General features: G+C 41.7%; 2 protein-coding genes and 1 pseudogene across 9 annotated transcripts; 1 reads left to right on the forward strand and 2 right to left on the reverse strand.

Annotated features, from left to right (window-relative positions):
* Nucleotides 1-304: 304 nt before the first annotated feature.
* On the forward strand, nucleotides 305-66,748 carry INO80D (INO80 complex subunit D). 8 transcript variants are annotated; one of them, XM_060107031.1, is made up of 12 exons: nucleotides 305-642; nucleotides 5,643-5,772; nucleotides 19,704-19,796; nucleotides 19,905-20,151; nucleotides 25,688-26,430; nucleotides 33,540-33,648; nucleotides 45,132-45,356; nucleotides 52,119-52,228; nucleotides 53,647-53,780; nucleotides 60,945-61,162; nucleotides 62,256-62,413; nucleotides 63,654-66,748. In XM_060107031.1, the coding sequence occupies exons 4-12, from the start codon at nucleotides 19,934-19,936 to the stop codon at nucleotides 64,817-64,819; spliced, it is 3,081 nt and encodes a 1,026-aa protein (XP_059963014.1). In that variant the 5' UTR covers nucleotides 305-642; nucleotides 5,643-5,772; nucleotides 19,704-19,796; nucleotides 19,905-19,933; the 3' UTR covers nucleotides 64,820-66,748. The 8 variants fall into 8 exon arrangements, with proteins under 8 accessions (XP_059963014.1, XP_059963015.1, XP_059963013.1 ...); XM_060107030.1 differs by lacking the exon at nucleotides 305-642 and adding an exon at nucleotides 692-792; XM_060107035.1 differs by lacking the exon at nucleotides 305-642 and adding an exon at nucleotides 1,068-1,218.
* LOC132494716 (nucleolar protein 56-like) lies at nucleotides 15,044-15,670 on the reverse strand (annotated as a pseudogene).
* LOC132495137 (large ribosomal subunit protein uL15-like) lies at nucleotides 46,443-46,957 on the reverse strand. Its single transcript, XM_060106791.1, has one exon. It carries the CDS (start codon nucleotides 46,940-46,942, stop codon nucleotides 46,496-46,498), a length of 447 nt encoding a protein of 148 aa, XP_059962774.1. The 5' UTR covers nucleotides 46,943-46,957; the 3' UTR covers nucleotides 46,443-46,495.
* Nucleotides 66,749-144,179: the final 77,431 nt, after the last annotated feature.

Consider the following 144,179-nt stretch of genomic DNA (forward strand, 5'->3'; position numbering starts at 1 on the left):
TAAACAGAAAATAGAAAACAATAATCACCGGAAAACCTGTGTCTTGTAAAGATTTCTTGCCATCAGAAGATGCAGAAACATTTTTCCCCCCGGTGCAAATGCAAACGTGTCTCAAGCACCCCCAGTTTCTTCCCCGCTTTTTCCCCCAGGCGCCGGTGTAGACGGCCGGTGTGGACTTTTTTCCAGAGATGAGAAGTCGAAACTTGTACTTTACCGGGAGCGGGTGCACTTTTCCCCCCGGCCCCCCTTTCCTCTGCCTCCAAGATGGTAGGAAAGTTGTCGTTTCGGAGGGCAGAGGAGCTGCTCTCTGGTGTTATGTCCTCGCAGTGCCTGTAGTGGTGCTGTAGGAGGCTGCTGCCTCTTCTTGTGCAGCTCCGGCAGCCCTGCCTTCTTGGCTGGAGAGTATATTCAGGGATTTCCCCTTAATAATCACCGACCCTGGGAGCACTTTTTAGTTTCCAAAATAAAAATATGATCCTCACCCCTCTTGCTTGACAGGGAAAGGCTCTCGCCGGAGCCCAGGGGGGAGCAGTAGCAGCGGCGGCCGAGCTTCCTAGTCCATTGCCAGCGCCTCTCACTCTGATCTGTCAGACCAGCGGAGGGAAAAGGGGGGAAGGAGAAAAAAAAAAAAGCAGCTGAAAGGTAAGCATAGGCGGCCCCAGGCCCGGCCCACATCCCCGGGCTCCCGTAGGGCGGCGGGCTGGGCCGCGCAGGCAGGGCGGGCGGCGAGCGCGCTTACGTGAGGCCGGGGATTCGCCGCCCCGCGCCAGGCCCCGGGCAGAGAATGAAAGGGTGAGAGGGGCCGGCGCCGGGGTGGCGGGGGCTGGGGACTCGGGGGCGTGGGGGGCGCCCACGGTTGACGACGGCGGGCCGCCGGGCGGGGGTGCAGCCGGGGCCGGAGCGGGGCGAGCTGCGCGGCCTGCGCTGGCCGGGGTGGGGGGGTGGCGCCGGTTAGGCCTCGGGCCGGCGGGCGCCGCAGCGGCCGCGCCCTGCCCCCGCACCCCGGGCCTCCCCGCGCCCCTTCGGGTCCCCCGGGGCCTCCGGGCGGGACGGCGGCGCTGCTGGGCCGAATCTTGCGCGGGGCCCAGGAAGGCTCCCCCGCGGGGCGGCAGGCCCGGGCGGCCGGGACCGGGGCGTCAGGGCCTAGGAGCGGGGAATGGGCGCCCAGCCGCCCCCCCTCCCCCGCTGTCTCGCCGACGCCCCCCACCCCCGATTCCGGTAATAGTTGAATTTATTTCTCCCCCTCCTCTGCGCTCCGGGCGGCCAGGCCGGGGCGGGGCGGGCGGCCTGGCGGGCGTGGGGTGGGGTGAAGGGGTGGTGAAGAGTCAGGTGCAGCCGCGGCCCGGAAAGTTTCCTTTTAGGCCCGAATTGGGGGCTGGTCTCCTTTCGGGGAGCCCCGGTCCTAGCGCTCGCGACCCCCGAGGGCGTGGGGGAGAGCACTCGGCTATTTTGAAACTCTTTGCCAGTTCCTGTCCGTGGAAGGTACTCCGACCCTGCACCCCTCGCCCGCTCCCCGGCGAGCCCTTCCAGGGCTGCAGACTCCAGCCCATTCCCCGGGAGCCCCCCGGCTGGGGAGAGGGCCCTCTCGGCCCGTTTGCAAAAGTTTTCCAGGGATTTGTCTTAGCTTATTAGTTAGTGACTGGGCTTGTTGCAGTGGGAAGGGAGGAGGTAAATTCAGGTGGTATTTCTACGGGGCAGGCTTTCCTAATCGCTTTTTTAGCCCTCACCCCGGAAACCGGGGGTGTTATGTTCAGATTGAGCACCCACCCTCCTCCCATCCCGGGCTCCTTTGGGTCTCGAGCCCCCTTTTCTGGACAGCCTTGCTGAGGGAAAGAGGTAGGGAGCGGTGAGGAGCCTGTCAGTGAGAGGGGGCTGGATGTCTCGAGCAGCCCCCAGATGGAGGAGTTTCCTGTCCCATTTGGTCAATGTCCGGGAAAACAAGCGCGGGGACGGGACCCAGGAGGGAGACCCAGGTTCTCAGGACGGACCCTGCTGGGAAGCATTAAGAATGAGGAGGGAGTGGAGGTGGGCAGGGCAGTTCCTGAAACAAAGTCTGCAGTTTAAGGATCAGTCGTTTATTTATTCTGATAACAGCTATTTGGATTTCTGTGATACTCTTAGGTTCGACCCTAGAAATAGAAAAATGGGCATTTTAAGGAAACTGTTATTGCCACAACTCAGAAGGGTCTGTGGAAGGGTCCTCGGGGAACTGAACATAGCTGACACGGTGTGGTTTGGGTATGGGTTTTTTTTTTTTTCCTCTCTATGTTTAAACGGATCCAATTTTAGCTATATTTTGGTGCCGTGAGTTTTGAAAGTTAAAAAAAAAAAAAAAGAAAAAAAATCGAAAACTTAAATTTCCAAATCTAGATTTCCTGGTTTTCGGGGATGGGATGTTTCCTGTGACTACACTTAACCTCCTGGTGTTCTTTAGTGTGGAAATCGAAATGTTAATGTGCCCTGCCCCCCACTCCCAGCCCCCAGCGTGGGCATGTTTGGAGAGGTGATTTTTCCTCTTTCATTCTCTCTTTTCTTCCCAGCTTTTTTTTTTTTTTTAGCAGGAGGTTGTGTGTAGGTATGTGTGTCCTGCCTGGTAGCAGGCTGGAGTTGGCTGGCAGAGGTGTTCCACATTCTGACCGCTCATCCCTCCCCCCCAACCCAGAGCACTGTTAATGCAGGGACAAGGTGGTACTTGCAGAGGGCAAGGGGTAACCCAGGACTTGGTCAGTGCTGACTTCTGTTAGGCGTGGAAGTGAGATTCCTTCTGTGATTCTTAGTGTGTCTTCTTTTCCTTTTGTCTGCCTAAAATAAAACTCCTTCTGTTTCTCCACAATGACAGCCATCCAGCCATTTAGTATTTTACTTAAGAAAGGCTTGATAATTTGAGATTGTATGGATTTCCTTCAAAAATGCAAATTACATTTAATGGTTGTTTAACTTTACTGATTAATTGAAATTGCTTATTGATTTCGATGTTTTCATATACTGTGTACCCAAAATTATTACTTCTGTTATAGCTTGTCCTTATTTTTGGAGCATATTGGATGGATGGAAGAAATCAGTCTGTGAGTCTCTTAGGACATCTTAAGGTGTAAAAAAATCTCTTTGCCTCATAATTTGATATTTTAAGGTACATTGTTGGCGTCATATTCCCAGACTTTCAAAATCTGTATATGAACAAATCCCAAAAGTTTTGAACTCCCCCGGCCTACACATTTTTCCTAATCTAATCACCCCGTGGGCTACTTTATTTTTGAAGGAATGGTGGGTTTCAAATACATTGTATGTGAAACTAAGAAAAGACTTTCAAGGCAAATATTGAATGAATTTTAAGTTGCTAAGGTAATATACTTTTTCGCTATTAAATATTTAGTTTCAAAAGCAAATGTTCAATTTTCATTTATAAGTCTGAAGTAATCGTTTTCTTTCCTCCAAAAGATTGTGTAAGGAAATTTGTATACCCTACCCCAACCATTTTTCTCAGTGAGTAATGTTAGTACTATTTTTAGAGAAATGAAATTATAGTTTAGATGGATTTAAAAAATTCCAAGTCAGAGCACCCAAAATTAAACATGTCATTTCAAAAAAAAAATGCTGATCCATTCATTCTTACCTGAAATGTTTCCCCAGGATTAGTAGCTCTCACTATCCAGCTTTGGAACAGTAGTTATTGATAATGAGAGGTATTTGTATGTGAATACAGTTAACAGCAATATTCTGAGACAGGTAGCACTCCGTGTCTCCCCACACACACCTGGTAACTTGTAAACAATGGATGAATTGGTGAGACTGGGGTGGAGGCAACAAATTGTCCCCAAAGGAGATACTCCACTGCATATACAATGGTGTCCCATCCAAGTCCATTTAACTTATGCTAATGCGACTCTGTGCTTTGCAAAACAAACAGCAGTGGAGTCTCCTCCCCACTTCCTTTAGGTATGAGTTTGTTCCAGAACCCTGACTGTAATGGCTGGTCCTGGCTTTTTGGGGACACTTGCAGAGTTACTTTTGATCAGCTTAAAATGAAAACCTTAGGTCTCCCTTCTTTCCCCTCCTTGCACTTAAGATGCCAGGCTACTTGGTTCTGATTCTTTCCCAGAATGTGACTTGGTTTTAAGACAGCTTTTTGGTTGCATTTTATTTGTAGCATAGTATCCTGCAGTCAGCCGTATTTGAGCTGGGCCTTGTGTTCTGATCCCAGTTCTTCCGCTGGGCAGGTTCCTCAGTCTTTATCTATAGAATGAAAATAACTTTTTTGTTGTTGTAAAGATTAGATGAGATAGCCCATGGGCTTGGCTCTTAATTTCCCTAGCCCACTCTACTTTTCTGTTAGCAGAAAAGTATATATACTATTTCTCTTGTTTGTTTGCTTTTTTTCTGACTAAAGGTAATATTTGCTCATATTCATCCCATTCAGGAGATAACCATTGTTTACATTTTGTTGTGTGTGTGTGTGTGTTTTTCCATATTTTGTGATTGTATGTGCATACCACATAATTTCAGGATCTTCCATTTAACAATGTTGTATAGTTTTGTATGGCTTAAAAGCTTGAGCTGTGGAGATAAATTGGCTTTGAATCCTACCTATGTAACTTGGATAAATTACTTACTCTCATTAAGTCTCAGTTTATTCATCTGTGAAAGGGGGTGATAATAACACCTTTTTCATAGGGTTGCTGTGATGATTAAATGAGGAATTGCACATAAAGCCTTTAGAGTGGTGCCTGGTGCGTGACCTTTATATAATATTTTCCTTTAAAGATTTTTTAATATTCTCGATGTGAAGTTTTCAACGTGAATGAGTGCTTGACTCAGCATATATTAATACTAATAAGTATTTGAGTACAGATACAATATAATAATTACTTTCATGGGGCAAATAAATATGTTTGTGCCAGTAAAAAATCAGCAGTATATTCATAGAAAGTTTCAGTAGCTTGATGTTAGCCTCATCTCTGTCGTTGAACTCTGAGTTGGTAAATGTAAAGGGGTGGTAAGTACACCAGTGGGCAAAGAAGGTGGGTTTACTTCTAGCTCCTTTTAAACTCTTGAAGTTATCTGCCTGCAGCTGTGTGTGTTGCATGGCTTTGAAGGGCTGAGTAGTCTGTGGCTTTGGTAGGCTCACCTTGGGAGGGTAGGATGTTTATCTGAGGTGATGGTAGGATTTGCTGAAGCCAGTGCTGTTTCATTCATTTAACAGATTAGCTTCTTTAGTGGTAGCCCTGGGCCTTGTAATAAAAAGACACATTGTCTGCCCTTGAGGAGTTTATAGTCTAGTGGAGAAGAAAAATAAAGCTGACCTTTGAATGGTGAGGGATAGTTTAGCCTGGAGGAAGGAAACCTACTTATTCTGGCCTAGGGGCAAGCAGTTAGCATTTTCCAGGGGGGGATTTCTGCCCTGAGCGAATGGGAGGAGTTAGAAAGGCATTCCAGGAGGTGGGACCTGCAAGTACTAATAAATGCCTAAGGACAAAGGAGTATTCTGTATTGCAAATTGTAGGAACTGGGGGAGTAGGAATCTATAATGGGAGAGGGAGTGGTCAGCCTGACCAGGTCCTAAGGAGTTTGTACTTAGGCCAAGAGATTTGGATTCATTTTACATTTATGTAGGCCTTTGGCCAAATAAATTATTTGCATTTTAGAAGATTTGAATCGTACAAAAAGTGGAACAAAGGAGGGCAAGTGAGACAGCTGCTGAGAAGAGATTGAAGGCTTGGACTAACGAGGTGGCAGTGGAGATGGAGAGAAGTCAGTGGAGAGGCTGTTACGGAGGTAAAAGTGGCCTTCATAGGTTGACCGGATGTAGATTTGGGAACCATCCTCGTATAGATAACAGCTGAAGTTGTCGAATTAGAAAAATTTGGTTTAGTCAGTGGTTCTTAGTCTTTTTGGGGAATCTGATGAACTTTCTGGCCCCTTCTCCAGTAAAATGCATTTGTGCATATTCACAGTTTTATACTTTTGCTTGAAACCTGGGATAATCTAATCTTGGGGTAGATGTAGAGCAGACATTAAAATGAAAGCCTGTAAAAATGTTTTGTCTGACATTCACTCTTTGTGTGTGAGTTTATCACTGACACGTGATAGATGAGGAAACAGATTTGTAAAATAACTTGCTCAAGGTCACGCATCTTGTATTTCAACAGTTTAAATGAGCTGCTGACATGGAAAAGATTTTGTGGGAAAACTTGGATCTTTGTCTTTGAAAAGTTGGAAGATCTGGAAACTTTGGGTCCACGCGCGCCTGTGTGTTTTAATCGCGACAACTTGTTGGAACTGGTTTGAGTCTGCTGCCTTTAGATAAGCAAAGTTTGCCAAAGTCCGGCCATGGCCCACCCCTGTGGCCCATGTAGGCATTTCATCTTGGATCCCTATAAAACAAGATTAAGAGCATCTTGGGGAACATTGACATTTAAGTCTGGGGTCAAGAGAAGCTATGACTGAGCGGCCAGAAAGAGAGTTTTCAAGAAAGAGAAAGTGTCAGGTGCCACAGAGAGGTCAAGTGAGATAAGGATGGAAAGGTGGACCTGGAATTTAGCAACAAAGAGGCCATTGGTTTCAGATTCTTAGAACAAAAGAACTTTGAGGAGTATAACGACAACTTAATTTTTCTTTCTTCTTGTCCTGCAATATAGGGTTTCTGTAACAATTGAGAGTGACTGTGGCATGGATAGAAACTCAGAAAGCATTTGTTGTAAAGGATTGTTAACTGGAGCTAATAAATGCTGTAACCCAATCAAACACTGCTCATTCTGCTAGTATTGTCATCCTAAGAACACCAGAACACCAGGAATATAGATGTTCTGTAGAATAGAAGATATTTTTAATATGGATTATAGAAAACAGTTCTCAGTGGATTCTGTTAGCCTAGGCTCAAGAAGGTGGGAGGGCTTGACTTAACCGAGAATTATGTTGTACCATTCAGAAAACCAGCAGCAGCTGGAGACTGCATTTCAGCCCTGCAGATCTTTGATTAAAATAATACCAATAAACTACTACTTACTGCTTCTAATAGTACTTAACATTAAGTGATTAGTATGTGCTAGGTACCATGCACATGAAATACCTAATTTAATTCTCCTAAGTGACTCAATGAGGTACATACTATTGTAATCCTTTCTTTGCAGCTGAGAAAACTGAAACCTAAATAACTTGCCCAAGGTCAGACACCCAGTAATTAGTAGAGCCAGATTGAAGCACCATCTCTGATACCCACTAAAGCCAGTAAGTGCTCTCAACTGCTGCATGAGCTATCCTTACCTTTCTAATAAATTAGGTAAAGAATTCGACTAGCATAAAGGCCATTTTAATTAAAATTCACAGTGCAAACTTATTTGTACAATGCTGTTTGAGCACTGTGTTTGGCACATAATAGACATTCAATAAGCAATTTATTTTTAAATATTCTAGTTTGAACTTCATGTTGAATATTGTTTATATTTTGGGTGATAGGCAGTTTTTCTCACTGATCTTTCTCTTTGAATCACATCAGTTGATAGATTTTTATCATTTCTGAGTCTAATTTTACTACTTTTCACATTGATATGTGGGATATTGTTGGTTTTCAAAAAAATAAATAATACTAATCTGTTTAGTATCGCATTTTTATACTCCATGAAGTTGAATTAAAATTCATTTCAAAAAAAGCTTAAAGTAGGGGGACACGCTTTTTAAGACTTTATATGATCTGGGATAAGTAAAAATTCTTTTCGTTTGTATTAAATATATTAGAAAACTAACGTTCTGAGAATTTAGGTTCATGTTGGATTAGAAAAAACTGTAAGGTATGTTGTAGGTCCAGGCTCTTAAAAGGGGGTAGAATATAAAATTACAGATGGCAATTAGGGGAAAATGCTGTGGCAGTGAAATGAACGTGCTTCTGAAACTCGAGACTCAAAAGAACAGTAATGACATGCAGAGATTCCACATGGAGGTGATACAGTGGCAGTCCCAAAGAGAATAATGTTCAAATTTTTGCAAATTGGTTTATGGTTGCTGTTGGAAGACCGAAAGGGCTGTAGGTTGCTTTTGTTAAAAGCTTATCTTTGGAGAAATGTCTATTTAGGTCTTCTGCCCATTTTTGGATTGGGTTTTTTTTTGTTGTTGTTATTGAGCTGCATGAGCTGCTTGTAAATTTTGGAGATTAATCCTTTGTCACTTGCTTCATTTGCAAATATTTTCTCCCATTCTGAGGGTTGTCTTTTGGGCTTGTTTATGGTTTCCTTTGCTGTGCAAAAGCTTTGAAGTTTCATTAGGTCCCATTTGTTTATTTTTGGTTTTATTTCCATTTCTCTAGGAGGTGGGTCAAAAAGGATCTTGCTGTGATTTATGTCATAGTGTGTTCTGCCTATGTTTTCCTCTAAGAGTTTGATAGTGTCTGGCCTTACATTTAGGTCTTTAATCCATTTTGAGTTTATTTTTGTGTATGGTGTTAGGGAGTGTTCTAATTTCATACTTTTACATGTAGCTGTCCAGTTTTCCCAGCACCACTTATTGAAGAGGCTGTCTTTTCTCCACTGTATATTTTTGCCTCCTTTATCAAAGATAAGGTGACCATATGTGTGTGGGTTTATATCTGGGCTTTCTATCCTGTTCCATTGATCTCTATTTCTGTTTTTGTGCCAGTACCATACTGTCTTGATTACTGTAGCTTTGTAGTATAGTCTGAAGTCAGGGAGCCTGATTCCTCCAACTCCATTTTTCGTTCTCAAGATTGCTTTGGCTATTTGGGGTCTTTTGTGTTTCCATACAAATTGTGAAATTTTTTGTTCTAGTTCTGTAAAAAATGCCAGTGGTAGTTTGATAGGGATTGCATTGAATCTGTAGATTGCTTTGGGTAGTAGAGTCATTTTCACAATGTTGATTCTTCCAATCCAAGAACATGGTATATCTCTCCATCTATTTGTATCATCTTTAATTTCTTTCATTAGTGTCTTATAATTTTCTGCATACAGGTCTTTTGTTTCTGTAAGAGGGAAGAGATATGGGAACATATGTATATGTATAACTGATTCACTTTGTTATAAAGCAGAAACTAACACACCATTGTAAAGCAATTATACTCCAATAAAGATGTTAAAAAAAAAAGAAATATAAACAGGGACTCAAGAAAGAAAAAAAGAAGCTTATCTTTCTTACTTTTCTCCCTGCTAACGTCTTATTCCTCCGTATTTGCAAGAAGAAAGAAACTGTGGAAAGGAATTTATTTTTCATTAAGCTCAGCGTGTAATATCAAGAAGGATTTTTGTTTGTTTGTTTTTACACCTACCCATATTTCCTTCTCTTGAATTTCAGTATATGTATATGTTTGCTGTGAAAATATTCTTTCTGTGAGTCTATTCTCAGTAATAATTTTTGTTTTTTTGGTAGTAATAAGGGTGTATATTCTACTGCTGCTCTTAAGTGCTTAATTATCTTAATTCTCTTCTTTAAGGGAGCATAGATCTGTTTGTATTCTAATTCTAAACAAGTTATTTCCACAGCTGAATATAGTATGTACTATAGCTGTGATAAATTTAGTCTGGTTAGGATTTTGTTTTTTAGTGATATTCATCATATATTAAAAGGTAGAGCTTAGGGGCTTCCCTGGTGGCACAGTGGTTGAGGGTCCGCCTGCCAATGCAGGGGATGCGGGTTCGTGCCCCAGTCCAGGAGGATCCCACGTGCCGCGGAGGGGCTGGGCCCGTGAGCCATGGCCGCTGGGCCTGCGCGTCTGGAGCCTGTGCTCCGCAGTGGCGGGGACCACAACGGTGAGAGGCCTGTGTACCACAACAAAAAAAAAAAAAAAAAAAAAAAGGTAGAGCTTAGGTATAGTTCTAAATGGATTAGTCAGTGGGATTGTATTTAAATATTAGGGTCTGTAAGACATTTGATTAAGATCATGTGGACTTTATACATTATATGTTTCGTCTCTTATTTTATCTTACAATAAATGTCAATGAGTGAAGGCCATGTGAACTTCACCTTTGGTGGAGTAGGGGTAAAGAACTTCAGTGGTGGGAGGCTAGACGTAAAAACTGAAAAATATATAGTTTTTTTTTTTTCTTCCTAGATCTACCTTAGCGCTTTTGTGATGATTTCTTCATTAATTTAAAAGGAAAAACCTGTTAATGTAGAGAAGACCAGATGAATAGTTGTTTCCAGTTTATAGACAAAGTGATTTTTTTTTGGCCATGCCGTGCGGCATGCAGGATCTTAGTTCTCCGACCAGGGGTCAAACCAATGCCCCCTGCATTGGGAGTGCAGAGTCTTAACCACTGGACTGCCAGGGAAGTCCCTATAGACAAAGTGGTTTTGATATTAAATAATATTCATTAAGAAGGAAGTTAGATTTCAAAGCAGAGGGCCATCGTCCCCCAACATTCTTTCCTTTTATGGTATATAAAGTGAGTTTGAATACATTAGGGAATTGAAAATATAAGTATAAAGATTAAATTGGGCTTTAAAAATTTTTTTTAATTAATATATTTTTGGCTGCATTGGGTCTTTGTTGCTATGTGTAAGCTTTCTCTAGTTGCGGCGAGCAGCGATACTCTTTGTTGTGGTGCCTAGGCTTCTCACTGCAGTGGCTTCCCTTGTTGCCAAGCAGAGGCTCTAGGCACTCGGGCTCAGTAGTTGCTCTAGGGCGTGTGGACTTCAGTGGTTGTGGCTCTCGGGCTCTAGAGCGCAGGCTCAGTAGTTGTGGCGCACGGGCTTAGTTGCTCCGTGGCATGTGGGATCTTCCTGGACCAGGGATCGAACCTGTGTCCCCTACATTGGCAGGCGGATTCTTAACTACTGCGCCACCAGGAAAGTCCCTGAATTGGGCTTTTAAAAGAGGGATTTGAAAATGGAGAACAGGTAGGTTATTGTTCAAAAAGGAGATGGAAAGTTGGCTTTTAGTAGGACTTTAAAACGTTAAAAATCAAAGAAATATTAATAGAAAAAAATAATCACAGGTAGATGTAAAAAAAACTAAGGTTGAAGAGAAGTTGTTTATAAGATACCACAATTAAACACCTATTTGTAATGGCATAGAGGTCATTAGCAAGAGCTTTGGCACCTTGTGGCAAATGCTGAAAGAGGGCAGTTGGATAGATCAATGAATAGAGTTAGGAGGAAGTTGAATAGGTAGATTTTAATTCATTCTTGCATTGTTTTAAAAAACATTATTTGCCAGATAGACATTGGGTAGCAAATTATGTGAATCTATTTGATGAAACGTTGGAGTTACCTCAGATGTACTGCAATATTCAAAAAATTTAAAGCTTCTAAATTATACTTTCTTTTGGTATATGGCTATGGCTATTAGAAATTATTGTGTAGACTGTCTGAAGTACCAATTTAGTGATTTTAAAAAATTACTTAATGATTGGTGGGTGAATCTAGTAACCTGTTTTGGGTAGACAACCTAGAATTGAGGTACTACACAGAAGCTATTTATGTAGGCAGCATGTACTTATTGAGCAGCTATTAACTTCTGGGCACTATGCTAAGCTCTGGGATATAATGATGAACAGAAAACTGTTTATCCCTCTAGGAGCTTATTTCCTAAGAGGGAAGACAACGGAAGAACAGGCAATTAAAGTAGAATGTGATAAGGGTTAAAACAGGGAAATGCACAGAGTACTTCGGAGGAGCATGTAACTAGCTCAGCCTTTGGGAATCTGCATGTGGTGACAACTAAGCTGTGTTCAGAGGCGAGGGCTGGCTGGAGGAGGGGGCACAAAGAGGAAGACATCCATTGCTCTGGACAGAGGGCCTGTCCTTGGGCTTAGTGAGACGAGAGGCGCCTGGGTGCTCAGAGCTCTGGGTGAAGTCCTCCAGTTATTCACTTCCTTTCTTTTGAGTGCATCTCGTTGCATAGATTATAATCTTTTCAGGGAAAAAATTATGTCTTTTACTATTAATATCTTCTATAGCTTCTCCGAAAATGATGGACTTGCCATCAGTGCTTAATAAATAAATACTTGTCTTTAAAGCTAGAATCACATGGATTTGACATAGTGAAAATGAATCAAGTTTAGTAACTTCTTTAATAACATGTTGATTCTTTAAAATAAATAGAAAATAACATAAGGAATATGTTTGTTGTAAAAATTAGATAATTTGTTTTATGATTTTGATTTTATTTTGATACATTTTACTATACAGAATTTTAAAAGATACTTCTGGTTAATGATGTCAGAATACTGACATCTCTGTTCTCTAAACCAACTAAAAAGAATAAGGAGAATGAGAAACAGAAGAAAAACTCAATCTTTGATAATTAAAAAAAACCTTGTAATCTGAATATATGAATTAGTGCTACTTAAGTGCAGTGGGAATGGAACCAGGGCAAGAGAGGATGCAAGGAGAGGATGATTTCCTCTGTAGAACTCAAGCAAAGTTGGGGGAGCAGCTTCCTCCTAAGTAGGTGATACACCATGAGGACAAAACTAGTGATCCTCTTACTAGGAATGTCAAAGTTGGTATATACATTGTGCTCCCTGAGTGGCAGGAGAGGTGGGGTTGAATAACAAACCATAGAGTTGTACTATTTTTGCAAGAAGTTGAGAGTAGAGGAGAAACTGGCAGCATGCAGCCATATAGCTGCTGATCTGGTCAACTGAACAGAAATAAAGCCTAAATTATCATCCCCTAATCTATGCTGTGTGGGCCCCTGCGAGTTGGGGAGACTAATCCAATATTGAGTCAAGCCTTAAGGGAGGAGTGTTGGAGATGATCATTTTCAGAAAGAACAGAGAAAGTGAAAATTATGAATAAATAGTTCCTTATGCTGGGAGGTGGTATGCAGAGTTGGGGGCGAGACATGGCTCCTCTGAAACAGGAGTTTAAAGATACAAAAGCTCAAGAAATAAATAAGATATAAGAGTGAGCTCATGGAGCCAGGGTATGAAATAAAAGAGGAAAATATAGTCATGGTAGAAATGAAGGTCACTTACAAAGCAGCACATATACACTATAGCTGATGATAATGGAGGTGAGCTTGAGAAATTTGAGCAATCCAAAATGGAAAAAGTAAAAATAAAGACTAGAGACAGATATGGAAGACAGTAAATCTAGCATACCAATAATTGGTACCCCTGAAGAATACAATGGAATAAATGAAGTAGGAAAAAAATTTCAAGATACTAAGGAAGAGTTTCCCACAATAAAAGGCGAAATTCTAGAGTGGCTTCTAGTATTTAAATATGAGACTTTTTTGTTTTAATTTTTAAAATTTTTGGCCACACCACGTGGCTTACGGGATCTTAATTCCCCGACCAGGGATTGAACCCTGGCCCCGGCAGTCAGAGTGCTGAGTCCTAACCACTGGATAGCCAGGGAATTCCCATAAAGACTTTTATTGTTAGGTTAAAGTGTGTGTGTGGGGGGACTCAAACCTCCTATAAAAGAGGCTGGCCTCAGGCTTTTACATTCTAGGAGACATGGAAAAAAATTATATAAAGTCAATAGACAAAAAAAAAAAAATATATGATCCAAGACTTATGTCCAGGCAAGCTATAGTTTAAGTATAATTTCAGTTGACATATATTTTTAAACAAAAACCATGGCTTATTTTCCGTAAGTCAGTCCTTGGTGGGGAATGTGGAAAAGGGAGGTAACTGTTTTATAAACTATTGGATCAAGAGATGAATTGAAAACAAAGTTAAAAGATTAGTGATTAGCATCGAATAATTTTAAATGTAGGACAAACATTAAAACGTCATAAGCTATAGCAGTGTAGAAATAATAATCTAAGGAAGAAATACTGAGTTGGAATGGGTAGGTAGTTAACAAAAATGGAAATTTTTCACATTCATAACATGAGATTAATCACAATAATGCTAAATATACTAATTTTCTTAGTTTGGAGTAAAGAAATGTTATTTAAAGGAGACAGACTATAAATCTTCCAAGAAAATAGACTATATAATGACATTTGTAATAAAAAGATAGAATTGAAAGCTAAAAACAATACAAAAAATAAGGTAATAAAATTAAGATGAAACATTTGTCATGTAAGTAAATGCAAAATTATTAATTGGATGAACTCATTTATTAAAAGAAAATGACTCAGATTGGAGCAAAAAAGTCAAACCTGTTAAGAGATGCATCTAAAAAAGGGACCAACAAATAATAATTTAGTAAATATTTTAGGCTTTGTGGTACAACTATTTGTTCTACTGTTACAGCATGGAAGCAGTCATATACAACATGTAAATGAGTGAACAGGACAGCCTTCCAATAAAACTTTATTTACAAAAACAGGCAATGGGCCAAATTTGTCTTATAAGCCAGTGTTTGCTGACCTGTGATCTAAAACAGTGCCTCAGGGCTTCCCTGGTGGCACAGTGGTTGAGAGTTCGCCTGCCGATGCAGGGGACACGGGTTCGTGCCCCAGTCTGGGAAGATCCCACATGCCGTGGAGCGGCTGGGCCCGTGAGCCATGGCTGCTGAGCCTGCGCGTCCGGAGCCTGTGCTCCGCAACGGGAGAGGCCACAACAGTGAGAGGCCCGCGTACCGCAAAAAAATAAAAAAAATAATAAAAAATAAAACAGTGCCTCAGAAAACCTGAGAGTAAAATGATGGGCAAAGACTTAACTAGCAAGTTCACATCCAAAAAAATGGAATCCAGGTATTAGTGTCAGACAAGGTTGAATTCAAGACAAAAAGCATCAGTTGAGTTACATTTCCTAATGATAAAGAGTGACAGTCTAGTGGTCATGAATCTCTGTATCAAATAATACAGCTTTAAAATTTATAAAATAAATACAAGGAGAAACAAATAAGATGATAGTAGGAGATTTTGATTCACCTCTTCCAGCTCTTGGTAGATAGAGAAAGCAAACGAAATAAGTAATAACATAGTGAATGTTAATAGCATGATATATGATACAACTAACAACATACCCTGGAAACAACGAATACTCTTTCCCAGGAATATGTTAGTCCTCAAATAAAAACTCAGTCAAATCCCAAATCAGAGATATATGCAGATTATGCTCCTTCTTTTTCTTTTTTCCTTGTGAATTTGTTTTTATTAGGATATAGGGGATGGGTTGAGAAATATCTCCGTGGGTTATGCCCCACCAGGGAAGTGTCCATTCTGATCTTCCTGGGATAGCTTTTAGAACTTTTCCTTAGAGCTGCTATTCTTGCTGCCAGCAGACTCTAAAGGTCCACTGCTGAGTGGCTGCTCCTTGGAAGAGAATTTCCTCTTTTTCTTGGGGGCACTCTCGTTTCTGACTTCAGGGTCACTAACTGGTTCCTCTTTGGGGAACGATTTCTTCCTCTTGGGAAGACTTCCACTGCTAGCTGTCTCTTCAAGATCACTGCTCACCAGCTTCTCCTTGATTTCTTTTTCTTGGGTTTGGAGGAAGAGATGGGTCTTCCATTCCATTCTCCTGAGGAGCCTACTGGGGCTTTTGCTTTTCTTCATCTGGGGTCTTACACTCCTGGGAGGCAGCTGAGGACAGAACACACTTTCCCAGGGGATGGGTGTGTGCCGCAGTCAGCTCTCTGGGCTCTCAGCAAGGTCTCAGCACCTTTGCCCTCCCTCACACTCCTCTACACTGCTGCTGTTTTCTCAGGATGTGAGGGCAGTTGCAGCCAGCTCTTTCTCTTTTCCTTCAAGTGTTTCTTCTGTTTCTCCAGCTTCCTTGTAATCTCAGCAGCTGTACTCTGCCTGAACCATTGCCTCCTTCATGACATCCATTTTTTTGTGGAATCTCTCCAGTCTCATAAGACAGCCGTTCCTCGACTTATTTGTGAAGCTCCTCCCCAAATACACTTGTGGGCACCTCAGAGAAGCAATCAATTCATGAAGCAGTACTGCGTTTGTTTGCTACGTATCTGGAGATGCAGCCTTTGCTCTTGGCAGCTGCTAGGCCAATGAAGGTGGAGTGGAAAATAAGTCCATATTTTGGGGTGTTACCCCTTGTCTTCACAGCTCTGGAAACTTGGTTCCTTTGCTGGGCCCAGAGAATCACTCATACACCAGTATGCTCCTTATTCTTTTTTTTTTTTTTTTTTTTTTTTGTGGGATCTTAATTCCCTGACCAGGGATTGGACCTGGGCCCCTGGCAGTGGAAGCCCGGAATCCTAACCACTGGACCACCAGGGAATTCCCAATGCTCCTTATTCTTAACTAGCACTAAAACAAAGGGAAGCATAAAACTCTACCATCTGAAAAAATTAAATAACTCTTGGGTCAAAGGAGAAAAAAAAAAATCCAAATCAGCAAGAAAGTATTGATAATCAGAATTCTGTGTATTAGTACCTATGCAGTATGATTAAAACAGTACTCAGGAAAATTCATAGATGTAAACAAATTACTAAGCAAGAAAAGAATGAAAATAAAAGAATTCAGCCCAAGAAGTTAACAAAATAATAAAATAAATGGAAAGAAAGCAGAAAGAATGAACAAATATAAAAGCAGAAATTGGGCTTCCCTGGCGGCACAGTGGTTGAGAGTCCGCCTGCCAAGGCAGCTGACACGGGTTCGTGCCCCGGTCCGGGAGGATCCCACATGCCGCGGAGTGGCTGGGCCCGTGAACCATGGCTGCTGAGCCTGTGTGTCCGGAGCTTGTGCTCCGCAACAGGAGAGGCCACAACAGGGAGAGGCCCACATACCGCAAAAAAAAAAAAAAAAAAAAAAAGCAGAAATTGATGAATTAGAAAATACATGGAGGTGCTGATAAATCTAAGAGGTTTTTGTTTTGTTTTGTTTTTTGTTTTTGGGGGGAGGATATTGGTAAAAATATTAAACAGATAAACTCCTGTTGAACCCAATCATGAACAAAAGGAGAAAGCACAAATATCACGTATGTGTATGGACATACACAGAATATGAGAATGAGTCACAGATATTTAGAAATTTAAACGTAAGAGGTCACATTGCTAAATTGTATGCAGATAAACTTGAAAACCTGATCTGCACAAAACACTAGGAGGCCCAGGCAACTTTCTAAGTAACATTATAACTACAATGCTTTTTAACTGTTTAGGAACATAGATTTTAGAAATTGTTTTTTAAAATATTAACACCTAATTCTGCCAAAGCACACAAAAAAACTCTAGACATTCTCAAAATACAAAAATCAGAAATCCTCAATATTAGCAAATGTAAATCAGCCATATATTAGAAGAATAGTGCATCGTGACCAAGTTGCTTTCATCCCAGGAGTGTAAGAAGAGTGCAGTATCAGGAAATACTAAATACTAAATATTTTTAGTACATATTTTTAAAAGTACAAAAGAGAAAAATGATCATTTCCCTAGAAGCTGGGAAAGAATTCAGTAAAAATTAACCATCAATTCTGAGTTTTTTATTTTTTATTTATTTATTTTATTTTATTTTTATTTTTTTGCTCTACGCGGGCCTCTCGGTTGTGGCCTCTCCCGTTGCGGAGCACAGGCTCCGGACGCGCAGGCTCAGTGGCCATGGCTCACGGGCCCAGCCACTCCGCGGCATGTGGGATCTTCCTGGACCAGGGCACGAACCCGTGTCCCCTGCATCGGCAGGCAGACTCTCAACCACTGCGCCACCAGGGAAGCCCAATTCTGAGTTTTTTTAAAAAAAGAAACAACTTTTAATAAAGTAGGCATTTCTTTATACTTCCTTAACATAACACAGAAGTCAGCATTATTGCTGCCATTGACTCAAAGCAGTTCTCATTTAAAGTTAGGAGTACCAGTGGTTGCTCTTATTAACATTGTTCCAGTAGTTCTAGCCAATGCAAATAGGAAAAAAAAAAGATGCATAAACATTGGAAAGAAAGGGGGAATCATCAATCTTGATAGATATGATGCCACCTAGATAGAATATGTCAGTAAAAAAGTGAACGTTAACCCTTCATATGATTAATAAAATATTCTCATACATATATAGGCTACTTTTTTCATAATGGCAGTTACTTTTTTCAGTCACTTATTTCCAGCCTATTTATTTCCTGAAGTTCATGTAGATTTACTTGGACTAATTCATGAAAGATTTATGTTTGCCAGGTGGATGAGCAGGCCAAAGAGAGGGTGTAAAAATGAAACAGCATGGGTTTGCTTTGAAATAATTTCCTGTCCTGAACATCCAGACCTTCGGGGCAGCTAAATTTAAATTTTTAGTCCAACTTTTCTTCCTTGCCTCCTGATAAAGTGAAAAGGGAAAGCTCTTATTTTTGTTTTACATTGATGTATGATTAGGTTTACTCAGTAATAAATGTGATTTTTATTAACCAGGCTAATGTTTCAGATTTTTTTTTTTCTGCTAAAGTAAGTGTAATGCTTCTCAAAGGTAATACAAATTCTCTACCTTTATCATGAGCAGGTGAAATGTAGTAATAATAAGAACATTTATGAGTAATAACTTCTATTTGTTCAGTGTTTAACTTATACAAGGCATAGTACTTCGCGTGTTGCGTGCTCTGTATCATCGGATCCTTAGAGCAACCTGATAACATAGCTACTAATATTATCCCTATTTTACAGATGAGAAAACTGAGGTTAAATGATTTGCTCAAGGTGAATACTATAGTTACCTTGGCAGATAATCAGACTTGAGTAGACATATCTTCTGACTCTTCAAGGATTTATGTATCTTGTCATTCACTGGTATAAGGAGTTTCATATTTAGTTTTGGAAATGAGAGAGTGTTTCTTGAGTTTCTCTAGCTGGTATCTAAGCTGTTCATCAGCTGTCTGGGTGACTTCTGGAGTGTGGAGAGGGTGGGTTAGACCAGTGGTCCCCAACCTTTTTGGCACCAGGGACCAGTTTCGTGGAAGAGAGTTTTTCTACAGACCGGCGGGGTGGTGGGGGTGATAGTTCAGGTGGTAATGTGGGCGATGGGGAGTGATGGGGAGTGGCAGATGCAGCTTCACTCGCTCCCCGGCTGCCCACCTGCTGGGCCGTGGGTTCCCTCACGGGTCCAAGGCCTGGGGGTTGGGGATCCCTGAGTTAGACCACAGCAGCCCCCTATGTCCTGATGTGACTGATTAGTTGTTCAGTTTCATTGCAGACTATATGGTGTTATGGTACATAAATGTTACTGCTGGACCTTTTGTGTGTAGAGAGATAGTGACTATTGTGTGATTGCTTCCTTCCGTTTTCTTCTTAAACCTCCAAAGACTCATAAGCCATGATAACTTTACTATAGCACAGTGTTCTGCAGAGTACTCAACTGAATGGTGGAAATGTGGTGAAGAGTCTTTGGACTCAAGAAATTTACAGTCTGGATGGGATAGGTAGGGGGGAATGTTAGGGAAAATGACCTTTTAAAACAGGAATTTGCTCTTTTTTTGTAGTTTATAGAAACATTTGTTATAAACTGCTAAATATTTTGCCAACATATCAAAAAATGTAGACGTTCTGGGGGAAGTGTTGGGTCTACGAGCTCATTCCATTGTCATTTTAAAGAGATCTGGGTTCTGAAAATAGGCATAGCATGCAACCATCAGTAGTGAAAAAAGTGACTTGCCACCTTATGACGTTAGTTTGGTGGAAGAGCCCTGCTGCTTTGAGTTATTTACAAAACTTAACCAAAGCAAAAATTATTTAGTTCAATTTGGAGTGGTAGGGCAACTTAATATTTTATAATGTGTCTTATTATTTGAATTCAATATTGGGATGTTGGATTACAATGAAGAATCCATCCTGTTAGGAAGAGTGATATCCTAGTATTTTACTTCCCAGATGAGCAAGCTTTGCTTATTTCTCTTTGTTAACTAGGCCTTTTGATATTTTTGTAGACAATCTGCTTCATCTTGATTCTGCAGCATTCCCAACTGTGGTATCCTTGGGGTTCTCTTAACATTGCTATGGTGCAGAAGATTTAAAATCAGGTATGGCTGGCTGTGGGGCAGAAGTCCCTCAGTGAAATTCTCAACTTAAATCTGCATTATACTCTCTGATTTATCATTTGGGTTTCTTTTTTTGTGGTGGTCTTTTAGCTGATGTTCACAAGGAATAGAGTCACGTGATGTATGAAGGGAAACATATACACTTCTCTGAGGTTGACAATAAGCCCTTGTGCTCATATAGCCCCAAACTGTGCAAGCAGCGGCGACTCAACGGCTACGCTTTCTGTATCAGACACGTTCTGGAGGACAAGACTGCCCCCTTCAAGCAATGTGAATATGTGGCCAAGTATAATAGCCAGCGCTGCACCAACCCCATCCCTAAATCAGAGGACCGCAGGTAAGTGCTGACAGTGGGAAGCAATCTTTGATTATTAATTAGTAGGCTTGGAAGTTGGGCTTTTTTGTTTGTTTGTGTTTTGATATGATGAACTTAAATGTTGTGTTCTGGGGGTAATCTAAGTAAACTTTAGAATGGTTCTAAAGATGAGTGATAGCAGTTTTTAAGAAATGGAGTAGTAACTGGGGAATTATTTGAAAAGTATGTCTGTTTTCTTCTTTTTTACTTAATAGACTTTCTAGGATTATTAAAAAAATTTTTTTTTTGCTTGAAGTCTTGGCACTGATGTGTTTGGTTTGCAGCCTTAGAAAGTATTTCCTGATTTCTCTACTTAGAATTTCATCAGCCTAGGAACTACTTAGGTGTTATAATTAATGATAATAATTTTAGAGTTTTTAAATCTTTGTTTGAAAGGTAGCAAATGGTATGTACTTATTGAAAAAGAATTATTCAAAAGAATGATTACTTGAATCATTCAGATTTACTTCCTCTCAGACTTCTTTTGGTGAAAAAGGGTTGCATATAGACTATATTTACTATAATTTAGAAACTGTATTTTCATAGTAAAGTAGGCTTTTTGACTAGGATTATGAATTTATATTTTTCTGAGTTAAATAAAATGTGGAGGTGTTTTTAAAGGAGTCTTATGCTGATTATTCATCTTTCATATTCTTAGGAAAATTTATATGATTTCACATGTAATCTCTTTTTTTCATGTTTTTTTTCTCAGTTCTCCAGAAACCATGCTGATCATTTTAGGATATTACAGAGAGATGCATGCTTATTTTCCTAAAAGTTTCAAATACTTGTTATCTTTAGGTAGAAATTTGAACTTTTTACTTCTGTCTTTAAAAAATACATATACAACCTTTGTTTTTGTTCCTATATATAAGCGAATGTCACCTACATAAATTGGTTGAAAAGGAATCATGTATTTTATATGTCATGGTGAGCAACTTTTAAACTTTTAGGGTGAAATAAATAATTTGTGTTGATAAATATCCCACCAAAATGAGTACAGTATAATGTGGTGATTTGGGAATACTCTCGTAGAATTTCTGATGAGCACTGCAGGCTTCAGATTACAATACCTGAAAGTTAGAAACAGCTGTTTAGTGAGGAAAGGAATAAAATTTTAATCTCAGGTGAGAAAGGCACCAAGGTATTAGGCTCAGCATGTCTGTCCAGTTGGTTTTAGCTGACTGAAAATAATTTCTTACTGTTGCCCTTTTCTAACTTGAAGAGTGGATGGACTTGGATTAACTTTTTTACTTCAAGATCCATTATAATCACATTTCTATAATTTTGTCTTAAATTTAGTTTATCACACACAGTTGCAATTTTTGTCAACCTTGGATTTTTTTTATTTCAGTCGAAGCAAGTGTTATCTTAATAGCTAACAGCAAGAAGTAAAGTGAGAGTCACTCTGAATTTCTCCAAAATATTCTCTGAAGCATACATCTTCACCTTTATATTTGAAGTAATTTTCTTTTTTTAGAACAAGAAGGGAAAGGACTTTTATGTTGCTGTGTCAAGAGAAGCTAGGCTTAATAAATGCTGTTATACATTTTTTCAGAATTGGTCCAAAATCACATGAACACAAATGCTATGAATACTTTTCTTGTTGTAGGGTTGATTGAAAACAGATTAAAGTAGACATTAGTAGGAAGTAATATTTTACCTCAAGAAACCCAGGTTGAATTCATGTAATAATATGTTTAAACCCATGTATAAATATAATAGTTATAACTGTACTATATGATACAATGTAGAAAAGATTAATATTCTTTTGAAAATAAGCTTTTATCATTGTTAAGGCAGTTACTCCTTGGACACTTAGGGATTTGACATGGTTTTATGTATAGTTTTAGAAAAGAAATTCCCAAGGACTTTTAATTGACAGAATTATCTGGTTGGTAGTCAGCTAGAGGAAGCTCCTTAATAATATCTGGTGTGTAACTTACCTGGTGTGTATTATAAGTGCTAACTTATGGGATTCCGTCTTTTGGATAGAATAGTGTTATGTTCGGTAGAAGTACTGGTATAATTGAAAAGTCCATTTTCTAATATACAGTGGGAAGCTAAGGCCCATTACTGTAGCCTTGATAGCTTAGAGATAAATGGGTATATTAAGTTGGTTATTTTATATAGTATTTTAAATTTAAGTTTGGTATAATTTTATATATATATTTATTTAATCGTATGTATTTACCAAGAAATTTTCTTGTTTCCTATATTTATTCTTTTCTAAAACAACTTAAGATATAATTCACATACCATACAAGTCGCCCATTTGAAGTGTACAATTCAGTATTTGTTAGTGTATTTACAGGAGTGTGCAACTATCAACACAGTCTAATGTTACATTTTCATCCCCCCAAAAGAACCCATTTGCCGTCAGTCCCCTGTATTCTTTTAGACTGGAAATTCATATTTGCATTATTTTCAATGCTGTTCCTAACTAAGTAAGCTGTTCTAATTCTAGTTATGAAGAATTTTCCCTTTTAGAAGAGGCAGAGTTTTTAAGAGTTCAGGCTAAATGTTGTGATAGTGTGACAGTGGCTGGAGTGGGAGTTGAGGGTGGGGTTGAAGGGGGACTGTACATGAGGATTCGCCTCTGCTGGATGAGGTCATGTAGCACATAGTAGCCTCATGTACCAGTCCAGGCTGCCCATGTAAATGAGCAGAAGAGTTTGATTTCTAAATTTAAAAAACCCACTTCAGGGCTTCCCTGGTGGCGCAGTGGTTGGGAGTCCACCTGCCGATGCAGGGGACACGGGTTCGTGCCAGTCCGGGAAGATCCCACATGCCGTGGAGCGGCTGGGCCCGTGAGCCATGGCCTCTGAGCCTGCGCGTCCGGAGCCTGTGCTCCGCAACGGGAGAGGCCACAACAGTTGGAGGCCCTCGTACTGCAAAAAAAGCAACAAACCACTTCACTTCTCCCCACTAATAGTACTAATCCTTTTGTTAATTTGAAAATGAGTAGAAAACAACAAAAACCATTAACTCTTTGTTGGGAAGCTTAGTACAGTTATCCCTGAAACCCTTTTCCTTGTTGGCTGCAGCTTTATGAACCTGTTCTGTTTAAGGTGTGTAAGAGACCTAGCTCAAACCTGCTAGGCACACGCGCGTGCGTGTGCACACACACGCACACACACAGTGTAACGTCTCTTTACTGTCCAGAAAGCTGTTTCTTAATAGTTCTATTTAAAATTAAAGAGTGCCTCTGATAGATTTATTTTTAAGACAAACCAACAAAACCATGTGTCCTGATTTTTGGTGAATCTGTGTTTTTAACAATCATTAAAACAGTTTTTTGTTGCAGCCCATTGAGTTTGGGGATTGACATTATTTACTTTTTTGCCTTTTTCCCCAAACTGTGTTCTATGGAGATATCATAAATATGCTGCAATAAAATAGGTGCCATTTTAAATACGTTTGGGAAGCAATGCTATATGGGTAGATTTCTACCCTTGGTGTATAATGCACATTATCATACAGAATGCTTTGAGAGGTTTTTTTAAAGCAGAAACAAATGAAGAAATCGTTATCTAATTCTGTTTAAGCCAGCATTTTCCAAATTTATTTAAGCATGGAATACTGTTTTTATGACATACTTGTTAACATACCTTGGAACTGCATGAGGTATACCAGTTTAGGAAATACTACTTTTCTACTGGTTAGAAGCCTTCACAGGATTTCAGTGAAATTTATTGGAATAACATGCATTTTGCTTTCTCATTATGTAGAAGGATTCTGTCTTTTCATAGTATTTTTGAAATAGCATTAATATTACAGAAGTAACCTGCTTATTGTTGAAGACTTATTGAGTCTTTGTGAGCTTTGACTTTTATTTTTTTCTATTTTTTTAATTGAAGTATAGTTGATTTACAATGTTGTGTTAATTTCTGCTGTATAGCACAGTGATTCAGTTATACATATATATACATTCTTCTTCATATTCTTTTCCATTATAGTTTATCACAGGATATTAAATATTGTTTCCTGTGCTATATGAGCTTTGAGTTTTAGTTTCTCTCAGCTCTGTCACTTTCCAGATAGGTGGTTTTGGACAAGTAATTTGTATAAAATTTAGTTTCCTCATCTGTATAAAGGGCATTATTTTAGTACCTACTGCAGGTAGAAACTAGCTAGAGGAGATAATCCATGTACTTAACACGTGGCTGGCTATTGAGAAACTCATTGAATCAATTATCGCACTAACTAGTTTTATTATTTTATTTTCTCCTCTCTCTTTCTCTTTGTGTGTGTGTGTGTGTGTGTGTGTGTGTGTAGAACACACACAGTAGACATTTGACATGCTTTTTTTTTTAAACTTTTTATTTTATATTGGAGCATAGCCAATTAACAATATTGTGATAGTTTCAGGTGCACAGCAAAGCGACTCAGCCATACATATACATGTATCCATTCTCCCCCAGACTCCCCTCCCATCCAGGCTGCCACATAACACTGAGCAGAGTGCCCTGTGCTATACAGTAGGTCCTTGTTGGTTATCCTTTTTTTTTTTTTTTTTTTTTTTAAGTATCATAAACCACAGCTTAGATCTGTTTTCTGGTGATTTGGCTTCACTATTTTTCCAGATGTCATTATTCCTATTATTTATTTATTTATTTATTTATTTTTGCTGTGTTGCATCTTCGTTTCTGTGCAAGGGCTTTCTCTAGTTGTGGCAAGCGGGGGCCGCTTTTCATCACGGTGTGCGGGCCTCTCACTATCGCGGCCTCTTGTTGCGGAGCACAGGCTCCAGACGCGCAGGCTCAGTAGTCGTGGCTCACGGGCCCAGTTGCTCCGCGGCATGTGGGATCCTCCCAGACCAGGGCTCGAACCCGCGTCCCCTGCATTAGCAGGCAGATTCTCAACCACTGCGCCACCAGGGAAGCCCGGGTTATCCTTTTTAAATATAGCAGTGTGTACATGTGGATCCCACACTCCCTGACTATCCCTTCCCTCCATCCTTCCCCCCTCCCCCCATAACCATAAGTTCATTCTCTAAGTCTGTGAGTCGGTTTCTGTTTTGTAAATATGTTCATTTGTATCATTTCTTTGACATTTAACATTCTGAAGTGTTATGTCATAAGATCTTTGTGAACCTCCAATACTTGAATGGCATTGGGACATATATTTTTTTCTCCATAAGAGAATTTTAAGTGATCCTTTAGACTCCTGATGAGCTACTTTGTATGCTATGAATAGAGAATAACAAAGCGGTGTGAGAAGCAATAGCTGGGTGGTTGGTTATCCAGGGCCACTCACTATTTGAATGACTTGCTTCTGTCTGGCAGCCTCTTCACATGTGCAATTCATATATTTGCTTTAGCAAAATTGCACAGACTTTGAGGATTGCTTGAGGGTAGTGGAAGTTGTATAAATCACATCCACGAATGCCAAACAGTTATTATAGTCATGCATTTTGAACATATTAGGATTCACATTTTATGATACATAGTTTTATATTCTCCTTTTCTTAGTACGTATCATGAACATTTTCCTGTATATGTGTGTATTTTTAAAGGTACTGCAACAGCCACTTGCAGGTACTTGGCTTTATCCCGAAAAAAGAGAGGAAGAAAAAGAATGATCCTATAGATGAGGTAAAGGTCAGGCACCAGATGGATACCATGGCCTTTAGCCTGACGGTGCCCACGTTGGCCTTGAAGATGCCCAATGGACTGGATGGAATGTCCCTCTCTCCACCGGGGGCAAGGGTCCCTCTCCACTACCTGGAAACTGAGTTGGAAGACCCATTTGCTTTCAACGAGGAAGATGATGACCTAAAGAAAGGGGCAACTGTGAGAAAGAAGTTGCAGAGCAAGTTGGCCCAGAATCGGCAGCGCCAGAGAGAGACAGAGATTTTAAAAGTTCGACAAGAGCACTTTAGTCCCCCTCCTGCACCTTCTCAGCAGCAGCCTCCGCAGCAGCACTCCCACCTGTCACCTTTATCCACTTTAAAACCTCCAGCGCCACCGCAGGGTCTAGTCTGCAAGTCACCTCAACCTCAGAACACCAGCCTACCAATGCAGGGAGTGGCCCCCACTCCACACACTATAGCACAAGCCAGGCAGTTGTCTCACAAGAGGCCTCTGCCCCTCCTGCCATCTAGTAGGGCTCCCGTCGTGGACCCGCCCAGGACTGACCGGGTCCTCATGAAAGCCACAGCCTTCTCTCCACACTTCTCTTGTATAAGTCGACTGCAGAGACTGGTGAAACTGTGCACCCAAAAACATCAGCTGGACACTGATCTGTTTCCCCATTTAGGTGAGTTACCGTCTATTTTACCATATCATATGCGTGTAATTGTAACAAAATGTGCCTATTGCACAAGGTTTTATTTTCATAACCTTCTCATATGTAATAGGAGTAAAAGAATACTTGGACAGAGTGGTCAATTAAAGATTCATATTTAGGTAGACCGCTTTAAAGTAAATATGCTACTGGAGAGGACAGTGACTGGTGAACAGAACACAGAAGAAATAGGAGCTGGGAATTTAGAATTCCAGTTATAGCTTCTAGCAGTAGTAGTAGCAATATTAAAAGCAGTTGTGTTTGGTTTTGTGCCTCTGAGCTCAGTCCCTGTGTGTCTAATGAAGTTCTCCACATGTCTTATCACAGGACTTTGGAATAAGATTGCATTGTAAATATCTGCTGACAGTTTTCTGAAAAAAAAATTCTTAAAGTAATACCTGTTCACGATTGAAAAGCAAAAAATTACAGATAAAACTTTAATGTAGTCAAATGTCTGTCTTTCCTTTGTTGCTTCTGAGTTTTCTGTCTTACTCAAGAAAATCTCTCTGATAGCAAGTTTATACAGTTATTCTGTATTTTCTATTAATAGTTTGTTTTGTTTTAGATCATTTAAGCCTTTGATTCACTTGGAATTTATTCTTGAATGTGTTGTGAGTTGTGATTCTAACTTTAGGAAAAATTATTTGCATGACATATGACAGCAATAGAAAAATGGGAAAAGGATGGGAATAGAGGAGGAAGAAATATAAATGGTCAATAAACAAATGAAAACCTCAATCCTCGTAACAGACGAGGAAACGCAAATTAAAGTAACAATGAGTTACCATCATATTGGCAAAAAGTGTATCTGTTGTTGATGAGGATATGGGATCTCATACTCTGCTGGTGAGTAATGCAACAATATATACTAATTAAAAGTATATGTATAGCCAGCAAGCTCACTTTTGGGACTCTATCTATGGATAAAAAAAATATCAGAATGTAAGGATATGTGTTCCAGGATGTTTACTACAGCATTGCTTACAGTATTGCTTATAGTATTAAAAATCTGAAAACAACCTTTATAACCTATAGGAAATTCAGAATTGAGTAAATTCTGGTACATATACATTTTATGAAGTATTATGCAGCAATTAAAAAGAATGAATGGGGGCTTCCCTGGTGGCGCAGTGGTCGAGAGTCCACCTGCCGATGCAGGGGTTGCGGGTTCATGCCCCGGTCCGGGAAGATCCCACATGCTGCCGAGCGGCTGGGCCTGTGAGCCATGGCCGCTGAGCCTGCGCGTCCGGAGCCTGTGCTCCGCAACGGGAGAGGCCACAACAGTGAGAGGCCTGCGTACCGCAAAAAAAAAAAAAAAAAAGAAAAGAATGAATGAAATCTCCATCTTTTACCTGGATGTGCTCATGATACATTAACAAGTAGAAAAATACCAAGAGGTATTGTACTGTCCCATTTTTGTAAAAATAAGCAAAGTGAACAAACAAGGGACACCAATATATCTATTGATCAATCATATGGATAGATGTATGCCTCTCTGGTATGAGCATAGTTAAAGTGTGAATGGATGTACACTATCAGTCTGTTAACATTGGCTACCATGGCGGGGGATGGAATTGGACAGGATGTGTTTTTGGGAGATGGGAGTGATATTTCTTCTTCTATAGCTTCGTATTATTTCATTTGTTATTAAACCATGTATGACTTTTGGTAATTAAAAAAACTAATATAACTTAAAAAATATAGATAAGCAAAAGTAATAAATTAAAACACCCCAAGCCTTATTAATACCTATTTGTTAATATCTTGGCATATTCTTTTAGATATATAAAAGTAAGTTCCTGCTATATGTACAGTATTGTAACCTATTTAAAAATGTTTTGTAATGTATTATCACGTTAGTAATTTTTCATACACAGTTTGTCACAGCTGAATTCTTTCTTGAATTTAAATCATTTCCAGTTTATTAAAGTGTGAAGTGTTGTAGCTATATAGCCCTCTCAGTAAAATAATTGCCGTCACATCTTTAATTTTTCCTTCAAATAGATTCCTGGAAGCAGAATTGCTGATCCCAAGCTTTTGCACTTTTTAAAAAGGTTTTTGATATGTATTGCCAAATTTTCCTTCAGAATTATTTTGTCAGTTTACTTTTCTTTCAGCAGTGTATGAGAATGACAGTTTCTCTACATCTTTATAGCCCTGGATATTAGATATTATTATTATTATTTTGCCTTTGCAAAGTTTGCTTTAATTTGCATACCTTACATCAGTGTTTCTCAAGTGTTTGGCCTTAGAATCACTTTATTTGCACTCTCAAAAATTATCAAGGGCTTCCTTGGTGGCGCAGTGGTTGAGAGTCCGCCTGCCGATGCAGGGGACGTGGGTTCGTGCCCCGGTCCGGGAAGATCCTACATGCTGCAGAGCAGCTGGGCCCGTGAGCCATGGCTGCTGAGCCTGTGCGTCCGGAGCCTGTGCTCCGCAATGGGAGAGGCCACAGCAGTGAGAGGCCCGCGAACCGCAAAAAAAAAAAAAAAAAAAAAAATTATTGAGGACATGGTAGAGATTTTGTATATGTGAGTTATACTTATTGATATTTACTGAATTAGAAGTTAAAACTGAGAAATTAAAAAAAATACTAATCCATTTAAAAATAACCATAAATTAACTGCATGTTAACATGTTCTTTTTATGAAAAATAACTTTTCCCAAACAAAAACAAATATAATGGGAAGAGCAGCATTGTTTGACGTTGTTTAGCAAATCTTAATGTCTGATGTGCTAGATATGTGCTTCTGCATTCAATGTGTCCTGATGTGTGGGGTTTTTTTTTTCTGGTTAGGAGGTAAACATATGGCCTTACACATTTGTAGCTGGAAAACGGAGGGATATTTTAATAGTTTTTTCCAAATAATTGTAGATATTTGTAATTGGTTCTACACCAAAACTTGACAAGTGGTAGTTTCTTAAAAATTAGTTTCAACATGGAATATGAAACCATATCTAGGAATTTTGCATACTGTTACATTAAAATCCATTGATTTTTTTTTTTTTTTTTTTTTTTGCGGTATGCGGGCCTCTCACTTGTTGTGGCCTCTCCCGTTGCGGAGCACAGGCTCTGGACGCGCAGGCTTAGCGGCCATGGCTCACAGGCCCAGCCGCTCCGCGGCATGTGGGATCTTCCCGGACCGGGGCATGAACCCGTGTCGCCTGCATTGGCAGGCGGACTCTCAACCACTGCACCACCAGGGAAACCCTCCATTGATTTTTTTTTTTTTTTTTTTTTTTTTTTTGCGGTATGCGGGCCTCTCACTGTTGTGGCCTCCCCCGTTGCGGAGCACAGGCTCCGGACGCGCAGGCTCCGGACGCCCAGGCTCAGCGGCCATGGCTCACGGGCCCAGCCGCTCCGCGGCATATGGGATCCTCCCAGACCGGGGCACGAACCCGTATCCCCTGCATCGGCAGGCGGACTCTCAACCACTTGCGCCACCAGGGAGGCCCCCTCCATTGATTTTTGAATGAATATTTTACCCATGCGTGGTGTTGTAACATCGTATGTTGGTCATTTGGAAGATACTGCTCTACTGAGTTACACAGATGTCCCAAATGTTGACACATTTCATTATACAAAAATTTTAGATTGCGTTCATTAATATTAACACCAGTCTTATCGGAGAAGTCCAACTCTTAGGTATTTGTCATACTGTCAGTGATAAATTCAAGTTTTCCCCCAAAACTGAGCTTTCAAGTGAACATTTGAATGTTACCATTGGCAACAAATACTGTTCATTGTTTTCCTTGGGGTGATGGTTTCACTGTGTTCATTTTAGAAAAAATGACTGCCAGATAGCCAATAGTTTGTCTGTCAGTCACTCTTTCAAATAAAATTGGTGTTGAATGAGGGAAAAGCAGCTAGTTCAGGTCACAACTAAGAGTCCTACAAAGTGCTTTTCCTAAAGACAGCTGCTGTACTTTCTTCGGATGCAGTAGAGGTGCTTTATATATACCTCACATTTTATCACAAAAAGCATCATAAAGACATATACACAAAAATCAAGATTTAATCAAATAAACAGTCTTTAATAAATGAGTGCTTTATCAAGGATGGTCTTAAATTGTTTTTTGTATACTTGTTTTCATTTAATTACCAGTCATGGTATGGAATATATATTGACAACTAGTACAGTTTTGTGCCCCTGCCTTGATTCACGCTAAGGCATCAGCAGTTTCACCCACCATGGGTTTTTTGTTGTTGTTTTTACCATCAGTGCAAATGTCAACACGGTAGAAAAGGCAAATAACATTTTAGTATTGTTTTGAAGATTGTGTTGACCTAAACATCTCCCTAAAAAGGGTTTCAGGGACCCCTGGGGATCTGTGAGCCATACTTTGAGTAAGGACTGATCTTTTAGATTAGTAATGTAGTTTTGAATATTGGTTCATACTGCTTTTTTTGGACATATGTATTTCCTATTTTATCTTGTCAGTTTTTTCATCCATTTTTATTTAAGCATTCCTCTTTCTTATTGATAGGTGTAAGAGCTTTTTATACATATTTAATGTTTGTTGCAAAACCTCTCCTCACTCCCATTTGTTACTTGCTTTTAGTATCTATTATAAAGGTTTTGGAATTTAGAGTTTACATTTTTTTATGTATTCTCTCTCTCTTTTTAAAGATTTCTTCCTTTTGAATCAGGTTTTCTATCTCCTCTTGTTTAGGCTCTCTTCATTCCAAGAGTATATAAATATGTTCACTTATATTTTCTTTTAGCCCTTTTATTATTTTAGTCATCTGTTTGGAACTCATTAGGCATTAGTTTTGAGGCAGAGATCTAACTTTTCTTTCCAAATGTTTGCCTTTTTTCTACCTTTTACCCATATCATCTGCTAATTTTTATTTATATTTCTGTTTATTTCTAGATGCTGATAATATTTTAGCTTTTGAAACTATGAAATTTTATGTTTTGTTGAGGGCTGACTTTCAATCATTTTGAACAGAACTAAAACTCATAGAAAAGTATTGTCTTTTTATTTTTTAAAAATTCAAGCATATGAGGGACCCAAATTTTTAAAACAGTTTATTTTGGAGAAACCAGAAATTACAGTGCACTATTATAACCAAGTGTACTCTGCATTCATGTCAGCAAAGAATACTTAAAGAAAAACGCAGTATTTAATTGGCTTCTACAGTCCTGTTTGGGCTGGTTATCTCAATTAGTTACGTTGAAACTAGTGATAATGAAGCCAAGATCAAAGGTTTGCTTTATTGGACAGTTAATTTTACAACAGGAGAAACACTTCCATCTTACTTCTTATGACTTAGATCTTGACTTTTTCAGAGAAAGCATGGGTATCTTAGTAGACATTATTATGACTTCTACAGAAAATATAAAAGATAACAACTCATGTTCTAATTTTTTTTTTGGGGGGGGGCAGTACATGGGCCTCTCACTGTTGTGGCCTCTCCCGTTGCGGAGAACAGGCTCCGGATGTGCAGACTCAGTGGCCATGGCTCACGGGCCCAGCCACTCTGCGGCATGTGGGATCCTCCCGGACTGGGGCACGAACCCATGTCCCCTGCATCGGCAGGCGGACTCTCAACCACTGCGCCACCAGGGAAGCCCTCATGTTCTAATTTTTAAAGGTGCCTTGAGTGTCACTTTCTGTTTGAAAGCTCTCACCTTTCAACATCCTGAAGGTGATGATGTGGTCACTTACTTGTTTTTTATTTTTTTGATTTACTCTTTAACAAACTACTAATTATTTTAGTTAAAGAAAGTAACTTACTTTTTAAGATGACCTGACATTTTGAATAGTCATCTTGGAAGTAGATTTGGTGTTACTTTATGCCAATGGCAATATTTAATTTTAAGCATTTATAATTTGCATTTCAATTAACTTTTTCTTAATTTCCCAATTTGGCACATGTAAACTCATTTAAATTATGGAAGAAATCTGTGAGGTCCTTTTTAACTAACTGTGCCTAATGAAGATGGTCTTTTGATTTTTTGAGGGTCTCAAGAAGGGAGACATAGAATACTAGTCATCAAAGTATCTAATTAAAGTTTCATAGTGGTATGAGTTTATTAAGGTTATGTAGTCCACACACTGTTGTATTTTAGGCTATGCAACATCAGTATCTAAGACTTCTTCAAGATACAAAATTAAAAAGGCAAAACCTTTGGGACTTCCCTAGCGGTCAGGTGGTTAAGATGCTGTGCTTCCACTGCAGGGGGCACAGGTTCGATCCCTAGTCGGGGAACTAGGATCGCGCATACTCTGCTGTGTGGCCAAAAAAAAAAAAAAAAAAAAAGAAAAAAAAAAGGCAAAACCTGTATGTTGGAAGCTAACAATTATCCAGTCATTAAAAATAATAGGATTTAACAAAATAAATAAGCATTATTTTACTGTATTTCTCTACTTTTCCCTCTAACCTTGTTTTCCAAATGGAACTCAAAATGTGACAGCTCTTGTTTAAAAGAACTGAAAGAAACCCCAAGTGATACTAGAAATAGAACATTGCCATCCTGCCCTTCCCTCTTCCGGTAGGGGGCAAGAACCTGGGAATGGCCCTGCCTAGTGGATGGTGTCCTTTCCTCCGGAGATGTTGTTGGGAAAAGGGGATGGAGTGTGCCTGCCTTTCACAATATATTCTAGGCCCCTTCTTTGTTGATGTATAGCATGAGTCCACTGGCACCTTTTGACCTTTTCTTGCCTGAACATGCATTAGGCTTCTTTTCCTGTCGTATTGAATATGTTTTATGTTTTTCGACGTTATTTTAGTGTATAATGTTTTGATACTGAAGAAATTCTACCCCTTTTTTTGACTTGAACTCTCTTTGCTTTGTGTTGTTTCTACTCCATTTGTGAAGCATCTGACGAAAGAAGTTCATCCGTGGAATATAGCCTTTTTGTTGTAATGTCATTATTTTAAATGCGAGTGCATGTCATACATTCATTATTAATACCTTTGCCAGAACAGGGCTGAAACTCATCAGGAGGGATTTATTCACACTATGATAGTACTTGCTATAGGTGTCGGGTTATGTATTTCAGGTAGCTTTTAACCTAAATTTTAAATAAATGTTAATTTTTTCTAACTTGCAACATCCTCTCCTCCGTCCTAGGGTTGGACTGGTCTGAAGAGAGTGGAGAAGAACTGGAGGACTCAGATCAGGCCTCGCCATACCAGGTTGCCTGGTCCATCCGAGAGACCCTCAGATATGAAAGACACACGTGAGTCTTCCTTTTTCTTTTTATTCTTAAATTTCCACTGTAGTAGATTGATTTTTCCTATATATGCTAATTTCATTTTATTTTTTAAAGATAAATTTATTTATTTATGGCTGCGTTGGGTCTTCTTTGCTGCGCGTGGACTTTCTGTAGTTGCGGCGATTGAGGGCTACTCTTTGCGGTGCGTGGGCTTCTCATTGCGGTGGCTCTTGTTGCAGAGCACGGGCTTCAGTAGTTGTGGCGCGAGGGCTTCAGTAGTTGTGGCTCGTGGGCTCTAGCGCACAGGCTCAGTATTTGTGGCGCACGGGTTTAGTTCCTCCGCGGCATGTGGGATCTTCCCGGACCAGGGCTCGAACCTGTGTCCCCTGCATTGGCAGGCGGACTCTTAACCACTGTGCCACCAGGGAAATCCCTATCCATTCTCTGATATTTCTAATGCGCTGCATATTTCTGTGTTAAAATATTTTTTTGAAATAATCTCGTTAGAGAGTCTTGATATCTACCTTATCAGAAAGCTGTAGGTTAATGCCCAGCCCCTTCAGTGGTAAGAAGAAGACTAGTTCTCTTTTAGGGGATTGCCTCAGCATCATAGGTATATGCTTGGTGCGGTGTGACAGGACTGAGGTAGATCCTTCTCTGTGGGGCTGAAAGATGACTCACAGGCTCAGCTAATTATTATTTTCGTTTAAGTACTGTGGTTTGAATAGGTGTTAGCAAGACAGAGGGGAGACTATCTGCACCCAGGCCGACTCCTAGAATTTCACAGTATCATAGTATGCATATACATTCTAAGGTCCGGTTTCTGAATTTGTAGGCTTAAAAATGTGATTTGTTAGTACACCCAGAAATGATTAGGCTTAGGGAGCTGATTCACTAGAGGCTAATGTATAAGCCAAAATGACAGTTTTTAGTAGGAAGTATCATCATTAAGTGGTACAGATGTTCACTAAGCAAAACTATATGGGAAGCAAATTATAGTCAGAAGCTTATTTGGACATGGAATTAGAGCAAGGAGAGTTAGCTGGATTTATTAATGGTCAGTGTCATTAAGCTATAACAGCCTGATACCTCCATTTCCACTCTTGGGCTTTATATCCCGTATAGTTGTCCCTGTCTCCCCTGTCTCCTAGTTAGTATTGGAAAATGGTATATATATTTTTTCTCTCTCTGAGATTCCATTTTATATGTCATTTAAGACTGTTTCCTCACCATTAGCATTTCTTGTTTTCAGATAGAAGTACAATTGAGCTTAAGCTTTCTAAATTATAGATAATATCAACCGTGCTTCCTAAGGTTGATATTCAAATCAGCTTAGCTTGACTTGGGATATTTTGGGTTAATTTTCCAAATGCTATAAATAGGTAACATAAATAAATGCTCGGCACAATACCTGGTTCATGGGAAATGATAAATGATAGGTAAGAATCCTATTTTAATTCTGAAAATTACCTGAACATTGGTATTGGGAGTATTTGCCCTCGATTAGGAGCAATGTATATTCCATTTCTGCCTTCTAGTGCAGTTCTCAGAATATTTCTTTTGCTGTTATAGACTTGTGACCATCATCTTTGTTTTCATCTCTGTAGCATTTTACTTTCTTGACCAGTTTGGCTAACTTGCTTCTTCTTTGACTTACCATGATACTCTGCTTTCCTGGCTCTTCTTTTCCTTCAGTATATATTTCTCCTTTTTACAAGCAATTTTCCTTACTTCCTGCCCAGCTGTCCCTTTAATCTTTTCCTCTTCACTCATTTGTTTATTCACTTGTTCAGCATATTCTTGTTGAACTAGTATTATGCTTCAGGCATGGGGCACTACATTCTTCTCCTTGGGTGAAACTGGGATTGCGTTGGTTTACCATCCCTTCTATGCCTGCAACTGCACATCTGCATCTGCCAGGAACCTCTGTCCTTTTTTTTTAGACTATCTATAGAACTACTTTATTCCAGCTTCTTGTTGTGCTTCAGTGTAATAGAAAATGGAGAGCTGTAGAAAATTGGCCCTACCTAGCCTGTCCATTATATCTTCAAGAAGTTTTTGCCATGTGAAATTTCTCAAGGTTTTGCCATTTGAAATTGCTCAGTGAGTTCATTGTTTTTGGGGAAAAAAAGGCACAGTGGCCTGATCGCTACATTCCCCCCGAAGAACCTTTTCATGAGCTTTCTTCCTAAACCAAAATTGTACTTAAATAAATTTGGGGGGCTTCCCTGGTGGCGCAGTGGTTGAGATTCTGCCTGCCGATGCAGGGGACACGGGTTCGTGCCCCGGTCCGCGAGGATCCCACATGCCGCGGAGCGGCTAGGCCCGTGAGCCATGGCCTCTGGGATAAAATTTGGCCTTGTTTTGGCAGAGGTTCCTTGGTTACTTAGTTTAGTTGTAGATGCATATGCCAAAGTGGAGCTCTCAGGATTTTACTTAGGTCTCTCAGTAGCAGAAATAAGTTGGTATCTTAAATGTAGTATTAAGGAACAGTAAGTACTGCCAGTAACTGCTTCCCTTTTCACATTCCTAATGATGTCTTTGATAGAATAAAGTTCTTAATTTCAATGGGTACAGTTTATTAGTTTTTTCCTTTATGGTTAATTTGTGACCTGTTTAAGAAATCACTGCTTACCCCAGGGTCATGAAGCTATTTTCTCATATTATCTTCTAGAAGCTTTATTGTTTCACTGACAATCTTTCTGGAATTTATTTTTGTATATTTTATATATGATGTGAGTTAGGGCCAAGGATTTTTTTTTTTCCATATGGCTTCTCTATTTAAGCAACACTATTTATTGAACACTTATTTTTCATTGCATTGGAAGCCTTGACATATATGTGTCTGTCTGTGCATTTTCTACTCTCTTCCATTGGCCTGTTTGTCCTTGTGCAAATAACTTCAAAGTTTTAATTAAAATAGCTTCAAATAGGGATTTCCCTGGTGGTGCAGTGGTTAAGAATCCGCCTGCCAATGCAGGGGACATGGGTTCAAACCCTGGTCTGTGAATATCCCACATGCCACAGAGCAACTAAGCCCGTGCACCATAACTACTGAGCCTGTGCTCTAGAGCCCGCTGAGCCACAACTACTGAAGCCGAGTGCCTAGAGCCTGTGCTCCGCAACAAGAGAAGCCACAGCAATGAGAAGCCCGCACACAGCAATGAAGAGTAGCCCCCACTCGCCACAGCTAGAGAAAACCCACGCACAGCAACAAAGACCCAACACAGCCAAAAAATAAATTAATAAATATAAAAAAATAGCTTCAAATAGATTTTAATCTTTTTGAAGAAAGCTTTTGGTTTCATTGATTTTTTTTTTAATTTCTTGTTTTTTATTTCATTGCTTTCTGCTCTTTGTTTTCTTTTGTTTGGCTTTAATTTTTTTGATGTCTTTAAGGTAATAGCTTAAATCAGTTAAATCTGAGATATTTCTTGTTTTCTTTTTTTTAATTTTAATTTTATTTTTGGCTGCGTTGGGTCTTGGTTGCTGTGTGAGGGTTTTCTCTAGTTGTGGCGAGTGGGGGCTACTCTTAGTTGCGGTGCATGGACTTCTCATTATAGTAGCTTCTCTTGTTGCGGAGCACGGGCTCTGGGCGCATGGGCTTCAGTAGTTGCAGTGCGTGGGCTTCAGTAGTTGCGGCACATAGGCTCAGTTGTGGCTCTTGGGCTTAGTTACTCCACAGCATGTGGGATCTTCCTAGACCGGGGATCGAACCCATGTCCCCTGCACTGGCAGGCAGATTCTTAACCACTGCATCACCAGGGAAGTCCCTCTTTTTTTCTAACATAGATGCTTGGTGCTATACATTTCCCTCTAAACGCTGGTTTTAGCTGCATCCCACAAATTTTGATACGACATGTTTTCATTTTTATTCAATTCATAATATTTTCTAATTACCACCCCCCCACCGCCTTTTTCTGTTTTGGCCACGCTGCGTGGCTTGTGGGATCTTAGTTCCCTGAATAGGGATTGAACCCAGGCCCTTGGCAGTGAGAGAGTAGAGTCCTAACCACTGGACCACCGGAGAATTCCCTCTAATACCCTTTTTGATGTCTTCTTTGATCTATGGGTTATTTAGAAGTGATATTTAGTTTCCACATATTTGAGGATTTATCAGGAATTGGTTTCTAATTTAATTGTACTATGTTCAGAGACCACATTTAGATTACAGTGTTCTGTAAATGTCAATGAAGTCAAATTGGTTGATAGTGATGTTCAGGTCTTCTTTAATTTTCTTTCTTTTCATCTTTGGTGATTTTCTTTCATTTTGTTCTGTCAGTTACTGGAAAGGGATGTTGAAGTCTCTATTTGTGGATTTGATTATTTCTCCTTTTAGTTCTCTCACTTTTTTTTTTTTTTGAAAATTACATTCTTTATTTTTAAACTATCCCTTAATGTTATCACATTTGCTTTGTAGCCAATAAAAACAACATATGGGGCCTCCCTGGTGGCGCAAGTGGTTGAGAGTCCGCCTGCCGATGCAGGGGATACGGGTTCGTGCCCCGGTCTGGGAGGATCCCATATGCCGCGGAGCGGCTGGGCCCGTGAGCCATGGCCGCTGAGCCTGCGCGTCCGGAGCCTGTGCTCCGCAACGGGAGAGGCCACAACAGTGAGAGGCCCGCATACCGCAAAAAAAAAAAAAAAAAAAACAAAACAAAAAAACATATGTATGCTTGGGTGTGGAAGATGGGGTGAGGCAATGTTGATGGAGAGCAGGACAACCATCAGCCCCTGAATAAGACTCTTGGTATCATTGTTCACAAAGTTTCTTTTGCTGTCTTATTTCTACCATGAGAGACTAAGCAGGATCTTTTTTATTATTCAGTTTATTGAAACTGGGCTTCCCTGGTGGTGCAGTGGTTAAGAATCTGCCTGCCAATGCAGGGGACATGGGTTCAAGCCCTGGTCTGGGAAGATCCCATATGCCACAGAGCAACTAAGCCCGTGTACCACAACTGCTGAGCCTGCGCTCTAGAGCCCGTGAGCCACAACTACTGAGCCTGCGTGCCACAACCACTGAAACCCGTGCACCTAGAGCCTGTGCTCCGTAACAAGAGAAGCCACCTCAATGAGAAGCCTGTGCACTGCAACGATGAGTAGCCTCCGTTCTCCACAACTAGAGGAAGCCCGTGCACAGCAATGAAGACCCAATGCAGCCAAAAATAAATAAATTAAAATAAATAAATTTTAAAAAATTTGTTGAAACTAAAAAACAAGTAAAACAAAATCCCCCAAAACACAGTTCACCTATTATTCTTACTCATTACCCCTGTCTCTGGCAACCACCAATTAAGTCTCTGTATCTATGAGCTTGATGGGGGTTTTTGTTTGTTTTGTTTTGTTTGTTTATTTTGGCTGCACTGGGTCTTAGTTTTGGCATGCAGGATCTTAGTTACAGCATGCGGGCTTCTTAGTTGCACCATGAATGCGGGATCTAATTCCCCGACCAGGGATCGAACCTGGGCCCCCTGCATTGGGAGCGCAGAGTCTTACCCACTGGACCACCAGGGAAGTCCCTGTTTTGTTTTGTTAAAGATTCCACATATAAGAAAGAACATACGCTATTTGTTTCTATTTCTGACTTATTTCATTTAGCATAATGCCCTGATGTCCATCCATGATGTCATGAATGGCAACATTTCATTTTTTTTAATGGCTGAATAATATTCCATTGTATACATATCATACAATTTCTTTATCCATTCATCTGTGTGTGGGCACTTATGCTGCTTCCACATCTTAGCTATTGTGAATTGATGCAGTGAACCTGGGGGTGCTGATATCTCTTTGAGACAGTGATTTCATTTCCTTTGGTTATGTTTACCCAGAAGTGAGATTGCTGGATCATATGGTAATTCTGTTCTATTTTTAATTTTTTGAGGATCCTCCATACTGTTTCCCATTGTGACTGCTCCAATTTACATTCCCACCAACAGTGTACAAGGATTCCCTTTTCTCCACATCCTCACCAACACTTATTTCTTTTTGGTAGTAGCCATTCCAACAGGTGTGAGGTGATATCTTATTGTGGTTTTGATTTGCATTCTAATGATGATTAACTATGGTGAGCATCTTTTTATATACCTATTAGCCATCTGTATATCTTCTTTGGCAAAATTGGATTTTTTGCCTTTTTGCTATTGATTTGTATGAGCTCTTTCACTTTTTCCTTCACACATTTTGTAGTTCTGTTATTTGATACATAAACATTCAAGCTTGTTCTGTTCTCCTGATGAAGTGATCCTTTTATTTTTATAAAATGATGCTCTTTATCCCAGTCATAGTGTTTGCTCTGAGATCTTACCTTATGTGATGTTAGTATAGCCACTCCAGCTTTCTTTTGGTTACTGCTAACTTGGTATCTTTTTCAGTCCTTTTACTTTTAACCTATTTTAGTCTTTATATTTGAAGTGGGTTTCTTGTTGGCTGCATATAGTTAGGTCTTGCTTTTTTATGTACTCTGACAATCTCTGCTTTTTATTTGGGGTATTTAGACCACTTAAATTTAATGTGTGTGTTTTTTTTTTTTTCGGTACGTGGGCCTCTCACTGCTGTGGCCTCTCCCGTTGTGGAGCACAGGCTCCGGACGCGCAGGCTCAGCGGCCATGGCTTACGGGCCCAGCCGCTCCACGGCATGTGGGATCTTCCTGGACCGGGGCACGAACCCGTGTCCCCTGCATCGGCAGGCAGACTCTCAACCACTGCGCCACCAGGGAAGCCCTAATGTGATTATTGATATTATTGGATTTAAGTCTAACATCTTTTGTTTGTTTTCTATTTGTCCTATTTGTTCTTGTCCTCTTCCCCCTGTTTTTCTTTTTTGATTATTTTTTATGATTTCATTTTATCTCCTTTCTTGGCTTATTAGCTGCATTCCTCTGTTTTATTTTTATAGTGGTTGCTTTAGGGTTTACAGTATACAGGCTTATTAGCTGCATTCCTCTGTTTTATTTTTATAGTGGTTGTTTTAGGGTTTACAGTATACATACTTAATTGCCTTAGTGTATCTTTAAGTGTTATACCACTTCATGTATAAGAACCATATGACAGTGTACTTCTATTTCTCCTTTCCCATCCTTTGTGCTATAGTTGTCATACATTTTACTTCTACCCATGTTATAATCCCCCACGTTTTTACAATTTCTAGAGAGCTCTTTTATTCTTTGAGTAGTTCCAGATTGCCGTCTGATGTCATTTTCTTCTGTATGAGAGGTTTCCTTTAATATATCTTGTAGTGCAGGTGTTCCAGTGATAAATTCTTTCAGCTTTTGAAAGTCTGAAAAAGTTTTTATTTTGCTGTCACTTAAAAAATTTATTTTTTGTTGAGGTGTAACTGTCTATGCCTTATTTTTTTTCCTCAGCTCTGACTATGCCTTCTTTTCTTAATATGTATTTATTTATATGCATGACATGCGGGATCTTAGCTCCCCGACCAGGGATTGAATCCATGGCCCCTGCATTGGAAGCTCAGAGTCTTAACCGCTGGACCACCAGGGAAGTCCCCTAATTCTTTAAACATTTTGTATAAGTCACCAGTGAAGCCATCTGGTCATGAATCTTTTCTTCGTGGGAAGTTTTCGCTCTTTTGTTGTTTTAATAAAGTAAAATAAAGTGACTTTTATTTGGAAAATTTCACGTCATGCCTGGAGATTACAGACAAGCCTGAAGTTTTACGAAATCAGGTTTGGAATTTACTGCTCTGTATTTATTTGGAGCTATTAGTAGCATCTTAATAATAATACCTGTACTTATATTGTGATTTCACATGTATCATTTCTTTCTCGTGACCATGGGAGTTAGGTGAGCCAGCTGTGTCCCCATTTCACCCAGATGAGAAAAGTTAAAGAAAGAAGGAAACTTAACACATATCGAGAAATGCTGTAGGTACCAGCCCTTGTCACTGCTGGTATATTATGGGAGCTGGCCTTTCTCTTCCTAATTTGCTACTCTTCCTCAGCAACCAGATTTGAAATATTTATGTCTAGCATCTTAGAAGTGGGAGGCATCTTGAAGATTTTCTAGTTTAGGACAGTGCCAAGGATGGTCTGTGGATCTGTGCTAGTCTGCAAACTGCTTGTTACTGGACCACAGCAAGATAATTTTGGAAGTTATGAATAAGCTTTGAAAACTTTTATCATGATGTAACGTGCAACATCCAGGTGAATCTTTCCATGGTTAACTTGAGAAACACTCATCTGCATTTTCTCTGCAGTAATAAGAGTCTTTTTAAATAACAATGTTGGCAGTTGACTTTTCCACCCTAGCTTTATTTTCCCTTTAAGACTTACTGTTTCTTTTCTTTCATCTTTCTGTTATGGCACTTCCATTCTCTTAGTTATACAGATTCAAAGTCACTATTGACTTTCTTATCCTTCATACCCAGTTACCAAATTCTTTTGTGATAATGGCCCTTATGTGTTGTGTTTTTTCTATTATCTCTGTGGCCTTTTACTTTTAGTCACTCCCAGTTGTTAGCCGTTGACTCCGAAATCTGTATCTCTTCTCTAAACGTGCCCAAGTTTATAATTTCCAACTGTTTTTCCACCACTCCCTATGTTGCCTCATCTGTACTTTTTAAAAAAAATAAATTTATTTATTTATTTATGGCTGCGTTGGGTCTTTGTTGCTCTGCCCAGGCTTTCTCTAGTTGAAGCAAGTGGGAGCTACTCTTCGTTGCGGTGCACGGGTTTCTCACTGCGTTGGCTTCTCTTGTTGCGGAGCACGGGCTCTAGGCGTGCGAGCTAAGTAGTTGTGGCACGCGGGCTCAGTAGTTGTGGCTTGCGGGCTCTAGAGCGCAGGCTCAGTAGTTGTGGTGCACGGGCTTAGCTGCTCCTTGGCATGTGGGATCTTCCCAGACCAGGGCTTGAACCCATGTCCCCTGCATTGGCAGGCGGATTCTTAACCTCTGCGCCACCAGGGAAGCCCCTCATCTGTACTTTAAATTACCTAGGTCTAAAATGGAATTTATTTCCTACCCCAAATCTGCTCTTGCTCCTGTTTCCTGCTCTTTGCCAATGGAAACAGCTGGGTGATTATTGTCCCTTCCATCTTCCTTGCCCAGTTGACAAAGTCTGTCTCTCTCTTTTTTCTTTTTTCAATTATTTGGTTACTTCGGGTCTTCATTGTGGCACACGGGATCTTAGTTGTGGCACATGGGATCTTAGTTGTGGCACATGGGATCTTTTGTTGTAGCACGTGGGCTTCTCTAGTTGCACTGTGCGGGGTCCGGAACATGCGGGGTCCAGAATACGCTGGCTCAGTAGCTGTGGCGCATGTGCTTAGTTGCCCCACAGCATCTGAGATCTTAGTTCCCCGACCAGGGATCGAACCTGCATCCCTTGCATTGGAAGGCAGATTCTTAACCACCGGACCACCAGGGAAGTCCCCAGAGTCTCTTATACATGCAGATTACCTCTCATATTCTCCAGTCCTGCTGCTGCCCCCCTGGTGTAGGGTCCTTGTTATTTCTTACCTGGAGTTTTATCATAATTTCCTCACTGTTCTCTTCTGTCTCTTCCTCCATTTCTATCTGCTGACAGTGTAATCTTTCTCATGCATAGCTCTGTTATTGTTAGCTATTTTCTTAATAATCTACAAGGTTCTTCATTGCCTGTGGAACAAAGGTTGAACTCTTTAGTCTGGCCTTTAGCTTTAGAAAGTCTACCTAACCTACCAGCACTCCCCTGCATTCCCCACGCCTTAGCCAAACCAAGCTACTCAGTCCTTGCTGTTCCCCATCCTGTCTATCTCTGTATCTTGGCTTATATTGCTTTATCCTTATGAGGTACCTTTCTTTGCTCATCTTCAAATTCTACCCTTTTTTCAAGGTTCAGTTCTGTTGTCATCTCCTCTACAAAAAGCCTTTCATCCAGCAGTCTTTCTAGGGAACTTTAAAAGCATTTTATCTGTACTTCTCCTATGTTTCTTGTTCTCTACCTCACATTAAAGATACTAACAGCATGTACTGGCTCTACTACAATTCCCAAATGGAGACCTGCTGTGGGACTTCGGGGAACAATTAAAATAGAGATTCGTGCGTCCCATCCCATGGAAATTCTGGTTCAGTAGATCTAGGGTAGGTCTTGGGAAACTGAAATTTTTAAAAGCTCCTAGCTTTTTCACAAAGCATGATAGACATAGAGTAAATGTTGAATGTCTAATAGGTGAAAAGGTTGAAGTGAGATCCTTCAATTGGTGTATCTGTAGTAGAAACTATACTGAAGAGCACATGACTCTTAAGACATATACTAAACAGAAGTTTACAGAGTAGCCTGTGACGGGCTATTCTGAAGAAAAAACAGGTAATACCACTCAAGAAGAGAAACCAAGAAAGGATTTACAGAATATTAGTAAGAAGGCTTCCCTGGTGGCGCAGTGGTTGGGAGTCCGCCAGCCGATGCAGGGGACACGGGTTCGCGCCCCAGTCTGGGAAGATCCCACATGCCGCGGAGCAGCTGGGCCTGTGAGCCATGGCCACTGAGCCTGCACGTCCGGATCCTGTGCTCCGCAATGGGAGGGGCCACAATGGTGAGAGGCCCACGTACCGCAAAAAAAAAAAAAAAAAAAAGAATATTAGTAAGATAATAAATATGTCGTCTGTAGTGTCATATGTGTGCTGTTTGTTTATGTTATGATATAAGAGAAGGAAGGTAAAATAACACAGGTCAGTTTTCAAGTCTTGTGTGCATTATTCCTAACAGTAAAAAAATAATGAGATCACATTTATTCTATAGAAAGGTGACCTTTTTAACCTCCCTGGTGGCAGACATTGCTAACTAACCACAGCTCTCTTTCTTGTTGAGCCTAAATGTGCCCTCAGCATCCTTTTCAGTGTAGTGCTCCAGCAGGGGCCACCAGTCAATCAACATTAGCATAATGATAGAAAAGTCTCTGTGTAATTCCCTGTTATATGAAATGTTGTTTAGCATATCTCCTGTAGTTTAAAAAAATACTGTAGAATGATTGTGATCCCTATAATCAAAATTCTTTTAAGTGCTTAGCAAAAAATGGGTAGTTAACAACTAGTACATCTGAAAGAGCAGCTCTTAGATAGTATTCATTGCTCCACTGGAATTCACTGCTCTATCTCTGGTATGACCTATTGTTTATGAAATTATGCTGAGTGTTTCCTCATAACCGTCGTGTCATTTACTCAGACTTTTTAGTAAGTAGAGGTAAAGAAATTTTTTTCCTCCCCAAAATCCCTAGTCACTTAAAATTTGGAAGACACTGATGTGTTGAGCGTCTAATTATGACAAGCTAAGAAGGTTAAGCTTCTTAGAGCACTGGATTGTCTCTACTGCTCACTTACTGTTAAAACACTGTACTTATTTTCAGCTGCTCTACTGAAATTCTCTTCCTCTAATTTTGTTAAACGTGTGCTCACATGCCACAAGTTTCAGCCCTGTGCATCCAGCCATCCCCCTTCCTCATCGGCTTTTCCCCTTTTTCAAATGAGCCTAACGTGTAATCAAGTTTTCTGCTTCTCTCCCTGCACTCTCTAGGTTGGATGATGATGATACAGAGAGTAGGAGCTCCAGGGTGACCCAACTTTGCACTTACTTTCAGCAGAAATATAAGCACCTCTGCCGCCTGGAGCGGGCAGAATCCCGTCAAAAGAAATGCCGGCACACGTTTAGGAGAGCTTTGCTGCAGGCGGCCAGTAGAGAGCCAGAAAGTACTGGCCAGTTGATCCAGGAGCTACAGAGAGCTGCATGCAGTCGGACCAGGTCAGAGCCTCACACTACCACCTCTTTCTAAGAACTCACCTCAGTCTGTTTTCTCTCATTTTTGAGAGGATAGTCGAGACACAATGAGTGGTGAGCATATTATCTTGAAATATTTAAGCATTGTATTTTGGTTTTGTTGCTCAAAGTTCTATGATGGCAAAAAATCCTGCCATGAGGTGACAGTCAAATTAAAGTATTACTATAATTTTGCTGGAGTTTGATTAGAATTTATTCAGTAGAGGATTTGAGAATGTTACCTGTCTTTAAAAAAATACAATGCTTAGAAATTTTGTGTTATTTAAAAGTAATATTTAGTTTTTTTTAAACCACAAAAGTGGTATTGTATGTTTTTTACTTATATTATTTTAAAATTTTCTTTCCATTGTATTTTCTGTTAATATCTACATAATCCCATATATCATGTAGTCAAAATGTTTTATTACATTGGATTTCTTTGGGGGAGGGGAATCCCTTCTGTTTATAATGAAGATACTTGCTTATTGTGAAAATTTGCAAAATATAGAAAAAGGCAGAAAATCACCATGATATCACCATTCACAAAACAGACCAAGCACTGTGAACATTTTGATTCTATCTCCTTCTAGTCTTTTTCTGTGTGTGTGTGCACGTGCGCACATGCACAAATAAACATTATATAGATAAAACATTTTGGGGTTTATATACCTAAATGTTACCAGTGGTTACCTCTAGTGGTGGGATTATGATAAAGTTAAAAAAAAATTGTAGTCTGTGTATTTTAATTTTTCTATAGTGATCATGCATGAGACATTTGAGGAAAAAAGAGTTTAAAACAAGCAGAAAACTAAAAATTAACCTTTGCTTTGTAGCTATTGATCATATTCCTTACATAGCTATATAATTTTTGAAATTTCATTTTGTGTAATTTGGTTTTCATTATATTTGCTGTAAAAAAAAAAACCCTGTTTTTCAGTTGAGTATCTCAAAAAATACTATGCCCTTAAGATTTTTCTGCTTCTTGGCATATTTAAGTTGTTTGAAACTGTGTATGTATATCTAATATACCTCCATAGAGGTTGCAGCCTGCAGTATTTCCCCTCTTTTTTTTTTTTTTTTAAAAAGCACTTGTTATCATTTAATGAATCTCCCACCATGTGGCTTCAAGCTACCAGGACACAAGCCCCACCGACACCCTTAATCTTCTCCTCAGCTCTTCTGCTGAAGAATTTGGCCTTCACGATGGCAGGCTGCTTTGGGAGCTTTCCCTTCCCCAGAACTTTGTAGTAACCCGATCGCACCACGTCAGTGATAGGAGCAGCTCCAGTCTTGTTCTTGGCAGCATTTACCCGTGTCTGCTCACTGACCAAGGTCCACAATTTATCAAGGTTGACAGTTGGGCAGAAGCTCTGGTTCCTCTTTAAGTGGTAATGCCTCATACCAGCTTTCCCAAAGTATCCTGGGTGATGTTTGTCAAAGTGGATCCTGTGGTGATGCATGCCACCAGCATTACCGTGGCCTCCCGGGTGCTTCCGGTGTTTGCCGATGAGGCCATGGCCGTGGCTCACGTGGCCCCTAAGTTTCCGGGTCTTCCTTAGTCTGGATGGCATGTCGGCGGCCAAGACGAAAAAAGCTCCCCTCACTCTTAAGAGCTCCCAGTCCCCTGTAATGGAGGTAGTGTCTGTCATAGAACATCTTTAGTTCTTAGCTTACTTCTTACTTACTCAGAGACTTGCCTTTCTCAGAGAAACATTCCCAGATTCCACTGACTGTGTTGGGTCCCCCTGATATATATGCTGTTGTGCTCTGTACTCTGCTTCATTGTAGAATTTATACTTACATTAATGTCTGTCCGTCATGCTAGACGGTGGTTTCTATGAAGGCATGAACAAGGTATATTTTGTTTTTAATCTCCAGGGTTGATGAATGAATGAATAGAATTGAACAAGTGAAGGTCTATTCTCTGTTTATTGAAAGAACTCACTCAGTCTGACATAGGTTTTAAAATAATGGTATCTAACATTTATATTATATAATGCTTTCAAGAGTATAATTTCAGTAGAAATTTGAGCTTTGTCCAGCATGAAACAATCTAGATGTAGACCATTGTATATATCGGGTCTCGTTTATTATTATGATCCTGTCAAAGATGAAAGAGACTATACTGTGAGCTTGGGACAATTTGCTATTTGTGTGGAAACTGTATTTACCTATGATTTTTTTTTTTTGTGGTACGTGGGCCTCTCACTGTTGTGGCCTCTCCTGTTGCGGAGCACAGGCTCCGCACGCGCAGGCTCAGCGGCCATGGCTCACGGGCCCAGCCGCTCCGCGGCATATGGGATCTTCCTGGACCGGGGCACGAACCCTCGTTCTCTGCATCGGCAGGCCGACTCTCAACCACTACGCCACCAGGGAAGCCCTACCTATGATTTTTTTTTTTTTTTTTTAAACATAAGGTGTTTATTTTTCTGTTTTTTTTTTTTGTTTGTTTTGTTTTTTTGCAGTATGTGGGCCTCTCACTGTTGTGGCCTCTCCCGTTGCGGAGCACAGGCTCCAGACGCACAGGCTCAGCGGCCATGGCTCATGGACCCAGCCGCTCCGTGGCATGTGGGATCTTCCCGGACCGGGGCACGAACCCGTGTCTCCTGCATCGGCAGGCAGACTCTCAACCACTGCGCCACCAGGGAAGCCCATACCTATGATTTTTAACTGGCAAAAGGACTGCTTCCTTTTCAGAACATCTCCCAAACCACCCTTAGTGATGTTCTTAAGAAAATTTCATGATAACTAAGTATTACAAAACAAACACCAAGATGAACTTGATTATAGTTCTCAGATTTATGTGATGTCATTTGGTTATGTCTCAATCATATGACAGTGTGCCATAATCATTCCTTGGTGATTAGTAGCTAGCTGCTTTACATTACATATATTTTAGGTTTGCAGAAATCAGCTGTCAATTGAATAATGTCCACTGTGTTTAATATTTTTTGTTCTCAAAGACCTATTTCCACAAAAGACATTTAAAAGGTTGCTATTAAATATTTTATTTTTATTTAATTTAATTTATTTTGTTTTTAAATTTTAAAAATTTTATTTCTTTAAATATATATATATATATTTTTTGCGATATGCGGGCCTCTCACTGTTGTGGCCTCTCCCGTTGCGGAGCACAGGCTCTGGACGCGCAGGCTCAGCGGCCATGGCTCACGGGCCCAGCCGCTCGGAGGCATGTGGGGTCTTCCCGGACTGGGGCACGAACCCGTGTCCCCTGCATCGGCAGGTGGACTCTCAACCACTGAGCCACCAGGGAAGCCCTCTTTAAAAATTTTTTGGCTGTGCTGCACGGCATGCAGGATCTTAGTTCCCTGGAATCGAACCCGTGCCCCCTGCAGTGGAAACGTGGAGTCTTAACCACTGGACTGCCAAGGAAGTCCTGCTGTTAAATATTTTATTTATTTATAAATTTATTGATTTTTGGCTACGTTGCTGTGCGCGGGCTTTCTCTAGTTGCAGGGAGCGGAGGTTACTCTTCGTTGTGGTGTGTGGGCTTCTTATCGTTGTGGCTTCTCTCATTGCGGAGCACGGGCTCTAGGCACTTGGGCTTCAGTAGTTGCAGCATGCCGGCTCAGTAGTTGTGGCTGCGGGCGCCAGAGCTCAGGCTCAGTAGTTGTGGCACACGGGCTTAGTTGTTCTGCGGCATGTGGGATCTTCCCAGACCAGGGATCGAACCCAAGTCCCCTGCATTGGCAGGCAGATTCTTTTTTTTGCGTTACGCGGGCTTCTCACTGTTGTGGCCTCTCCCGTTACGGAGCACAGGCTCTGGACGCGCAGGCTCAGTGGCCATGGCTCACAGGCCCAGCCGCTCTGCGGCATGAGGGATCTTCCTGGACCGGGGCACGAACCTGTGTCCCCTGCATCGGCAGGCGGACTCTCAACCACTGCGCCACCAGGGAAGCCCGGCAGGCAGATTCTTAACCACTGCACCACCAGGGAAGTCATTAAATATTTTAGAAATTAAAAGTGTAGTGACTACATTCTAATAGGTATTCTTTAAATATAGTTTAGATATAAACCGAACAACATTAAAGTGTTCTTTATATAATAACTTCGTCATATTTATTGGTGAATATGTGGAACAAGTCATTGAAATAGCTTAAAATATGTAAACCCAAATCTCAGTATCTTGTAACCCACAATCCTGAAGAGAGGTAGTGTTGGTTGTGTGAAAACTTCCTTTTCAATGGGGTATCCAGTAGAGCATGCAAATGGGAAGCCCGTTGTAGATATTTTCATATTAACATCAAAACCTTTGTTTTGTTGGGATTATTTGGATAATAAAATATATCTAACATCACAGCAGGCATTTTTACCTTAATTATCCATGGGGATGTTGAAATTCTGGCTTTGGGTTTATTTTAAGAGAAAGATTGGTGAGTTGGAACATAATGGTGATTTTAAAAAATGAAACCAATGGTTTGCTTTGACGTTTAGGGTAAAGAAAGTGAGGGTCGTGTTGTAACACTAGGCCTGGTAGCTGGCTGAGCAAATTATTAAACTGTTCAATGAAAATTATCCATTCAAAATAGAGAGGTACCTTCTTTTTAAATCTAGACCAAGAGAAATTAGGCTTAGCTGCCAAAATAGTAAAGCTTCGTCTTTTTTGAAAATGTGTATTCTTTTTACAGGGCTTAATGACCTAGCTTCTCACTCTTGTGATCTGACAAATCTTGCAGAACTCTTAATTAACGAAACTTCTATGGCAGCACCTGGCAGCATCTGTTTGCATTTACTGTTTATATGAAAGTTACAATTATAATGAAAATATTCTTTTATTTAGATTTTATGTAATAAGTTCATGTGTAACTTATTCTATATGACCTTCTCTAATTAGTGTAAATGATTCCACTTAAATCCTTAGAAAGATATTAGAAACAAACAATTCAAAGTATTTCTCTATTTTTGATGTCTGACCTGTGACTCAGTGCATTAAGTAGATTCTTTTTCCATACTCAGGCATGTGTAAAGGCTTAACAGTTTGTGACGCTTTATAGAATTACATAGATAGCATAGTTTTTATATTGATACTTTCAAGAATTTAAATATTGTTTATTTTTAAATTATTTTTATGTTTGTATAAAACTATGGAAGGATCACAAACTAATAAAATGAATACTTATTATACAGCGAGTGGGAACTAGCAAATCAAGACGAGGGTGGAAAGGAGATTCTTCACTGCATAGCTTTCTGTTCTGTATCCCATTCCTCATGTATTAGGTTAAGTTTTCTGCAGATGTATTGTTTAGCAGCTTGATGAGGCAGGACAGGAAGAAAGACGCAGACGTATAGAATGGACTTGAGGACACGGGAGGGGGAAGGGTAAACTGGGACGAAGTGAGAGAGTAGCATGAACATATATACACTACCAAATGTAAAATAGATAGTGGGAAGCAGCCGCATAGCACAGGGAGATCAGCTCGGTGCTTTGTGACCACCTAGAGGGGTGGGATAGGGAGGGTGGGAGGGAGGGAGACGCAAGAGGGAAGAGATTTGGGGATATATGTATATGTATAAGTGATTCACTTTGTTATAAAGCAGAAACTAACACACCATTGTAAAGCAATTATACTCCAATAAAGATGTTAAAAAAATAAACTGAAAAAAATGATGATGATGATGATGATGGTGGTGACTAACAACCATGGACTCTTTACTATCTGTGTACCATACTATATACTGTATGTGGTAAGTGTTTTAGGTGTGTTATGTCTTTTGGTGCTTGCCTGTCGACTAGAAGTACTCTTATCTCCACTTTACAGGTGAGGAAGTTGAGGCTTAAGCAAGGCTAAGTAACTTGCCCAAGGTCACAGCTAATAAGAGGTAGAGCAGAGATTCAGAGCCAGGTCTGTCTGATCTAGTCTCATGGTCTTCATCACTATTCTCTACTGCCTCTTTGTAAAGTAAAAGGAACCAAAATATCACTTAAAAAAGCAAAAAAACAAAAACAGATAGACATAGCTGAGACCAATTATAATGTAATATTTGTTTTGTCAGTAGGTTGGAGAAGTATTGGGACTGGTCGTTGTAATTCATATTTGCATTTTTTTTTTTTTTTGCGGTACGCGGGCCTCTCACTGTTGTGGCCTCTCCCGTTGCGGAGCACAGGCTCCGGACGCGCAGGCTCAGCGGCCATGGCTTACGGGCCCAGCCTCTCCGCGGCATGTGGGATATTCCCGGACCGGGGCGCGAACCCGTGTCCCCTGCATCGGCAGGTGGACTCTCAACCACTGCGCCACCAGGGGAGCCCATATTTGCATTTTTAAAAATTTATTTATTTATTTATTTATGGCTGTGTTGGGTCTTCGTTGCTGCGTGTGGGCTTTCTCTAGTTGTGTCAAGTGGGGGCTACTCTTTGTTGCGGTGCGTGGGCTTCTCACTGCGGTGGCTTCTCTTGTTGTGGAGCACGGGCTCTAGGCACACGGGCTTCAGTAGTTGTGGCACGGGGGCTCAGTAGTGTGGCTCGCAGGCTCAGTTGTTGTGGCCCACAGGCTTAGTTGCTCTGCGGCACGTGGGATCTTCCCAGACCAGGGCTCTAACCCGTGTCCCCTGCATTGGCAGGCGGATTCTTATCCACTGCGCCACCAGGGAAGCCCCCATATTTGCATTTAAATAATGAATGTAGGTAGTTAAAAATGTGGGTGTTACAGAGTAGTAACATTATTTAAATAATTGCCCTGGATTCTTAAACCATTTTTAAAAATCAGTTTTGTGGTTTTTGTTCCTTAGCATAAGCCGGACCAAGTTGAAGGAGGTGGAGCCAGCAGCATGCAGTGGGACCGTGAAGGGTGAACAGTGCACCAACAAAGCCCTTCCATTCACCAGACATTGTTTCCAACGTATCCTCTTAACTAAATCAAGTGTGCATTGAAAAGTGCTAATTCATTGGGTGATATATTTCATTCTCAGGCCAAGTGATGAATGGCTTTTGAAATCATAACTGTAATAATTGAAAATAATTTTTATATTACTTCTGATGTTCTTGGTGTCCTCTGAATAGTTTTTTCCTGCTTATATCATTGTGACTCTGTATTCAAGAATCATATCAAAATGAGCAAAGTTGACAGCAAGTAGTAGGTTTTTCCAGTGGCTGTCACTTAAATAAATTTTGTTAATAGGACTCTGGTCCTTCCAGTGGTTCTAGGTAGTTTGTATGAGGCAACCATGTCACTCATTGATGGGAAAGTCAAATCCCATTATTCAAAAACTGTTTTTCGTCTTCCACGAAAGTTATGCAGTTTTACGGTACACTCTTTGCTATGGGATTAATTTGCTATTTTTATAGAACATGGTGCTGATTTGAGATGAAAGATAACAAACATCACTGACTAGGAAAGAATATATCTTAAGACAGGATATACTCGAGGAAAACCTATGTTAAGGAGCTTCAGACTGGTTATGAAACCTTATTACTTTCACTCTTATTAAACATTTGAAGTTGAGTAGCATTTTAAAAATTTATATAATTGCAATTACTTTTCTTTGCTATCTGTCTGATTTTTGCCTTCCTTTCTGTTCTTGGTGTTGTATTTTCACAGCTTTTTCAGCAGTAGTTTCTATGCAGTAAAGGCTTTATAAATAGCCTTAACTGTAAAAGCATAAAGGAAAAATGAAAGGTATTTCCTTAATAGATAAAAAGTAAATCTATGGAAATGTAGTTAGTGGCTGGCTAAAAGTATAGATGCTTAAAAATGATGATGATAAAAAGCTGATGTTCCAATTTTAACAGTACAGTTTTGACTTAAAAGTAATTTTTCATAAGTTATAAGTTTGAGTTTGGTGTGGGAAGTGTGAAATGAAAAATTCAAATTTGGATAGTCAAGTTTTTTGTAATTATATCTTTAAATATTTATTCTTGATGAGTATCTTAGGCAGAAATTTTCCTTAAAATAAAGTTTTTTGTTTGTTTGTTTTTAATCATCATAGTGGAACTTTTAGGAGTCAATGTGTTAGGAAGGAAATGACCCTGCTTCTCCAAATAACAGAAATCACAATGGCCATAAATCACAATGGGAGACTCATGTTAGGAGCTCATTAGCAAAATAGACTCCTTCAGAAGTATATTCTGAGAAATAAAGATGAGAAGTTCAACTATTATCATTTTTCTATTCTTAGTAGTTGGGTTGGTTCTTTAGCTTTTATAGATAATAAAATTTATACTTACTAAGCACAAGTTAGGGAAGAAAAATTTTATGTAGAACTCGAAAAATTAAATGGTTTCAGTGTATCTTATTCCTAACTTAAAAAAAAAACCCAGATATCCTTTTGAACCGCTCTCAGCAACTCTTCTCAAGTTGCACAGCCAAGTTTGCAGATGGACAGCAGTGCTCTGTGCCCGTTTTTGACATTACACACCAGACACCTCTGTGTGAAGAACATGCCAAAAAAATGGTAAGTTCAAATTTTATTTTCTGCAACAGAGGCTTTCAAAGTTTATATATATATATATTTTAAATTGTATTGAAGTATGGTTGATTTACAATGTTGTGTTAATTTCTTCTGTACAACAAAGTGACTCAGTTATACATATATGTATATGCATACTCCTTTTCATTATAGTTTTCACAGGATATTGAATGCAGTTCCCTGTGCTGTACAGTAGGAACTTGTTTATCCATCCTATATATAATAGCTTGAGGCTTTCAAAGTTTTGATAGCTGTCCAGAGTAGGAAATATTTTATGACTTAGTACAAACTATATGTATGTAAATCACTGAAACAAGTTTTGTGAAACAATACTCTTTTAGTACCTCATATTTTGTAGTCTCTTCTATTTCACTAAAAAAAAAAAAATGCTGGTCATAACCTATTGAATTAATTTTATACCCTCACTGAAAAAAAAACACTGTTCTAGAAAGTAGTAGTTAGTTAGATGTGGTCATTTTTGTTTATTATCTATAGCTAGTCTATACTTCTCTTCTCCTCAAGATACATTTTCTTATACATAGGCAGATTTCCCAAGATCTTTCTTTGCTCCATTTCTCTAGGATTTTGCTTTTCTTATATATAATTCTGCGAATGTCTTGGATATTTGATGAAATTTCAGCCGAAAGCCAACCCTTATTATAATTCCATTGGACTTAATTATTGCTTTAGTTAATGTGGTAGCGTAAGCCCTAATTAATTCAGAATAATTTGGAGAGGAAAGTCTGAATTAGTGAACTACCTGAATTATATAATCACTTCAAATAAATGCATTTCACCCATCAGACACTTACTGAGTTGTTCTGCTATTTGCAAGGTATTGTGCTAGGTACCTATGTATTAAAAAGTTGAATAAGACAGCTCTTACCTGCTATGAGCATATTTTAGTTTGCAGGGATGCGTCAGGGTAACCAAGTGGCCATTGGACAGGACTTAGTAGTGTAACACTGTGGTCCTGGCTTTGCCACTAGCTGTATGTGTAACATGGACTAATGAGTCATCCTTTCTAGACCTCAGTTGCCGTGTATGAAGTTAACCGGCTTCTTCTCTAAGAACCTGTTTTATTTTCTAGATTTCCTTTATGGACCATATATTTTGAAAAGTTGTATACTAAACTACGTATACAAATAGTGAATAATTACTTTCCCATTTTAATTTTAAAACATTTAAAATATAGACATTTTTGTTAGCTTATTGAGGTTTTATCACGGTTAAATTATGACTTCCGTATGTTTTTTGAACCCCTTTTGTGGACCTTCACTGATGATTTCACAGACCCTTGGTAATACGGGCACTGTAGCTTTCAAACCACTGAAGTAAATGATCCTGGTTGTAAATGTTGGTTTTAAAGTTATACCATTCCATCATACTTCTAATAAGACTAGGAAAATATTGTTAAATAGGGAGGCTGTACTTTAGGATCTGCTTTATTGATTTAGTGAGTTGATGATTAGTATAACAGTTTTTATGTGAATGCTTCTAAAGAAATTGAAAGCAGTTTATACTTTTCAGCTGGTTAAACATTCCTACTTAGGTAGATTCAGCCAGGCAAACAGAAGGTTGAATTAGTATAATAAGATTAGTCATAAAATAATATATATTTTATTATTTTATTATTTTTTAAAAATTTTTTTTATTTTTTTATTTTTTTGCTTTATAACAAATTTAATCAGTTATACATATACATATGTTCCCATATCCCCTCCCTTTTGTGTCTCCCTCCCACCCTCCCTATCCCACCCCTCCAGGCGGTCACAAAGCACCGAGCTGATCTCCCTGTGCTATGCGGCTGCTTCCCACTAGCTATCTACCTTACGTTTGGTAGTGTATATATGTCCATGCCGCTCTTTCACTTTGTCACAGCTTACCCTTCCCCCTCCCCATATCCTCAAGTCCATTCTCTAGTAGGTCTGTGTCTTTATTCCTGTCTTACCCCTATGTTCTTCATGACATTTTTTTTTCTTAAATTCCATATATATGTGTCAGCATACAGTATTTGTCTTTCTCCTTCTGACTTACTTCACTCTGTATGACAGACTCTAGGTCCATCCACCTCATTACAAATAGCTCAATTTCGTTTCTTTTTATGGCTGAGTAATATTCCATTGTGTATATGTGCCACATCTTCTTTACCCACTCATCCGATGATGGACACTTAGGTTGTTTCCATCTCCGGGCTATTGTAAATAGGGCTGCTATGAACATTTTGGTACATGTCTCTTTTTGAATTATGGTTTTCTCAGGGTATATGCCCAGTAGTGGGATTGCTGGGTCATATGGTAGTTCTATTTGTAGTTTTTTAAGGAACCTCCATACTGTTCTCCATAGTGGCTGTACCAATTCACATTCCCACCAGCAGTGCAAGAGTGTTCCCTTTTTTCCACACCCTCTCCAGCATTTATTGTTTCTAGATTTTTTGATGATGGCCATTCTGACTGGTGTGAGATGATATCTCATTGTAGTTTTGATTTGCATTTCTCTAATGAGTAAAGATGTTGAGCATCCTTTTATGTGTTTGTTGGCAGTCTGTATATCTTCTGTGGAGAAATGTCTATTTAGGTCTTCTGCCCATTTTTGGATTGGGTTGTTTGTTTTTTTGTTATTGAGCTGCATGAGCTGCTTATTAATTCATAAAGTAATATATATTTTATATAATAATGTAAAATAAAAATACAGTATAAAATAATATTAATCAGGGTTTTAAAAGTTATTTTCAATGCAAAGTTTCTACAGTACGATACAGATGGCTTTCTCTTTGAAGGCAGTTGTAGAATCTGACACTACTTTGAGTTTTTGGTTTTTTTTTTTTGCGGTACGAGGGCCTCTCACCGTTGTGGCCTCTCCCGTTGTGGAGCACAGGCTCCATGGCTCACGGGCCCAGCCGCTCCGTGGCATGTGGGATCCTCCCGGACCGGGGTACAAACCCGTGTCCCGTCCCCACCATTGGCAGGCGGACTCCCAACCACTGCGCCACCAGGGAAGCCCTAGTTTGAGCTTTTTTTTTTTTTTTTTTGCTGTGTTGGGTCTTCGTTTCTGTGCGAGGGCCTTCTCTAGTTGTGGCAAGCGGGGGCCACTCTTCATCGCGGTGCGCGGGACTCTCACTATCGTGGCCTCTCTTGTTGCGGAGCACAGGCTCCAGACGCGCAGTCTCAGTAGTTGTGGCTCACGGGCCTAGTTGCTCCGCGGCATGTGGGATCCTCCCAGACCAGGGCTCGAACCCGTGTCCCCTGCATTAGCAGGCAGATTCTCAACCACTGCGCCACCAGGGAAGCCCTGAGCTATTTTTAAGTTAAAAATTACATAAGAGTAGAGCAAACACTTGTATTCTATCAGTCCCCCAGTGAGAGACTAACACTGGGTGATAAAAACTGTGCAAATCTCATGGCTCTGCTTTCAGACTATATCTTGAATTCACACACATTTTACCAACTTCGCTGCTACCATTTTAGCCTTGGCGACCATCATCTTTGCCTACATTATTGTAATAGTCTCCTAAGTAGTCTCCCTTCTTCCTGCCATGCCGCCTGTGCCCGGATGTGTTGCTCACATATCAGCCAGAGTAGACTATGCATGTGGGTCCCACTGTCTTTGAATTTACATATAGTAAAGTTCACTCTTTTTCGTGTACAGTACTATGAATTTTGACATGGATACAGATACATAATCAAGACACAGATTCATTCCATCACCCCCCAAAAGGCTCTAGTCCTGCCCTTTGTAGTCAGCCCTTTTCTATCCCCACTGATCTGTTTCTGTCCGTATGATTTTACATTTTCCAGAATGTCTTCTAAATGGAATCATTCAGTATGTAGCCTTTAGAGCAGGCCTTTTAGAATATACATCTGATCATTTTAGTTCCCTGATCAAAACTTTCCAGTGGCTTCCCATCGCATCTAGAATCCAACCCGAAATTCTTACCATGCCTGTGAGGCACCTCCTGATCTGGCCCTGGCAACCTCTCCAGCTTCGTCTTATACCCTCTCCTCACTTCCACAGCTCCAGCAACATTGGCCTTCTTGCTCTTTCTTAAACACTCTAAGTATGCTCCCACCTCAGGGACTTTCTGCTTGTTTTTCTCTTTTCCTGGAGTGTTCTTTCCCCAGATTCTCCATGTCTCACTCCTTCATTTCATTCAGGTTTCTGATCAAGTGTCAGTTCATTTCTGCCTCCCCTCTACCCTGCTGCTTTTTATCCTCGTACTCTACCTTATTTTTCTTCCTAACATTTATATTTGCCTAACATTATTTATTAATTAGTTTGTTTATTGTCTGAATCCCCCTACTAGAATGTGAACTTCACAAAGCCAGGAACATTTTTTGTTCAATGCTACTATATCCCCAGTGCTTGGAACAGAGATGCTCCATAAGTAATGGTTGAATAAATTATCGGTCAGGCCCATGGCTTGTGGGGGAGAGGGGTGAGATTCTGAACTAGACTCAGCCACTTGATAGGACAGCCATTGGTAGAAGAGGCTAGAGCTGCCCGAGGTCCAGGCTGGCAGACAGAACATGGTATTCAACAGGTATGAGACCATACAACAGATGGTAAGTTACTAAATGCATTGTCCTGCATAGAAGTAGAATGGGACAGTGAGAATGCTGGGAGTGAACAGTGTTTGTAGGTAGTGTAGGTAAATGAACAGTTGGCTTTAGGAAAGCCTCTAGGACACAGGTGTTCTCTGGAGGAGCTAAGTAAGGGAATACCAAGAGCCAGGCAGGGTCTCAGTCATGGGCACTTCTGTGTGGAGGAGCTGGCACATTACCAAACATGTTGCCTGGCTACACAGCATAAGCCTAAGAGAGTAAGACAGAAGCCTAGAAGCAGAACCAGTAGGATTTGTATATTCTTGGCTAGAGCTCTCTTCCTCCCTCCTGCTCAAGATTCACACTGGTCCTAGAGGGAAATCCTGGAATGGATGCCAGCACCTGGTGGGTCCTGGTAGCTGCTTATTCACTATTTATTCAGTTACATAGTGGGCATAAAAAGAAGTAGACATCAAGTGTTGAACCAAAAGGAATTACAGAGGCTGGGAAGCAGCCTCTTTTTTGTTGCTTTTTAAATTTGTGAATTTTGAGTCTGTAATGGTGTTTGGATTCAAGTATTTGTCTGGGATTAAACATCTTTTAGATTTCCTGAATTTATGCTTAATTTTATTCTTTCTTGCTTTGAGTTTGTTTGATGCTAGTGATAATTATTAGTCTTCAGATCTTTTTACGTATTTGATTATAAGAGTTATTACTGAGTTCATCAACTCAAAGGTGACATCAATCGTAAAAACCACGATTGTTTTATATACCGCCAAGAAGGAAAAAATGTTGCACAGTGCATTCCTTATCACTTAAAATTTTTATCTTATACTTACCAAAATAGCTTTTTTAGTCTTAGATAGACATAGATATTTTTATCTTCTATAGCACTCCTGGTTTCAGCTAATCCTTGGTGTGTGAAAGGCAGTATTTTCTACATACATCTACTATAACACAGCTTTGTCCACTTTGTGGATTATTTTCCTTTTTCCTTTGGTTGTTGCTTTGCAATAAAAAGGTGGGTGGGGGGGATTGTGGTCAGTTCTTCAATAATGAATATTTGCTTCACCAGTAGCAGGTTTACCCAGTGCCGCTTTTTGTGCCTTTCTGCATACACAGCAGTTTTTCCTCAGCATGTAGAACCAACAGTGCACATACCTTCATTCAAACAATGACAGTACAAAGAGCTACGACCAACTTTGAACATGTAGGCAGCACCAACTGTAATGACCATCACCTGGCTGACGGCAGGAATAATATGCCGTCATTGTAAAATGCTTTCCGATTGTAGAGAGAGTGCAATGTGCATCTGGGTCTTCAGATTTAAGGGTACTAGCTGAAGAAAGCTAGTTGTAGTGCAGGTTTCTTATTCCTTCCTGGTTCTTCTTCCTTTGCCTCCTCACTTAATTGCAACAGTTTTATAAAGCTGTGTGCCCATTGTCTTCTCTCTTTACCATGTCTCCCTGGTCCCTATAAATTATTTGAAGGACTTTTACTGTGTCACGATTTCCAGGTCTCCATCTCCATCCCCGTCTTCCTTCCTGTGCACCAGATACGGTTTTCTCCTGCCTCCCTGGACGTCTTCACATCTCAAACTCTATCTGAGCCCAGCTGAATTCCTTAACTTTTTTCCTGATGCTGTTTATTCTGCTGTGTTCTGTATCCCAACTAACGGCATTACCCCCTAACAATCACCTCAACTAGAAATCCTGGACACGTTTGAGAATTTTATATTCCCATCATCCTCACCACATCCAAGGATCGGTCACATCTTGAGAATTCTCTCTCAACAGACCCTCGCTTTTCCTGTCCGGCTCACTTTGCCCTCAGCTATTGATCAGTCTTGTAATACTTGTTGAAATAGCCCTCTGATTGGAACCATTTCCTCCACTCACTTGCCTCTTCTCTTTATCCCTTTACGTTGCTACCAGGATAGTTAATCCTTTTAAAACATGTACTCCTGTCATCAAAAATCATTCCCCGTTGCCTATAAAATAAAGTTTAAAACCCTTAACAGAGTATTCAGAGTCATACAGGATCTGGTTCCAGACTTCTTTACACGTTACTTTTATACTTTGTCCTCCATCATTTCCCGAGCGATAGTCATATCCAAGTATTTGCTGTCCTTTTTGTCCGTTTGTGCCATTTCCTTTAGCTTAGAATGATCTTACCCCTTATCCCAACAACTTAAAATCCTGTTTATTCTTTAATCTCACATAGCTACAAATAAAGGATTTTCCTTTTGTGTACCCTTAGAAGGTGTTTATATCATTATTGCCCAATTTTTTCTACTGTATTTATGTATCCTATAGTCATGTTTTTCCCATGGGAGACTAAGTTCTTTGAGAGCACAAATCAAATTTTATTCAATTTTTTATACTGCAGCACCTATGACAATGCCTGTAAATGTGGGATGAGCTCTATGTATATATTGAATTGATTTGAATTACATTTTAAGATGAAATTCTTGTTCATTTAATTATCGTTATACATAGTTTCAGGCACTATATAGAATTTTAAGAGATAATAAGTATTTTTTTCAGATAGCTGTTTGGTTTTTCCCAAATAATCTCAGTTTAAAAATACCCATTTGTTCATTCCAAAGGATAATTTCTTGAGAGGAGATAGCTCCCGTAAAGTTCAGCACCAGCAGCAGAGGAAACCCAGGAAAAAAACCAAGCCTCCTGCACTTACCAAAAAACACAAGAAGAAGAGAAGGCGTGGACCTCGTCGACCCCAAAAACCCATTCCCCCTGCAGTTCCTCAGGGGAACCTCAGCATGCCCACCAGCGTCTCACTGCCAGTGGAGGCCTCTCACATCCGGTCAGTGATGGCGCCAGACTTTACATCTGCTTTACGTGTGCTGATTGTTCTCAGAACATCTGGCTTCATTTACTTTTCTAGTGTTGGAAGTAGGCTAAAGGAACCATTTGGTATATAAGCCTAGACTTTGTAGTTTTCAATATGATTTTTTACAAAATATCTGATGGGGTTAGATCTGAAGTAAAGCTTTTGATAACCAAGAGAGCAAATGCTGATATTGGGAATTTACTTGACTACTCTCAGATTTTTCTGTTTCAACAGAAATTCCATATATGCTCCAACAGAAATATTCCATCAGAAATCTGATGCATTATTAATTTTGTCAGGGGTAATAAGCATTTTGACCAGATGAATGAGGCTTCTGTTTCAGCTAAACATCCCAGTTTTACCTGTTTCATTTTTAAAAATTTATTTATTTATTCATTCATTCATTCATTCATTTATTTATTTATTTTGGCTGCGTTGGGTCTTCGTTGCTGCACGCGGGCTTTCTCTAGTTGTGGCGAGCGGGGGCTACTCTTTGTCGCGGTGCACGGGCTTCTTATTGCGGTGGCTTCTCTTGTTGTGGAGCACGGGCTCTAGAGCGCAGGCTCAGTAGCTGTGGCGCCTAGGCTTAGTTGCCCTGCGGCGTGTGGCATCTTCCCGGACCAGGGCTCAAGCGCGTGTCCCCTGCATTGGCACAGGCAGGTTTTTAACCAGCACACCACCAGGGAAGCCCTGTTTCTTTTTTTTTTTTTTTTTAATTATTATTTTGACCAGATTTTAAATTCTACTATAAAGTACTAAGACACACTTGATATACCTAATTGTAATTCATTTTACTAGTGCACCAAATTGTCATTCATTCTAATTTGCAGTAAAAATAGTATCTCCAAATGGTTGTCTTCTCTTAATACATGGGTAAGCGTTGCAGAAGTGTGTAACTGCATACGGCGAGTTCTGTCGTTTTGGTTTCCGATTTCCTTCTCTTAAAGTAGGAAGGGAGACATTTTGAGTTAGGATTTTCCGTTTTTGCATCGACAGACTTGTCTTGGGGACACTGATGTGGAGGTCAAGTGGGGGGGGGCGGGGCCAATCGTGTCGTCTTCCCCAGGAGCCCGTCCACGCCAGAGCTGAGTGCTGATGAGCTGCCGGATGACATTGCCAATGAGATCACTGACATTCCACATGACTTGGAATTGAACCAGGAGGACTTTTCAGACGTCCTGCCGCGGCTACCTGATGACTTACAAGATTTTGATTTTTTTGAAGGTATGGTCAATGTTTTGATTGGAGAAAACTGGTTTTTAAAATGAGTTTTTTAAAGGGGGAGGTAACTTTTTTGAGATATGTTTGGAGTATCCCTCCTCACGTGTACCGTCTTTCACCAGAGACAGGAAAGGTAAAGCACTAAAGCTGTTTTACTCTTTTTAGAAGGTGAGGCATGTACAGTTTTTAAACTGATACCCTAGCCTTAGTGGATCAGTAGGTTTGAGAGCTAGGTTTATAACTTTGTTCCTTTACTTATTTATTATCTTTGGCCTCACCGCGCAGCACGCAGGGATCTTAGTTCCCCGACCAGGGATTGAACATGGGCCCACGGCAGTGAAAGCCCTAAGCCCTGACCACTGGACCGCCAGGGAAGGCACCTACCTTCGTTTATTTTTGAACAAAGACATTTTATATTTGAGTTTATTGAAACCTTTCAGAACTTGTCCTCATTTTAATACCCCACCATGTACTTCAATTGAAGTGCACTTTCCCAGAACAAAGTTGACTTAATACCGCCAATTCTCTAGTGCTTTCAGGGGAAATCTTTTATACTCTTAGAAGGTTTCTTTCACCCTTAAAAACTGGATATTTTGGGGGTGATTAGTCAAGTTCCTAACAATGGATTTTTTATATTGGAAATGAAATCAGTGAGGCCCGTGACTTCCATTTTGTGAAAATCACCTAGAAATGGGAGAAGGATGAGAGGGGAAGGGTAGAGAGTAACGCAGAAGCATTTCAAAAGGTGACCTGTGAAGTGAGCTGAGTGCTTGGTGTTGCACTGAGACATGCACGTGAGTTCTGTGTTCTAGGCTTCACAGCCGCCCTTCCAGCTGGAAGAGCCCAAGAGTCGAGGAACAAAGGCGGCTCCTCCCGCCCATCCTTTTGTCTCAGATCTGAAGTGATCGATATGTTTTCCGTTTTAATGACATTGATATAACTTCGGGTAAAAACATACGTGAAAGCAGATAGTCACCACGGGTTTTAAATTGGTAATGCTTAGGCTCCTAAGCACCAAACACTTCGCTCAGACGGTTTTTGATAGTGCTGTAAACGAACTGAAGATGTGATTCAGGTTCCGGGACAGCTCGACCCCTCACACCTGTCCTGCAGCTGAATATTTCACTTCTTCCTTTCCATCTGATCCTTAATAGAATATTGTTACAAATAGTTCCGCTGTGTGATTTTTGTGGTCTGGGGCGGTGAAAGCTCTGCTGACTGTTAATGGCTCTCGTTTACTCAGGCAAGAACGGGGACCTCCTCCCCACCACCGAAGAGGCCGAGGAGCTTGAGCGGGCCTTGCAGGCCGTGACTTCTCTTGAGTGCCTGAGTACCATTGGGGTGCTCACCCAGTCAGATGGTGTGCCCGTCCAGGAGTTGTCAGACAGAGGAATAGGGGTGTTCTCCACAGGGACTGGAGCTTCAGGAATTCAGTCCTTGGGCCGAGAGGTAAACACGGACCTGGGGGAGCTGCTGAATGGGCGTATAGTACACGACAATTTTTCTAGTCTCGAGCTGGATGAGAACCTGCTCCGTTCTGCTACCTTGTCTAACCCACCTACACCCCTGGCAGGGCAGATCCAGGGGCAGTTCTCTGCCCCAGCCAGCGTTGGCCTTACTTCTGCCACTCTGATCAGCCAGAGTGCACTTGGGGAGAGAGCCTTCCCAGGACAGTTTCATGGACTTCATGACGGCAGCCATGCCTCCCAGAGGCCACATCCTGCCCAGCTGCTGAGCAAGGCAGATGACCTAATCACCTCACGACAGCAATACAGCAGTGATCATTCACACTCCTCCCCCCACGGAAGCCATTATGATAGTGAGCACGTGCCGTCTCCCTACAGCGACCATATCACCTCTCCCCACACGACATCCTACTCTGGTGATAATATGGCAGCTACCTTTTCAGCAGAGATGCCCATCATGGCGCAGCACTTGCTCCCAGCCCAGCTCGAGGTGCCACTTGGAGGAGTCGTCAACCCCAGAACTCACTGGGGCAATCTCCCCGTCAGCCTCGGAGATCCCTCTCCATTTAGCAACCTTCTCGGCGCAGATGGACATCTTCTTTCCACTTCCCTCTCCACGCCACCCACCACTTCGAACTCAGAGACCACACAGCCTGCCTTCGCCACCGTGACCCCCAGCAGCTCCAGTGTGCTTCCGGGGTTACCGCAGACCAGCTTCAGTGGCATGGGGCCTTCTGCTGAGCTGCTGGCCTCCACCTCTCCCAAGCAGCAACTCCCTCAGTTCAGCGCAGCCTTCGGCCACCAGCTGAGTTCTCACAGTGGCATCCCCAAGGACCTGCAGCCCAGCCACAGCTCAATAGCGCCTCCCACAGGCTTCACAGTGACAGGTGCCACAGCTACAAGTACCAATAATGCATCTTCCCCCTTTACCTCCCCTAACTGAGCGTATCTGTGTGCTTGCAGGCAGGTGGGGAACCTGGTGTTTTCTATCTTGTTTTCCTCTTTATCACCCCTCTCCCCTTTTCCTAAAGAAGATTTTAAAAATAACAGATGGGGACTAGAGGAGAACTCCCTTTTCCAGTTAAGCAAGTTACCCCACGGTGGACCTCGCTTCAGTGTTCACATGTGCTCCTTCGCACTGGTGCTCATTCCCTCCTGGCAGGTCCACTCTCCCCCGATGGTTTCCTTAGTGGCTCAGCACAGTGACTGGATAGAATCGACTTTTAGCAGCAAGTCCTAGAAGTGAAAGATACCTCAGATTACCAGTGCCCTTTACTATTTCCTAGTATTCAGATCAATGCTTTCCATTCTAATACCAGGTCTTTACATAGGCGGTTCTAAATGGAATGAGCCTATTCATTGAGTTCCTGTGTAAGAGACGGCAAGTGGTGTGTAGAGGCAGATCAAGGCTCTGACTTAGCACCAACTGCTAAACATCACATGAGGCCAGGATTCCATTCCTAATTGTGATCATGTTTAATTAAAAAGAAAAAAATTAGTCTTTTAACTGCCTGTGTGTATGTGTGCACCCACGCGTGTGTTTTTGTGCAGGGCAGGAAGCAGCTGTCCCATTGTTATTATTATTTTTTCTTTCCTAATGAGTAGAAGGCTCTTCTCCTTTCCCACATCTCACAACCCTGATAAGGTTGGTCATTCTTTCCCACTGAGTTAACTGACTTTCCTGAATGGAGAAGGGTGGTGGTCTGGTGGTGTGAATAGCACAACCCTTTTCTGCTAAGTTAGCCCAGAACACAAAAAGCTGAATTCATGTCAGTGCCCTGCAGATGTCGTGAAAAGCTTGCCTGGAGGGACTGCAGGGTTGCTGCGATTCTGAGGTCTGGTGGTTGGTTATATTGCCTTTTTAGACATGCATTTGTTTCTAAATCCCTCTTCCATGGAATATATTCGCAAGATGTAATTAAAATATTTTGATGTGAAAAGCAGGATAGGTCAGATAGGTTTGGAAAGATGGGATCTGTGAACTCCTTGATCCATCTTTTGCTTTTGAATTTTTCATGTTTACAGTAGTGATTCTTTGGTAAGATTTGTAAAATGTTGAAGACACTTGTAGAATCAATGTACCAGTTGTGAAGTGATGTGTAATATCTGAAGGATACACATTTTAAAGTTTCTTTCAAAGCAGAATATGGAAATTAGACATAAATTTTACCCACCCTTTGGTACTTTTAAAATAATTTAAGTATTTAGGTTTAAGTTTGGGGAAATTTTTTTTTTTAAGTACCAGAACTTTAGGGTTAAAAATCATATTGGATAGTTTAGTAAGTTGGTGACTATGAAATGAATATGTGAGGTTTCTTTTTACCTGCCTTCTCCCCGACCCCCGATCCCCTCGCCCAAGGGTGGAACTAGATTTTAAAGGCATCTGTACTCTGCTTTTGCTGAGAAGTTTCACTGTCCCTTGAGATACCATTGGCTATTTATACCTGAGTCTAGTCTAATTTACATATATATATTTTAAGATGAGTAGAGAGAACATATCTATTAATGATGTGATATAATAATTCATTTGTCAGGGAATATTTGATCTTAATTCCTTTTCAATAGGTAAAGATTTGGATGTATTTTCCTAATTCCTATATGTATTCTCTTTATGCCATGCTAATTCTAACCAGTCCCTTCTTTTGAAAGCTTTTCTTTCTCTGCTTTTTAAAGGAATGATGGTAATCAGCAGGCATTATGCAGATAAAACGTGCCTGAGATTATGGAGGGGAAATGTCACATGACTGTATGAAATCATTATATGCCCTATTTTGTATTTATTGAAGTTTCTTTTTGTGGGCCAAAAATATGTTTGTAATATATTTAGTTTTTTTTTTTAATCATGATAATTGATTGGAAGATTTATTTTTTAATAGCTTTGCCTTTTTTGCAGATTGAGAAATTTCTAAATTATAAAATTATGTCACAAAGCAAAATTATATTTGGTAGCACCGTAAATTTCTATTCTGAAGGGTGAGAAGAGATAATTTGAATATTTTTCACCTGTGAACCTATGTTAGTAAGCTTTTTAATTTTAATGTACTGTAATGAAATGATTATGAGTAGTTACCTCTGCTCAAAAGTGTCATTTAGGTTGCTAAACTCTTCACATCCCATTATAATTATCGCGAGATAACTGTCCATTCCCAGTGATTCGATTCCGTCTCCATTGTGTACTAATTAAAGGTTGTAGCAGAGCAGCCCATTGACTTTCTTTTTTATTGAGGTAAAAGTGGTACATACGCATTGACTTTCTCATCAGCCTTTCTTTGACAGTGAAGAGCAAGTCATGGGACGTTGATCTGAATTTTTCTGGCTATTTGTCCCTTGTGGTAGCTGCTTAAAATTCTTCAGTTATCAAAACTGAGTTTGCAGTAAGTTGCACATTTTATTGTTTGCAATTTTCTGTTTTCTGTGCATTTTTAAGCCCTTTTCTGCTTTCTGCTAAGGAGGCATGAAATGATCAGGAATGTTGCCAGTTACAGCTTCACACCAAAAACTTTGAGTAAATTCATTTTTGTGTAGATGCCCACGATGATAGCTGAAGAAAGGGCACCCGTAGAAAGTACCAGTGTAGGTTTGAGGAGTTAGCAAAAAAACAAATTTTTCTTCTCGTTTCGTCTACTTCAAAACAAATATCCGAGCTTGCGATTTGTTTGCTCTAGCTGTTTCTTGTGAGTCCCTTTTTGGAAGAGAGAAGAACATCTGTGAACCCAGAGATATCTGTTATGTTGTTCTTTTAGCTAATGGAGCAATTCTAGTCTATTAGTAGTAGGTTCGCTATTCATATGTAAAGAAAGGAATGAAGTGTCTTTTACTCCAGAAATATGAAAATCAGTGTCTTTTAAAATAGCACTTATTCTATAATAAGGCAATACTGGAATCAAAAACAAATTTTATATAAGGTTCTATCTAATTAGGTGGACACTAGCTTTCATTCTAGTGTTAAACTCATGAGGAATAGTGGCAAAGAGGGTTCACTCTATTTCTGCAGTACTTTGGGACCATTTATACAGGCCAGTTAGATTGTGTTAATGTGATTTAATTTACAGAGTTGCTGCAGTTAATGGATACATTCTGTGCTCTGAGAATCTGAATTCCATTCTAATGTGTACTATTCACTGGCTGTGATCTGTAGCATCCGAAGGAAAGATGTGTTTTTCTCCTTTACACCCTCTGCGTAATTGTTAGTATTATTTTAATTAAAGTACTTAAGACATTGTTTTTCTTCTGTACAAATGGCTTAGCAATTTGCACATCTGGGTAGGTTATGTAGTTAACAATTCGCAATAGTAAATAGCAATTACATTTAACCCACCAAGTGACAGACTATGCAATGGAAAAATTTTCTAATTATCGTCGCATAGCTTATATGGCAAAGGATTATTTTCTCTAGTAACCTACCATGTGAGATAGAACTGCTTCATAAATGACTTCCTGAGCAATTTCATGTTGGCGGGCAGTGTGGCGTGTCTAGTGTCCTTCCATGAAAAGAGTATAATTTAATGAGAAGCAAATAGTAGGTATGGAGATAAAGTTGGAAAAAATTTTTTTTCTTTTCCTTAAAATTGTAGTTATTGTCTTGAGCGGTTTAAGGCTAACGAAAGCTAATACTTTATCTTTGCCAAATAGTTATTTATAAGATTTATTTCTTAAATAAGCCCAACCTCTCAACCGCAAGTTAAGAATCATGACTTTCTGTGACTAACACTAAAGCTTTTCCTTATCAGAGCTCGTTCTCAGTCAGTGACCATAATCCACAGAGGCAAAGACAGTTCTTTGATTTGGAAGGAAACAGTGTCCGTGATACATGCAGATGCCCTAGCTGTACAATTTGCTTCTTACATGAAGAAATTTATATTTCTATTGACCTTTACCATTGGGCTTTTATCATTGGGCACTAGAATTTGAGCCTATGTAGGTCACGCCCATCCTGTGAATTCACTGATACCTGCCTGCAGTCCTTCCTGGGCGCCTGCATGGCAGGAGTGGTGGTGATGGGTGGTAGCTTCATCGGCAGTGCTTGTGTGGGGCACGTTGCCTTTTCTTCCCGTTAGTTCAAAAGATTGCTGTGGATGGTATTTCAAGAAGACGAGGATGTTAACACCACCAAGCGAACCAGTTCAAGTTTTATAGGGTTAGAAATTCCTTTAAATTTTGTTTAGGTTTCTCATTTCCAGTTTCTTCATCCTTTTCTTTTTAGCCTTCTTTTAACATTCTATTAAATTCTGTTTTTAATCTGGTATATATAGAATAATACAGTGGTCTTTTAAATGGTCAACAGAACTCCGCAGTTTAATGAGGCAATTTAAAGGATTCCCTGGAAGAAAATGTAGTCATACCAGATCTTTCATCACAGACACCTACATCGCTCCAAGGATTTTTTCCTGACAAGAAATATATTTCTTGAGGATGGGGTGTGGGGGTGTGGGAATATATATGTGATAGAACATAGATTTTTTTTTTTTCCTCTCAATACATTGAAAACAACTGACTTTTCATGGGCATTCTATAGAAAAGTAAAACAATGTAATGACTTCTTAATATTCTGAACTTTATAAAGCTTTCCAATATCATATTCTGGAGTGACCCAAAATCCATGTTCAGTAGATTAAAGCAGCATTTTTTAAACGCCACCTTTCAAAAGATGTGTAATAAGGTATCAGTGAAGGGCATAGTTGGATCTCCGTTCAGCATTTTCTTCTTTCCTAACCAGTGAGTTAGGAAAGAAAACATAAAACGTAAATGAATAATTATGTCTCTCCTAATGACCGGTGTCATTAATGCGAAAATTGTGGGTCAAACTTAACCTTATTTCTAAATAGGAAAAATTCTCTTTTCACTCCAGCTCTGATTTTTTGTTAGCTTTCCTCTCTGCACTGTGATACAGAGCAAATAAAAAGAAACATGGCATTTCGGAGAGAAAAAGAGAGAGCAAACTTGGAATGACTTTTTTTTACCCCAGGTTCCCAAATCTTGGGGATGTTTGGCTACTTTTGAGTGGCAGGGTTTTGGTGATCTGAAGTTCAGTCCAAAAACAGTCTTATTAGAGAAAACCTGTCTAACTCTTAGCAATGGAGGGCAGCACAGCTTTCCTTCTGTTTCCCCTTCTGCCTGATTGCTCAGCCCACCCCCGGCACCAAAGTGTGTGTGCGTGCGCGCGCACACACACACACACACGCGCACACACACACACACACACACACACACACACAATCTGTACTGCTCCTGGCCTAAGAGTAACAGAATCCTCTTCTTTCACTTGGTTTTGGTTTTTGTTTGTTTTTTTAAGCTGGGGACCACTGAAGTAAGCTCTATATGCACCCAAAGTTACCCTTGGAAAAATTTTCAACATGCCGTGCAGAAGGCTCTAATGCAGCTAAATGCCACCCTTGCTTTTACTTGGGGAATAGACTGATTTGCCCTGAAATGACTCCACCCTGCGTTGTTGAGGTACAGTTGGCTCAAGCCGAGGAGTATGGAAGGGATGGGAGGTTTGGTGCTTGTGACGGTGTCTTCATCTGCTCTGAAGGGTTGAATCAGTTCCTCTCAACAGTGATAGTTCTTTTCACTGTATAGTGTTGAGTATGTCTCAGGGATTCCTTGTGGAAATTAGGGCAGTTTTTAAAATAAGAAAATAGTTTTAAAAGAAGCTAAAGGTGACTCATCATTGAAGAGAGCGCAAGAAAGAGAAAACATTTGGTTCGTAGCCCACGGTGTCTTGCATGGGACGCTTTCCCTTCTCCTTCAGGCTCTCATCTCAGCCTCAGCATACAGAATCCTTTCCCACCACGCACAGCTTTAAAACTTTTATTTAAAAATTTCCTTCCCCAATGAGCTTTCAGAATACTTATTGTAGATTTTAAGAGAAAAGGTATATTAATTTATACTATTAACATCACCTCATAAATTATAAGTTTTATACTAAAGCTGTATTGAGTGTAATGAATTATGTTGCCTATGTGTTTAATAGCTAAAAAATTATATATGAGCTTTTTTTTTTTTTTTTTTTTTTTTTTACAAAACAAACTAGTGAAGCACCTTTTTACACTGGATCTCTGCCGTGTCAAGGTGTATAGCTATCCTTTGCTACCTTGCAGATATATAAAATAAAAGGATATCCTGGGGCCTCAAAACATAGAACACCTTTAGACCATTTATTTCTGCTCATAGAACTGTTGAGAATGATGTCTCTTTAGTAAATGATCTGTGGTTTACACTTACGATGGCTAGAAGCTTAGTTACAGGGTAAATAGAAATACATAGATCAAGTAAAGCTCCCAACTACTGTAGCTGGAATTTGTAAACTAAGTTTTTAAAACCTCTTTTATTTCCTATGGATTTATTCTTTAATTACAGTTAAGTTGGGAAGTAAAATAGAGAAAATAATAAATCTAGATGTTCTCAGTGTCTTATTCAGGAACTTTTTATCCCTCCTCACTAAGGAATTCCCACTGTGACTTAAAAATAGAATTAAAGTACTTGTGTGCATGTACATGTCTGTGCTTTTACACACATGCAAAAATATACATTGGGGGCACGTGTGTGAGAGAGATGAATGTGTGCTTAGGTAAAAAGAGAAAAAGGTAACAATGTATGGTAGAAATATGGTTTATTTAGTTGAGGGTATTGGAGTTACTTTCTCATCGTCTCTGTTGTATAAATACACCAAATTCTTGATTATGTTATGTTAAAAGGCTAGCTCTGATATCATGTGCATTTTATTTTAACCTTTTGATTAACTTATGCTATGTTTTTAAAATGACTCAAGAAACAGCAGGTTCTAAAGACCAGCCTCTCACTTTTGAGAGTAAAAATAAGAGAGAAACAGACCTGGACATGAGCTGTCTTTATCTATTGGGGTGATGGGACCAGAGATCAGCTGAACCTTTTTTATGTTAATAATAGATTTCTTCATCTTCTGAGTTATATTATTGATCACCTTTTCTTGGTGAAATTAAGAAAAGTATAGGCCTTTTATAAAGAATGCCTTTTTTTTTTTTTTTTCGCGGTACGCGGGCCTCTCACTGCTGCGGCCTCTCCCGTTGCGGAGCACAGGCTCCGGACGCGCAGGCTCAGTAGTTGTGGCTCACGGGCCCAGCCGCTCTGCGGCATGTGGGATCTTCCCGGACCGGGGCACAAACCCGTGTCCCCTGCATCGGCAGGCGGACTCTCAACCACTGCGCCACCAGGGAAGCCCAAGAATGCCATTTTTTAAGGGGCTGCTTTGTTTAAAGAGTTGGTGGGATCATTTCACCATGCACATTTCAAAAAGCTGGGTTGATTTCAGTTATTTCCAAAATTAAAAAAAAAAAGTTACTCAGTTGTGTTGTTATTTATGAAGTTAGCATGCCCCCCAACCCCCATATTTTGGCTATATGAAAAGTTATGCTACCCTTGACTTTTTACCTGATTTATCTGGAATTTAAAAAAAAATACATTCCTATATTTTGAGTTTTGTCTTTTTGCTATACATTCATTACTGAAGTATCTGGTGGTCTAAAATAGTCAAAGCTAGAGTTGTTATTAAATGCTCCAATCACATGTATTTTTAATATTAAAAAATCATATACTTTGAAACATGTCAAAACAACTTCTAATAATCCATCTGAATTTGTAGTTACCTTTGAAGCCTCATTCATCTTAGATAACTCAAGACCTGGGAAAGCTTTGTATGTTGTTCTTTTTACAGTTGTATTTTTTGCAGCATCTCCCAGTTTCATTCACTCTTGCTTTATAGGTTTTTAAAATCTGCATATTTCTTGTACATATGCATGCAAATGAAAGAAGGGAGGTTGTATTGGTGCCATTTCTCCCTTCAGTTACTATGGGATTTGCTAGAATAAATTCCCCGATTGAAGGGTGAAAATAGACCCTTTTGTGTATATCTGTACAGAGATGTGTATATGGGATGTGGTGGCACTTTGCTGAATGTGAACTTGCCTTGTCAGTGGAAAGATTGAGAAGTATTATGTTTATTTATACATTTGTATAAATCTATATATACACGTATGTATATGTGTGTGTATAGATAAATATATATATATATACATATATCTCCCTAAAAAAAAGTGTGTGTATAATAGATAAACAGCCTTTGTTAAGCAAGATTATACGTCTATGGAAAATTCTGGATTATTCTATAAGCAAGAAGAGGTGACAGTCTAGGGTAATCGTCAGAGCATACAAAGATGGAAGTCCTTAGGATTATAGTCTTGTTTATGAGTTCCTCTTAGAACAGTACTTACTTGCCAGCCTCACTATTCTTCATCTTCATTACCTTCTAAGTCAATCTCTCACCATTTAAAAATCACACTTCGTTGTGTTTTTTTCCCTTTATTAATGTCCTTTCTAGCCAGAATCATTTGGCTTAGCCATATTTCATTAATATTTCACTCGTTTCTTTTAAATATCTTTGTCTCTGAAATTTCCCAGAAGATACAAATTTTGTATATAATAACTTTTTATAGTAATTTTGAGAATTGGGCATCATCTTTGTCTCAAAACAACCAACCAAAAAACCCAAAAACCAACATTCAAACAAGACTACTTTGAAAGTTTTACGTAGATAATTTTGGGACGTTTTACTTAAATTGGAAAAGAACATAATTATGATTTTATGATTGACATTAGTGTTAGGTTTATTTTGTCATTTATTGTCATTAATTTGTCCTTTCAAAAGTTTGGTTTACTTTGTGTTTTAATCATAAATTTACCATTTTCATTTTAATGGAAAGCCTCTTGAATTCTATAACCTAAGCCTCTTAAATTCTATAATTCATTTTATTCATGGTGAAACTGCTTTAATGAATTCTTGTGTAATGAGCTCTGCTATATTTCCTTTTGACTTTTCTCACATTGATGACATTCTGTTTTAACTTTGCTGCAGCTCTCTAGAAAACTTGCATCCCTATATATTGTGCCTTTAAAGCTTTTATGCACACACAGACAAAAGTGTATATATACATGTTGGAGCATGTGTACATATACTTTCATATATACTCACACAGTATGTCTCTAGTATATATTGTGGGAGTGGATATATAGATGTTCAAAGGCAATGAAATGTTGCTCTCTAGATATATATGTATATAAATAGTGTTGATATACTGTATATACATATGTATATGTATGAGTTTTAAATGGCAATCTTTTACATTTAGCAAAATGCTGCCCCTACTGGAATATTGTCACTGCAATGGCAGTTGTATGTAATGATTTAAAATACATTATCAAAAGTTATTTAAAGAACATTTAAAAGTCTCATCTAAAGACGTCCACACATTATTTATTTATCTTCCTTTTCCTTTTATTGTTATTTTTATTTTTTTTAACTGAAAGGGAGACTGTCATTTTAAAAATGCCATCTGTCACGTGAGAGGAAGAGAGCTGGAGATTCACCTGGGGAACCTTATGCATTTTCCTCTCTCTGAAATGGAGATGTACCACAAACTAGCCTGTTTATTTCAGTTATAAAGCAGTCCTAACATTTCCATTACTGTATGTCATCCACCATCTCCTAGATCAACTTAATTCACCAATTTGCCTCTTCCTTTCATTAATAAATAATGATCATTAAGATCATTTTGCCTGGGGGAAGTTAACTACTCTCTAGCTGCAGGGAAATATATCACCTAATAGTTATTCAGCCTTGTTCAAAATTCAGCTTTGAGAGAAGGCAGCTCTCTCATGCAGTTGTCTTAAGTAGGTTTTGCATTTATTTAGTTAGAGGTCTTCCCAGACTTTTTTTTTTTTTTTTTTTTTAAAGAACTCCAAGTCTGCATGCACTTGACCTAGATTTAATTCCTACTCCCCACAGCTTCAGGTATTTTTCATTAGTATATCAATTTGATACACTGAACGAAAGAATATTAAGAGAAAACTGTTACATATTTTATTTTGTGATGAGTTGGCAGCAGACTCCATTTCAAGACCTTACAGAGAGAGGAGTTTGTAGATGGACAATCCTAAATCTTAAGATGTTAACAAAAAACAGGTGGAGTAAGAGTACCCCTGAAGACTCAAGTAGAGGTTGGGGTTTGAGGGATTTCACAGAGTAGCTTAGCTGAAACTTGATATCAGAAGCAGCCTTTAACAAGCCTCTTGGCAATTGTATGGTACTAACCAGAGTACTGAAGTACAGATTGAAACCAAGTTGCAGTGGGAAATCAAAGGTGAGGTAGCTTATTGGAAACCAGTAAAATGACAGGTTGCACAGTTTTGAAATCTCTTCTAACAAAGTAACTGCACGGTAGCAAGGACTAGCCGTTCTCAAAGCCCTTCTTTTTCAGTGTTCTCCTTCACCTTGGCACACAAGTATGTTTTAAGGCCATACATTAAAAATATATACAAAAAAAAAAAAGCTGCTTAAAGGGAACTTACAAACTGAGAATCTTCTCTGTATTTGTGTAAATAGTGGCTGGAAGCTTAGTTATATGCACAAAAGCTAGGAGCCACTTGTTTCTGCACAGACTATAGGAGCTAGATGAGGAGACTGGCAGATTTTGGGAAGAGGCCCCAGTTCTGAGCAAAGGCATATCTACAGCATTGGGTGTGCTGTTGCTGGGGGAGACCACATTTTGGGAGATGATGGGCTTTCGGTTTGTAATTTCCCTTTAAACAAGAAGAGATGGCTCACGTTTTCCATATATATCTCAATGAATGTACTGTATTACCGTTTTAAAAATTTGATGAAATAATAATGGATTGGTCTCCTTTTGTTATCTGGTCCTTGTTTAATTTGTTTAAGGGTTTTTGTATACAAAAGTTTACATTTTTATGTATATTTTTCTTGTGTAAAAACTGATGTAATATGTGTATAAAACACTGTATGTATTATCTGTATATAGTGTGACAAAATGATTTTTCTTTCTTTCTTTTGGATGTATTAATAAATCTTGCTGTGAAGTAGCCTTGCTTTTGGTTTCATTTCTTTTGCTTGGATATTGATGGAAGCTGCTAATCCAGGGTAGGTATTTTTTTCCCCTTTGTTATTTAAATAGAGTATATATATATATATATATATATATATATATATATATATATATTTTTTTTTTATATATACCTTATATTTTGTCAAGAGCCCCAGGGGGCTATATTCATGGTACTTTATGGTTAGACTAACAATGGTTAGACTAACAATGATTAATATTTGTGTAATAACCATGGATCAATTAAATGCTACTCAAGATGACTTTAATGTGGTATCCAACCTTGAAATCCAACTAGAAGTTGCATTGGAAATTGTTATATGCTATAATGGAGGTCTTACAAGCCAATTTCTATTTCATTTAATCAGGAGCCCTTTCTCTATTCATTTTCATGAATTTTGTTTGTTCATAAGAACAAAGAAAAAACTGGAAGAAACACTCTTCCTTTAAGGCAAGGGTCCCCAACCCCTGGGCCACAGACGGGTACAGGTCCCTGGTGCCAAAAAGGTTGGGGACCGCTGCTTAAGGCATTGCCAAGTGCCTTGTATTTCCTTGGAATTGAATTTTTTTTTTTTTAATATGTGGATTGGAACTTTTCATTTCCTGTGCTGAGGGATTTTGTGGTACAAATAGAGGCTAGGAAAAAATTCACAAAGAAAAATTAGTAATCTTCTAATCACACATTCCTCGTGTAGAGATTTATGATTTTTAATTTTTGTGGGACATTTGGACTTTTTCCTTGATTTCTGTCTAATCCAGGCATGTTTAAGATACATTCCAAAATTGTACTTTGCTTCTCTAAAAGAAATTAACGTTCTGCAGCTAGAAGCAGATGACCACAGTGCTAGTGAAATGGCCAGCACTGACAGAGCTTCATTCATCCGTTTCTCTGCCTTTGAAATTGACAGGGTATGAAGAATAATGCTTGAAATTCATCTGTCCATTTCTTCAGTTATATAGTAGTTGATTTAAAACTCCTTTTCTTTAAGGATGCTTTTCTAAATATCTGTGTAAATGCAGAAACTTTTGAGATTGTGCTGAGTTCTTGATTTGATTTTTTTAAAAATAGCCTTAAGGAGATAAGCTTATTAGTGAAATGTTTGAGTTAGGCAGTGTTTAAAGGGGTGGTGCTGAGAGCCTGTGGATTGCCAGGTACAAGCAAAAATTCAAGTTTAGAAGAGAATATGTTTTCTTAACTCCTTCATTAGTGTATCTCTAGCTCCTTGCTCTTTCATCTCCCTTATTAACTACAATGAGGTATCACCTCACACCAGTCAGAATGGCCATCATCAAAAAATCTGCAAACAATCAATGCGGGAGAGGGTGTGGAGAAAAGGGAACCCTCTTGCACTGTTGGTGGGAATGTAAATTGATACAGCCACTATGGAGAACAGTATGGAGGTTCCTTAAAAAACTAAAAATAGGACCACCATATGACCCAGCAATCCCACTGCTGGGCATATACCTGGAGAAAACCATAATTCAAAAAGATACATGCACCCCAATGTTCATTGCAGCACTATTTACAATAGCCAGGACATGGAAGCAACCTGAATGTCCGTTAACAGAGGAATGGGTAAAGAAGATGTACATATATACAATGGAATATTACTCAGCCATAAAAAGGAACGAAATTGTGCCATCTGCAGAGATGTGGATGGACCTAGAGACTCATACAGAGTGAAGTACATCAGAAAGAGAAAAACAAATATCGTATAATATTGCTTATATGTGGAATCTAGAAAAACGATACAGATGAACTTATTTGCAAAGCAGAAATAGAGACACAGACGTAGAGAACAAACATAAGGATACCAAGGGGGGAAGGAGGGGTGGGATGAATTGAGAGATTGGGATTGACATCTATACACTAATATGTATAAAATAGATAACTAATGGGAACCTACTGTACAGCACGGGGAACTCAGCGCTCTTTGGTGGCCTAATGGGAAGGAAATCCAAAAAAGGGGATATATGTATATGTATAACCGATTCACTTTGCTCTACAGCAGAAACTAACACAACATTGTAAAGCAACTATACTCCAATAAAAATTAATTAAACCCCCCCCGCAAAAACAACAATTTTTTTTTTTTTTTTTTTTTTTTTTTTTTTTTTGTGGTACGTGGGCCTCTCACTGTTGTGGCCTCTCCCGTTGCGGAGCACAGGCTTCAGACGCGCAGGCTCAGCAGCCATGGCTCACGGGCCCAGCCTCTCCGCGGCATGTGGGATCTTCCCAGACCGGGGCATGCATCCATGTCCCCTGCATCGGCAGGTGGACTGTCAACCACTGCGCCACCAGGGAAGCCCCAAAACAACAATTCTTAAAAAAAAAAACGCTGTATTGTTAAAAAACCTACTTATTTGCATTAATTTCTAGCTTTCAGCAATGTGTGCATCTGAACATTAAGGTGGTACTACTTTGTTTCACATAACTGGCTTCTTGGAAAATTCTTCTCTAACATGTGACTATAGTCAGTTATTTTTCCTACTTTAAATCCCTGTGATGGAAAGATGCCTACTGCTTAGAATTCTGAAATGTCATTCTAGCCCATGGTAGTATGCTGTATTACTGCCTCTATTCTTCCATCTTTCCAATCTTCTGTCATTCCATCTTTTGTCTTTTTTGCCCTTCCATTCATTTTTTTTTAATTCACTTGTTTATATTTTTTAGCACTTTGTGTTAAGGACAGTATATATTCGTATAAGAATGAATCACAACGGGATTCTGCACTCCAAGACTGCCACGTAGAAGAGAGAAGATGCAGAACTACACAAACAAGGTATAAATCGTCAAGTGCTTAGAAGTGCGATAGAATGCTGTGTAAGTTCATGTCAGAAAGAGATCATTTCCAACCAAAGGGAGGAGAAAATTTTACATCTGATCAGAGCATTCAAGGATGAGCAGTATTTGGACATCCAAAAATAAAGTATTCCAGATGGAGGAAGCTGCATACACAGTCAGGATGCCTCATGGTTTGTTTGAAAATAGGGAGCGGTTTAACTTGACATGTATAAGATGTATGAAGGAGAGGGGTGAGGAGAAGTTAATGGGGGTGAGAGCATAATGAGCATGGAAGGACAGACTAGGCAGTGGGACAGTGAGAGATGGTCAGCTGTGATTCAGGAAGACTAATCTGGCCTCATTTAAGAGACAGGGGTTCATGGTAGAGAGGTGAGTTAGGATGCTGCTACTGCAATGGTTAGGCTTGCTAGTGAAGTTGAAACTGGTGTGGCAGTAAAAAAAAAAAAATGGAAAGGAAGGAGGAATTAAAAAAAACTTGGAAACATACTGACTAGATGTCAGGACCAAGGGAGGAGGAGGAGGAAGAATAAAAAGAGGCTTCTTCCCTGGATTTCTGGAAGAATGGTGGTGCTGGTGGCAGGTGTGGACAGCACCACTCTCAACACACAACGGTTTCAGAGAGTCAGTGGGTTGGTTTGGTTTGGTTCTCAATGGGTTTTAAATACTTAAGGTTTGAGTTGGAAGCAGGGGCATCCCATTGGCATGGACAACTGATTATAGTTAGGGCTCAGAAGAGAGGCCCAAGCTGAAGTTGCAGATGCAGAAGCTATGGGCATACAGTTGATTGTTGAAGCCAGCTATAAGTGATGAAGAAGAAAGATAAGGACAGATTTTGGAGAACACTACGTAATCTGTTATATTTTACTTACAGACCTGAAAATAGCTTCAATAATTTTTCCAGTCTCTTATCTAGTAAAGGCTAGGCTGACTTGCCTAGGGGTGATGGTGTTGAGGAAAGTCAGCCCCTCCCCTGCCGCTGGCCTGTGAGGGCCTGTGAACGTGCATTCACCCCTCACACTCCATTCTAATGACTTTTTGTTCACCTCACCTGGACAGGGCGCTCCAGCGTCCATGCTCTTAGCGCCTGAACCCCCAGCCCCTGGCACGATGTGGGTTGCCCATAATCACAGGAAAATATTACTGAATGAAGTTAGTACTCTGAAGAAGTTCATGACTGGAAGGAATGCAGATTTGAAGAGACAGGATCTGGTGAGAAACAGTGTAGCAATTGGTTAAGGCTATGGACTTTGGAGTAAGACTTCCTTTGTTTTCTAATCTTGGCTTCGTTTTTTTTTTTACAAACTATGTGATCTTGGGTAAGTTATTTAACCTCTCCCTGCTTCAGTTTCGTCATCCGTAAAATTCATTGGGAGGATTACATGATACAACCCATGGAGAGCATGTACAGTAGTCCCTGGCACATACTAATAAGTAAGCACTTTGTTATTTTAGTTATGCTCATTTTATGACTAGAGGAAAAGACTGAAGATACAAACAACATAGGTGTCTAGGGGAAAGTGGAAAGAAAATGAGCAAAAGAACAAAAGTTAGCTGTGGAGAAGTAGGATGAGGGTAGGCACGAAGCTTGGGTAAGAAGTGTCTGAAGATAAAGGGTCTGATAAAGGAGTGCTGATTTTTGTAATACAAGAGGACATGGTTAACCAACAAATAGAGTTACTTTTACTCAAGTTCCAAAATATTCTAGCATGTATTCAGTTACTGAAACCCTGTAAACTAAAATATATTTGTCTTTTGCTTTATAACTTTTATAAATTCTACATTTAACCTTATATAGTACAAAGCGTCATGTAATGGAACAAAATATATCATTGTATCCTTACTTGTAGAATGTACATTGGGTTAAAAAGTATTTAAGAAAATAAAATACAAGTATAAAGAATTAGTAGAGGGTCCTTTATCAAAAGATGTGCATGTCAACTGCCAAACTAAAAAGTAGAAATCAAATTTAAAGAGCCAAACCATATATCACCTCCGCAGTCCATAGAGGTCAAGCGTGGTGCCCTGCAGTACTTACGCTCTGTACCACAGGTATTTCTTTAAGACCAAGATCTTTCCCTTACTTTCTTTTCCCTTCAACGGCTGTCATTTCTTTCTACTGCTAAGCATCACACTTGCTTTTGCCACCTTTACTCCTTAATCCATTGCAATTTAGCTTTCACCTTGTTATTTTCCTGAAGCTATTCTTTCCAAGGCTATGGATGATCTTTGCTGTCCTTCTCCTTAACCTCTCTGATCCAGTCAGCACTGACGACGTTTCATTGTCCTGTTTCTCCATTTAATTCTCAGATTATGTCTTTTCTGGGTTCTTTGTTACTTCCAACTCCTCTTTCTTCTCCCTAAGTTTGAACATGTCTCAACCTCATTCTTCAGCCTTCTCTGTTGTTCTTCTCTGTACATGAGCTCCCAGTGTAGGACCCTTCTACTGCCATGGCTTAAACGTTGACCTCCCTGGAGATTAATTCCAAACCTATGTCTACAGCTCTGATCGCTCTGATTAGTCTCACATCTCCTGCTGCTTCCTGAGGACCTCCACCTCCGTATTCAGTCATCACCATAAATTTGGTTTGTCTAAATCCAAACTTACCATCTATCCCTTTTAAACCAGCTTTCACTCTGAGTTTCTGCCCTTGCTCCCTTGTTCAATCATTCATTCAGCAAGTATAAAGACTCCTAGTCACCCACACTAGAATCTTCAGTCATCTTGATTTCTCCCAGCCTCCCAGCTTTTCATCACTTGGTGACTGAACCAGCACATTAGTTTTCTGACTGGTATCCTTGCTGCTAATCTCTCCTTCCTCAAACCCATCCTTTACATACGCTCCTGCCAGACTGACCTTCCCACGACACTCCCAAATAGGCCAAGAGCAATTTATGATTTCCAGTGGGAACGTCCTTCATTCAATCTCCTTCCATTCCCCTGTTGGAAGGTCCCAACATAGTTTGGTTTTCAAGCCTCCACCTCTTGTCTCTTCTAACCTGTATGAACCACATTTCATTGCGTGATCATCAACAACATATGTGCTTCCCTTCACAGCTCCTCTCTTCCAGCCAAACTTATCTATACACACTTGAGTGCATATACCCATAGTCCTGTCTAGACCTGTCGTAGTGCATACTGTGAAGACCTGCCCTTTGCTTATCTAAGAGCTACCTTCCTTCAAGCCATCCTACCCTCAAGAAGACTTCCCCCTCCAGAGAAATCCTTAGTTACTTTTCCTCGGCAACACTCATTACCTGTAGTAATAATTTGATGCAAATATGTTTCCTTGACTTATTTATCTTTCTATGTCCTATGTCTGCTCAAGAAGAACAAGCTACATTAGGATAGCTGTCTTTTAAAAATCCTTATTGTTTTGGGATGGTGGCCCAGTGCATACAGCAGCACCTCAATAAACTGTTGCTCATTGTGATGCTTAGCAGAAGCCAAATAATACATCTGGTTTCTTTGGGTAGAGAGAAGACAAGGAATCTTCCAATATATCTTGATATTCAAAGTTGCTGATCTTGTCTATGACACTCATTTGTCACAGCATATGCTAGATTGTCAGCATTCATTGATTCATGTCTTGTCTCACTCAAAATATGTGCAGAATATTAATCATTAAGAATGTGTGCCAGGGGCTTCCCTGGTGGTGCAGTGGTTAAGAATCCGCCTGCCAATGCAGGGGACACTGGTTCGAGCCCTGGTCCGGGAAGATCCCACATGCCATGGAGCAACTAAGCCCATGCACCACAATCAAGGATATCTGAGCCTGTGTGCCACAACTACTGAAGCCTGTGTGCCTAGAGCCCCTGCTCCACAACGAAGAGTAGCCCCTGCTCGCCGCAATTTGAGAAAGCCCGTGCGCAGCAACAAAGACCCAATGCAGCCAAAAATAAATAAATAAGATAAATAAATAAATTAAAAAAGAATGTGTTCCAGCGTCTTTTTTATTTATTTAATTTTCATATACTGATGGAGCAGCTATGCCAAAATTATTTTTGAATTTTGGTATTGAAAGTATAACATGTTTTCCTGTTCATGGCTATAACCTACAACATTTCTCTCTGAAAATAACAAGAAACTTGGGGCTATAATTTATTTGTATTATTATCATTTATCTTATCATACTCCTATTTAATTAATAAGCTACTTAACAAAATAAATTTATTCATGAAAAGTTGGCAGTAAATCTGATTTATATTAATTCATCATATTTTCTTGTTGACATAAATTACCAGATTGGAGATGCTCTCCTTTGGAAAGTGTTTTGGGTCTAAGAGTAAATTAAAATATTGGTAGATAATGCAATGAAACATTAAAGTCACATATTCTTAAATTTCTGATAAAATAATGCTTAAATTACTAAGAATGGAAGCTATTCTTGATGCCATGGAACTAGTCCAGTAGGGGAACAAAAGTGATTTTTTTTTAAAGGTAATTTTATTATTTTTTACTTTTTAAAAATTTATTTATTTAATTTATTTATTTTTGGCTGCACTGGGTCTTTGTTGCTGTGCGCAGGCTTTCTCTAGTTGCGGCGGGCGGGGGCTACTCTTCGTTGCAGTGCGCGGACTTCTCATTGCGGTGTCTTCTCTTGTGGAGCATGGGCTCTAGGCGCGCGGGTTTCAGTAGTTATGGCACGTGGGCTCAGTAGTTGTGGCTCGCGGACTCTAGAGCGCAGGCTCAGGTAGTTGTGGTGCACGGGCTTAGTTGCTCCGCGGCATGTGGGATCTTCCCAGACCAGGGCTTGAACCCGTGTCCCCTGCATTGGCAGGCAGATTCTTAACCACTGCGCCAACAGGGAAGCCCCAAAAGTGTTTTTTTTTTTTTTTTTGTGGTACGCAGGTCTCTCACCTCTGTGGCTTCTCCCGTTGCGGAGCACAGGCTCCGGACTCACAGGTTCAGCGGCCATGGCTCACGGGCCCAGCCGCCCCGCGGCATGTGGGATCTTCCCAGACCGAGGCACGAACCCATGTCCCCTGCATCGGCAGGCGGACTCTCAACCACTGCGCCACCAGGGAAGCCCTCCCAAAAGTGATTTTTAAAAGCATAATTTCAGTCTCAGAACAATAGAATTCTAAAAGTCAGTTTTGCTTTGGAACACATCCTTACTAGTGCAATTTTGTATTAGTAGATCAAACTATGTAGCAATTTAGAAATGAGTAGTTGACTAGAAACAGCACTGTATGTGAAGAAATGCTCAGATGTGCAAGCTGTTTCTCTAAACTAGAAGTTTAACATCGGAAAAATAACCTCACCCTTCTGGACCTTAGTTTTCTTAGCTGTAAACCAGGAGAATTCAGCTAAATTAGTGGTTTCTCAACTTTGCTCTGGGAGTGTCCTCAAGGTCCCTCAGAGCAGTGGGTGGGATTAGAAGACGGTGGAGTGAGATGGACTGGCCCGCTTCCCTTTTCATGGGCTTTTGTTTGAAAAGTGACTTCTGGAGCTAAAAGTTTTAAATGTTTGGAAACCTTCGGATTATATCATCTCAAAGATTCCTCCCAAAACTAAAATTCTAACAACTGTCATTTTAGTTTTGAAAATAGTGTCTTTACTCTGAAGTATAGAGTGCTAAGCAAACAACTGTTTTGGATCTCTCGCTCTCTTTTTTTTTTTTTTTTTTTTTGAGGTACGCGGGCCTCTCACTGTTGTGGCCTCTCCCGTTGCGGAGCACAGGCTCCGGACGCGCAGGCTCAGCGGCCATGGCTCACGGGCCCAGGTGCTCCGCGGCATGTGGGATCTTCCCAGACCGGGGCACGAACCCGTGTCCCCTGCATCAGCGGGTGGACTCCCAACCACTGCGCCACCAGGGAAGCCCTCTCTCTCTTTTTAAATTATACTTTTTCCCTGCTTATTCCACCAGGTTGTAGCTGTGTAGGGTCTGAAGGATTAGGAAGATCCAGATTCTAGCAAAATCTGTTGAGCACAATAATTAGGGAGCACCATCTATGACAGAAACTCTTCAAATGCATATTCATATAACATAACATAATATGTTTCTCAGAACAGTTCTTTAGCCTTTAAAAATTCTTTGTTCTGAATAGCTTTTGATTTTGTTGATGTGAAGTAGTGTTTTCAGATCCATGTGCTGGGGATGCCCTGGACTCTCCCGTTATGTTGTGTCCAATGGGCTGTGTGTCAGCTCCTTGCCCCTAGTGGGTCCCCCCTCAATGAGCCAATGCTGCCTGTAGGTCCTCTTTCTCTTGCTGACTAGTCAGTGACTCAGCTTCCTAATCAGAGCTCTTTTGACTATTTTTACTGATTTCTGCATGTCATTCCTCCCTCTCTTTCACCAGCCTTCCCAAGAGACTCTAAGCCCACCATGGTATAGGGGACGGCTCTGCCCTGGCACCGTGGCGATCTGTGCATGTCTCCACGCAGGCCCTGTGATTGTCTCAGAACATGAGAGGCTTGTGAGAAGATGCTATCAGGCATTTCCCACTTGCCTCCCAGTCTCCCTGGGAAGCCAACATGAGACAGTGCCTCACTGCTTCCCAGCCTCTGATGAGGTTTGAGGCCTTGTCCTTACTGTGAGCGCACAACTGCAGGCTTTAAACTCTTTAGCTGGGCTTGGTGATGGCTCCTCTGCAATAGAGCTTCCTATCGCCCATGTTGTAGTCACCTGGCCCCCTCTGTGGGACAGAGGACACAGGAGCTGGCACCTTTGCTCCTTGCTCTTTTGCTATAAATAATAAACTGAATCTAACAGGGCTCTGGCCGAATCTGCCAGCCCCGCTTGACACGCGGCAATTATCAGTGGACATGTTATAACTGTCTTTATCATTCCCCCAATTCTTTTCCAATATGCTGTGGAAAATTTTAAAAACTACAAACATGCTAGGGAACAAACTAGATTGAAGGAAACTTCCCCAGATTTTGTTTAAAGGCAACTTCTCTCCTGTGGCAATTCCTATTTATTAGAATAGCAACATAATCATCATTTCTGTACACTTCCTCTGGAGCAAACTTGTGGTCCATTCATTGCTTGGCACTGGGAAATCTTTGGATTAGTTTTAGCACCATTAGGAATGTTTGTCAGAATAATAGCCTTGGAGCCTAAGTGCATCAATTATTCAAGGACTAATTACCTGTCCTGTTAATATTCAAGCATCTTAGGTCTCCTACCTCTTCCTCTGGCTACTTGTTTTATAGACAGTTCCTGCTGGATAAGCACAGGTACCATAGCACAGGCAGGGGAAATCAGGAACTTCAGTCAGTTCTGCCATTTCAAAAGTTGTAATTGAAGACGTTAGGGGAGGAGGCTTGTTAAGTGAGCTGCGGGCCTTAGTTACCCTAGTAGTCCTAACGCTGCCCCTGGTATGCTTCTTCTCATGCACAGTACCCTTGAACACTTCATCTTAAGGGTAGCACATTGGAATTGGGAGGGTAATTTAGACGAACTCTGTAATGCATGAACCATCCTTCACAATACTTAAAAGATGTCTTTTAACCTTCACTCCCTCTCAGGTAGCCCGTGCCATTATTGTACATCTCTAGCAAGAAAGTGTTATATACGTTTCAGCTATTAATGTGTAGTCTGTATTTGGGGGACACACCACGCAATTATTTATTCTCTTCCCCTCCATAAGGATCTGAGTTCTGCCACTATCTTGTTTAAGGACCTCGTTTAGTAAACATCTTAACTTCCCTGGTCTCCTATGTTTTTCTCTATGAAAGAAAGAAGTTGAATGACAGTATTTAAAGTAGCCTCCCATTCAAAAAGTCTAGGGCTCTGTGATTTTAGTAGTGAAGTCAATATTTCCATTGACTGATTCCTAGTTATTCTTTAAAAAGGAAATACAGGGGCTTCCCTGGTGGCGCAGTGGTTGGGAGTCTGCCTGCCGATGCAGTGGACACGGGTTCGTGCCCCGGTCCTGGAAGATCCCACATGCCGCGGAGTGGCTGGGCCCGTGAGCCATGGCCGCTGAGCCTGCGCGTCCGGAGCCTGTGCTCCGCAATGGGAGGGGCCACGGCAGTGGGAGGCCCGCGTACCGCAAAAAAAAAAAAAAAGGGAATTATAAATCGGAGGCCTCAAACATGATGTTATGGTCACTGAACTCAAGTGTGCCTACCTTTAATGCTGCTTAGCAAACAAGTACCGTAATCCCTTTACTCTTCTCCCTCTCCTAGATGATAGGTTCACACTTTCTCCTCTTTCCTCCAACCTCACCTCACACCTCATCCTCACCTTGAGCAGATATCCTTTGCCTCCTGTTTCACTAAGAAAATTAAATCAATCAGAGACCAGCCCTACACGCTCCTACAATATTATCTACTTATTGGTAGATGCATCTGTTCCCATTTCCTCCTTTTGTCTTGGTACCGTGGAGGATGAGCCTGTGCCTCTAGCAAGGGCTTCGCTTTCCACTGGTGCTTGGATCCCATACCTATTCATCTACCCAAAACCCTGCACGGGTAATTTTCCCTTCTCTTCCGTATTGTTTCTCCTGGATCATTTCCACTTACAGACAAACATGCTGTTATGTTTCACATCTCAGAAAAAACAAAACAAAAAACCCTCTCTGGATTCCTCATCTCTAGTTATGATTCTATTTTTCTTCACTTTAGAGCAAAGCTCCCAGAAAGCTGTCTCCAGTTTCTCTCCTCCCAGCCTCTCTTGATCCTACTCCTATGAGATTTTCACCACTGCTTCCTGCCCTGACTGCCCCACCAGAACTGCTCTGGCCAAGGTCACTTACACCTCTGTGTTGCTAAATCCCAAGGTCACCCTCGTTCCTCCCTTCACTTATCCTAGCAGCAGCCCTTGACACAGTTGACCACTGCCTCCATCTTAAATCTCTTTTTTCAGTTAGCTTTTCGGATGCTAGAGTTTCTCGTCTTTTTTCCTTCTCCACTCAGCTGCTTCTCAGTCTCTCTCTGGATCTTCCTCTTCTCCCTGACCTTACAACGTCGGGTGCACCAGGGCTCAGACCTTGCAGCTCTTCTCCCTACACTGACAGTCTTGTCATCTCCTGCAGTCTCATACCTTTAAGTCCCATCTGTTGACAACTCCTGATTTACGTCTATTAAGAACAACAGACCCCAAAGGGAGTTGCTTATGCGAAGCCCCATGTCACCAAAACCGAGATTTAGCTTAATTACGGTTTTGATTTTCCCAGAAATGGAACCTTGAACCAGTCAATCGGGAATCCCCTGATCAACACCAGTTAGATAATCTACCTGATAGGCCCCTGCCAATAGGTAAAGTAACCTTGTGATAATCGAACCGATTTTTGCCTATTATAACTTTCTTGTTCTTGCACCCTTCTGCCTATAAAAGTTTTTCATTTTGTACAGCTCCTTGGGGTTCCTCTCTATCTGCTAGACTAGATGCTGCCTGATTCATGAATCAGTGCCTAAAGCCAGTAAGATCTTTAAAATGTCCTCAGTTGAATTTTTTTTTCTCAGTTGAATTGTTTGGTTAACATATCTCTATCTAGCGTCTTTCCTTTTGTCTCCAGAAAATTTATCTTCTTGATACCTCCACTTGGTTGTCCAAGAGGTTTTCAGATTGAATGTTCAAAGCTGAGCTCCTAACTTCTAACCCTGTCTGCCCCTCCCCCTTCCCCAGTCTTCCCCATCTCAAATACAATCACTGCAATCGCTCCTCCTCAAATCCTCCCCGCTCCTTTCTGTCTTTTGTACCCCACGTCTAGCCCATCAGCAAATCCTGAGGCTTCTATTCTCAAAATATACTCTGGTCACTAACAATTGGTTAATCTGAGTAACCACCCGGTTACCATGGTGGTCCAAGCCACTGTCATCTCTCGCTTGGATGATTCCAGTGGCCACCTGGTCACCCTGCTTTTGGTCTTGCCCACTTCAGTCTATTCTCAACAGCAGCAGCCAGAGTGATTCTGTTAAAACATAAGTCAGATCACGTGAGCCCTGTGCTCAGAAACCTCCGTGGGCTGCCCATCTTAGAGTGATGTGAAGCCCTGCTGATCTGGCCTTTGTTTCCTCTCTGACCTTGTCTTCTTCTCCCCAGCTCCCTCCACTCCAGCCCTGCTGGGCTCTTTGATAGTTTCTGAATGTGGGCCATGCTCCTGCCTCAGGGTCTTTGTACTTAATCTCCCTTGACTCTCTTTCCACACACACCTAAACCTGGCACATCCTTGTACCTACTTCTGGTCTTCACTCAATTAACACCTTCTCTGTGAGGCTTTCCCTGACAATCTTACCTAAAATTTCAACCTCCCGTACACTTGCTACGCTTTGCCCGCTTTATTTTTTCTCCAGACCACTTGTCACTACTAATATGCTATATATTTTTCTTATTTCTTTTTTGAGATCTGTCTTCTTCATTAGAATGTAGGTTCCAGAAGTACAGGGATTTCTGACTGTCTTGTTCACTGTTGTCTCCCAGCACTTAGAACAGTGTCTGACATATAGTAGACATTCATTCATTGAATGAATAAATGAATGATGAATGATTTGTCATTGATCCTTATCTGCTATGAAGACTGGTTACAATTTATTTACAGAAAACATTATTTAACTGTACTATACACGTACCACATGTTCCTGTAAAAGAATGAGAAAATGCTGTTAAGCAAAAAGATGAAAATATCTATAACGCCTTCACCCATAAATAATCTCTGTGATATTTTAGTGTGTATTCTCCTACACTTTTCTCTCTGTTTATCTATACTTATATATGTATTTTTAAAATGGGATCCTACTATACATATGGTTTTCTAGCCTGCCTTTTAATCATTTAACATATGGTAAAAATCTTTCAATGTCAATAAATCTACATCTCCATCATCATTTTTAAATGGCTGCATAATAATCCATTGTATGGAAGGACTACAATTTACTTAACTAATCCTCTTTCTGGACAATTATAATATTATATATATTGGTCTCAGATTGATATAAAAGTGTTGGCAGACCTGAACAGGAAGAGATCTAGGACAAGCACGCCAGAACATCTGTCTTCAATTATTTAAAGGATAAGGATGACATACATTTTGCTTAGTTCCAGAAAATAGGACCTGGATGAGTGGATGACCCTTAAATGGAGGTAAATTTCCACTTGCTAGAAACAATTTTGTAACATTTCTTAAAAATGGAAAAGGATGTCTTATGGAGGTAGTGAACTCTTTCTGGAAGTGCTCATGGAAGGGCTGGCTGGCTGTCCTTGTTTCTGAAAGAATGCCTGCCTTGAAGGGAGTTTGAAGTCAATGGTCCTCCAGTTCTATGACTTCCAGAAGCCAATTCTGTAGAAGTCACGAGGGATACTCTCACGCTGCTTTTGTAAAAGCTAAATGCTGTAGCTTCAAGCCTCCTCCTGTTTCTAGGCTAAGGCAGGAAAAGAAGTCTCCAAAATTTATCCTTTTGTGGGTAGTCTGGGAACTAAGAGTGAGGAAGTGAGAAAGTAAATAGAGGTTACGTGTTTAGAGGAGTTTTTCTTTTCCTTGGGATTCTTTTATCTCCCACTTGTCTCACTTCCCTTTTTCTCTTTATTTTATACTTCTTTAATTTCTTTCTTGCCCTCTTCGATTTTGGCACTAAATTCAAGTCATAGGGTTGGTGAGTTTGGCCGTGACCTCAGAGTCTGGGGCAGGGACCCAAGCAGCACCAGGTCAGTGATGGGTGGGCAAGAGTCAGGGACCGGCGAGCAGCTCAGGAGCTCTGGGGCCTCTTCCTTGTCTCTCACCCACCACACCTGGCCACCCTGAACTTCCTATCGTCCTTGCTAGGCTCCCAAATGCAAATGTCTTCCTTCCTCTCTTGGAATCATGCCCCTCCCTAAAAGACAAGACATTTCTTGTCTCCTTTTCTGATTCGCCAGGAACTCTTAGCAGACCTCTCACCAGGAAAGAATAGAGTAGAATGGGAATAATTCCCCTTAGCATTTGCTGCTTGTTGGGTGCCTGGCCAGGCATTACAGGGCCACGTGAGGAGGTCCCTAGAGCTGTCCTGTAACAGTGGCCACTGGTCATATGGGGCTACTGAGCCCTTAAAACAGCTTGTTGGAATTGAGATGTGCTGTAAGTGTAAAATACATACCAGATTTCAAATACTTAATATGAAAAAAAGAATGTAAAACACCTCAAAAATAAATTCTTATATTAGTTATGATGACATTCTGAACTATTGGGTTAAATAAAAAGGTAGTATTAAAATTTTTTTTAACTTTTTATTTTATATTGGAATACAGTTGATTAACAATGTTGTGTTAGTTTCAGGTGTACGGCAAAGTGATTCAGTTATACATATTCATGTACCTATTCTTTTTCAAATTCTTTTCCCATTTAGATTGTTTCCCATTTAGGTCGTTTCATTGAGCAGAGATCCCTGTGCTATGCAGTAGGTCCTTGTTGGTTATCCATTTTATTTTTTAAATTTTTTTTATTAGTTTCTGCTTTATGGTTATCCATTTTAAATAGAGCAGTGTGTACATGTCGATCCCACACTCCCTAACTATCCCCCCAACCCCTCCCCCGGTAGCCATAAGTTCGTTCTCTAAGTCTGTGAGTCTGTTTCTCTTTTGTAAATAAGTTCATTTGTATTAAATGTATTAAAAATGTAGTATTGGGCTTCCCTGGTGGCGCAGTGGTTGAGAGTCCGCCTGCTGATGCAGGGGACGTGGGTTCGTGCCCCAGTCCAGGAGGATCCCACATGCTGCAGAGTGGCTAGGCCCGTGGGCCATGGCCGCTGGGCCTGCGCGTCCAGAGCCTGTTCTCTGCAACAGGACAGGCCACAGCAGTGAGAGGCCCGTGTACCGCAAAAAAAAAAAAAAAAAGAAAAGAAAAGAAAAAGAAAAAATGTAGTATTAAAATTAATTTCATCTGCTTCTTTTTACTTTTTTTTTTCTTTTGGTTGCACCGCGTTGGCATGTGAGATCTTAGTTCCCCAACCAGGGATCGAACCCGGGCCCCCTGCAGTGGAAGCATGGAGTCTTAACCACTGGACTGCCAGGGAAGTCCCTCTTTTTATTTTTTTAATGTAGCTACCAGAAAATTTAAAATTATGTGTGGGGCTCACGTTTTTGCCTTGCCTTACGTTTCTTTTGAACAGTGCTGTTCAAAAACTCACTGCTTAGTGTGGTACCTGCTCAAGCAGCATCAGCATTTCCCGAGATCTTGTGAGAAATACAGACTCTCAGAGCTCAGCCCAGACCTAAAGAATCAGAATCTGCATTTTAGATCCGCTGGGGATTCAAGTTTGAGAAGCACCTCTCAGAGGGCTTCCTATAGGTTTAGTGGATCCATCTGCTACCAGGAAAGCATGCTAGCATGCTGGCATGCTGAACAGCACCCAAGAGACTTTCAGAGTGTTACTGCCAATTCTGTTTCTTTTCCTATCTCCCAGCATGGACCCTTTGGGTTAAGGTGAACTTCCTCAGGGAGGCTGTTGTCTGATAAAACTTTCCAGGGTGGGCTAGGAGGTGGGGTGGGGAGAAGCAGGTGTGTCACAGTAGAAGAGGGAAGCCTCAGAGAAAAAGACGAAGTCCTTGTTTGGTCTCAAGTTAATGGTTAACTTACCATGGAGAAAGAAGCAGTTGAGACTGTGGACTTTAGTTTCTGGCTCTTTTTCTACAAACTTCTGTGGCCTTGGCTTAATTATCCTTCTGTCCTGGAGAACTGCAAATGCTGGCAATAGATTGGGCCCTTTTACACTCAAGTCTTGTGAGGTAGGGGACTGAACCAAGAGGAGTAAGGTCTGGGCTTTTCATTGTAGCGTGTTTTTCTCCCCTTCTCTGGATAAGTTAGATAACTCATAGAGCTTCGTGGACCCTCGGTAGATCTCCTACCTATAAATAATGGGTTAGTGCTTTGCAAATAGTTATGAAGAAATAACTCAATAGTATTTGTAACAGCTTTATTGCATGTCTTAGTCCGTTTGGGCTGCTATATAACAAAGTACCATAAACTGGATGTCCTGTAAACCATAGAGATTTATTTCTCCCAGGTTGAAACTCCGAGATCAGGGTGCCAGCGTGGTTGAATTCTTCTGGGTTGTGATAGCTACCTTCTTGTATTTTCACATGGCAGGGAGCAGAGAGGGAAGCAAGCTCTCTCCCCACTCTTATTAGGGCACTAATCCCACTCATGAAGACTTCATCCTCATGGCCTCGTCTAATCCTAATTATCTCCCCAAGGCCACACAGAAGCATAGGGTTTCGACATGAATTTGGGGGGGTACACGAACATTTAATTTACAACATTGACATGTAATTTATATGCCATAAGATTCACCCATTTTAAATGTACAATTCCAGCAGAACTTTTATTGTATTTAAGTAAAAAAATAATGACACTTTTCTCAGTCCTCTTGTATTCGAATCAGTCATTGAAATTGTGGATATTTAATTGTTTTTGACCTACAATGTGATTCACTCTTACATCTAAAATACTGCTTGTTAAAATTCTTTAGAAGCAGGAAAGTATTTTTCCAGAGAGATTTTCTGTTAGAATGATGTCATCCATATCTCATCTCTCTCTTCAGAGTAAACTGCAGTATAATATATGTTATGCCAATCTAGATTCAATACTTCTATTTTTTCCAAAAAGCTCCTTTCCTACTAATTCATTTTACACTTGGAGAATGGATTTTTTTTCACCCAGGAAACAAGTCTAATCAACTTTTTTCTGAAAAGGAGATTTTTCAATATTCAGAAAAAAGAATGAGGAGAACTGAGGGAGAACTAAACGTGGATATTCTGCTGTACATAGAAATGATGATTTTCATAAAGAAAATAAATATACATGCAATAAAACCTAGAGATAAAAATGGAGAAACGAATAACAAGCCCAATCTAAGTAATAGACTGAGGCCTGCTCAGGCCCAATGAGCTCCTCGGGCTAAAAATGAGAAGTGAATATTAACGCTCTGTTTTATCTCCTACTCTCAATTTCTTCACAAAATAATTGAGAAATATATGTTTGAGGGATACAACTACCCATTTCATACACACACACACACACACACACACACACACACACATCTATGTGTATTCTCCTCTTGGCTAGAAAATGTTTTGTTTCACCCCTCAGTTAACCTGTCTGTGCCCCCTGTAGTGGAAGCACGGAGTCCTAACCACTGGACCACTAGGGAAGTCCCTCGGTTGTTTCTTGACAGGACTTTGAGTGGATCTCTCTCTCTCTCTCTCTCTCTCACTCTCTCTCTCTCTCTCTCTCTCTCTCTCTCTCTCTCTCTCACACACACACACACACACACGCACACACATGCCATTAGCCAGGAAGAAAAGAGAAAATGCAAGTTAGTTACATGGAGCTCCCGTGACTCCAGCTGGATCAGCTTTTGATGCTGACATGCTTGAGGTAGCAGCTGGCCTCGGACACTCCCGCCTCCCTCTGCCTGGGAGTCAGTGCTTTTCCCTCCCCGGCCCCGGCCCTCGCTTGGCCCTTTCTTACTCTGTACTATTGCAAAGTAAGTTTGGGCAGGTTCGAAGCCCTGCCCTCAGCGCCTGTGTCAGCTGCTCAGACAGGAGCACCACAGAGGCATTTTGAAAGTGGACTGAGTGAATTTTTATTTTTTTAAGATTTTTTTTTTGATGTGGACCATTTTTAAAGTCTTCATTGAATTTGTTACAATATTGCTTCTGTTTTATGTTTTGGATTTTTGGCCCCGAGCCATGTGGGATCTTAGCTCCCTGACCGGGGATTGAACCTGCACCCCCTGCATTGGAAGGTGAAATCTCAACCACTGGACCGCCAGGGAAGTCCCTGAGTGAACTTTTTGACCTGAGCATGTACACTATAGGGGGGAAAAGGCTTTAAAAATAGACGTCAAGTAGAAAAAAAATTTTTTTTCCTGAGAGCAAAAGGAGATCTTAGGGGAGAACTTGACACTGTGACCCTGGCTTTGGTGGGGAGAGCTGGGGGGGGGCAGTGACTGCCCTCCCACCCTGCTCCCTCCCTGGCTTTTGTGTGTCCTCTGGGTCACATGTTCCCATCCTTCTCACCCCTCTGACCTTGCTCTTCCAAGGAACTACTTTGAATGAAGGGCTGTTGTTTTTTTATTTCTTCCGGCTCGGCCTTCCCAGTGCATCATTCATGGAAAAGGAGGAAACCAGATTGTTGCCTGTGGAGCCTTTGCAGATTTTTAGGCCTTGCCTGTCACAAATACCAAAATTAAGTTATTTTTCCTTTTATTTCCCATGAATCAAGCCGAGGGAACCCCTTGCTACCTAATGTTTTCAGTCTGTGTCAAAGAGATCTGCTCTGTGGCTTTTGTGGATCTTCCCCAAGAGCCCCTCAGAGATTCATTTCTGTTGAAATCTCGAAGGGCGTGTATAATTAATTACAGCAGAGGCTTGACAGGACAAGGCTGTCATTGGCACATTCATACCCAATAAGGCCTATCCTGCTGTGCCTTCGGCCTGAATGGCTTGATACCATGCATCTAAATATGTAGCTTTCCCTATTTTCTTGAAAAGAATCCACATTTTCAATCAAAAAATTCTCCTAAGGTGTTAACCCAAGAATAGCTGCATCATTCACTAGCTGGATGGCTACAGCAGGAAGAAATGTCATTGAAAGGTTACATTTAGATTAAATATCTCTCCATTTTCCTCTCTCTCCACACTTTTTTTTCCTCTCCTCCCCACCTTGCTTCACTGCCAGCATCATCAACCCAACAGATCATAGATATCTGTGTTCACGTGTACACACACACACACACATCCACCACACACACACATGCAGTGGGAGTGTACATGTGTGTGTCATTTCACTGTCTGCTAAAATTCTGCCAATACTTGCGAGGCCCCAGGGTTGTCTCTGGAGAACAGGGGAGGCTGTTGGAAATGCTCTTTACTCTGACATATGCAAATATTCACCTGTGTCGCCCTGCAGGGCAGAGCTCACTTCTGTGGTCTTTAATATGCCTGGAAGATGCTATTACAATGATTGATCAAACGAGATTGAGGCTTGAAGGAAGGGCTGGGGATAGAGGGTGCAGGATTCCGATTCTATTTTTGGGTTGATTTTGGACAGGTTGGTGTTTTCCTTTAATTGGTAATACGTTTTCACTGTAGTGTTTGAAGCCACTGTTGAATACTAACTCGTTAGAATCTAATATGAGCAGCTGTGATGACTCCCAGTATTTTCTCCTTTTGCTGGTCCTTGGTCTCTCTCTTTTGCTACCAAAGCTTTTTCAGTCTGGCCAGTTCCTCTCACTACTATTCACGTGTGAGTGCATGTGTGTTTTGATTTTCCTAATCATCTAAAACATACTTCTTCTGCTAAATAGAGACACAGATGTAGAGAACAAACGTATGGATACCAAGGGGGAAAGGGTGTGTGTGAGATGAATTGGGAGATTGGGATTGACCTATATATACCACTGATACTATGTATAAAATAGATAACTAATGAGTACCTACTGTATAACACAGGGAACTCTATCAAAGCTCTGCGCTGACCTAAATGAGAAGGAAATCCATAAAAGAGAGCATATATGTATACGTATAGCTGATTCACTTTGCTGTACAGTATAAACTAACACAGTATTGTAAAGCAACTATACTCCAATAAAGAAAACGACAAAAAATAATAATAAAGTAGTAAAGATAACCTTCCTCTGAAAACAAAATAAACAAAAATAAAAAATACTTCTTCTGCTAGATTGTCGCATTCCTAGATCACCAACCCTGTTCCCAGTGTGTGCCTTCACAGCCTCCTTTCTTCTTCCTTCCAGAACATTCAGCTCCATAATGGGAGTGATTGCCTGGTCCTCGCCCAGGGCTCCCGCAAGCTCAGCTTTGGGGTCCAACAGCCCAAGATTTGAACCCCAGTCGCTGCACCTACTAGTCTTGGTCCCTGTAAGTTTCGTATCCTCTCAGAACTTCTGTTTCCTCTCTACTTATAGCAAGGTGGACCGTGGGTCCGAATTTGGCCCACAGATGCACATGTGTTTTATTTGCCCTGCATTTGTTAAGGATATTTAACATGAAGGGGAAAAATATAAATATGTAGAATATATGTACATATGTGTGTGTATATGTATACATACATGTATATATGTGTGAGTGTATACACACATTTTATACGTATACCTTATATTTTTCATAGAGATGTGTGTCTCTCTCTATATATGTCTAGCTGCCCTGAAACGTCCCCAAATCTGACTGCTCTAACTTTCCTCCTCCTGGGCCCAGCTGAGCAGTGGCTGTCTCCTTTAGATGACAAGCTCTCTGTCACCACCCTGCCGCATGTCAGTATTTCGGTTTCCAGTACTGACTTACCTGATTTGCTCTGATGGCTCTTGGAGCCCAGCTGTTTCCTGACTCCCCTTCTGAACTGCATTTGTGAATCCCCAGGAACGAGAGGAAAGGGCGGCAGACGGGAGTCACATGACCGAGGAGTGCTGCGTGTGTTAAGTGCTTTTCTCACCAGCGTCGCGTTTTCATGCCAGGACTTTCGCTCATGCTGTACCTTCAGCCTGGGCTGTCGTCTCCCAGTTCTTTACCAGAGAAGGCGTCTCCTCCTTCAAGGCCCAGCGTGAAGGACACACGTGGCTCCATTGGGGCCTTCTCCTGCTCTCCCTCAGCATTCAGAGTTGGTCCTCCTTTGCTTGGTGCCTGTGCCTCATTTGAGCCCTGATCTGTCCTTTCTGGGTTTGCCTTCCCCGCCTTATTTCCGTTTCTTTAAGGCGGGGTCCCACCTAACTCACCCTAGATCCCATCCCCTTTCCTTGCTGTCTAACCTTCTGGCCCTGAATACACTATCTGGCGCTAAGTTAAGTGCTGGGTAGATGTTTGTTGAATTGAGTTGAATTGTTTTTCTTTTTTTTTTTTTGCGGTACGCGGGCCTCTCACTGTTGTGGCCTCTCCCGTTGCGGAGCACACGCTCCGGACACGCAGGCTCGGCAGCCATGGCTCACGGGCCCAGCTGCTCCGCGGCACGTGGGATCTTCCCGGACCGGGGCATGAACCCGTGTCCCCTGCATCATCAGGCGGACTCCCAACCACTGCGCCACCAGGGAAGCCCGAGTTGAATTCTTTGGGGAAACTCAATTTTCAGATGTCGGACTGAGGAACTAACACATGAAGAAAAGTACTGTTGAAGGTCGAAGAGCGCCACGAGAGGAGGTGCTGGTTCAGTCTCACTTTCTAACTCACTGTTTTCACAACACCTGGCACATCATCGGAGTCCAACAAACAGTGAATAAAGGAGAGAGTGAATGAGGTATTTATAGCAAAGGCTGGACCCCAAGTCTCTTCATCATCCCCTCTCTAAACAATCATGATATACATGAAGGCACATTGGATTCGGTGTTGGATGTAAGTTGGCATTCTCAAGAATGCCCTTGCTGTTCTTTCTCCAATTAGTTAGGATGCTGAATTCTGTCCCCAAAGAAAAGTTGCTCTGACCATCCCTGGTCACAGGAACTCCTTGTGAGATTCAGACACTGCGTTTTCCTACCTTTGGCACACCCCACCCTGCATGGTGGAAGGAAGTGGGAAAATGTCAGATAATGAAATCACTAGATTGCTGTCTTTCCCAGGCAGTTTGATACAGAACATCAGTTCTCTTTGCTTTACTTCTTAGACCTTTGTTCCGAGAGATCTTCACATCCATCTTCTCTGATTCAACCTTGCTGTCCTCAAATGAGCACAGCTTTTATTCAGATGCTGTTCAAAGAGGAGAGGTTCACACAGTGGTTAGTGGCAGGTACCAAAGACCATTTTCACCTGACTTGCTGCATTCCTACTTTATAATTGGATGGTAGATAGACCTGAAAGAGAAGCATTAAGGTTGAAGACAAATGTTAGGAAAAAAAGAATTCTCATTATAAAATTCCCTTAATGGACTCCTCTTTTTTTCCTACTTGGTTCTACATCGTAGGTGATGATTTCTAAAGTCTTGGATAAAAGTGGGGCTTCTTATTTAGTGTATACATCTGGTGAGTTGGCCCTGCCCAGGGAAGTAGTTTTGTTTTGGCCGTGCTCTGTGGCTTGTGGGATCTTAGTTCCCCGACCAGGGATTGAACCCAGGCCCTCGGCAGTGAAAGCACAGAGTCCTAACCACTGGACTGCCAGGGAATTCCCAAAGTATTTTTGATATCTTTAGGATCTAGGCATTTGGAGTTCATACCAGGAAGATTTTTGCTTCCTGTTATGGGTTGAATTATGTCCCCCTCAAATTCAATGTTGAAGTCCTAACCCTTAGCACCTCAGAGTATGGCCTTATTTGGAATTTAGGTCATTGCAGGTGTAATTAGTTACGTGGTGAGGTCCCTAATCCTGTATGAATGTGTCCTTACAAAAACGGGAAATTTGGAGACAGACACACACATCGTGAGAACATGAAGGCAAAGATGGGGTGATATGTCCATCCACCGAGGAATGCCAAAGATGGCTGGCAAACCACCAGAAACTAAGCAAGAGGCGTGGACCAGATTCTCCCTTGCAGCCAGCAGAAGAATTGAAACCTGCCGGCACCTTTCTCTTGGACTGTCAGCCTCCAGAACTGGGAAACAGTACGTTTCTGTTGTTTAAGGCACTCAGTTTGTGGTACTTTGGCTGGGCATCCCTACCAAATGAATACACTTCCCTTTTCACCTCCTTCTCTCCCAAAAGAGACTAGCTTGCAAAGTTGAGGTGCCTTCCTGAAGGCCTAGCAGGAGGATTCATGAGGGAAAGAAGATTCTAGCATCTCTGTTTCCAGTGTCATTTCTGTTTCCTCTGCCAACAGCAGGGCACAGTGGTTAAGGATGTGGGTCCACTTGACCTGGACCTGAATCTTGGCACCGGCCATCCGCTTATCACCCTTGTTCTTGGGTTTCCCTTTCCAAGTAAACAGGGGATACGGGGATACAAATAGCACCACCGTTGTAGGCTTGTCCTGTGGTTTAAATGAGATAAATCATAGAGCACTTAGAGTGTCCTCCTCACATGCTAAGGGCACAATAAATCCATGTTAGCTGCTGTTATTATTCCACTACTTGTGTTTTTCAATGGAATCTCTCCCTCTGTTTCTCCCTAGCCAGCTTGTGTGGCTCTGGACCTTTCCTTGTAGACTTGTGTGTGTTTCTTCTCATGACCCGTCTGCTCAGATGACCTGAGAAAACAGGTGAGATAGTTTATCCAGGGCGCTGGTTCATAATATCTGGCTGTGGGATGGACAGCATCTGCATCAGTGTCGTCTGGGGATCGTTAGGCTCCACCCCGGACTTAACGAAGGCATGAGCCTTTCTGTTCCAGGTGATTCTGATGCTCACTCAAGTTTGAGACCCGGATGCAGGATGGCTTTCCTGCTTCTGAGTACAGCAGCATCTCCATGTGTGCCTTCTCCCTTCCCCTTCTTAAGTACCTTTTCTCCAGGCTGTCAGATAATATCTGCTCACAAAATAGGAGGCAGTGACACGGTTTATGCCACCGCCCCCAGCCCTCTTGTCTGAAGTGACGCTGCTCCAGAGTCTAAAAGGAGGATGCTTTTCTCTGCCAGGGGCCACAGGAGGCGCATCTTCTGCCTTCTTTCCAACTCTGGGTGTAACTAGCTCCCCACTCTGTTTTGGGACCAAGTGTCAATCTCTCCTCGTGATGCAGGGCCTGTGTCAGGTAGAACTTCAGTAATGTTTACTGACCCAGGGAAGTCAAGGTAATCTATCAATCACCAACCTATTTCTTAGAGCACATCCTTCTACTGAGGCTGGTGAGGGCTGGCCTGGTACTTCTGTCATTGGTGTTCACTTTGTACAGAACCGAATCACAGTCAGAACCTGATATGGGGAGAGATTCAAGCTCATTGTACTTGTCCTGTGGTTTAAATGAGATAAATCATAGAGCACTTAGAGTGTCCTCCTCACAGGCTAAGGGCACAATAAATCCACGTTAGCTGCTGTTATTATTCCACTACTTGTGTTTTTCAGTGGAATCTCTCCCTCTGTTTCTCCCTAGCCAGCTTGTGTGGCGCTGGACCTTTCCTTGTAGACTCGTGTGTGTTTCTTCTCATGACCCGTCTGCTCAGATGACCTGAGAAAACAGGTGAGAACCACAATCAGAGCCTGATATGGGGAGAGATTCAAGCTCATTGTACTTGTCCTGGTGCTGCTGCCTTAAGGTCCCGTCCCTGGTCCTCAGCATCCTCTCCTACCCGGCTGAGGCCAGCTGAGCCCTGCCCTGCCTCTTGGCCTGTGATGCTGTGCCTGCTGATTTCTTTCACATCCTGTCCTGCTCCATTTTCACCCGAGCCTACTTGAGGTCTTTTCCAGTCTGTACCCTAGTCCCATCCTGACGTGGGTGGCCGTACCGTCAACTCAGGGAGAATGAAGAGAGTCTTCTCAGCGTGGGGTGTGTGGACTTGTCTCTGCCACTCTCTGTCTTCATCTCCATGCCTCCCTGTGAAGCCCGGGATGTTCCCAGGCTCCACCTCCTTCGCTCTCTGTCCCAGGTTGAGACACCCTCCGTCCTTTTACCTGCTGTCACCTGCTGAGCTGAGGCTCACAGCAGTTTTTGCAATACCTACACGAACACATGTGAATGCAGGTGGCCAGCAGCTTCTTTTGCAAGACTGCATTCCACTTTGGGGAGTGATGGCTATTTTACGACTCTCCCAGGATTATTTGCATGTTAATAGGAGGCTCTCGACTATCAAAAGCCTTCAAGTCTCAAAGTTATAAATAGCTACGTGTGGAATACAATTACCCGCACCAGGCAGTCGGGAAGGGATTTGGGGGCAGGCCCTTCCCCTGGGCTGACAGCCAGCCCCGAGCCCTGCCTTCTTGCTCAGTCACTATAAATTCATCACTGTGTCTTAGGAGGAAACTTGCACAGTCTGCTTATTTATTTATTTTAATAACAACTTTATTTGGATATAATTAATATACCATAAATTTCACCCTTTTAAAGTGTACGTTTTAATTTTTTTACTATATTCATAGACATACAACCGTTACTGCTATCTAATTTAAGAACTTTTTCATCACCCCCAAAAGAAACTTTGTACCTATTAGCAATCATTTCTCTTTCCCCCTTCCCCTCAGGCACCGGCAACCACTAATCTACGTTCTGTCTCTATAATCTTTCTCTACAACGGCTGTTCTGGACATTTCATATACATAGAGTCATACAATATGTGGCCCTTTGTGTCTGGCTTCTTTAACGGAGCATGACATTTTCAAGGTTCATCTGTGATGTAGCATGTATCAGTACTTCATTCCCTTTTATTGGTGAATAATATTCCACTGTATGACTATGCCACATTTTATTTATACATTCATCAGTTGATGTGCGTTTGGGTGTATGTCTGGTTTTGTTCACCCATTATAGGACCTAGCCATTTGAATTAAACCTGATGTACAGAGGAGAGAGAAACCTCTCTCTCATGCTTCATTCACCTTTCTTGGACATATATCTCCTTCCCACGGACCCATGCACACTTAACAAGTAAAAGCTTACTGTTTTGCATATTTCGTTATTCATTCTGACATTCCCTTTGTGTATTAACCATGTCTTTTATTTTCTGTATTCTGATGCTTTGTTATTTGGGGCCTTGATGACTCTGAAGGGACTGCCCCCTCCCAGGGTTAGCCAATTCCTAGAGATAGTAAACAGCTTGCCCTCCAGTGTGCTTGTCAAAAGGAAAGAAACTGATCCAGAGCCCACACCCCAATCACCTCCTTCACTGAGGCTGTCACACTCTGGACCACTATCCACCTGCCCTATTCACCTGGGGCCAGGTACCAGACAGCTAGAGACACCATTTGTGCCCAGCCTGATGAAATTATTCAAACTAGACTGCTTACCCTGTTTCACCCATTCCTTCCCATGAAAACTGCAATACTCTTGCTGATGCTTCCCTCTTCTGCCTCCTAACTGACCCTGGTGCTTCCTCGTGTGGCCCTGTGTGGCACGCCATTCCCTCTCCTCTTGAGAACTATGAGTAACAAATATCCTTTTCAGTGGCAATCAGTTGTCTCCTAATCTGTTGGCCTCACCACATCTACATGATAATAAAACATAACAGAACACCTTACCCTAGCACATTGCCAGATCCTTTATTTCTGGTATGATGTCGCAATTGTACCATCCATTCTGACAAATGTCAGATGCTTTATAGCATCTTATATTCTTGAACTTGCTTTATAGCATCTTATATTCTCCTCAATACTAGTAAACTAACACCTCTTACTTTATTTTTAGCATTGGACATCACTCGTCAAACTGTTTTTCTCACTAGCTTTGTATACAGATTTTATTTTTTACCATCTCCAGCTTCTGTTGTGAAATAAGACTTTAAAAAAAGCATATCATGCAAAGCATCTTTTATGAGATTACAGCTGTGCCTGCTAAGGAGAGATGGCAATAGTGTGTGTTTGGATCCTATTTGGGAATAGTTGACTGATGCACCTGTCTGTAAATGGTTCTAATTTCTGCACATAGAGCACATTTTATCAAGCCAAGTATTAATAGATAATAGAACTTTATTGTGGTAAAAGAAGAGGACAGCTTATCTGTTAACCTCATTTGAATAATTGTATCACAGTTTCTAGCACATGGTTTGTCAATCTAGGCTCTGTTTACATTTTGGGTCAGATAATACTTTATTGGCGAGTGTGGAGGGAGCTGTTCTGTGCATTGTAGGATTTTTAACAGCAGTCCTGGCTTCTACCCAGTAGAAGCCAGTGGCACCCCACCCCCAGTCCCCAGTTCTAACAAAGAAAAATGTCTCTAAACATTGTTAAGTGTCCCTGGGGGTGGGTGGGTGTGGGGGTTTGGGGGGTGGTACGGGGGAAGGCAAAATTACTGTAGGTAACTACCACTCTTGGGTTATGAGGGACCTTGAAATCCAGCCATTTCCTGGCTGTGGGAAGCTCTCTATGTCATCCCCTGATGAGGGGTTGGGCATGGTAGAGCAGAATGAGTGATGCCTGAACACTTCCAGTGGAGGCTGGGACTCCCATTGCCTGAGGGAACTTGCTTCACTATGCTAATTTTTTTTTCAGTTGAATTTCTGCTGCTGCTCTCAAACAAATTGTACTTTCCAGGAAAGCTCCAAGTGTGTCTTTTGCCCCTGTGGTTACGGAGTGGTCCTAGAGGTTGGGAGTGGAAGGAAGAACTGGATCTTGTATGGACTCTGAGGTACAGGGACCAAACTGGGAGAGCGCCCCCATGTGGAATGGGGTCCTGGAGCAGTGTTTCTTATGTAACCGGGGAGGGTGTTGCAAATGCAAATTTCTGTACCCCAGCTGGCAGCTGCTGAGAGCACTAGCAAAGCAGAGGCATTTGCAGGAACACACATAGATTAGAAAATCGTCCAGTCTAGAAAAACACTATTTAAACTTCCTATCCATTCTATATGTATTATGGATTGGGTAATTTAGGAAATTAAAGAAAAGTTTCCTGGCTTGGTACTGCTTTATATTTTGAACTATATGTGGCACTTCTGGTCTATTTAGGACATCCATAATGGTCCAGAATCTCAGAGGGTAAAGCCTGGGCTTCTGCATTTTAAGTAACTCCCCAGGTAATGTCTATGCATATCAACATTTTGGGACTATGACTTTGGCATAAATTTTATAAGTATGTTTTTTAAAAAGTGTTTGTTGGAATGTTTCAATTATAAACACATTACACTTTTATTACAGAAAATTTGGAAATATCAGAAAGGAGAAGGAAGGCAAAACCGGGCCCCAAATCTCACTATCTGCCATACCTTCCCATGCATCTCCTTCATTCTAGTCTATTTCCTTTTCTTTTATTTAATCAAAGACATATGGACACATAGCTGAAAAGTCAGTGGGTATCAAAAGGCTTATAAAGAAAAACATTCATTTACTGCTCCATTTCTCTCCACTCTCCATAGGCCCCCATTGTATTTACTCCATATTGATAAATAATATGTGTAGAACTTATCCATTTTGGACACATCTCTTGGCTTCCTGGTAGTTGAGGAGTTAGTTAGCTCCTTACACACTCTTCCCTCCACTCTGCCTTTCTTTCTCCCATTCTTCCAAAATGGTGATATCAGCATTGGGGGATAAATTAACAGTCCTGTCTCTTTACTGCTAGGTTACATGTGTGAAATAAAATTCATAGTTTATGGCAAAACAGGAAAAATTTAAACATAAAAAATTTTTTCTCTGCCCTTTGACCTCCCATCTCTCCCCCCACTGTGCATTGTGTTTCTGCATTATGCGTCGACCAAACCTCCTACACTGGCAGAAATACATCCTCAACCAAAAAGAGCAACATGCTTCCAGCATCAACAAGACAACTCCTTAAAAGATAACGTTCCTTCTTGACCTTGTAAGGGGCCACAGTGATGCTTAGATCTGGATTGTGTAAACTGTCAATAATACACCATTTGATGCACAGCTCTCTGTCTCAAAAAACTTATATACCCATGCCTTGACTTCTAATGGGTGGAACAATTCTCAGAGTATTCTGAGATGCTCTTCCTGGGTTATAATTTGGCTCAGATAAAATTTTCCATTTCTTGGCAAACCTCTTAGATAGTATCATCCTCCAGAGGGCAGACAGCAGAAGCAAGAAGAACTACAATCTTGCAGCCTGTGGAACAAAAACCACATTCAGAGAAAGATATACAAGATGAAAAGGCAGAGAGCTATGTACCAAATGAAGGAACAAGAAAAAAACCCAGAAAAACAACTAAATGAAGTGGAGATAAGCAACCTTACAGAAAAAGAATTCAGATTAATGATAATGAGGATGATCCAGGACCTCGGAAAAAGAATGGAGTCAAAGATCAAGAAGATGCAAGACATGTTTACCAAAGACCTAGAAGAATTAAAGAACAAACACCGAGAAGAATTAAAGAACAAATAGAGATGAACAGTACAATTACTGAAATGAAAAATACACTAGAAGGAATCAATAGCAGAATAACTGAGGCAGAAGAATGGATAAGTCATCTGGAAGACAGAATGGTGGAATCCACTGCTGCGGAACAGAATAAAGAAAAAAGAATGAAAAGAAATGAAGGCAGCCTAAGAGACCTCTGGAACAACATTGAATGCAACAATATTCTCATTACAGGTGTCCCAGAAGGAGAAGAGAGAGAAAAGACCTGAGAAAATATTTGAAGAGATTATAGTTGAAAACTTCCCTAACATGGGAAAGGAAATAGCTACCCAAGTCCAGGAAGTGCAGAGAGTGCCAGGCAGGATAAACCCAAGGAGAAACATGCCAAGACACATAGTAATCAAACTGACAAAAATTAAAGACAAAGAAAAGTTATTGAAAGCAACAAGGGAAAAATGACAAATAACATACAAGGGAACTCCCATAAGGCTAACACTGATTTCTCAGCAGAAACTCTTACAAGCCAGAAGGGAGTAGCATGACATATTTAAAGTGATGAAAGGGAAGAACCTAACACCAAGATTACTCTGTCTGGCAAGGATCTCATTCAGAATTGACAAAGAAATCAAAAGCTTTACAGACAAGCAAACGCTAAGAGAACTCAGAACAACGAAACCAGCTCTACAACAAATGTTAAAGGAACTTCTCTAAGTGGGAAACAAAGAGAAGAAAAGGACCTACAAAAACAAACCCATAACAATAAAGAAAATATGTAATAGGAACATACATATCGATAATTACCTTAAACGTGAATGGATTAAATGCTCCAACCAAAAGACACAGGCTCGCTGAATGTATACAAAAACAAGACCCATATATATGCTGTCTACAAGAGACCCACTTCAGACCTAGGGACACATACAGACTGAAAGGGAGGGGACGGAAAAAGATATTCCACACAAATGGAAATCAAAAGAAATCCGGAGTAGCAATACTCATATCAGATAAGATAGACTTTAAAATAAAGAATGTTACAAGAGACAAGGAAGGACACTACATAATGATCAAGGGACCAATCCAAGAAGAAGATATAACAATTATAAATATATATGCACCAACATAAGAGCACCTCAATACATAAAGCAACTGCTAACAGCTCTAAAAGAGGAAACCTACAGTAATGCAATAATAGTGAGGGACTTTAACACCTCAATTACACCAATGGACAGATCATCCAAACAGAAAATTAATAAGGAAACACAAGCTTTAAATGACACAATAGACCAGATAGATTTAATTGATATTGATAGGACATTCCATCCAAAAACAGCAGATTACACTTTCTTCTCAAGTGCACACAGAAAATTCTCCAGGATAGATCACACCTTGGGTCACAAATCAAGCCTCAGTAAATTTAAGAAAATTGAAATCATATCAAGCATCTTTTCTGACCACAACGCCATGAGATTTGAAATCAATTACAGGGAAAAAAACATAAAAAACACAAACACATGGAGGCTAAACAATACGTTACTAAATAACCAAGAGATCACTGGAGAAATCAAAGAGGAAATAAAAAAATACCTAGAGTCAAATGACAGCAAAAACATGACGATCCAAAACCTATGGGATGCAGCAAAAGCAGTTCTAAGAGGGAAGTTTATAGCAATACAAGCCTACCTCAAGAAACAATAAAGATATCAACTAAACAATCCAAACTTATACCTAAAGGAACTAGAGAAAGAAGAACAAACAAAACCCAAAGTTAGCAGAAGGAAAGAAATCATAAAGATCAGAGCAGAAATAAATGAAAGAAAACAATAGCAAACATCAATAAAACTAAAACCTGGTTCTTTGAGAAGATAAACAAAATTGATAAACCATTAACCAGACTCATAAAGAAAAAGAGGGAGAGGACTCAATTCAATAAAATTAGAAATGAAAAAGAAGTTACAACAGACACTGCAGAAATACAAAGCATCCTAAGAGACTACTACAAGCAACTCTATGCCAATAAAATGGACAACATGGAAGAAATGGACAAAATCTTAGCAAGGTATAACCTTCCAAGACTGAACCAGGAAGAAATAGAAAATATGAACAGAACAATCACAAGTAATGAATTTGAAACTGTGATTAAAAATCTTCCAAAAAACAAAAGTCCAGGACCAGATGGCTTCACAGGTGAATGTTATCAAACATTTAGAGAAGAGCTAACATCCATCTTTCTCAAACTCTTCCAAAAAATTGCAGAGGAAGGAACACTCCCAAACTCATACTACGAGGCCACCATCACCCTGCTACTGAAACCAGACAAAGATACTACAAAAAAAGAAAATTACAGACCAATAGCACTGATGAATATAGATGCAAAAATCCTCAACAAAATACTAGCAAACAGAATCCAACAACATATTAAAAGGATCAGACACCATGATCACGTGAGATTTAACCCAGGGATGCAAGGATTCTTTAATAGATGCAAATCAATGAATGTGATAAACCATATTAACAAACTGAAGAAGAAAAACCATATGATCATCTCAATAGATGAAGAAAAGCCTTTTGACAAAATCCAACACCTATTTATGAAAAAAACTCTCCAGAAAGTGGGCATAGAGGGAAACTACCTCAATATAAAAAAGGCCATATACAACAAACCCACAGCAAACATCATTCTCAATGGTGAAAAACTGAAAGCATTTCCTTTAACATCAGGAACAAGACAAGGATGTCTGCTCTCACCACTATTATTCAACAAAGTTTTGGAAGTCTTAGCCACGGCAATCAGAGAAGAAAAAGAAATAAAAGGAATCCAAATTGGAAAAGAAGAAGTAAAGCTGTCACTGTTTGCACATGATATGACACTATACATAGAGAATCCTAAAGATGCCACCAGAAAACTACTACAGCTAATCAACGAATTTGGTAAAGTTGCAGGATACAAAATTAATGCACAGGACTCTCTTGCATTCCTATACACTAATGATGAAAAATCTGAAAGAGAAATTAAGGAAACACTCCTATTTACCACTCAATAAAAGGAATAAAATATCTAGGAATAAACCTACCTAGGGAGATAAAAGACCTGCATGCAGAAAACTATAAGATACTGATGAAAGAAATTAAAGATGATACAAACAAATGGAGAGAGAGACCATATTCTTGGATTGGAAGAATCAATATTGTGAAAATGACTATACTACTCAAAGCAATCTCTAGATTCAATGCAATCCCTATCAAATTACCAATGACATTTTTTACAGAACTAGAAAAAAAACCTTAAAATTTGTATGGGGACAAAAAAGACCCCGAATAGCCAAAGCAGTCTTTTTGTTTTTATTAATTAATTAATTTTTGGCTGCATTGAGTCTTCATTGCTGCGCGTGGGCTTTCTCTAGTTGTGGTGAGTGGGAGCTACTCTTCACTGCAGTGCGCAGGCTTCTCATTGCGGTGACTTCTCTTGTTGTGGAGCACAGGCTCTAGGCGTGTGGGCTTCAGTAGTTGCAGCATGAGGGCTCAGTAGTTGTGGCTCGCAGGCTCTAGAGCGCAGGCTCAGTAGTTGTGGTGCACAGGCTTAGTTGCTCCGTTGCATGTGGGATCTTCCCAGACCAGGGCTCGAACGCATGTCCCCTGCATTGGCAGGTGGATTCTTAACCACTGTGCCACCAGGGAAGCCCCCAAAGCAGTCTTGAGGGACAAAAACGGAGCTGGAGGAATCAGATTCCCTGACTTCAGACTGTACTACAAAGCTACAGTAATCAAGACAGTATGGTACTGGCACAAAAACAGAAATATAGATCAATGGAACAGGATAGAAAGCCCAGAGATAAACCCATGCACCTATGGTCAACTCATCTATGACAAAGGAGGCAAGGATATACAATGGAGAAAAGACAGTCTCTTCAATAAGTGGTGCTGGGAAAACTGGACAGCTACATGTAAAAGAATGAAATTAAAACACTCCCTAACACCATACACAAAAATAAACTCAAAATAGATTAGAGACCTAAATGTAAGACTGGACACTATAAAACTCTTAGAGGAAAACATAGGAAGAACACTCTTTGACATAAATCACAGCAAGATTTTTTTGATCCACCTCCTAGAGTAATGGAAATAAAAACAAAAATAAATAAATGGGACCTAATGAAACTTGAAAGCTTTTGCAAAGCAAAGGAAACTACAAACAAGATGAAAAGACAACCCTCAGAATGGGAGAAAATATTTGCAAACAAATCAATGGACAAAGGATTAATCTCCAAAATATATAAACAGCTCATGTAGCTCAATATTAAAAAAGCAAACAACACAATCCAAAAATGGGCAGAAGACCTAAATAGACATTTCTCCAAAGAAGACATACAGATGGCCAAGAAGCACGTGAAAAGCTGCTCAAAATCACTAATTATTAGAGAAATGCAAATCAAAGCTACAATGAGGTATATCACCTCACACCAGTTAGAATGGACGTCACCAGAAAATGTACAAACAACAAATGCTGGGGAGGGTGTGGAGAAAAGGGAACCTTCTTGGGCTGTTGATAGGAATGTAAATTGATGCAGCCACTATGGAGAACAGTATGGAGATTCCTTAAAAAACTAAAAATAGAACTACCATACGACCCAGCAATCTCACTACTGGGCATATACCATGAGAAAACCATAATTCAAAAAGAGTCATGTACCAAAATGTTCATTGCAGCACTATTTACAATAGCCAGGACATGGAAGCAACCTAAGTGTCCATCAACAGATGAATGGATAAAGATGTGGCACATATACACAATGGAATATTACTCAGCCATAAAAAGAAACGAAATTGAGTTATTTGTAGTGAGGTGGATGGATAGAGTCTGTCATGCAGAGTGAAGTAAGTCAGAAAGAGAAAAATAAATACCATATGCTAACACATATATATGGAATCTAAGGGGAAAAAAAAGGTCATGAAGAACCTAGGGGCAAGACGGGAATAAAGACACAGACCTAGTAGAGAATGGACTTGAGGATATGGGGGGGGAAGGGTAAGCGGTGACAAAGTGAGAGAGTGGAATGGACATATATACACTACCAAACGTAAGGTAGATAGCTAGTGGGAAGCAGCCGCGTAGCACAGGGAGATCAGCTAGGTGCTTTGTGACCACCTAGGGGGTGGGATAGGGAGGGTGGGAGGGAGGGAGATGCAATCCGTTATGTATAACTGATTCACTTTGCTATAAAGCAGAAACTAACACACCATTGTAAAGCAATTATACTCCAATAAAGATGTTAAAAAAGAAAGAGAGACGAATGGATAGAGAAGATGTGGTCCATATATACAATGGAATATTACTCAGCCATAAAAAGGAATGAAATTGAGTCATTTGTAGAGACGTGGATGGATCTAGAGAGTGTCATACAGAGTGAAGTAAGTCAGAAAGAGAAAAACAAATATCGTATATTAATGCATATATGTGGAACCTAGAAAAATGATACAGATGAACCAGTTTTCAGGGCAGGATTGAGACACAGATGTAGAGAACAAATGTATGGACACCAAGGGGGGAAAGTGGCAGAGCGGGGGTGGTGGTGGTGGGATGAATTGGGAGATTGGGAATGACATATATACACTAATATGTATAAAATGGATAACTAATAAGAACATGCTGTACAAAAAAATAAAATAAAATTCAAAAAAACTTTTTCCATTTCTTTCTTGCATCGACTGATTAATTTTTTGTTGACACATTGTATAATGTTTTGCTTTTCCTGGAGTCAATCATTATCTTAATTTTTCAGTTTTGTAGTTTTCTGTGGATCTACCACTACATAAACTTTTTCCCTAAATACTTCAACAGACCTTTCCAACAGAGTACTTTATAATGCTTTCTCCAAATGCTCAGACAAATCACACAATCCATCAGTCCTGTGTTTCCTAGAGTCCCCGCCCTCTGTGGTCTGCTCCAGTTGGTTGGGGTTCTCTGGCTTGGTGCACACGTGACTTACTGTGATTTCCCTTTACTGCTCAGCTGTGTTCCATTTTCTCTGTTCTTATTTTCTGGAACTTGTATTAGATGTGAGATTGCCTTGATCTATCCCCTAATTTCCTCCCTGCCCACTCCTTTCCCCCCCTCCCCCCTGCCACTTTCCATCTTATTTTCTTTTGGTTTAGCTTTTTAGAAGGTTTTGTCAGCTTAATCTAATAAGCCTTCTATTGAATTTTTTAAATTTCAGCTACCACATATTTACTTTGTAAAGTTCTTTCTTACTCCCTGGTTATTTTTGTCAGCCCCACTATCCTAATAGCTTCCAACTCTTGTTGGGTGGACACTATACTCCTCTCTGAAAATATTAATTAATACCTCTTTGAAGTTTTAGTTTGTTCCTTACATTGATTTCATCCCCCTTCCTTTTTAAATAATTTATTCATTTACTTATTCATCAGATATTTATTGATTACTTTCTTTTTTTTTTTTTTTGCTGTGTTAGGTCTTTGTTTCTGCACACGGGCTTTCTCTGTTTGCGGCGAGTGGGGGGCTACTCTTTGCTGCAGTGCATGGGCTTCTCATTGTGGTGGCTTCTCTTGTTGCAGAGCATTGGCTCTAGGCACGCGGGCTTCAGTAGCTGTGGCACGCGGGCTCAGTAGTTGTGGTGCACGGGCTTAGTTGCTCTGCAGCATGTGGGATCTTCCCGGACCAGGGCTCGAACCTGTGTCCCCTGCATTGGCAGGAGGATTCTTAACCACTGCACCATCAGGGAAGCCCTCTGACCAGTTTTGTAAGTTATCTCCGGAACCGGTGTTTCATAGACCAGACTATGGGAAATGCTCATGCAGACCAGAACTCTGTAAAATTATACACGAGTGGCTCTCAGAATGTACCAGGTCCCCATCTTGTAACTGTATTGTCAGAATGAGCTACTTGTTTCCTCCACTTGGCTACCAATAGACATGTGCATGGCACAATGGTTGGTCATTGTAGACATCTGAGCAAAGAGGTTTGCAGACTTAAATTGCTGCAGTTTTTCTGTACATGTGTGGTGAGCAGTCAGGCTCATCCAAGCAAGCAACGTAAGAGCTTGTGCGGCTTAGAGAAGATTCTTCAAAATTGGGTTTGTTTTTTCAGAATGCCATTTCTCTGCTCATTGGTAGAGGACTTGAGAAAACTGTGTTGTTCATGATTTATATGAACATGACTATCTGCAGTCTTTTGGTTGAGTATTGAGGGTCATTTCACTTTTGGCCACCAGATGGCAGAGCACTGTCGTGCTATGATGCTTGGATTTTCTCGGGAAGGTCTGTGCTTCTGGCTGGGAGAAGAGTAGCTGTATGTGTGCCTTTGAGGAAGAGTTTATTTCTAGAACATTTTGAACATTAGATTCTATGTTGTTTTAGTGATGCTTGAATTTATGTCTATGTGGATACTTGGGACAGGATAACTGAGCCATAAATAGGACTCACAAAAAGGGCTTCATTTTTTCTTAATGATTTGTCACCTGCACTATTTACTTGTGGGCATTTGTTGCTTCAAGATGAGTTTTCTGATAACGTAACAACTATATTTTTTTAACTGGAAAAATTAAGAAATTCATCAGGTTTTAAAATTCCTTCAATTCAGGTTGCTCCTTTTAGACACGGCAAAGAAGGCCTGAAGGGCTTGAAAATACCACTACTTCTTTTATTTGCATCTCAAGAACAAGGGTGTGATTAAAGATCTTCATGGATACAGGAGAGTTTCTGCTTTTCTAGTCAAAGATGATCTTTTTCAAGGGAGATGAGAATTGAAAAACATAAGATTCAGGAGAGATGGGGCCGCTGAGGAAAGGAAGAGATCCCGGGACAGAAAACAAGAGAACTCCGAGTGGTTTGGCTGGAATACTTATGATTATGGAACCCATGAAGGGGGAGGGAGTTCTCAAGAGGCCTTGAATCCTATGACATGAGGAAAAATTAAATATAGGGATAGTTACAACCAATTTGCCAGACATTCACCTCAAACTGGTTCTTGAAGATGGGAAATGGGAGGACAAGGGTAACTGAAAGCGAAGTTTTATTTCCTCCCCTCACTTGTCCTGCATCCTTTCTGCCTGGCACCAAGATTTGGGAACTGCAGTCCTCTGTCTGTCTCCACCCCCATCTGGAAATACAAGCACACTGCCATTCACTAAGCGCCCTGTCATGGCGGCTGGGAGTTGAGAGGTGAGGTGAGTGGCTATTTATCAGCTCATGCCAAGGTCCCTCTTAGCCTCTGATTAACAGCAAATGAAGAGGAATCCATACATAAGAAGTCCTGGCCTGGGCTCCAAGAGGCGAGTCATTTAGAATGTGCATCCATGGTGTGGTAGGTCTGTGTTAACATCGTTTGTGGCATAGCCAAGTTCCCCAGCATCTGCTCCTTCCTGGTGGCCAGAGCGGCCATTCCTTGCCAGGATGGTGCTCTTGACCAGCCCTGGGCACCAGCTTCTCTTCAGCTTCCCCATCTCACTGGGAGGGCTCTGGAGCTATTGCATTCTCTGCCCTTGAGTCTGGAAGCTTTGATTCCCCCCTGGGGCAAGGAGGAGGCATGTCCCATAACTCATGGGCTGCACCGGTGTTCTCACCAGGAACACAGCCGCCCGACTACAGTCAGAGGCCAAGTGCCAAAGAGAGCGTCTCGTTTAGTCTGAGCTCTGGGTGAGATGCTGGAAGGATGAATGAGGTGCCCTTTCCCAAGGTCTCTTCCTGCCCTATAATTCTAAGTTTCTGCTGTGTTTAGAGACCCTTGAATTGTTGAGGTCAAGAGAGTGAAAAGCATTACGATTATTTATTGTCACAATTACCATCTGTCTGATTCTCTGCTGACACCCAGGGCTCACATCAATCTCTATGAACATCAGATTACCACTGCTTAAGGGGAAAAAAGTGCTTTTATGAAAGATTCATAGAAAGATGCAGTTTGTGGGGACCACCTCCTTGGCACCTAAAACCATCCAGAGGACCGGCATAAAGCAAGTTGTCTCAAAGCACACGGGGATGAGGAGGGTGGAGCTTGAACTTGGGTTCCTGTGAAAGGTGAGGTTTTTATTGTGGGCGGGGATTGTCTTTGTGTACACACACCAGCTTTGTTTTCTTCTGTCTCTTTCTGCAAGATACACTGGTTACACTTCTCCCAACATAGAGGATTTTTAAAAGCCTGGCTGAAAAGAATCATAATAAAAATATATAAGCCCCAGCTTTGACGTATTTCACTTGTATTGAATGCCTTTTAGTATAAAAGTAGCCTATTTTGTAGTATACAGTCCCACATCTGTCTGCAGATAGACTGAGTGAGATCTGAGAGGAGGAAGGCAGATAAGGGAGAGGATGCAGGCCTGGGGGAGACAGAGACATCACTACCTTCTGGGCCAGGGCAGCTCCTGCATCTCTCCTTTTCCATTTTGTTTCCTTTCTGTGTTTGTGTTTTTCTATAGGGTTGGGTGATTTTCTGACATGGCTTAAGGGTGCCTTCTAAGTTTCACTTAAAAAATTGTTTTGAGGGCTTCCCTGGTGGTGCAGTGGTTGAGAGTCCGCCTGCCAATGCAGGGGACGCGTGTTCGTGCCCCGGTTCGGGAAGATACCACATGCTGCGGAGTGGCTAGGCCCGCTGAGCCTACGCGTCTGGAGCCTGTGCTCCGCAACGGGAGAGGCCACAACAGTGAGAGGCCCGCATACCGCAAAAAAAAAAAAAAAAAATTGTTTTGAATCACCTCTGTTTATTAATCAAATAAATGACCAAAAAAAAGAGAAAAAAAGGCACAGAAGGGACATACCATCAAAGCAGTTTGTTTGGTTCCTTTTGGATAAAACATTCATTTCCTCATAGTTTTACTCAGAAATCCAGGTGTGGAATCAAATTGTGAATACGCGTCAGCTGATCAAATTTTTCACGTCCTAGCTCAGTGGAAAGAGATTTTCCAGCGGTTGCTTTACCTCCTCGCCCCAGACTTTCCTGAGTGTCTCACTGCCCTCTTTTTAAGCACTTTACACTGTTGGCATAGCCACGGTCACCACTAGCTCCGGGAGGCGTTTCACCGGATCACTGAGTGCTGGTGATGAGTGTGACAGCTTCTGCTCATGGGCGTCTCTGAGTCACTCTGTGGACTGAGCGTGGAGTTCCACATCCACATACGTCAATGGCAGGGCCATGCGCCTTGTCCTGACAGAGGAGGGTTGGGAGGGGACGGGGCAACCAGGACTCAGCAGGACACCGGTTCCTCCCACAAAACACCCAACACTGTGTCTGCTGATCACATTTCATCTTCTTTGCTGTGGCTCAGCTTCTGCCCTGTGAGTCCTGCAGGGCTGGTTTGTCTGCACTTAGGGAGCTGGTGCTCACAGAACGTGACGTGTGATCCTGACAGCTGGTGGGTGTGGAGGGGCTAGCACGGTGCCTGACACGGAGGGTGGTGCTGAGGGACATGTCCAGGCAGTGATTTCTGGTCCAAACAGCCTGTCCTCAGCTGGCCTGAGTTGAATGGCTCTGTCCCGCAGACCGAGAAGTGAGGTCCTAGGGTCTAACGGAGTCACCTCAGGGGACTCAGGCAGGAGCAGGGAAGTACATCTTCCCCAGAGACAACGCTCCACACCCTTGGCTGCTCTTGGGCAAGAGTTTTCCTGCTTTATGCCCCCGCGGCCCCTTCTGGGCTGACTCTGCCCCCCTGCAGAAGGGGCAGGCTGGTGACACAGCTGGAATCTGCTGCAGGCTTCCACTTCCCTGGGGAGGTGGGCACCGCAGCCACGTGAAGGCAGGAGCGCGCTTGGCTTCGTCGGGTGGGTGTGCCTTCATCACCCCCAGAACACGTGTCTCACGCTGTCCCGCTGGAGCTTCCTAAATTTGATATTTCACCACAACCTGTTTCCAGTGCTGAAAAAACACGTTTCTTCTACATTAGTTCATTATCACTTAGGAGATTGCTTGTCCTCAATTATGCTGACAGCTCACAAGCTCTTAGTCCTAGATTTTCTGCTTAAATCTCCATCTAGGTTTTCTTTTTCTTTCTTTCTTTTTTTTTTAAAAATTAGTCAGGATGTCTGTATAATAGCGTTTTTGTCTTTTTCTTTCCCCTGCACCTTGTGACTTTTCAGGATGAGGTGTTATCTTTCTAACATAAACTGGAATTTGCTACAAATAGGCCCCATTGGATACTTCACTTTACCTAAACCAACTCCAGTTCCCTTCAGAGAAAAAGACTAGCAGGGGACGGCAGAGCAGAGGGACAGAACCCGAGCAGTCTCACTTTCTGGCTAAATCTTTCAAGAGGTCTTGGTGTAATTGAACACTATAAACTTAAAATCACCCCTGCCCCCCAGTACGTCAAAATACTGCTTAAAATACCATTTAACTAGGGTTAATATACTCCTTAACTATTTCATCAGTAGGATGAAGTTATACATGCAATATTATATTAAGGCGATTGTTACAGAATCATAATGCTGGAAAGGGTCTTACATACATTTTCTTTCTTTCTTTCTTTCTTTTTTTTTTTTTTGCGGTATGCAGGCCTCTCACTGTTGTGGCCTCTTCCGTTGTGGAGCACAGGCTCCGGACGCGCAGGCTCAGCAGCCACGGCTCACGGGCCCAGCCACTCCGCGGCATGTGGGATCTTCCCGGACCGGGGCACCAACCCGTGTCCCCTGCATCGGCAGGCGGACTCTCAACCACTGTGCCACCAGGGAAGCCCTACATACATTTTCTGATGCCCCTCAGAAGGAGAAAGGGAAATGTCTGCAGAGAGGTAAGATATCTGCGCAACTATTGCGTGGGGATTAAAGGCTGGCCCCAGGGCTTCTCCTTCTGCGCCCCACTGAGGATGTAACTTTATGGTGGCCTCCAGGCTGCCTTGGCTCAGACATGTGAACTGGCTTTGGTCAATGGGATGGTAACAAATGTGACACAACCAGACGATGGAAAAGGCTTGCTGTCTCACTCACCCCTCTGCCAACCCCATGAGCACGCGGCTGGGCCAGCCTGCTGGAGGAGAGAGGCGTGGGCCACAGAGCTGCCCCAGGGGATCCAGTCCAGGTCAGCTGATCCCCAGTCGGATCCCAAATTCATAGAGTCCAGATGAAATCAATGAACCGCATAGATTTTGAGAAATAAGCTGTTATTGAACGGCATGAGGCTCTGTGGCTTGTTGTTTTATGGTGTGTCGTTGTATAATGGACTGGACTGAATGTTTGTGTCCTCCACCATGATTCACGTGTCGAAGCCATAACCCCCCAATGTGATGGTATTTATTTAATTACATGTATTAAACAGCTAAATATAGCACATATTAATGGCATTTGGGAGGTGCTTAGGGTTAGATGAGTGTGACACCTTCAGAGTGGTGCCCTGGTCTGGTGGGATTTGTGCCCTTATAGAAGAGATATCAGAGAGCCTCTCTCCCACCCCCTCACACACCGAGGAGAGGCCATGCGAGGACACAGGGAGAAGGCGGCCGTCCACAAGCCAGGAAGACAGTTCTCACCAGCAGCTGGCCGGGCTGGCGCTCTGATCCTGGACTTCCAGCCTCCAGAACTGGGAAGAAATAAATGTCTGTTGTTTAAGCTACCCAGCCTGGGGTGTTTTGTTACGGCAGCCGGAGCGGACTGAGGCAGGTAGGAACAGAGAGCTCATACAGTGTCAGAGTGAGGCCTGGGTCCTCGTTAACTTACGTGAATCTGTAGCTTTTCCTGCCCACCCTCTAATCCTTTTTTATTTTTTAATTGAAATATAGTTGATTTACAATATTGTGTTAGTTTCTGGTGTACAGCAGTGATTCAGTTTTTTATATATATATATTTATATATATATATTCTTTTTTATATTATTTTCCATTATGGTTTATTACAGGATATTGAATATAGTTCCCTGTACTATACAGTAAAACCTTATTGTTCATCTATTTTATACATAGTAGTCTGTGTCTGCTAATCCCGAACTCCTAATTTATCCCTCCCCCACCCCCTTTCCCCTTTGGTAACCGTAAGTTTGTTTTCTACGTTTGTGAGTCTGTTTCTGTTTTGTAAATAAGTTCATTTGTATCCTATTTAAGACTCCTTTTTATGAGCACATGCATGTGTGAGAGTTTGGAAGTTCTCTCTTCCCTTCTCCTTCCAAGTTCTGCATTTAGTGCCCGCTCCTTGTTCATAGGCTCTGGGCTGAGGTCAGGGCCCGTGCACACCAGCCGGGCATCTGTACACGGGCCAGACCTCCCTGCTCTGCCGAGGAGGGGCTTCCTGCCTCCTGATCATCACTCTCATTGTCAGGTGTAACCAGCCCTCCCTCCCAAGCTACTGCACATCTTACTTTCAACTCAGACCATCCCTTTTTTTTTTTTTCCTTTGCCCATTTCAAATGACAACTTGATAGAAAAAGAGCTTGAAATATAATCGTAGTGTTTTCTGATTTCTTTCTCTAGCAGGTAGATACAGTTTTGGGGCGAAGCTCCTATTTAAACACACCTAGATGGACCTCGAGATTGTCATACTGAACGAGGTAAGTCAGAAAGAGAAAGACAAATATCATACGATATCACTTATATGTAGAAACTAAAAAAGAATGGTGCAAATGAACTTATTTACAAAACAGAAATAGAGTCACAGATGTAGAAAACAAACTTACAGTTACCAGAGGGGAAAGGTGGGGGAGGGATAAATTGAGAGCTTGGGATTGACACATATACACTACTATGTATAAAATAGGTAACTAATAAGGACCTACTGTATAACACAGGGAACTCTACTCAATACTCTGTAAAGACCTATGTGGGAAAATAATCTAAAAAAGAGTGGATATATGTATATGTGCAACTGATTCACTTTGCTTTACACTGGAAACTAACACAACATTGTAAATCAGCTATACGCCAATAAAAAGTTTAAAAAAACTGAATTCTTAAAAAAAAAAAAACCACACAACAACCCATAACTAAAACTGATGTTGGAGATGGAAATAATTTGTTAGCAACTGATAAAAATGATCAGAGCAAAGAACTCCCTGAGGGGCTAACTTTAAACTTTAGGCATCGCATTATTTTCAGTGTTCACTAGGCAAAGAATTCATAAAAAGAAGGAGAGGAAATGGTCCCTGTCTGAGTTCAGATAAAGAGGCCCACTATAGAGTTAAAAAATATATTAACCCTGTTTATAACCCACTTGAACAAAAATGAAATTCTGCACTGTACTATTCAGATTATGCATATGAACATAATATGTACTATTATGCAACTGTATGATGATTATATTTGTTTCATAATTCAATATATTTTAAATAATTATTTCTAAGCAAGAATATATCTATATACACATAAACCATATTAAAAGGTAGTAAGTGGAGTTGAGAGTAAAGAACTAAACATTATACCCATAGCCTTGGGGCTATTTTAGATTATGCTACTGAGGTTGCAGTTGGAAGACAAGGATGATCAATGTGAGAGTTCAAGGAAAGAAAAGGAGAAGGTCACTATTTTGTTATTATGCTTTAGGGACTGTGTTTATGCCACCCTTTCCCCAAAAGGATTTCAGATGGTTAATTTAGTTTTCTCTCTGGAGTTTGCATAAGAAATGGGGAACCAGAAGAAGCAAATAGTTGAAAATAAAGGTGAAGCTTGGAAGCTGTGAGGGGGGGAGAGCCTATTTAATTCAGCTGGGTGACCCGAACCATCCTATGCTATTCAGACTCTCGGATGAAAAAGCTTTCATCTATCCCATGGCTTTAATCGTCTCCACCTCCCATCATGAAGAGGCCAGGCGGAATCTTCTCTGGGACCCGATGGGGAGGGGTCTCCTGAAAGCATTGGAATAATGTCAACAGAAAACTCTTTCATGCATTCAGCCCACTTGAGTAAGAACCGCTGGGCTCCATCACTGATGAACCTGACCTTAGACACAGGGGCAAGGCAACAGCTGTTAAAGCAGGGGTATCGAAGCTGGGAGTGGGCCTGTCCGTGAAATTTGTGTATCTCCTCAAACATGAGAAATAATACAATGATTTAGTCACACAGGGAATCCATTAGACGTGGCAATTTAATTTCTTCTTCCTTAAGATCTTTTCTTGAGGGCTTGGGGCAGTAGTGTCTTTATAGTTAGCCTAATAGGTCTGATTAGATTCCTTGGGGATTCCTGACTTGTTCTTTGGGGCGACTTTAAGAATGTGATTTTAAAAAAAATAATGTCAGTCTTGTCTGAAAAGAAAATAGGTTCTGAGCCTTCATAACTTATTGTTTCAGATTAACGTTGAAATGCTGGAAGTTGGAGATCTGTCCAATGGAGTAGCAGAAAATATGGTTATCTCCAAACAAGGGACGTGCGGATTAACAAATTTCATATCCAATAATATTTACTGAGCGTTTGCTTTACTAAACGGAAAATTCTCCATTCTGAGTCAGTGAGTGTTCAAAGCGTCACAGGATAAATATGTATTAAATGAAAAATAAATCAATTGTCACACTCATATAGCCCAGAAAATTTACAGCTGAAGTAAGACAGAGCAAAGTGACCCACCTACCTCTTGCCTATGGCTTCCCCATCACTTTCCACCTCTGGGTTCTCCTGGGCACACAACAGTGGGTCAGCTCAGGATTACATAGGCACATAGGAAAAGGATCATATGGGCTCGTGCTTCACTTTGTTTGTTTTCTCAGGAGTCATCTGACGCTGAGGGATGGAGTTGGAAGCTCCGTGGCTTTATCCAGCCATTTCCTGGCCTCCTTCTTCCAGAAATGCTGTCTTTCTCTTGAAAACCTCAGCAATGTATTTTGTTTTATTTTATTTTTAAAGTTTATTTATTTATTTATTTATGGCTGTGCTGGGTCTTCGTTGCTGCACGTGGACTTTCTCTAGTTGCGGCAAACAGGGGCTAGTCTGTGTTGCGGTGTGCAGGCTTCTCATTGCGGTGGCTTCTCTTGTTGCGGAGCACAGGCCCTAGGCATGCAGGCTCAGTAGTTGTGGCTCACCGGCTTAGTTGCTCTGCGGCATGTGGGATCTTCCCGGCCCAGGGCTCAAACCTGTGTCCCCTGCATTGGCAGGTGGATTCTTAACCACTGCGCCACCAGGGAAGTCCCAGCAATGTATTTTAGAAACACAAGAAAATAAACAGTAGTCTTTTCCCCCGAGTGCTTTAATGAGTTCCATTTAAAGCTTAAAAGAAGAGGTCTTATGGAATTTTAGCCAGCACCGTTCTCAGCCACATTTCAAGGAGGATGGGGGAAAGATGATTTCCTATTCTAGAGTTTGAAGTGGGTAGCATTTTATTTTAATGACTAAAAAAATGGTCTCACAGGGTAGCTTCTCTGAAGAATAGAGGGATTTTGCTACCAAGGGCTCCAAGGTGTGGGGAGCAAAACACTGGCTTACGAATCTAGACACTCTGCCCTTGACCTGGAGTGGTCCCATTGGCCAGCCCACTTTCTCCAGTCTTCCCAGCTGGAGCTTTATGAGGTTGGCTTTCTGAGGTCTCCCCTGCTCTAATATTATATAAGTGGCACTCTTGCTGTAAACGGTAGCTGAACTAGCAACTCATTCTAGGAGGAAGCTGGAGCCAGCCCCAGTGTCTGATGGGGAGCTAGCCTATAGAAGCTTGAGGGTCCCAGAGGCTTTTCCTCTGTGGGCACATGTGCCCTCCTGGGGTAAATTTGGAAGAATGTTCTAACCTCTCAGGTTCAGAAGGCTTTCCTTGTGAAATTCAACTCTTTCCTTTTGTATCTTGTGGGTCCCACAAGACTTCACTTGTTTGAGGTCATGGTATGATCCTTGGACTAGAAGAACTGGTTCTAAAAATCTCAGTGCTCCTTCTGCCACTATGGTTGAGTCTTTTCAAGCCAAGTCAGTAGGGGAATAAGCACCATTCAAGTCCTTTGGGGGAAATTTTGGGGAAAAAACTAGTTTCTTCTTTTTTCTAATTGTCAAAGGTAGTGCCAGTGAGACAGCCTCGCTGCTTGTGACATATACTCATCTAAAAAGAGGCGTTTTAAGCTCCAAATCTCACCTCCGACAAAGACTGAGCTTGTCGAATTCCTGTTTGGCATGTACAGCAAAAGCACTCATTATTTTATAAGTAACAATGACTGGTAGTTGGCTAGTTAATCAAAAAAACTGGTTCAAGCGGGGGAATCATAAAAAATGTTACATACATGCCATAAACATTTGTTCTAACTTAAAACGTATACCATATTTCATGGATGCACTTTTTTTTTTACATTAACGTCTCTGAAATTGGGATTGTTTTCTAATCACTGTCTGCCAGGCAAAATTCAGGATGTAGCTGTCATTGCTAGCACGAGCATATTAGTTTGCTGCTCCTGATGGCACAACTAGACAACTGCAGATCCTCCATGTTTTAAGCCACAGAGCATCTAAGGGACTCCTTGAGGAGGGAACATGAGAACTGGCTGTTGTGGGCAAGCATTCCCATGACACCTTTTAGTAAGATCAAAAAAGGGACAGCATGAAAATTTGTTGAATGTGTGTCAGGGGATGGGGAGAATTCTTGGAAACAATTACAGAGCGCTCTTTTAAGAAATGCTGCGTTACGATCACCCTGATGGTCTACTGAGCTAAAAGATACAGACTTTCATGACTCTAGAAGGAAAAATGATGTATAAATCAGACTCTTCGTGTCAGAATTTAGGAATGCATTAGCCAATTTATTTTGCATATATATGTATATTTAATGCACGCACAAAACTGATGAAGAACAGTGTCTTCTATGTCTAAAATGATTCTTTCAAGAAGTGTAATACCAAAATTCTGAGCGATAAGAAAGTTTTGATTATGGTTTTGGCTGTATTTTTTCTTTCTTAGCGGCATGCATAAAATAATGTACATCTTACAGTCAATGGGATCTTAGATTTGATGAAACACAGTAAGCATAAATTTATCCTCCAATCTTGATACGTGGGCAATTTTCTCTGAACATCAGTTGTACCCCATTGTCTTTCTTGCATCTTCTTTGATTTTCAGTTGCAATATCTTTAAAGTGGAGTAAGAACTTAAAGATGGTGAAGAAGAGCGGATTTCAGAGATATTTAAGAGGTAAAATTGACAGACTCATCTATTGATTGGATGTATGGGGTTAAAGAGAGAAGGAAAGATGGTGATTCCCAAGTTTCTGGACAAAAGGGTGGACAAATTATGACCCTAGGACCCCACCTGGACAACTACCTGTTTTTGTAAATAAAGTTTAATTGGAACACTGCCACACCATTCATTGATGTATTATCTGTGGCTGCTTTCACACTACAACAGTGGAATTGAGTAGTTGTGACAGAGACCATATGGCTCCAAAGCCTAAAAGATTTATTATCTGGCCCTTTACAGAGTTTCCTAGCCCTTGGACTAGGCAATGGCGGTGTCTTTGAGTTAGTATAAAGACTATGAGAGGAAGACCAGATTTATAGCAAAAGATAATGGGTTTGTGATATTGGACTTCTTTTATGGGTATATCTACAGATGAACAATGTTTTTATTTAATGAGAAATCTGGAATTCAGAAAAACAAAGAACTGAACTGAAGGCACATTTTTTTTTTTAACAGCCTGGAGGGAGGGTGTTAACATGAATACAGATACTTTTGACACTGGTTCTGAACCAGAAGCATGGGAGAGAGAAAACCTGATCTTTCAAGGGTTTCATTCTCAGCCCCCTATGAGGCATAAAGTGTACCAAACGCACACACAGAGCACTTCCGCCAGGAGGACTGGAGACAGTAGGGAGACGACATCCCTGCGATGTGGAAACTGGGATCGTGGTCTTCTTTGAAGTAGGTATTTAGGGTGGTGCGGTGCCAATGGCATGCTTGGTAGAGCTCTCCAATCAAACATTATCTTGATGAGAGTGATCTAATCAACACATAGAAAATTAATTCTGAAAGTTAGTTCTGTGTATACTTTATCCTCTGAAGGTGAAACCAAAAGCTTTATTTTAGTTGGTTTTACTTGGAGCCTGAAGAAAAGTAAAGCTAAAAAAAACAATGTGAGAAAGCAATTTGTAAGAAGCAAGATGATCAGTTTAAAGGACTCTTTTGCCTTCTGGTCCCTCAGAGTTAGGGTGTAGGAGTGGATTTTATGAATAACAAAAGGTCAGTCATTTCTGGACTCCAGAAGGATTAGAGAGTTGTCTGATGACATCAGTCTCTGTGTTGCCCGCTGACCACGGCCTTAATATTACAGCAAATGGGACGGTGGCGGTTGAGGTGGGGAACAGCCGGCAGAGGGGGTGGGAGGTGGTGGTGGGGGGAGGAGTGGGAGGTTGAAGCACAGAGTTTTAATCCCAGTTTGGAAATCGCTTGGAATGTCCGGGGAGGAGAGGCCAGTTGGAAACCTAAATAAACTGGCAATTGAAATTCATTAGACAACTTGAGTGAGCTCTGATCAAACAGAGTAGAATTACCTGCATTGTGAAAAATCAAAGAATACCAGGAAAAAAGAAAACACAGATGAGATAAAGAGATCAACATTAGCCCTCTTCTGGGGAGCCTTGCTAGGATATTAATAACCTGCTTGAGTTTTTGATTTTCATGACTGCCTCCGAAATGAACAATCTGTTCACTGTGGGATGAGGATTTGCCTAACCGACTTCACGAATTCACCCCAAATAAGCTGCTCCACAAGCCTCAAAGGCTCTCTGCTGCCAGGGTGGGCCCTGCCGGGGGAGGGTTCGGATGGACATTTCAGTTGCTTAAGCTCTTTGCAGGTTTTGGATAAGGAAGGAGGTGCCAGGGATGAGTGAGGTATCCTGACTGCTGGGCCTCTGAGAAGCACAGTGAGGGTTCTAGACAGATGTCAGCTGTGTCTTCATGGCATTTATTTCTCGGGGCTGGTTCTCAAAGACAGTTCCAATATTTGCCATGGGAAGGAGAGAGAGAGAAAATGAAGCACGTCAGCCAGCCAGCTTTGTTAGACTGAAGGGAGGCTGTGATCACCTCTTCACGGTGACCTTTGGACACAGCTTTATGGAAGTGTAGAGAAATTCCGGGGCGCCTGGCAGCCCCTGTTCCTGTGTATGCATGGCATGTTGGCGGGCAATTACTGAGCGTGGGGAAAGGGATTGCATTATTAATATATGAATTATTAATTATCATAATTGCATTTGTCATTTATTGAGCACAAGTCATGCACTAGAAGCTGAGCAGACCTTAAGAGTCCCTGCCCAGTGGGAGGTGACTGAGGTAATTACATTTGAAATAGCTGCGATCACAGGTGATGTCTCCTCCGTGCAGGGTGTAACTCCTGTTCTTTTGCTCTCCCTAGATCCATATACCCTCATTTGGTTTTTCTAATTTGTTTATGTAAAGATGGGGGAGGAGCTATTTGTCAAGATGAAAGATGCTGCATCAGGTTATGTTAATTAGTATTTATTACGTCTTCCTACCGGCGGCGATAAGAAACCAAGTGAGAAAATGCTTCCATGACAAAACACGGGCAATCCGTTTTTTTCTGACCAGCTTTCTCTTGGATGACGGCTGATGGTCAGAAGGGGAGTCCACACAAGGGGGGAGGGACCAATCTTGCCCTGTTGGGAAACCTCTTCTGGGCTTACCTGAGCCATGAGCCTTGTGTTTGCATGGTATGAGCAGCGCATCTTTATAGTTCATTTTTAATATTTACAATGTAGAGTACTAGAACTTAATGCTGGAAACCACTTTAGAAATCATCGCGTCAAAACTTCTTTTTTTGCAGATTTGGAAACTGAGCCTCCAGATGTCACACAATCTGCCTGAGGTTATATGTTCAAGGCAAAACTGGGACCACAACAGGGGTGTGTCAATCCCCAGGTCAGGGATCCCACTGCTAGACCTTGTTCTACTTTCTTTGGAGAAGGAGCTAGTATAGAACTGGACTCATGAATTTGGGAAGGGAAAAACCAAGTTCAAGTCATGAGGGTAAGAGTTTGCCAAGCAGACCCTTATCAGTGATTCCTTTTTCTGCTTTCACTATGTTCACGAAGCAAGTCTCCATCACTAATATCATTCGTACATACAATGATTCTCCACCAGGGGGCGCCTGGAGCCTTAGCCTTCCTTGGGCACCTTAGTGGGTCCAGGGAAGACCTTGTGAAGGTTTGAGACTCTACCCCATCCAAGTGAAATCTATCCAGACAGAGGAGCAGGTTTCCCACTCATTGTGTCACGGAGATGGTCAGGGGCCCTGGTTGTCAAGGCTCAACAGTGTGACTCCCTCTAGACTGCAACTTTGGCAAAGTTCCCAAAAGGCTCAGGGAAGCACATGGAATACCGCCACATTTTAGTCTGAACCTCTGCAAATCATTTTGAGACCCCCTCACAGGATGCATTCGTCTTTTCGTCCAGATGTATTTGGGGACGGGTGTCTGTATGTTTCACCTCCTTCCTAGGCTGTCCCAGGACTGTCATGGAAGAAGAACAGCAAAATGATAATCTTCACCTGAGGAATGTTCTTTTTCTGAAAACTGGAGCAATGTAGACACTATGTGTTCCTGTTAGTCTTACTGAGCACTCTGCTGGGCATGGTGGACAGCCTCCTGGGTGGACATTCACTTATTTCCTCTTCCTAAAGGAATGTCGTGGGGTATTTGGATAAAACATATGCAGCCTTCAGTAGATGAGTTATTTATTTACAATGAGAATTATAACATGGGAATATTACCTATAGCAGGGTTTTGCCATTCGTTTCTGGGAACACTCTGCATATGTCTCTAGACTTCGTCTTTCAGGCAAAGAATTGTCAAGGAATCTGCATCAAACTGCTCATGGAACCTGGAAATGTTTGCATTGGTGGTGCAGATGCAAATTCAAGCCTGCAATTTCTTTACACTCAAGTACTACTTTTTTCCCAATTAGACTTTAAAAATCTTAGTTTGCCTGAACACGAGGCTCAGGCCTGCCATGTTGAATGTCTGTTTCTTTACGCAATGGTGACTCATCACCAATGCCAGCCAAGACTCTCCTTTCACAGTTGGATAAATGACCACGTTCCCATCTATTTTTGTAAGTGCTTTGGCATTCAGACTGCATATACACTTTATTGAATTTCCCCATATTATGGCTTTTCCATTGGAGATTAAGAGGCTAATTCAGAGCCATGTGATTACAGGGAGATGTGTGAGGAAGGCAACAGGGATACGATTCTATAAGGTCCGCTGGGCCCAGACAAGGAATCCATATGTTTCCATTTCCCTAATAGGCAGAGAAAATAAAAAACAAGGAGGCCTAGAGACGTGCACCTGCATAAGCAGCCCAGCAGAAGTAACCTATAAACACATGAGAAGCAACTCTCAACAATCCCATCTTCATTTTATTGAAAGAAACCTTTGGAAAGGAGAGAGAGAAGGTACGATTTACAAGAACTGTGGTATAAATCCTGCCACAGGGCCAATTGCTAAAAGCATTGGAGCCTGGAAAGGAGGGAGAAATCCATTCATTCATTGCCCCCAGAAAATAGGCATCCAGACCAGCCCATACCTCATGCGCCCCGAGGGATTTACACCTCTGACTGACTGATTGCATGAATCACCTTGGACTGATTGCTTCTATATAGAATGTTCCTTTATAGAGTATATGCTTTCTCATTGTAGAGCTCGGCTCAATTCCATTCTGCAGAGCCTCTTTGGGACACTTTGCATGAGAGATGTGGGAGAAGGGAGTATTTTGTTTGTTGGTTTCTCTGGTACATTTCCAGACTGATTGACTCTTAAGCTGGGTGCAGAGGGAAATTCCATCATTCCCACCTCGAGTGAATCCCAAATCAAGTGGCCTCCTCCCCATTTCTACAAAGGACCTTTCATTTTTCTCTTTCCCATATTGCTATTACCATTTAAAAAAGTCTCTCCTGTGCACATATGTATCTTTTTTTCTTTCCTCTCCTCTCCCGTCTTTTTTTATTTCCATGGGAAAATAATTTTGTTCATTGGATCTATCATTCAGCAGTGGCTAGTTTTAATGGTGTGCTCAGGGCAGCTGAATTCCAAGGTTTATGTTTTTCTCTCTTTATCTCCTTTGCCTATCTCTTCCTGAAACACTGGGTTTCTCTCCGAGGGCTGTCCATCTGTCTCTGCCTCTTAAGGGTTTTGATAACTCTTGCCGTCATTTTGCTCTTTGTCGTCCTCATTCCCGGTGAACGTGCTCAGGCCACCGAAGACCCCTTTGGAAAATCTTTCAGATCATCGGAACTGGCCACGTGGGACTGAAGATTTGAGAGAAACAAGGGTCTGAGAATGCTTCCGTGTCTGGCGGGTAGAAATCCATCGCCTCTGGGCGCCAGCTGCCCTCGCCGGGATGTGTTGGTGCCGACGCCGAGCACCAGGGGGCGCTGCAGGCTCGCGCAAGGAAGGGAGGGCGCCCCGCGGCTCCGGGAGGCGGCGGCGGTGCCCGGGTCCAGGAAAGGCGCCCAGCTCCGACCCGACACCTGCGCAGCCAGCCCCGCTCTCACTGTCTGGGAGCCTCAGGGGCCGCCATCGCTGTGGCTCAGACTCTGACTTGTGTGAACCTGGCAGGGACTCTCCGGGATTGTGGAGGGCACGAGCTGCAGCAGGTGGGGAGCGTCTTAACAAACGTGGGTCTGGCCTCCGCACCTGCAGAGCCCCTCTTCAGTTCAATTGGTTCACCAGCCCATTCGTGTGGAACACTCCCTCCTCCTGCAGTGACTTATTCTGACCATAAGAAGTAGTTACGGTTCTCATGAATAAACGAGTGAATGAATGAATGAATGAATGAACCTAAGATCTGCTCTGTAGAAGGTGGCCCTGGGGAATGAGGCCTGAGCTGGGCTGACACTGAAGACTTGGGTTGGAGCCTATTCTCTAAATGAAGAGCCTTGGACAGGTTGCTTACCTCCCCGACTCTCTGAAGCTCAGTTTTCTTCTCTGTGAAATGGGAACAATGATGCTACTATGAGAACGAATCAGACTCAGAGCACTTGAGGCCCCTTCCCTCCCTTCACTGTTTTCATGGCACCATTCTCCTGAATTTTTTTTTCTTTTTCAGGTTTTTAAGAAGCCTTGTTTGTGGATTTTCCCCCTTTTCTATATAGTTTCTTAAATATAGGTGTCTCCTGGGTTCTCTCCACACCCTTGATTCTTTTGCTGTGGTTGCTGTTTAAGTAATCCCGTGTGCTTTCCCTGAGCAACATTACACACCAGGATTTGGCTCGCCCTGCAGTGTCCCGGGTCCAGAGCTCCACGTCCAGCCCTTGTCCAGGGCTCCAGAGCCAAGCTCAGCGCCCACGGAGGAGTTTCCACACAGACCTTCCCCGGGGTGTTATGCAAGCCTCTACCTGACTTGATGGCCACTTCCTTCTCTGACCCCCTCCCTGATCCCGAATTCCTGGCCTCACAAATGACCCCAGTTTCTATCAGGCTTCTAAGGCAGACCCTGGGAATCAGCCTGACCTCCTGCACTCGCCCTGGTCCAGGGGTCACAGAGAGTCGTTGCTTTTCTGAACTGTTTCTCCATCTGTGTCCCTTCTCCCTCCAGCCACCCAGGGAGTGGCTCCCCTCCTCTCCGACCTGCTTCCCCACCTCCGACTTCCTCATACCCAGCCGCGCTTCATCCCTTCCCACCTGCAGCCAGAAAGACCTTTCCCAAATGTGGATGCGGTGGTCATACCTCTGCTTCGAATCCTGCCATGATTTTTTTTTTTTACATCTTTATTGGAGTATAATTGCTTTACAATGGTGTGTTAGTTTCTGCTTTATAACAAAGTGAATCAGTTGTACATATACATATGTCCCCATATCTCTTCCCTCTTGCATCTCCCTCCCTCCCACCCTCCCTATCCCACCCCTCTAGGTGGAAAGCACCGAGCTGATCTCCCTGTGCTATGCCATGATTTTTGTGACAAAAGCCAGACGTTTTGCCGCCCCCGTGAACTCAACCCCCTGCTGGCCTTGTCCTTCCACCTGCCCCCTCCCCAGGGCTATGACTGATGCTCGCAGCCCCCGCTTAGCCGGCCCCTCACTGCTCTGTGCTCATCTCTCCTTGCTGTCTGCAGTCACAACCGGCCCGAGGACTGGGCTCAGGGTCACCACCACAAAGCTTCCTCGGATGACCCCCTGCCGGTCTGGGCGTGCACGGGGGCTTCTCTGTCGTGTGTCTGTCGCGCTGTGTTCTAAGTTTCCTCCTCCCAGCACGGAGCTCTGTGGGGTAGGGGCACCAATGTCCTTCATTCCTGTGACCCAGCACAGTGCCCGGCACACACTAGGTGCTCAGAGGGTGTCGGGGACGAGTGACTGATGGGGAGGGACCCTGCCGACGGTGAAATGCAGTGTAAATGGAAGCATATTATTGTTATGTGGAGCACCTGAGGTGGGAGAGAGAAAGATGAATGAGACACGGAACTGGCCTCCGTGGAAACGCATTTTGAAAACCATCACAGAATGCAATGAACCATTGACGCGGCTCTTATTCAGGTTTTCAGATCCCATCGAAGAGCCATGTCATGTTACCTGCTGCCCCATTTACCTCTGCTCAAGTCGTTTTCATGCCCGGGAGCCACCAAGGGGCCCTCTGTTTCTCAGGGATCAACCTGGGTCTCAAAGGACACGAGTCCCTCACTTACCTGAAATGGCCCGATTGCCTCGCTCAAGGACACCGAGCGTGGCGGGCAGATGACTTCGGCAGGAGAAGGGAGCACAGGAGGCGGAAGAAGGATCATTAACTCCTGGGAGACTTTGAAGCTGGGGATGGGGGAGATGTGGAGAGACCTGGACCTGCAGGGGCCTTTTCTATTCACCGTGGACTCAGGAGGGAAGAGGTGCTGGGAGTCTGGGTGTGGGGGCTACATGGTGGCCACAGGCTTATTGCCCTCTTGGGCCTTCGCTATATGGGGGCCGGGTCGTTCTCACGAAAGGGATGTGATGCAGGGTCATCTTGCAAAATGGTTGGTGGCTGAATGACCTCCACTCGAGGCCCAAGGACTCAACATTTGTAGGACAACTTCGTGGCACCTCCTGCCTGCGGGAGGCATCTGCTGGCTGTGGGGAAATTCCTCTCGGCCCACTCGGTAGATGCTTAACGTCTGGATCACATTCCATTAGAACTGTTTGGAGTTGATTTTCTGGCAATGTCTCCCAAGTGGCTTGGTATCATCTATAGTTCAAGACTTTTCTTTATGCTCAGATTCTTTTAATCACAGCCAAGAGCCCCCTAGTTCACTAGGATCAATATCCTGACAGGATGCAATCCATCAGCTTGGGCAGCCTGCCGAGGGACAGGTTCTGAGCATCATGGGGGCCAGGGTGGGCTTGGCTGTGCCCGGCAGCAGCCTGTGTCGCCTCACCAGGCCTCAGACAGCAGGGCCCGTCGGGCTGGGGAGAAGCTAAGGATGGTTATCATAATGATGCCCGGTCCCCACGGCCCACGGTAGCTCGGCCTTCTCTGTGCACCTGCTGGGTGTGAGATGTTTCTCCTCTGTACTGCTGTGTGCCTGGAGGGCTCAGCGCACTTGGGTCATCTGGTCTCCCCTCCCACCAGGCAGAGAATTCCCCAGAGTGTCTTTCCTCCTCTCTGTTCAGCAGTTATACGAGTCTTATGCGCCAGAGTTTTGGCCACTTTCCTTGTGGGAATAATTCCACACACATACACGGTTGATGGTTTCAGAAAGTCTGCAGCATCGTGTGATGGATGCGGTGTGGGGCGGAGAGCATTACCTGGTTGGGTATTTTACTCTTCAAAAAAAAAAAAAAAAAAAGAAAAAAAGGCCTTAACTTCCTCTCTCTTTTTTTCTCTTTTCAAAAATTAAGTAAATTGAATTGCCGTGAGCAATAGCTGACTCATTCCTAAGTAGCCCTTTCGAGTCTCTTGTCTTGATTTTCCTCTAAACTCAGGGTCTTCTGCAATTTTAGGTCTCTTTCAAAAAGTGCTGTCCTCTTTTCCATGGTGCGCTATGGTGAATCTAGTAAAAGCAAACCTATGGGGGTGTTCCTTTTATCTCTACCCCAGTCGATCTAACTTGAAATTACTTGAAATCAGACTGACCTAGGACTCTTCCTTTTTACTGGCCTCGTGACCTTGAGACACTTACTTAACTTCCCTGAGCATCAAGCTCTTCACCTTGTGAATGAAGAGGGCAATGTGGAGTTGATATTATTTCACTGGGTGGTTGTAAGTGGTTTTTTTTGTTTTTTTTTTTGCGGTACGCGGGCCTCTCACGGTTGTGGCCTCTCCCGTTGCGGAGCACAGGCTCCGGACGCGCAGGCTCAGCGGCCATAGCTCACGGGCCCAGCCGCTCCGCGGCATGTGGGATCCTCCCGGACCGGGGCACGAACCTGCGTCCCCTGCATCGGCAGGCGGACTCTCAACCACTGCGCCACCAGGGAAGCCCGGTTGTGAGTTTTAATGTGACATTGCATGTCACATGCTTAGCAGAGAGCTTGGCACACTGCAAGGACACTTCTTAATATCTACGTAATTCGATATCTACTTAATATAAAAACGGTAACAATAGGCCGGCCTATAGAGGTGTCTACTGACCATTCTGGGATTGGGGTGCTATTATTTAAGGAGAGAGAGTTTCTGAAGGAAGAGTCAGGAGCCCCAGCTCGGTCCCTTACTTCCCTCCCCCTCCTGGCAACTTACATCACATCCTCAGCCTGTTTTCTCGCCTAGCAAATGGTGGTTGTAGGGATTCAAGAGGCAACGACTGTAGGGACAGGTGATTCTGTGTTGGTACTTCGTGGGCTCTCCATTTCAACCACTAAGGAAAAGCTGTGAAATCAGGTGTTTGTTCCTTCTCTTAACTCTCTTCACTTCCTCTTTTTCTCCCAGAAAGAGGCTGAATGACAGCAGCACTTGTCACACCGCATCACGTTTAGTCCTCACCACCATCCTGGGAGGTGGGGGAGATGAGGAAAGCGCCCTTGACGTGTGTGCAGTAACATCCCGAGGGTCATCTCCACTGTGTCCCATGATTCCAAGACACCCCAACTACTGGATTTTGGCAGGTGAGCCTTGAGAGTTATAAGCACTTTGAGGGCAGGTGGGGGGAAGAAGGTCTGAAGACGATGCTCTACACGGTACCACTGTTTTCTGCGGAAGATGCTTGGCTTATGTAAACTGACTGCGGACCAGAGTCCTGGTGAAATGTGGACCTGTGACTTGAACTCCCTGCGGAAGTGGGTTCAGCTGGGTAGAAGTCAGAAAGGAAAGTCTCTACGTTCGGGCTCTTTATCTCCGCCACCTCTCCAGCTTGGCTGAGGAAAGACCAGACTTGTTCCGATGGAGGTCACGAACAACTGACCATGTTAAATGCATCAGCCCTTCCACAGGAATTTTCATTTTAACATCTGAAGGAAGCCTCAAGTGAGAGGAATGACTCCCTAATAAGTGAATCGTAGACTCTATCCAGTGGAGGGGGTATTATTTCAGCCATCTAAGCGATCCTAACATCACCCCAGCAATTCCTGTAGACACACAATGCATTTCACTATTCAAGCTTCAACAAAATGCTTGGCGATGATAAGTATCAGTATTTCATGAATCCAGGACAGGCTTTTTGGAGAAAGTAAAGAGATAAATTAGAAATAGACGTGAATCTGCACTGGGAATGAGCAGATTCCCTCTGCAGGTAGAATCAGCGAAACGTCCTAACCCACGATTTCAGGCAGGTGAGCCCTTCCCACTAAGCCGAGGAGCACAGCTTAGGGTGCGAGGGGACTGCTCTCTTCTCTTTCCTTCCCTCTCCCTCCCAACTTATTTATTTATTTTAAAAAGTGAGGCATAGGGCTTCCCTGGTAGCACAGTGGTTGAGAATCTGCCTGCCAATGCAGGGGACACGGGTTCGAGCCCTGGTCTGGGAAGATCCCACATGCCGCGGAGCAACTGGGCCCGTGAGCCACAACTGGAGCCTGTGCGTCTGGAGCCTGTGCTACACAACAAGAGAGGCCGCGACAGTGAGAGGCCCGCGCACCGCGATGAAGAGTGGCCCCCGCTCGCCGCAACTAGAGAAAGCCCTCGCACAGAAACGAAGACCCAACACAGCCAAAAATAAATATAAAAATAAATAAATTAATTTAAAAAATGGTAAAAAAATAAAAATTGAGCCATAATTGACCTATAACATTATATTAGTTTCAGGTGTACAACATAATGATTTGGTATTTGTCTATATTGTGAAATGATCATTGCAATAAGTTTAGTTTAACATCTGTCACCATACACCCCGTTACAAAAATGTTTTTTTCTTGTGATGAGAACTTCTAAGATCTACTCTCTTAGCAACTTTGAAATATGCAATACAGTATCATTAACTAACATCACCAATGCTGTATGTTAGATCCTTGTGACTTATTTATTTTATAAATGGAAGCTTGTACCTTTTGACTTCCTTCCCCCCTTTCACCCACCTCCTGGGACCTTTCTTTCGAGGGTCATTTCTCTTTGTTTCATTGAGGTAGCATTGGTTTATAACATTATATAAGTTTTATGTGTACAAACTTATATTTCAACTTCTGTATACCCTATAGCTCACCACCAAAAGTTTAATTTCCATTGGTCACCATATAGTTGACCCTCTTTGTCCATTTTGCTCTCCCCCCATACCCCTTCCCCTCTGGTAATCACTACTCTGTTCTCTGTACCTATAGGTTTGTTTTTGTTTTGTGTGAATTGTTTATTTATTTTAAAACTGTTCCACATATGAGTGAAATCATATGGTGTTTTTCTCTTTCCATCTGACTTACTTCACTTAGCATAATACTCCCAAGGTCCATCCATGTTGTCACAAATAACAAGATTTCATCTTTTTTATGGCTAATATTCCAGTGTATGTATGTGTGTGTGTGTGTGTGTGTGTGTGCGTATCACATTTTCTTTATTCATTCACTGATGGGCACTTAGGTTGTTTCCATATCTTGGCTGTTGTAAATAATACCGTCATGAACATAAGGGTGCAAATATCTTTTTGAATTAGAGTTTTCATATTCTTCAGATCAATACCCAGAAATGAAATTGCTGGGTCATATGGTAGTTCTACTTTTAATTTTTTGAGGAAACTCCACACTGTTTTCATACTGGCTGCACCAATTTACATTTCTACCAGCAAGTGTGAGCGTTCCCTTTTCTCCACATCCTTGCCAACACTTGAAATTTACTGTCGTTTTGATAACAGCCATTCTAATGGGTGTGAGGTAATAGCTCATCAAAGTTCTGATTTGCCTTTCCCTAATAATTAGTAATTTTTTGTGTGTGTGTGTGTGGTACACGGGCCTCTCACTGTTGTGGCCTCTCTCATTGCGGAGCACAGGCTCCAGACGCACAGGCTCAGGGGTCATGGCTCACGGGCCCAACTGCTCCACGGCATGTGGGATCCCTCCGGACCGGGGCACGAACCCGTGTCCCCTGCATCGGCAGGCAGACTCTCAACCACTGCGCCACCAGGGAAGCCTGATAATTAATAATTTTGAACATCTTTTCATGAGCCTGCTGGACATTTGTATGTCTTTTTTTGAAAAATGTCTATTCAGATCCTCTGCCCATTTTTAATCATGTTGGTTTTTTGAAGTTGAATTGTATGAGTTCTTTATAGATTTTGGATATTGTCTAGAGGGTCCTTTTTCTAAGTATAGTTCAGTTTAGTGCTCCATGGATTCCATGAAAGAAGTCATGGAGTTAGGAGTAGAAAAGAGACTAAGGAACAGTTCGGCTGATAAAATTGATGGAAACGGATGGTATAATGAAAAGGCAAACAAATATGATAAATTGAATCTCCATTAAAGACAAAAAGGAAATGCTGGCGAAGCCAGGAGCCCTGTGTAACCATCAAGTAAAGTAAACTATTGTCCTCTCCAAATGAGAATAACTAGTACTCTTGAGTGCAGGAGGAAATACTCCTGAGGAGGGACTAGAGTGAAGAAAGGGGGCCTTGCAGACCCTCTGTGGTTGGCAGAATAATGGCTTCTCAGAGATGTCCAAGTCCTAATTCCTGGAACCGATGGGGAATTAAAGTTGTAATCAGCTGGCCTTAAAATTTGGAGATTATCCTCAATTATCCAGGTGGGCCCCAGGTAATCACAAAGAGCTTTTCAGTGTAGAAGAGAGAGGATGAAGATCAGAGTAAGAGAGAGATTGCTATGCTGCTGGTTTTGAAGATGGAAGATGGGGCCATGAGCCAAGGAATGCAGGAAGCCTCTGGAAGCTGAAAAAGGCAAGGAAATGGATTCTCCCCTAGAGCCTCTGGAAAGACATGCAGCCCTTCCTGACAACCTTAATTTTAGCCCAGTGAGACCCATTTCAGACTTCCGACCTCCAGAGTTGTAAGATGATAAATTTGTATTGATTTAAAGCACTATATTTGTGGTAACTTGTTACACACATTTTGGTGAGCTCACCATTTTGCTCAGGGCCATCCCTGAGAATGCAGACATCAGTTATTTACATACACGCTCTTTGTAAAGTCTTCACTGCTTTCATTGAAAAATGGGGCTGATGGGGGCCTCCCTGGTGGCGCAAGTGGTTGAGAGTCCGCCTGCCGATGCAGGGGATACGGGTTGGTGCCCCGGTCTGGGAGGATCCCATATGCCGCGGAGCGGCTGGGCCCGTGAGCCATGGCCGCTGAGCCTGCGCGTCCGGAGCCTGCGCGTCCGGAGCCTGTGCTCCGCAACGGGGGAGGCCACAACAGTGAGAGGCCCGCATACCGCAAAAAAAAAAAAAAAGAAAAATGGGGCTGATGGGTTTCCCTGGTGGCGCAGTGGTTGAGAGTCCGCCTGCTGATGCAGGGGACATGGGTTCGCACCCCGGTCTGGGAAGATCCCACATGCCACGGAGCGGCTGGACCCGTGAGCCATGGTCGCTGAGCCTGCGTGTCCGGAGCCTGTGCTCCACAACAGAAGAGGCCATAACAGTGAGAGGCCCATGTACCACACACACACACACACACACACACACACACACACACACACACACACAAAATGGGGCTGATGCTCAGATGTTTTAAGCTTTAATGAAACACATAACTCGAAAACAACCCCACAGGTAATATTTCTTTGCTCATTTGGAAGGCATTGGCAGACCGTAGATGTCCCTGGATCCCCATTAGGGACGTTGATAGCCAGTGGGCAAGCCTGCCAGCTCACAGAAGTTTCTGTTTGAAGGGAGGCCAGATGCGCATGTGCACACAGATTCAACCTTCCACACGAGAGATACTAACACACAGAGAAAGTGGACATTGGGCCCCTTTCCATGGAATGTAAAGTCTGAGAAGGCAAGACCATCATCTTGTGTGTCTCTCAGGCTGTGCTAAGTGGCAGATATGCTTCTTGAACTGTTCATCAAACTATCAAGAAGATCATGGCTTCCAAATGCAGGCCTCTGAAAGGTCTTCACTTCAATATATATCTTCTGATTTATGAAGGAGAAGGGGAAGCGTTAATTGGGGCTGGGACTGAGGTCATCTCCACTCCCCACCCCATGCGAATGCTCTTCCATGGGGCCAAAAGAGCAGCTGTAAAATCAGCAGCAGCCTGCAGTACATGCTCAGCCCTGGTTTTTAAATACACATAGCCTCCTGCATTAGTGCATTATCTGGCTGACCTGTTAATTAGTCCTCTGGTCCCCGTAAAGTCTTTTTACTTACAGGCCAGCATCTCTATTAGCACTCCCACAAAAATAGTCCCTTCTTTTTGCCCATTTTGTTTTGCTGTGAAAGAAAAAGCATAGGTTTTTGCCATGTCTTTTTAAAGGGAAGGAAGAGCAAAAGCACACATACAAATAGGATAGCTCAGGGTGTCAGCTATGGGCCATGTCTTGGAACACTTGATTAGGTCCAGTGGATGAGCGACTGTCTCACGAAGTGACTGTAAAAACTTCTTCTGTTCGAGCTTCCCTCTGGGGACTTGTTGGCAGAGAGAATGGAGTTTCTTGACAATAATACATTCTGAAGTCATTATGTGAGGAGAGGAAAAATACTGGGATTTGAGAGGGTGTTTTTATGATAGGCCAAGGTGCTAAAAAATAACTAAACTCGGGCAACCTCCAGACGCGATCAACACTTCAAAGTCTGCTGACATTTGGTTGACTGCAACACAACTGACTTACTTAGGTTGTAACCTGAGATACAGGTATGAAATGATGCAGGGACAGAGGTGGCACAGACAAAACCTTCTTTCTAAGAGAATTCCCCACAATTTGTAGAAAGTTTTGTCATGTTAATTTCTCCCTGGCATCTGCTTAGTGCCTCTTCATTTTTAAGGATGTGATTAATTGTCAAAATCAGTGAATCGTAGTGTTGCAAGTAGGTCAGAGTGTGGGGTAATTGGGTGTTTCTTTGAGCAGAGGGGGAGGCTGGGTGAGCGGAAACCCCCTCAGTGAAGGCTGGGCAGAGCAGACTCACTGGGTACAGCATGAAGCATTTGGTTAGAGGATGGATGTGCGTGTCCATCCACCGGGCAGGAAAACACAAATCCAAACAATTTCTGTGTCTGAAGTGTAGAGGGTGCTGGGTGCCCATTCTGTTGAAGGATATCTGAGGAAAAGTTCTTGAGACTTTCTACCTGGCTGTGGAGTTGGGTCATTGAATGGTTTGATCTTTTCTGAGGTCAGGATGTAAGGTTAGTTAGTTGTATTGAACAATTCATTAGCTATTTTTGAGGACTTAATTAGCGTTGACCAAGTCATGGCTGTGCTCAACAAGAAAGATGGAAACACTTGAGTGTCATTCTGACTTTCTTTGGCACCAGGGGCCCAAACTCTTTTTGTTGCCTTCCATTGTTTATCCATTTGTTCCCTGCTCTATCCTTTCCTGCATGCCCATATGCGTTCATTCAACAAACATTTAATTTTCTCCTGCAAATCTTGAGTCACAGTGGCACTCAATTGCTAAGTTGTCTAAACCCTTCAGAACATGGGCTTGCTGCTGGATTATGTACAAGAGCTCAGGATGGGAGCAGGAAGAAGATGTTAGGAAAGGCATGAGATTGTTCGGCTGGTCTCCATTATGTAGGTGCAGGGCTTCAGATGGGATTTCAATTAGCAGGGTTGTCAGTGACACTAAGCACTGAACCTTATCCCAAGCACTTTGGGTGAACAAAAAAATTATTGTGACCTAATGAATGGGAACAAGATGTTTCCCCCACTACCGGGGGACATGATTAAATGGTCATTATCATTAATAAGGCATGCAAGGGGCAGGGAATGAACCCTTGCCCTGCTGGGGGGTGTTAAAAATTTCATTCCTTCAGCTTGACATATTTTAATTTTTCATTACATCTGTTACCAGATCATATGCTAACCTCTTTACTTATCTTTTTTGGGGGGGATGTGGAATGAGAGTGTAGGTATATATGTTATACATTCTTAGGGACTGGATAATATTGAATGTAGTGAACGCTACTGAACGGTACACATAGAAATGTTAAATGGTAAATTTTATTTGTACAGTTCGTTGTTTCTAGCCACAATTAAAAAAATGTTGAAGGAGAGGACAACTTATGTCATCCAGGTGACAAGCTCAGGATGGGACTCTGATCCATCCATCCGTCCATCTGTCTGTCCATCCATCCATCTATCTGTCCATCCATCCTTCCGTTCATCCATTTTAGAATTAGAAGACAGAACAAAGGGAATTTTCATGAGCGCTTTTATTAATACATTTGTTTGAGGTAAAATTAGACCTTTTCTGACTACAAGTAAGTTTGATTTGGTAGCTGTTTCGATAATAAGGTTTGTTTTTATTTCAGACTTTATTTTCCAAATAGGTTATGTGGGAGACATTTTTCCACAACTTGGAGCTAAACCTTTAGCTCCAAGATTATGATAAAAATATATTTAAAGCATACATCTAATATATTGGAAAATGTGTCTTTTACAGCTATTTAAACAATATAAATTTGGGGTATTAATTTAATGATGTGCAAGAGGAAAATCAAACATGAGACCATGATTTAGAGGGGAAATATATTGGTCATTCCAGTGATCTGCCTCTTTATTTAGAAACTTAGCTGAAAATTAAGAGAAATTTCTTTAAACCTGTAAGAATTTTCCAAGTATTTCTTACCCAAGAACAATACATCCAAGTGTAGTAATGATGGTTTGAGGTTTAATTTCTATGCTTTAATCAATAGAAAATGCCTAGTAGGTAGCCCCTACTGACAGTGGAGAAAGTATAAGACACTGCTTGTTCATTCTCCTAGTCTGTAGTTATGTTTAGCAAGGCAACCCAGTAGGCTGCTTACATTTGTCCTCCTTAGCCTGAAGGCTTATCTTTTTGGCCATGACATGTGAAGGCAAGCCTGAAGGAGCCTCTGGCCATCCTAGATACCCATAATTAAGCTTACTTGTTGAGTAACATTTGGTTCTGGTTGAATGGCAGTGGCTGCTCTTATGGGACCCAAGGGCTTATTATCTTGATCCTGCCTGGCTGTTCACTGGCATGATCTCCACTTGGAAGGCAGGTTCCTGGGCTGCAGAGCAAGAAATCAGAGGCCAAACCTGAAAGACAGAATCTGAACCTGGAGGAGGATTCCCAGAACGCCCCCTGTCTTCACTGCACCCTCTCTGGGAGGCTGTGCAGGCATGGTGGTCATGAACCCTGGGGCTCTGTAGTCACACTTCCCGGGTTTGAATCCCAGCTCCTCCACTTTCTGCCTGTGCATCCCTGGGCAAGAGAGCTAGACATATTTGATTCTGCCCTTGTTGCATGGAAGTCAGTGTGAAGATTTCTAGATGAGGCTGGATTCCCTGGGATTGCTGGAGTTTTGAAGGTGTAGGCAGAGAGTCTTTTCTAGGTCTAGAACGATCTCGGATCATCAGTCATTTCTTGAACAGTAATCCAGCAATGCAAACGCCACGAACCCTTCCACCATCCTCCCCCTTATTTATGTCTGGGGGAATAGAGAGACAAGGGGGAGATAGGGTTGGGGGAGGTGGGAGATTCTGGCTTCAGAGAGAGAAAAGGCGTGGAGAATATTCTGAGATGGCTACAGTGAGTGCACACTAGGGCACCTCAGCCATTAGAGGGTAGAAGACACCTGGGGTAGTGAGAGCAAAAACAAAGGAAGCTTCCTAGGAGCATGAATTCACTACCTAGTAAACACGAGGAATGTCAATAGGTCCAAAGGTCTTTTTCTCTTTTGTTTTATGATGAAAGTTGTTTCCTCAGGGCCAGTCCCTAAGTGAACTTGTTAAATTGAGGTTGTGACTTCTTGCCAAAGCCACTGCACCTGGATGTGCGGTCTGTGTACCCCACGAAGGGGCCTGGCTGAGGGGAAAAGTGGGAGCTGATCCCCAAGCCGTGTGCCCTGCTGCGGCGCTGAGTCAGCCAGGAGGAAGCGGGATGCTCCCCCCACCCACGAAAGCATCTTCTACTCTCCCAGCCTCGCTCACTGGACTGGATCCTGAGCACCTGTCCAATTTTGGGTAAAGCCTCCACACAGGCCAACAGGGGGTCCCACCCCTGACCTCCATTTCTGTTGCCCTCACTCCACTTCGTGGCCTTAAATCTTCTTGATTTCTCCTTTGCTGAAAAATTTGAAAGTATCGTGCATACTAACAAGCAAGGGATTTGACATATGACTTCTGCTGGAAGGAGTGTGTATTTTAAGAGAATGCCCAGGAGAAGGCGATTCTCAATACACAGAAATAAACTAGGATGAAGGATCATCAGGCATCATGGGGGAGGGTTTTTCTGGGGCGGGGAGGGAGGTGACAGGAAGGATCAGGTCTTCCTTTTCTGCATTTTTAAAAAGCCATTAGATTGTTTATAGAAAACCAGGTCTGTCTGCTGGACTTAATAGGGTGCGTTCCCTGTATAAATGTGCAAATATTTGGAATGAGAAGAATTATCTAACAAAGGCCAATGTATTTAGTCAGCAGCTTCCTTGAGACTTTGGATCTTTTCTTCTCCCCACGCCTTCTGCTACTTCCCATCTCTTCTTTCCTGTGAGTCCCTGCAGGAATACAGCATGCAGGGTAAGCACTGACATTTTCCGCTTTTGGTGAAATGGAAGACTCCTTCATGTGCATGATAAATAGATGTGACCAAGAAGGAAATAAAGAGTCTCATGTTCTCTAAGAGATGGATGAAACCCTCTATTTCCTCTATTCCAGTGAGTGAAGAGATTAATGTTAACGAATCGGATTCTGAATTTCAGATCATACTTTTAAACTGCTGAGAACATCATCTTTGTTCTTTTAGCTAATAGAGATTTGTTCTGTGACTCAAAAGGTAAAAAGTTAGCATCCTCGAGTTTGTGAATTTTATTGGAGTTGGCTGTGAAAATCTCTGCTTTCTCTCTTGTTCATACTAAGATGGAATTGGGTTATTGTGTTAACTTCACATCCTTACATACTGCTATTCTAAATCACAGGTTAGACAAGGAGAGAATTGCCAACATGCCAAGTGGTATAAAATATAGCTCTATCCTAACTGAAAACTTCTTGGGATGCATAGATAAAGGATTTGGGAGAAAAACCTTTTGCTGTTTCAGGCTTGTCAGGCAAATCCACGTTCTGTGTAACAGTTGGATGACAGTGTCCCAGGAGAGGTGTCACGGCTGCTGAGCTTCCTCCAAGCGTGACATTGGAAGAGAAGCCGGGGCTGGCTCCTGATCAAAATGGCCATCCAGCCAGCAACCACTGAAATCTGCTCCTGGAGGGGACTTCCTGCCTCACCCAGAGGGTCCGCAGGGAGCATGTACTGCAGCTCTGGCTGCCTTTACTTAGACTTCCTGGACTGAGAGTAGTAAATGTGGTTAAGAGCCTGGAGGGCCCGTTAGTGCCAACCCAGCAGAAATAAAACAGAGTAGGTTGAACTGTCACCAAGCAAAGAAAGCTTTCTAATTCTCTCCATTTTATTGAGCTGTTTGAAACAGAGAATGGATCAGAAAGGACCCCCTCCACGCCCCTCCCCTGCACCCCTGGCTGCATCTCAGCGCAGAGAGAGCTCATTTGGCTCATAAGGGCCGGAGTCTTGTCACTGGGGGCCGGTCAGCTCACGTTCGTGGTTGCGACTGAATTCTTAACGCTCAGCAGAGGTGGAAAAGTCATGATGTTTCCTCTCCATAATGGAGCAATGAAACCACAGAGAGTGTGTGTGTTTATGTGTCCGAGAGTTTTAGAAGGTGGGAACAAATGCACGTATGACTTATATGAAGGCGGGAAGGCAGGGATGCTGGCCAGAGAGAGGGAAGCGTAATAGTTATTTATCCGTTTTTAAACAAACCATCAGATCATATTGACCAAAGGCCTACTGGACATTGTCCATGTCTGAACACCTCCTAGTGAAGTTGTTTCCCAAAAGGAGGGTTTGTTAGCAAAGACTCACGCATCGAGGCTGTCAGAGGCCGGTGGGCTCCACATAAGCGTGCGATTTCAGATTGGCCCTCGTTAAGATGCTTCTGTAACCCCCTCCGACAACAGCTGTCTGGGGTTTCTTCCACAGAGCCCTGATGTGTTTCATGCTCTCTGCTCTGAGATTCTCTGGGCCCCTAACAGAGGCGGAGCCGGCTGGTCACTGGAGGATGATATGCTATCCCTGCTGTTAGCACAGGCAACCTTGAGCTACATGGGAAAGAATGTTCTGAGACGCTAGGGTAAGGAACGGGCCATGTTTACTTCTCATCTTGGCAGCAGGAGTGTTTCTGAAACAGTTTGTGTTGCACATAAGTGTAGTTTATGGAGAGCATTTTGTTGATTCAGCCATAAAAATGTGACCTACAATATGTCTGTTGAGGGGAATGAGCTCTGTTTCTGTTTTCTATCGAAGACTATAGTTTCCATGATTGAAATCCAACTTCTCCTAAAGTCCTTTGAGAAATTCTGGTTGTTTTCAGTGCTTCTCCGTACTTCAGGGACAGAGGAGGTGGTTCCTACGAAGTCTAAGTTCAGTTTGGAGCATGTTAATTTGTAAGATCAGCTTCTAATGGACACCTGTGACTTAGG

This window comes from Mesoplodon densirostris, chromosome 8 (genome assembly GCF_025265405.1).
Source record: "Mesoplodon densirostris isolate mMesDen1 chromosome 8, mMesDen1 primary haplotype, whole genome shotgun sequence".
In the NCBI taxonomy this organism is placed as follows: domain Eukaryota; kingdom Metazoa; phylum Chordata; class Mammalia; order Artiodactyla; family Ziphiidae; genus Mesoplodon; species Mesoplodon densirostris.

What these genes read in the sequence shown, in the direction of transcription:
- LOC132495137 (XM_060106791.1), bottom strand. Translation starts at nt 46,942, where the DNA reads ATGCCATCCAGACTAAGGAAGACCCGGAAACTTAGGGGCCACGTGAGC.
- INO80D (XM_060107031.1), top strand. Translation starts at nt 19,934, where the DNA reads ATGTATGAAGGGAAACATATACACTTCTCTGAGGTTGACAATAAGCCC. An exon ending in CTCAGATATGAAAGACACAC is followed by an intron (nt 33,649 to 45,131) that starts GTGAGTCTTCCT and finishes TGCACTCTCTAG; the next exon opens with GTTGGATGATGATGATACAG. An exon ending in AGATTTTGATTTTTTTGAAG is followed by an intron (nt 62,414 to 63,653) that starts GTATGGTCAATG and finishes TCGTTTACTCAG; the next exon opens with GCAAGAACGGGGACCTCCTC.